Source organism: Haemorhous mexicanus, chromosome 5 (assembly GCF_027477595.1).
Source record: "Haemorhous mexicanus isolate bHaeMex1 chromosome 5, bHaeMex1.pri, whole genome shotgun sequence".
NCBI classification, from domain to species: Eukaryota; Metazoa; Chordata; class Aves; order Passeriformes; family Fringillidae; genus Haemorhous; species Haemorhous mexicanus.
The window spans coordinates 54,635,338-54,779,516 of record NC_082345.1 but is presented as its reverse complement, the minus strand read 5'-3'; the positions used below and the strand labels follow the sequence as shown (position 1 = coordinate 54,779,516).

The 144,179-nt window shown below is 39.5% G+C and overlaps 6 protein-coding genes and 1 long non-coding RNA gene across 11 annotated transcripts in view; 4 read left to right on the top strand and 3 right to left on the bottom strand.

Annotated features, from left to right (window-relative positions):
* Window positions 1–6,596, bottom strand: part of LOC132328123 (hyaluronidase-1-like) — an 8,669-nt gene extending 2,073 nt beyond the window's left edge. Inside the window, exon 1 of the mRNA XM_059847891.1 lies at window positions 5,649–6,596. Coding sequence (XP_059703874.1) covers window positions 5,649–6,566 — 918 coding nt within the window. The 5' untranslated portion in view covers window positions 6,567–6,596. The remainder of the gene's footprint in view (window positions 1–5,648) is intronic.
* Window positions 6,597–38,701: 32,105 nt separating this feature from the next.
* Window positions 38,702–100,199, top strand: WASL (WASP like actin nucleation promoting factor). Of its 5 annotated transcripts, none has more exons than XR_009486589.1 (13): window positions 38,702–39,147; window positions 64,119–64,253; window positions 65,535–65,621; window positions 66,135–66,231; window positions 71,179–71,202; window positions 74,930–75,098; window positions 78,291–78,333; window positions 78,734–78,887; window positions 81,962–82,482; window positions 83,482–83,590; window positions 85,002–85,093; window positions 90,392–90,720; window positions 96,934–100,199. XR_009486589.1 is itself a non-coding variant. In XM_059847213.1 (12 exons), the coding sequence occupies exons 1-11, from the start codon at window positions 39,034–39,036 to the stop codon at window positions 85,061–85,063; spliced, it is 1,515 nt and encodes a 504-aa protein (XP_059703196.1). In that variant the 5' UTR covers window positions 38,702–39,033; the 3' UTR covers window positions 85,064–85,093; window positions 96,934–100,199. The 5 variants fall into 5 exon arrangements, 3 of the variants coding, with proteins under 3 accessions (XP_059703196.1, XP_059703195.1, XP_059703194.1); XR_009486588.1 differs by lacking the exon at window positions 96,934–100,199 and adding an exon at window positions 93,304–93,465; XM_059847213.1 differs by lacking the exon at window positions 90,392–90,720.
* A 5,578-nt stretch (window positions 100,200–105,777) lies between these two features.
* On the bottom strand, window positions 105,778–112,061 carry LMOD2 (leiomodin 2). The gene is given in 4 exon segments (XM_059847209.1): window positions 105,778–106,195; window positions 106,537–106,852; window positions 106,854–107,863; window positions 111,650–112,061. Coding segments are annotated over 4 exon segments (1,626 nt in total). The 5' UTR covers window positions 111,923–112,061; the 3' UTR covers window positions 105,778–106,168.
* Window positions 112,062–112,309: 248 nt separating this feature from the next.
* Window positions 112,310–114,659, top strand: LOC132327732 (uncharacterized). The gene is made up of 3 exons (XR_009486587.1): window positions 112,310–112,434; window positions 112,588–112,704; window positions 113,038–114,659. It is a non-coding gene; the product is annotated as an uncharacterized LOC132327732 (long non-coding RNA).
* An 8,990-nt stretch (window positions 114,660–123,649) lies between these two features.
* ASB15 (ankyrin repeat and SOCS box containing 15) lies at window positions 123,650–124,803 on the bottom strand. The gene is given in 7 exon segments (XM_059847931.1): window positions 123,650–123,906; window positions 123,909–123,947; window positions 123,950–124,034; window positions 124,037–124,095; window positions 124,098–124,261; window positions 124,263–124,304; window positions 124,673–124,803. Coding segments are annotated over 7 exon segments (777 nt in total).
* A 7,738-nt stretch (window positions 124,804–132,541) lies between these two features.
* Window positions 132,542–136,809, top strand: NDUFA5 (NADH:ubiquinone oxidoreductase subunit A5). Its single transcript, XM_059847208.1, has 5 exons — window positions 132,542–132,638; window positions 133,624–133,668; window positions 135,174–135,290; window positions 136,015–136,080; window positions 136,656–136,809. The coding sequence occupies exons 1-5, from the start codon at window positions 132,564–132,566 to the stop codon at window positions 136,755–136,757; spliced, it is 405 nt and encodes a 134-aa protein (XP_059703191.1). The 5' UTR covers window positions 132,542–132,563; the 3' UTR covers window positions 136,758–136,809.
* Window positions 136,810–141,223: 4,414 nt separating this feature from the next.
* Window positions 141,224–144,179, top strand: part of IQUB (IQ motif and ubiquitin domain containing) — a 17,776-nt gene continuing 14,820 nt past the window's right edge. Inside the window, exons 1-4 of the mRNA XM_059847207.1 lie at window positions 141,224–141,967; window positions 142,807–142,938; window positions 143,045–143,220; window positions 143,462–143,617. Of these exons, the coding sequence (XP_059703190.1) occupies window positions 141,739–141,967; window positions 142,807–142,938; window positions 143,045–143,220; window positions 143,462–143,617 (693 nt within the window). The 5' untranslated portion in view covers window positions 141,224–141,738. The remainder of the gene's footprint in view (window positions 141,968–142,806; window positions 142,939–143,044; window positions 143,221–143,461; window positions 143,618–144,179) is intronic.

The following is a 144,179-nucleotide window of genomic DNA, read 5'->3' as shown; positions in this document are numbered from 1 at the left end:
ACTCCTGCTGCTTTAGCCATGTTACAGACAGGGCTGCTGCTTCTACCAGCATGAGTGACATAAGTCCAAGAAACATAGCTTTGAAAAATTAACCTCTCTCCCTGATAAAAGTGCCAGGTGGGGGATAAAAACCAAATGCACACACCTGCATATTGATTTATCCATGTCCACTTTTATAATTGAGCAAATAAGGAGCTGACTTATAGCACTAACAATAATACAACCCTACCACAGCAACCTGCGTGTTGAATAGGAGTCACCAGTGCCTTACCAACCACATGGCAATGTATCTTGCAAATGTCTTAAAGCCATTCCCTGAGATTATGAATATTGTGTCCAGAAAAATACAATTAAATCTTCAAAAATATGTAGGAAGGAACTTCTTCCCCCAAATTTCAAGGCATACTCAATTACATCTAAAACCATTTCTGTCTACAATAACTGATTAAAAGGTATTTCCTGATCAGTATTTGTAATGACAGACATTACAATATTTCTCACTTTGACAAAGAGAAAATTCCTTTTAAAAGATTCTTATGGTCTTTTATACAGTCTTTGCAACTCTAACTAGAGAACAATCAAAAATACCAGACAAATTATCTCAGTAAGGTGGCGGCAAATTTAGAAAAGCATAATTACAGAGTGGAAGAATCGTGTTATTATTAATTACTACTAAATAATATATTCCTCTGTGTAAGTGGGCCTGCATTGATTTGTCAACACATAGTTATGAAATTTCCATTCCTGAAACTTTTGAGAGATACAGAAAAAGCACAAATAAATGTTGTGGGAAAGGGAGAAGCCACTGAAGAGTTGAAGATAATTACAGGGAATTCAGAATGAGAAGTGGCTTTGACCCTTAACTAAAGTTTGGAAAAGAAAATCCGGAGAACCTGCAAAAGTCTGGAAGTATAGAGCTTGCCTTCTGTCTCTTAGTGCAGAGTCCAGAGTGATTTAAAATATAACTGGTCTTGCCTGAAGCTCCTGTTTCTGCTGATCACCCAAACAGTCTTTTAGAGACTGTCATTACTCTTAAAAGCATACAGACCAGTAGTACTTTTTAAAGGACAGTGGTGTGGACTGCAGCTGTTATTTTCAGTGGGGTTAAGGAGGATGGGTATTTCCTATGGGGATTAATTAATCATTAAAAAAAAAAAAAAGAGTATGTTAATTAAAGATCAAAATATCAAATGTTAAAATAATGTGAAATTCAGTCTGTTGTGTTGGTAATGAGGGTTCCCAGGCTTTCATCATCTGCAAAACATTTTATGAGGTTTACCCAGATGCAAAGACTGGACTGTGATTCTACATTATTCACATGATGCTTGAGTGATTTTGCACTAACACATTTCAGATCTCATTAAAAAATGAATTAAAACTTATCAGACCACCAGAATAAATAATCTATAAATATTTAGGATTGATGGTTGAACTAGAACCCAAGAAAACCCTGACATAAATTTTTTTAAGTAATATGCTCTGGGAATTAGAGTGCTTGACCAGAAGTCAGTAAATCTAGTTTTTATAACCCCATATTCCTCATCTTTCTTTTGTTAGTTTTACCAGATCCACAAAAATATTACAACACTTCATGTCTAATTCCTATGTATATAAAACTGACAAAACCAATCCTTAAAGTTCATCCAGGCCTCTAGGTGTGTGAAGTCCAATGGCACTGATAATTTCACACCTAGGTCCCTGAGGCAGCTACTCTCCCACTTTCCTGCCTTTCCTAATTCTAGATTACTACCTCCAAGGTAGTAATCTAGAATTACTACCTTGACAACACTGAAAAATTCAGCACATATCTTCTGCTAAGATAAATTGGCATTTTATTGGAAGATATGTTTTCCCAGGGATTCTTAAAGGACTCTTACACCACCTGCACAGGTGCTAGATGCTGGTGAAAACAGCAGCTCACCACAAAAATATTGTATAGGACTTCATTTAAACACTTACACCTCACATTTCCTCTTTCTGTATTCTTTGGAACAAAGGTCAGGTGCTAAGAGTCCTTCCCAGAAGGAGTGAAATAGAAAGAGCTGGTCTGATACATAATCTCCAGATAACCCTGCAGAGAGGGTTACATTCATCCTCAAGTTTCAGATGACATCTCTGTCTGATCCCATTTCCCTTTGCACCAACTCAATGAATGTTCAAAGGAGAGAAAGAGAAATAAGTGGGAAGCCAACTACAGCTTATGATAAATTTGTGTTAATAATGAAGAACTGAGTGAGGCACATGAACACCAGCAGCCTCAGACACATCAGTCCTGGTTTTGGGACTGAACCATGCGCCCCTTCTCACACAGCACAGCTTGGCATTGGTGGGGGCTCACTGGAATGGCTCTTCTTTGAGAGTGTAATAAAAGCCTCATATGAAATAAAATATGCAATTTAAAAAAATAGATATTTTAAATGTTATCATCTTAGCATTTTTCTAGCTGGGGAATCCTAATTTGTTTCTTGTATCAGACTTTGGCACCTGGTATTTGTCCAAATGATTAACAAGTCAACGAGCCTCTTCCTTTGTGATGCTCATTTTTGTTCAAGCTTTTGGGGGCAGTGTGCAACTACCTAAGGTCCTCAAGACTAGGCTGGGCTATCCCCAAATGGACACCTGATTTGGCAGGGAGGCGGAGGCTCTACTGTCCATCAATGTTCCTTTGTATTTAGATCACCCAAGTCACTGCACTGGACCTTAAAATAATAGGAGGTGAGCTAAACCTTTAGTTTTGGAGCTCGAGATGAACGTGGCACAAGACAGTCAGTTCTAGTTACATTTTGAGGAAAGAAAAATAATCTTGAAGAGCCTTGGTTACAGACAGTTTTCTGTATTCAGAAATAGTAGCTCAAGCCTGGCATGGTTGCAGGGGCTGGTCTCTATACACATGCACACCTGGTCATCAAAGACTAACTGTAGGGGAACAACAGGATTGCTATCCATTATTAATCATTTGCCAGTTGTCATCCTGCTTTATTAATGATTTCACCCATCTAGTCAGGAAGCACAGATGCTACTGTGTGACTTCCCTCCCCCACAAGCTTAGTAGTGAATTGTCTAAGCAGAAAGTTTCTCAATACCCTACAGATGGCAAACTGCTTATACACATTTCTAGCAAATACACAAAACTTTCACAATGATTTGGATCCCAATTCAGAATTTGTAAATTGTTTCCGAGACAAAAACCAGGATTAATTTCTCAGACACCTTATGCACAACTCACCTGATTTCCAGATGCAGTCAGTGTGAAAGGTACAGCACACACAGCTACAGCATCTGTCCAGGACCTGGGCCTTTCATCTTTCTGAGGGTTTGATAGATCTGTGTCTCTCCCTCAGTGACTCTGACTCACAACCACTTTTTCTGACTCCACCGTGCAATTTCACATAAACCCTTTGTTGTACAGAAGGGCTTGCACACAAGTCTTGAATGTCAGCAGTGTTTCTGTTGGAATAGAAAGCACAGCTCTTGCACAGCTCGATGGAGCAGGGCTGTGGTTGTCCTGGCCAAGTCCCTGCCAGAGGTCAGGTAACTATCCCATCTGCCCACTGTCCCAATTTTTCTGTGGCCATTTAGCCTGGATATCATTGTCCTGGGACCTCTCCTTGTCACCTTCATGCACATTGTTTCTGGAGCTCAGAGGTTTCATGCCCTGTTTGTAATTTTGTGAGCATCACTTAGGGGCTTGACATGGGTCAGATGAGAAGCTCCAACCTAGTCTAAAACGTGAACATACAAAACCACATTTAAATTATCCCAGTGGCTCCAGGGTTATGAAAGAATGCAAGAACATGATTTTTTTGATCATTTCTATGTTTTTAAATACAACCCTGCAAGTTCCTGTCAGACCCCAAGCTATTCTCACAGATTATGTGTGTAGTCTGGCCACGTTAAACCCTGTCCTATGTTGAATACCCTGCCCATGCTGTCCTTATTAGAAAATATGTGGAGCATAATCCAAATATGTTTCTCTGGCTATGTAAAGATCTTTTTAAAGTTGTAAGGCAATCTTTCAAGCATCCAAAAGTAAATGGCTACATGCAACTGGAAAGCAGGCTGGTGAGTTAAAGAATGTAACCTGAGAGGAGTATCACTCCAAATTATTACTGTACTGTTCAGAATATAGTTTAAGGTAAAACAGTACCTATCTACTACCACAGATTTCAAACACATAACTGGTAACAGCATACTAGTTTTCATAGCTTTCATGGTATTTTTATATTGATCAAGGGACTAATTGATTTTATAAAAATGTATTATTACAGACTGCATTTGAAGAATTCTTATGTATTTCCTAGCCTGAGTTCTTCAGTGAGGGCTGTTCTGGGTGAACTCCTGCCTGTACTGACCCCTGACTCCTTGCCTTCAGGACTAGGCTGGCCTGTCTGCCCATAATTTCTGAGTCAGCTAGCACCTGTGATTTCCACAGAGAAAACAACTCCAGAGAGTTCCTGGTTGCTGAAAATGAACCAGACCAAATTCCTAATTACTTCCGTGTACAACTTGCTTTTCAGGGGCAGCCTGAAAGTATAATTTGCTTCCTGGTGTCAGCTTGAAACATTTCTCAGGCTCTCAGGATCTGCTGCACCTCCTCAGCTCCAGCTCCAGGCTGAAGCCCCACTTCTTTCCAGGTTTACTGGATGAACTTTGCCTTTTCCCTTGCCACTTCTCTCCTTTCTTCTGTTCTGGTTTGAGTCAGGAACTTGTCTCTGGCAGCATTAAAAGGAATCTCTCATGCAGGTCTCCACAAAATAAAGGGAGGGAGCACCCCCAGATGACCTTTGTCATCAAGGTGTTATTTTCATGAGTTCCCTGTCCTAGATTTTCTCCTTTCTCATGGAATTGACAGAAACCAAAGAAAAGCTTTTGGCACTTGAAGCAACTATTAGAGAAATGAATAAGTGTCTGTGAGTTTCTATTATGTGCGTAAACAAAGTCAGAGCAACAATCATCATTACATATCCAGAAAGTCTGAGATTTGCACATATATAATTTACCATAAGTGTTGTGGCCACTACATATTTATTGCACTTGAATACTGGTTGATGGAACACTGCATGACTCAGAAACTGGGTTTCTTTGATAAGAAGCCTCCACAGTTTAGCACTAAATGTTAGACATGAAGATGTTGTACTTCTGAAAAGTGAGATGGATGGCCAATGCTCATCATGTAGGAGTTAGGAACTCCAGGACAGATTGCTTTACTTGAACTAGTTTATTTCTATATTGAATGAATTTACATTTGCATAAAGAAACAAAAAAACCCTGAAGAGCCTTTCTCATGAAAGTTTATCTTTCCATTGCACTAATTAATTTTAAATGTCACAGTATCTGTCAAGCTCATTTCACAAGCTGCCTCAAAAAATAAAAGTATGAAAACAAATTACTTCCTTAAGAAATATATTTCTTTGTACTTTCTTTCTAAACCACCTTCATTAAAAATATACAATGTTATCTCACAAAGGTAGACCAAACCACTGCAATATTAACTCTTGAAAGGCATAGAGTTTTGTACTGTGACTAGAGTACTTCCTCTCAGGGGGCTGCCTTAAATATGAAAAACAAATGTGTAAGTGCTTTTAGAACATACTTTTTCTAAGAGGCTATTCTAATTTCTACATTTTCAAAGAAGTCTGTCTGCTTACCTCTGTTAAAACATGAAAAGTATAGGCATAAAATGGTCTGGAGTAAACAAATACAGGCAAAACATAGTCTTTTCTAGCAATTGAGGCAACACGTATTGCCTCTTTAACCCGATAGTGAACAAATTTTAATGCATTTGGACTTGACTTCAGAATATAATCCAGGTATATAGAAGGGTAGAGAGCAGTGCTTTCCTTCCACAGCCACAGCAGGAGGTCATTGCGGAAAGACTCAATGGCTGGGCATTTCCCTGTGTATGTTTGGGGGTGCTCTTTGTAATCGTAATTGTAGCAGTCTGGGTAAAGGTAGTAACCCCACAAACCGTTTGGTCTCATGTGCTCAGCCAGAAGGATGGTGTTATTCATAAAACTCCTGCCAGCATTTTCAAATTCCTCTTTCGCCACTTTCCTAATTTTGTCCTCTGACCACCGAGGATGCCGTCTCCTCACAATCTCGAGAGATTTATTTCTGTAAATGCTTTTATTACCCCAGTTCCTATCCCACTGGGGCCTCCAGTTTTCCCAGTCAATGACTGCAAGTCCCTGAAATTTCTTCATGGGTATGCAATAGTCAATGTCAGACTTGGCTTTGCTGAGGTGTTTGATGAGACTTTCGTTCTGGGGCACCCCTCCATTAACAGGATCTCCATTATCTGAGTAGTAGGGGTAGTATCCCAAATGGGTGTGGTAGAAGATTGTCACGTTGGATCCACTGAGAGTCTCATTGATGTTGGATGCAATGTCAAAAACGCCGAGGTCCAGGTCCACCTTGTAGCGCAGCCGGCACTGCTCGGTGGGCGCGTTCCAAACCACCACGAAAGGCTTGTGCAGCACCGGGGGGGCCCGCGCCGGCTTGGGCAGGGCAGCCTCAGCCAGAGCCAGCACTGCCACCACTGCCAGCGCCCTGACCCGAGCAGCCATGGCCTGGCTTTTCCTGGGAAACTGCTATGATGTGCCCTTGAAGACAAAACCAAGGTAAGACGTTAGAAGGGCAGCATGGAGGCAAATTTGATGAAAAGGGAATGTCTTTTGGTTTGATTTGGTTTTGGTAACATTAAACTGAGCTCAAAGAGAGAAAAGTGCAAAACTGATCTTGTAAAAGTGGACACTAATTTCAAATACTTTGAAAAACATTTTGATGGACTACACTATCTAGAAAATTCACTTCCTTTTTCCCCAGACTCCACACGCAGTTGTTTCAGATGTTTCCATAACATTTTTTTGCTCCCTCATGTCTATAAAACTAGATAATAAAGTAATAACCTAAAATGACAATATAAAAAAAGAATGTGCACTCATTCAAAATTTCAGCTTCCAAACAAGCTCTACTATGGTCAGTCTGACTTGCCTAGAAATCATCACAGCAGGGCTACAGCCTTTACTAACTGTATATTCAAATGGTCACAATAGGAAAGGTAATTTAAACTAAAGGCAGACACTTCTACCTCACACAGATTAATGAAGATAATTCAGAAACTGCAATTTTCAGGATAAGAAAATATTGTTATCTACCCCTGAATTTCATTTTCGTTTTCTAAATGAATTGATGCAAGAGTGATAATCAATCTGCAGGCTAGGAGAGGGATACCACTGATGACTTAGTGGTCTAAGCTACTTCTTCCAAAGACAAATTAAAAATCTGTATGTTAAAGAAGATAAATTACATTAAACAGATCTGAATTAGCTGAAAGAACATGCTGTATCTCTGAAAAAGGGGCTAGTTTTAGAAATGAGGGGTATTCATATTAATTTTTCCTTTCAGGGTCTGATATTTTCCCTGATAGTCACACTGTTTTGGGGCTGCAGTACTCTGGGAGCTGCCAGAGCTGCAAGGCTGCTGGTACCCCAGACACACTTTGGCTGCTCCAAAATTTGCCTCTGCTCCAAAATCTGTCTCTGCTCCAGTCTCATCACCACGAAGCAAAACTCAGCTCTGTCCTGGGTTTGTTATTCTGATTTCTTTGCTGATCTTTTTATGCTACAGAGATGATTAAAAAGGTTTCTCTATGAATATACATAGTTTATAATCTCAGTTGTTATTTTCTATCATTCACCATTTTAGGCACATGTTAAATTACTGCAATCATTGTGTGTATTGCAGGTTCAATTCATGCACCAGACACTTGAATTTTAAATGTCCTGAAACTGAATGTTTCCCTATTTTCACATCCATTTTAGTGATTTCTTTCCTTGCCTGTAAAGTCTAGCTTTACTTGTCCCTGGTATTTCCTCACTGAGTAGAAGTGTTTTCCCCTGTTTGAAAATATGTTTGCTTTAATAAATTATATAATACAGGATTTCTTCCTTTTTCATTTGTCCTTTCATGCCATTCCTCTGTCCTCTGGGTCTGATGGATCTTTTCCTGTCTGACACTGCTCTCCTACTTTTCTGCCTTTCCTTAAAACTCTACTTTGTCTTCATGTCTCCTATAGAACAGCCCTTCTCTACCCTCAGTTTTGCAGTTTTCCATCCTCAGTCCCAGAAAAGCATTGAGCTCCCTCACCTGTGGTCTGATATGAGAGCAGCTTCCCAAGATGAGAAGGAAGCAATTTGCATGGAACTGTGGTTGGGGTAGGGAGTGAAAGGCAGGACTGCAAGAAGGCAAGACACAGGATTTCCCAGGAACAAGCCCTCACTACCAAGCTAGAGAGTTATGCTCTGTTGTTTCCTCAACCACTCTCTGAATTCTTGTTCTGTAGACCCAAATATAGATTTAGCACCCAAGTTTTGAAATGTTGTTCAAAATCCTCTAGATCCTATTAAGGAAAACATCCTTGAGTGAAATGGGCCATTGCCACCAAGCCAACACCACTTAAAAGCCTGTCAGCTCAAAAAGGACAGAAGGTTATTTTCACTGCACTGATCTGTTGCAAGGAAGTCTTATGCTTGCAACTGGTATATTTTTCTCCATTTTCCTGCAGTCTTACATAATCATTTAAGTAATGCCATGGCCTGAGAAAACAAACAAACAAACAAACAAACAAACAGAAAAGCAGCAAAAACTGCCTTTCCCTTCCTATTTTATACAAACTGAGGAACACACCACAGTACTCTGCATTTCTTCTTTGATGTAGCAAATTATCTTACTGCATTGGTAAGTGATTATTTCATGATTTGGACTGGATTGCTTTGCAGTACACGTGAACAAATCCATAAGATAAACACCAATTTTCCCAAAAAGTGGTAGCTCAGATGAAATGGGAAGAGCATCAGGACAAAGGAAAATAGCTTTAGTGAATTTCTGTGCAAGAAAAGATCTGGGAAAAGATCCCATCTTCCTGTTCCCACAATCCAAATGCTGTATTGTTGAGCCTTGTGTTATTATGTATATAGAATTAGATAATTTTTTAGATATTAATGACTAACACATACAGTTCTTGTCTAGATCTGAGAGCACTAGACATTAGAATATTGCAGATAATAAATCATAACAGAGTTAGGTCATGAGAAATTATTGCAGAGTAATTTTAAGTCATGTATTTTTAGGTTTTGGGCAATTCTTGTTGCCTGACAAGATTTTAAAGCCCCTGACAAGACTTTAGATAACAGAGTGGTTGGAGCTGGAAGGGACCTCTGGAGGTCACCTGGCTCACCCCCAGAGCTGATCACTCAGGACAAAACATCAGTGACAAAATGAAAATGTTTATCTCAGGAGATGTCAAATAATTCTCAATATTTGGATTGACCAAATCTTTGAAATTGTGAAGAAGGCTTGACATGTTGCTCAATTCTAGACATGTAGATTTCTGCACCTGCAAGATGAATCCCACAAAAAAAAATAAAAAAAGGTGGAAATCTGTCTAATCCTGCTCAAGCTGTCTAGAAGTTAAGATCTGATTAAGGGCAGTCATTCAGGATCCTCTAGTGAATACTTGATACCTCCAAAAGTTGCTGTAAATTCCTTCTTTAAAGCTACATGGAATTAGCTACCCAGCGATCTCTATTAATCTAAATAAGATGATAAGTGCATAGATAACATAGATAACCTTTTAGATGGCTAAAGCATCTCACTGCAATTAAAGCACTGCAGTTTGTTGCAAAGCATCTCACTTTTCATGCTACTTTTTGTTCCACACAGGAGACATTATCATGTACACAGTTCCTTAAAGGGGAGATAATTAGAATAAAAAGATGATCATTTGAAAAAGTACCAATATAGTTTAATTAATCTGCAATTAATTCTGATGTTATTTGCAGATGGGAATTTAATTACAGATACTTTATCTTTTAAAAGTCTTCTGAAGGCAAGGGAAACAAGTTTTCAAAGAAGCAGACAAGCCTATAGTTCTGAATCATGAGAAAATAAATTATCTGTTGTTTCAAAAATGCGTGAGGGAACCTCTAAACAAGAACAAAACATCTTTTATTACAATTTCCATTGCTCTGTCATTGGACCTTGTCCTTTTTACTCTCATGCATGGGCACTAATTGGAGTGCTTTAATCCCTGTTTTTAATGAGCACAGACACTAACAATTCTTCCCTGAAGCTCATTATCAACTTCAGTTCAAATTCTCCCTTTTTTTCTTTTTTTTTTTTTTTTTGTTTCAATGATGCATTATCATGGTCAGTTTAACTTCTCAAACATGCAGATAGCTTTCTGTGGTGCTACAGTGTTTTCAGAGCAGAATATGCTCTCAGAGTTTCTGCTCTATATTCTAAAAACAAAAATGAGTTCTTCATAAATGAATGAAATGGGGTCCGATCACAAATCTGGCAAAGCCGATGAGAATTTTTTATTAATTCAGGAAATTCTGAATCATGTTTTCACTGCACAAAATAACATATCGTTTTCTATTTGCCTCAGTTTCTGTTATGCACTCTAGGATGAAGCAGGTTGTGGATGGACTTCAGTATATCCTTTAGTAAGTTTGAATTTTGCAATTTCTTGAATTTCTTGAAAGATCAGTTCATTTCTGCATATTCCTCTCATAATTTTTGTAAAAATTGCAAACATTTATTTTTCCCAAGCAACTGCTTAGTCCAACCTGTACTCAACTGTGTTTATTAGTCAGAATTACTAATTACTCTATTTTGATTTCCAAATAGTTGAAAACAACTGAACTAGACATCTTAATTGCACACTTTTATTACAAAATACACTACTTAAAATTCATAAAAATATAGACTCTTATGCTAAAGAAACCTACTTGCACACCATGTGTTCCAATACAGATCAATGGTGATCTCTAGATGGAGAATTCTTCTCTAATGGTTTTTTATTGATTATCTCAGCATTTTTTGCACTGCAACAGATGACATTGCAGCTGCTGCTTAGTATGATTTTTATCTTGGTCATATAACCAGACAACACAACTTCATAATGGCCAGCAAAGTCATCCTCTGGTTTTATACTCCTTTATGTGCTGACTTGAAGTATACTCCATACAATTAGCTATAACATGATTGGTTTGATCTGTGAAGTATGTATTATACTGCACATCCATCATTGAACTCAATAATTACTTCAAAATTCAGAAGCAAACTTTTTAAAAAAATCTGTAGTTCCTATGTTACAGCCACTTATGATTCCCTCATAAGTAGTATATGATTAACATATTTAAAAGCCAGAATAGGAAATAGTACCATTAACTCACAGAGGAAAGGTTATTTTTCCAACAAAAGGGTCATGTTTTGTGATCTAAACCAGATTTGCAACATTTCTCCAGGTTTGTTTTCAGCCTCTCATATGTGCTATTTACTCTTGTCTTGCAACTGCTGAGCCTACTTCACACTTTGTTTCATAGCAGACATATTCATTTTAACTAGTATTTCTCATATTCATAGGAAATTATTTTTCTAGGAAGTGAAATAAAATCTGATGACAAAAAGGGAGAAAATGAAACGGAATTGTTTAAATTCCACTGAGGAATGTATAAAATTGGCAGCTTGAAGTGTCCTTTTTTGAAGGTAGGCTGACCTCATTTGGTGTAGAAGTTATTATTATGGCTAAGAAATACAGACATTTCTACTGCATTTAAGGGTCTGGGGTTTTGTTCCACATAATCACATTTCAAAGTTGCTTGCAAATAATTAAAAAAATCTTGTGCATGGATACATTATTCTCTATGAGGTATAGTTTACATGCATATCATATGTATTTACAATGTGTTTATCTACACATTTGTATATTTCTCTGTCTTCCTAGGAAATACAGGAATGACCAAATCTGTCCATTTTGTCTGGCCCTGTGGCTTGGTCTGACCCTGTTGTTATTTTTCTGTTTGAAAACGATGCAAAAATTCTTGTTTTTCCTGTTTTTATTGAAGAACGGCTTTCATGAGTAAGCTGGGAAAATGGACAGAGAATACCATCTTAACAGAAGTATTCCATCTTGAAACCTTCTGTGGTCCAAAATGTAAAACTGCATTACAGACAGATTAAGGATCCACTGTACCCTCACAACTACCAGTTTTCAGTCTCCTGACTCTCCTATCGTTGTCATTCTCCAGTTATATTTCTCAGATTAGATCCCAAGTTAAAAATGGACAGAAGGACAAGAACAACCTGAGGAGAAGGACTTGGGGTGTTGCTTGATGAGAAGCTCAACCTGACCCAGCATCCTGTGTTTGCAGGCCAGCAAGCCAACCACACCCAGGGCTGCATGAAGAGAATGATGACTGGCAGTCCAGGGGAGCTGATTCTGCCTCTACTCTGCCCCCATGAGAACCCACCTGGAATGCTGCATCCAGCTCCAGGACCCCCAATATAAGAAGGACATGGATTTGTTCCAGTGTATCCAGAAGGGGCTTATGAAGATGCTCAGATGCTCAGAGTGCCTCTCCTATAAAGACAAGCTGAGAGAGTTGGGGTTGTTCAGCCTGGAGAGCAGAAGGCTCCAGGGACACCTGAGAGCAGCCTTCTGGTGCCTAATGGGGGCCTAAAGGAGAGATGGAGAAGGACTTTTTGCAAGGGCATGTAGTGAAAGGACAAGGGAGAATGGCTTCAAACTTAAAAACAGTAAGTTTAGATTAGATGCAGGGAACAAATTCTTCACTATGAGGGTGATGAGGCTCTGGCACAGGTTAGCCAGAGAAGTTGTGGGTGCCTCATCCCTGGAAACAGGTTGGATGTGGCTTTGAGCAACCTGGTCTGGTGGGTGGCATCTCTGCCCATGACAGGGGTGTTGGAACTGAATTACATTTAAGGTCTTTTCCAGCCCAAACCATTCTATATTTCTGATTCTATATTTGCAATCTTCCTTAAAGATCAAAGTTCAGAAATGAACTTATAATTTACATATTACAGTTCACTTCCATTAGCTGAGCATAAATACCAGGTTGCAAAGCATGGAGTAGCATCTCTTTATTTTTGTGCAAAATATATGAAAAGAAACTCAAAGACGAAGGCAATGAAGATCCAGGCATATGCTATCATTGCTGATGTTTTTGTGAACTGTGGATTATTCATGTAAAAGCAAATGGAAAATGCCAGAGGATGTTCTTTGGTGCGTATCAAAGATTTACAATAAATAATTTTTGGGGCAGAATTTTGCTTAGGCAATTCCCATCCAGTTTTATTCTTTCCATTATATGCAGCTTGTGTCATGCCATAAACTCAGAGAAAAGACTGCAAGGAAGCACGGAAATGAAAGGGAAAAAATTTGTATTGACCAGATATTTTTCCCATGGAGCTTGAAATGATTCTATTAAAAATAACCATTGTAGTACTTCCTGTGTCCTGGTCTACCCTCCTCTACCTGCAACGCATCTGTCTCTAGCTGTAAGGGCCCAGACTGCTACATGTTAACACACATTGTTTCTTATGGCAAGTACTTTCACTAGCCCCAGCAAGACTGAGGGCTACTCAGCACAATGACAGAGGGAAAATAAAGATACAGATCATGAGTCCCAGCATTATACTAGATAAAAGATTGTGCTGTCATTTTAAATCACTGCAGATTATTGATGACACTTTGAATACCAGGGGAAGATAAAGTAATTTGGTTTAAATCTGTCTGTACAGTAGAGGGAGATGGAATACATATGTGCCACAAACATTTTTCAATTACTGAAGGACTGGGTAGAAGAAGTATTTTGTGTGTGGGAGAATTATCTGGAATATTATACCATTTTATATATCAAATACATGAATTTAGCTTGCATCTAATATATTAATCACTGATCTTTTTTTTTTTATGCAAAAGCCTGATGCATTGTTATTTTCAATTTCAGTCCATCTGCTTGTATTGCATTATTAACTGAAGATAAAGGTATCCTAGGAAAAATATTCCAATATTTAAAGTTCCAAAATTGATGTCAAAAGTTCAAACTTTCATATGCAATTTAATATCTACTTCTTCTCCATATGCAAAGAATAAAGGAGAAAAATAAATTGGTGGGTTATACCTTTTAGAGGAGCCATATTGATTATCAGATCTGTTTAAGCCTTAATTCCCTGAAAAATTAAGACTAATATCCTCAGCATTGTTCAGTACCCTCTTCTGGCTCTGACCTTCAGCAGGTAAAAATTAAAGTGCCAACCACCTGCATTCTGTAAAGTTCTCACTTTTTTATAGATTTTCCTTCTAATTTTATCACTAAATATTCTTAACTGAAGACCATGAACATTAATTGACACTAATAGAACACATCCTACCTTCTGGCATGGAATTTTAATAGCTTATAAGAATGTATGAATTGGTAATACTGTACAATAAATAATACATGAGTTTACATTGTTGCAAAGCATTTAAAAGAGTTTAGCTTCTTTCACACCATCTGCTAAATTCACACATTCATTTTCTGAAAGGTTTATTGTTATTAGAGGCCCTTAAAAGAGAGAAAATTAAGTCAAATTGATAACAGAGAGAATGCCTACCATCAGGCCTTGGCTTATTCTTGAGAAAATGCTCTAAGCTAAATTAAATTTAGCTCACACAAAGATAAATTATGCTTTCAGATAGTGTAATTCAAGAAAATGCAATTGAAATTAATTGAGGGGTATAAATCTGGAAATATTCCAGTTGAATTCATGGAGGCATTAAGCATTTATAATCTTGTGAGAGGAAAAATGTATCCTTTAGTCAGCTAAAAAATCCTAATATGTTGGCAAACTCTTAAAACATTTGTGCATTTCCACTGTAAATCTCTGCTTGCAGTAAATAATTACTATTCTTTGGATAGTACAAAAGGGAATATTACACTTTGGTGACAGAAACTCAAAACAAAGTGGAAAATATGTGTAAAGCATTTGAGGTGAAATTAACTTTACACTTTATTTGCATGCCAATACACAGCTTAATTTGTTGTCTACATTGTTTCAAATAAATGAATGTAAAATACTTTTAGCCCTACAAAAACCCAGCACAGTACATTGACACCAATCATTAATGAATAGAGTTCATTTTCAAACAACAAACTGTATCTTCTTTTGGGGTCCTCTTGAGATTATTGTAAAACTCACTGTTTGCAGGTGTGACTCCATTTGGAAATAATCCCCTGAATGTTTTGCTTCTAATGAAAGAAGTATTTTTTTTATTATTCATATGGGATTAAATACCCAAACAGCATGTGATTAGCTGCCCTCTCGGTGAGCAGCGTTGCATCCACAGCCCAGTGCATTTAAGTACTAAATTGAAAAATCAAATTCTGAAATATCCTTTAAGTCAAAACACTACTCTTTTTTTTTTTTTAAAATGTGAGTCTCATTCACAAACATCATCAGTATCAGTTTTCAAAACTAAAATTGCTGTTACACATTGGAGTGTTAAGCACCAAATAGCTATTTGACAGAAAAAATACAAACCAAGAAATAAAATACAGTCCAGAATTGGCATGGTACAGAAAACAACAGAGAAATCCTTCCTAACTGGTAGACTACAAGCAGAAGTGAAAACTTTGTCTTTACTGATTGTAAACTGAGTAAATAACATGGCACTTACCTCTATAAAATCAATGAATAGCAGAAAACTTTGCTGAAACAATTTACAACAGCTGATGTGTTTGTCCCAGGAATGTGTTCCTCCTAATGAGCGGGCTTTTACCTAATGAGAAACTGAGAACATTTGAAGATGAGAGCAGAATTTTACCTAAACACTGATCATGTAATTTTAGAATAAGTAAAGAAATTAATTTAAAAGGTAGATGTACTACTTGTAGGCATCTGAGCTCTTTCTGTAATAATTTTGTGTCGCCTGCTTTTATGACCTGATATGGGATCGACCAGACTGGTGTTTGAGGGGAATTGTGTTTTGAGAGTTGCACACTCTGGACTCAGCAGCGACAGGCATTAGCAAAAGGGACATCTAGGTCATTGCAGCACGAGGACAAGCAGGGATGCTGGCAAAACCAAGCAAACAAAGTAGTTCAGGAAGAGTTATTTTAAAAACTGGCTGGGTGGCTGAGTCCAAAGATTTAGTCGTGAATGGACTCAAACCCAGTTGGTAGCTAGTGACTAGTGGTGTTCCCCAGGGATGATCTTTTCCAGACTCATTCCATGATTCTATCATTTGTTCATAATCCTCCCTAAAACTAAATATGAAGCGCTCAGTCTTTGGTATTCCTTGAACATGACTCATGGAAGTGGACCCCAGGGACCACTGCTCCCTGATCCTGTGTCTGCATGCCATGGGATGGTGTGAGTGACCAAAGAAAGGCAGAAGGGACCAGCAATATCACGGTTCCATAAAGAGGCTTTTAAAGTTAGAATGACAACAGCTTCAACACCTACATGCCACCACCTCCATGACCAGTCAAACCCCCATCAGATATACAGGGATGGATAGAAAGAGTCCCTATCTACAGAGCTATGATGGTCAAAGGCATTTGTGTATCCCAACAATGCAGACTGACAGGTCAAAAATGTCCATATCCCCATGTGGGAATTGTGAAGTGTAAAAGAAGGAAGCCTTGGGTTTCCTCACCTTGTCAAGTATGAATGTTGCCATTTAAGTATTAAATTTGAAACAAATACAGGAAACAAGTACAAAGAATTATTGGAACAACTACAAACATTTTTGTTATTGTTCTTGCCACATTTGTCTCCGATTCTGCAAAGCTATTTGGATTAAATAGGAAACAGGTAGCTCCCTGAGCCTTGGAAATAATAAAGGCAAGTTTCCTATGGGCCTGTGTCTCATCCTTGACTGAGCTCCAAATTCAGATTTCCCAAGGCTGAGGCATGTACAGAAGATCTCTCCAGCACTGGTTCTCCGGCTTGCAGCATGACTCCCTTTTCTCTTGCCTTTTACTCAGCAAGTTTTTTCCACCAATGGGTTGGTTTCTGAGATGGTATCTGATACTTGAACCACTCTCAGTCTGGCTGATATTTGCTGTCAGGGAGGGACATGCTTGCACGGACAACCAGACAGGGTTTTGTTTGTATCTGTATGGTCAGCGAGGGCCTGAGGATCACTCCTACAATGGGAAGTGCTGAAATAACTTCTGATTACTGACTGTTATAACATCAATACCATCAGTAGTTCTGCTAGAAGGTGCATTTAGCAGCAGTCCCAGGCATGCCCCAGTGCAGCCCTGCAGTGGAGCTGAGGTAGGTGCCCCTCAGCCCCCCGCTGCAGCCCGGCAGCGCTCAGGCTCCCACGCAGAGCAGCACCAGCCAGCAGGCACTGCTCTTCCTGAGCACCTGCCACATCTCAGCAACACCTCCTTCAAAACAAAGGGCCATCTAGTTGCCTAAAATAGATTATAGGACAAAGGGTAAAATTAAACAGGCAGCTTTTCATGTTTGACCTTACATCCATCTCTTTTTTAAGCCAAATGATCTCAGCCTGTAGACTAGGGAGTGGAGGCCAATCTGACACATGTTTGAAATGCCTCTTTCTCCATGTGTTTCTAGATGAATTTTTCCTTTGGAGGGTGGCTGCTGTTGCAGGAACTGCCCACCTCCTCCCTAATATCATTTTGGCAAGGGTACCCTTGGACCCTCAGCTCTGTGCAGCTCAGCCTTGACAGATCTGCACTTATATACCCTCTCCTTTACTTTCTTTCTTCTTCTAGGTCTCATTTCACTTCACTTAAACATTTCCTTTATTCTTACTCAGAATATGAAGCAAACAGGAGGAATTTTTGTGACGAATTTTTATGAGGAATTTTTTCCCAATAATGTCTTTGTGAGGAGTTTTTTTCCCCATTAATGTCTTTGTTCTCTCTGTTCAAAAATACCATGCAAAGAATAACTTCCCAATTAAATATTAATAAAATATCAGTATGCAAGACTAAAATATGCACACACTGTTCACATGTATTTGGGTTATATACATTTGTAGGTAAAATCTTTGCTATAGTCAAAAAAATAGAGCTGAACACATTTAAAATAGAGTGGAAGAGTGGAAGAAACAATTTAGATAAACCACTTGAAAATACAGTAATTTCCCAACTCAAGTGGTAAAGAACAAGAAATTTGAAGTATTGCTTGTTTTAATTGATATTGTAGTTCCACCTGATATTTGGGAAATGGAGATCATGGGAGAGATGCAACAATTGCCATGAGTCAGCAGCTATTGATCCCCACCATCTGACAAAGGATGCCTGTGTGTATATAATTCTGACGGAGAGGAGAGTGACACCAGGATTTGCAGTCTCGCTCCTGCCAACCTCCTCCTGTGCCATACAAAACTTCTGCTAAAAATAAAAGCCCTGAGCAGCCTTGCTCTGTCACCCTGAACTCAGGGGGTGGGCATCTACATCAGGAGTCTTCCCAGGTCCTGCTCCTTCCTGGCAGCCGTGCAGAAAATGTTCTGGGGGACAGAAGGAATGATGGGCTGAATCAGATGAGAGAGACACATTTGGATAAATAATTCAGAGAGACACTTGTGCTTTGGTTTTATTTGAATTAGAAATGAAACCAAGTTCTTTGTAGTGGAAGGAATTTGAGAGAGAGTGCTATATTTTATGTAAAGCAGCATTTGTTTGGAAGTGGAGAGAAAGCTCAGCTGTCTCCAGCTTCTTATTATGTATCTAAGAATAATATTTTTATTTTCAATTTTATTCCCGATAAATGTAATTCAGCTTCCAATGCATCAAGAAAGAAATGCCTCAGGAAATCCCAATACATATGTGGGTGCCACTTGAATAAAATATAATATGTTCAAAAATACAGAACTGATCAGCTTTGGGGTTTTTTTTCAAACAATTGACAAAATAATTAGAATACATGTTTTCTAATTACTTATCAAGTAGTTATTAACATTAGCATTTAAAGACTTTAAGAAAAAGACCAAGTCCTAATATATCTTAAACCCCAGGTTTTGTGCCATGTCACAAATGCATTTGGAAGAATAAGGGCTTCTAAAAAACTCATATGTAATATAGCAACTGGGGTAGCTTAACAATTCTATCCAGAATACGCATTTATTAACAAAATCACTTTTAAGAGTTTTAGAAAAAAAAATTCAACTCCGCCTACAGAATAACTTCTTTTGCTTCATAGCTAGGAAAAAGGGTGAGAAGAGCATGGGAATAGTTTAGTATTAGTCTGACTTTTAATAACCATTTTTAAAATAAATGTTATCAGGTTAATTAGACCTGTGGACTGTGGGTTTAAAGCTCATTTAAAGCTCATACATGTCTCTAGAACTGAATTCTGCTCCTGAATCCGCTTTATTGAAACTTCATGTGAAGTAAGAGGGCTGATCAGATTTCCAAGTCACATCATTGCCTGAAAACGCAAACAGGCATTTATTGATGCTGTAAAAGCAGCTGAACTGATTGGGCCTCATAGGACTAAGGGTCCATATCTGTAAAAAAATTCAAATATTTAATTCTTATTTATTGGCAATTTCAGTGCAGTGAGACATCTAGTTATCATTGGGCAGTGAGACTGACGGCACTGAACAAGGTTTGCTACTTTGGAAAGTATTAAACAGTTAACCACACTTTAAGTCCTTATGTACTTTTATAAACCTGTCCCTTCAAGGTTTAAAGGATTAGGTCCCTCTCTTGCTTTTCTGAACATGATTAATCACAAATAATAGATGTTTGATTTTATGGTTAGATTAACTGCAACTAAAACACACCCTGAACCTATCTAGCTAACCATGAGACAGAACAAGCTGCCTCTCACAGCTTTCTGTTTGGACAGGGACAAGTTAGGGGTGCTGGTAGAAATTGTTAGCCACCTTTTTGTCAACGCTTAGCACCAACATCTTTTTGGGGAACCTGTTGTGACAGGCTTTTGGTGAAGTCTGGCTGAAGCTAAGAATACTCAGGTCACCTGTGCCAGAAAGTGTTTGGTCCTTGTTGCCAGTACCCAGCCTCCAACCGAGAGTCATATCCACCTCCTTCAGCTTGCAGGACCAAATCCAACATTCCCCATGCATTTTGTTTGGAGGCAACTGCCAACACAACCCCCAGATGCCAAAGCACGCATACATACCAATACATACATATATATATATATATATATATATATATATATATATACACACACCACACACACAAACACTCTCATGTAGGAGTGTCTCTGAAAAACATATGTACAGCCTACGTGTGAGTGGCACTTCTGCCACACAGGAAAGGAGAGTGGGTGTGCACAGCTTTTAGGGTGAAAAAAATGTCAGGGCAGCTACAAATCAGTCAACACCAATGTGAAGTTTGGGCTAGATTCACCAGAGTGAAGTTTGACTTTATCAGGAGAAAGATCAGGAGTTTAATAGGGTTACATGGAAATTTTTCTATATGGTTAGAGGTTCTGCCCAAGGAACATCTGATGCTTACTCTTAGTCTAATACTAATCATGAGAAATTCAAGACAACATCCCTTCACTTTCCTTATGTTTTCTAAAGAACCAAAAAATTCAAGATTCAACCTCTTACAGCTTCTGCATTTCCACAAGTGTTTAATCCCATAGGTAAATGTAAAAAGCCTGCCCTTCAGCAACATTCTCTGGATCTACACAATGGTTTGGCCAATCTTAGCTTTTAGGTATTTTTGCAAGGAGTTCCTGAGAACACATTTGGCATGATGGGCTGAGTAACATTCCTTTGCACTCAGGAATCTTACTCCGCCAGTGGTCATATACAATAAAAAGATAGGTGTGTTTAAACCTCAAAACTGCAAACATTTAAAAGCTTATCACTCCTAGAACACAGTTTTGGAGAAATTAATGCATTATTAACAATTCTCACTAAATCAGATCTATGGTGTCCCTGCTCTTTGGACATCTCTCAAACATAAACATGGGGTCTGAAGAAACGAGTAACCAGGTCTGAGACACTGAGGTCTGAAGAGAAACTTTACTCAAAGAACTTTTCCTAATATTTTTTCTGTGATATTGCCATTATTTTTGGCACTGGTTGAGAAAAAGATGTGTGGAGTCACTTTTTTATGAGCACGGATTAATTTTCCTTGTCACGCCAAAGGGAGCTGGTAACCCAGTCGCACAGGAAGAGAATAAATAACAGACCTTGCCCCAGCAGAACAGAGAAATGAAGCTATATTTAAAGTGCAAGGAGTAAGAAATGGAATTTATTGTTCAGCTTCATGCAGAGAGGTGGCTGACTCATAGGCCTGTGCCACTGACAGTACTTTCAGGCAACAGCAGGAGATAAATTAATAAGGAGAAAAAAAATGTTTTATTGACTAAAGAGGAAGCTAAAGAACAGCCATGACTACCCACATACTTCTGCATGGCAGCTTTCTTCTGTTTCTATTGTACAGCCAGAATGCAGAAGCTGAGGCCTGTAGCTAAGTCACACCTCATCAATTTTCATGTATTTTCTCCCATGATAAGAAAGCAAGTAGGATTATTTAAAAACCTCAAGAGATCAAGTTATTTCTTCGTATTGAAATTGGGTAATTAGGGAGGGTAACAGTAAGCACTGATAAAATCAAGAATTTTGGTTTTCTGAAGTTAGTTCATCCTTTCTTTGTTGAACATTCACATTCATGAAATCTTGTCAAAAAACTTGTGTGCCAGCTAGTAGAAATATCATAAATATAGATATTTGCAGAAGTGTTCAGTTTGGTCATGCCCCTGACCTTTCAAAAACCCTCTGGATAGGAGAACTGAAAGAGGAAGGATTCTAAAAAGTGCTGAAGATGAAACAGGGATGGAGGAACAGAGAGCCAGCACCCAGGCCCACTGGCACTGCCCACCTTTGTTACACCTGTGTTCAGAGAGCACACAGGTGATGTTCCTGGCAGCCTGGGGGTGCTGTCTGTGCAGGGTGCATGGCTCAGCAGCCCTTTGCTCCAAAGAGGCAGCAGCAATCAGTGGTGGGGGAAATGCCACTTCAAGTCTCTGACACAAGCCTTTTTAATTACCATCCTTCTAAAGTATGAGCTTCCTTTACAGCTTCTTTTCCTTCTTTGCAGTATTTCTTTCCAATCCTTTCTGCCTGACTGAGATTCCATCTTCACCAGACAGATCACCTTAACCCTGCTACATTTAGCTTAGTGCAGCAAGATAAAAATTTGTCCCAAACAATCAGATCTAGATTATGAAGGAAAAAAAAAAATCTTTTCCATGAACTGTAGAGAGGAAAATAGGAGTAAAAATGCAAATGTCTTTCCAGGTTTGAAGATCACAGTTTGGATCATGTGCTCCTAAGGCTATCCAGATACAGAAGCTATACTTTCCTGCCTTTGCTATGCCTTCCTTCTCTCCCTTCCTAACAGAGGGCTTTATTTTGATTTACAAGGAAGTATGATTCAATTTTAACTATGAAATACTAAAGAAAATGTCTCAAACTAATACTCTTTTTTTTCACAGAAGAAGCATCAATTATGACTTTAAAGAATATCAAGAGAGGTGATTTCCTCTAAAATATGGTATTATATAAAAATATGATATAATATAAAAATATGGTATTAAAAAATGGAAGTATTTAGAAATATGGGGTACTGAGGTTTTTAATAAGCTTTAACTCAAATTAAACTCAATTAAACATTCCATTAAAAATCTTGATTTCAAAGCTTTTTCTGTTTTCTTTCTCCCTTCCCTCTATTTACCTTCCCTTTGCTGCCATTTAGTAAAAAATGAAATGCCATTTTATTTCTTACATAACTAGTAAAATCCAAGGGTCTTGCAACATAAGATCAACTCCAGAATTCAAGGAAGTATTACAGTCATTTTCCATGAAATACCATGTCTCATCTTTAACATAATTTTTGTTTTCCAAGCATAGGCAGCATATGCAAGTGGGGAGCCCCCATAAGGAGCGGGAGAACCAACCTGCACGACATAGGCTGGGACTCATCCTTGGGCTTGCAGCTTGCCTGAACAAACGAGGTACGGAGTCATCAGGCTGCTGTGAGTCACTCAGAATCCCACACTCGTGCAATTTGAACTGCAGGATCTCTTCTGACACCCGCCGGGCCGGTGACATGCCCCGGGTGGTGTTTAACTCGTGGGTAGCCTCCAGAAGGCGGGGTTACCACACCGGTGACACTGCATCACCTGGCCGGGGTGCGGGTGCGGAACTGCCTTGGGACAGTGACTCGCTTCCTGGCTCAGAGCTGGAGTCAGGCTCTGTCACCGGGCTGCTATGTCAGGGTTTCGACATTTCAGGAGAGTTTGTCGGGCAATAAAAATGCTTGAAAGCATTTCAGTTATTCACACTGCTGTTCCTATCCGTGTGAAGGGAATCAGGTTTGGTTTATACTCTCAAGTAAGCCTCACCAGTCTGCCTGAGGGATGTAGGAGGCTGTGTGTTTTGACTTTCAGCAGGAATCACTCATGCAATTCATTTGAATGAAAGGTTGATTTTTTCCACCTTAAATTCAGACTAGGATTTCCATGATAAAACACATTACACCTCTATCCTTAGAAAAGTAAAACATAGTCTCATCACGTATTGTACTAGTAATGATGCACATGGTCAAGTTTGTCCAACATTTTTGCATCATTACACCTTACTTTCAGAGTACTTGAACCCCAAGCAAAAGCAGGGAGATGCTCTATGCTCTTTTGCTCCCCTGCACTTTTTTGGGGAGGAAAAGCACAGAGGAAGCAGCTACCAAATGGGTGTGAGGGGAAGCAGACAGGGCAAACAACCAGGGAAGCAGGCAGAAGGTCGGGCAAAGGCCAGGGCCTCCGGAGGGACCAGTGGGGATGAGCAAAGTGGAGTCAAGCAGGGGGACAGACAGCTGCCAAGGGACGCCTCTTTCACCATTTCCTATTCTTTCAGCCTCTGACTTTAAGATAATTTTATAGACCAAGTGCTGCATGAACCATACGTTTTTTTGGTTTTCTCTTTCTCTTTCATATTTTCACCCACATAAGGTGGAAAGAATAATAAACCACGGTTAGTATCCCAAAAGATCTTCTTCTGAAATGGGTCTAAAAATAAATATTGTAAATGGGTCAGATGGGTGCTCAGCCACACACTGGTAGCCCCACTCTTAAATTTCAGTTGTGTTTGTGCAGATCACCAATCTTCAGCACACTTCCTCAGACCTAAAGTTTTGAAATTTGCTAAATAATTGGTTTTGTGGTATGCAGAAAGAAACAGAAAGCCAGAAACTCAGATGGAGCACCATGACTTGCTGAAGAGCTGGCAGTGACCATATGCACTAAAAGGCTATTTCTGTCACACAAATTAGCAAATATGTCCCTGAATTCAGGCAGGATGAATCCTAGTCTTCTGCAGAGAGCCAGCACAAGAACCATATGTCATTTAAATGCCATTTAAATGCTATTTTAAAGGCACTAGTAGGACTCCTCTGCAGCTTCACTCTTTCCATGGGGATCAATTTGGTAAATGTCATTTTTATACCGTTTTCAAAGGCAAATTGTACTTTACATTGAGCAACTGGCACCATCTTGTGGCTGAAAATGAAAGTGTATTTTCTTTAGCAACAAAGTTGTTTTTCACTTTTCTTTCATTTCCCTCCCTCTTTTTTTTTTTTTTTTTAAGGTTCTCATAATTCTACAGAGCAGCCCTTTGAGTCTAAAAACTAATCATTGTTTCAGAAGACTTTTGCTCAAAGCTGAGATCTATTATGCAAATAATGCGCAATATTATGAATACCTCCTACCTTTCCACACAGATTTCTTACACATTGACCAATGTGATAGAAAGGCTTTAAAAGAATTATTTTGAGGTCAGCTTCATAAAATGAGAAGAAAAGGTTACTAAAACATTTCTATCAAGATAAGAAAGCCTACATTCGCAGTGGCAATGTCTTACTCAGAGAAGTGAGCCAAAATTCTTCAAATCCACATGCAGATTTGTTTATATATTTAAGTTTATAATTTAAGCCTTAGTTAAATTATCCAAACTAGATTTAAGCATAATATGTGGGTTTGCCTTTACTCATGAGTTTTCAGGATCATTAGTAAAGTTCCTGCAAGTTTAAAGATAATAATATAGCTATGTAGCAATTTACTTAAAAACTGATACCCCTGCCTTCACTCTTAGAACTTAGAAGTTGCAGACTTTTTTTTTTTTAATAACTAAATTTCTTCTTTTAAAGGACAAGTCAGAATTTTCAGCAATCTACTGTAAAGATAGAAAAAAAGAGGAAATTATGGAAGCTGAGTCTTAGCAGATTGCTTAATATGCAAACAGCTGTACAGCTAAGAGTATATGTGCAGAGCTCAAGCTTGTTTAAAGTCCTGCTCATAATTACTGGCAGTCACCTGGGTGAGACTCACCCCTCTTTAGATATCACCAGTGCAAATGTCTATACCTGAACTGGTCACCAAAGCTGGTTTTGAAGTCTCTCGGGAGTAAGAGTTGCTTTTAAGGTGCAGTTCAACTCATCCTGTACCAGATATCAGGAGCTGATCAGCTGACTCATTTCTTTGGTTATAAAAGGAAAATGATGTGATTAGCATAGGTGCAGATAACTCCTGCAGTGATCTGCACACAGTCAAACAAATCCTACTCCTTGTGCCTCACAGAAATAACATTATCAAGATTTTTTTGAGCCCTGTGGATATTTAATTCAGAAATCCAAATGACTTTAAAAAGAGAATCTTAAATACATATTTCAAGAACAACCTCTAAAAATAAAAACAAATCAGGAGCTATTAAAATAGCTTAATATGGAGTACACATGCTGTGTCAGGAGGTTGGTATTATCCTTTGTGGTGAACCTACAAGGGGAACTATATATTATAGCAGCAGTTGCTTTACATTTAGAGGCACTTTCTGTTCATTTTGCTCTTGCTAAGTATATGTAGAAAGTGGCATTAACAAAGATTAACGTGTCAAGTAACAATAAATGTTCTTTTTAATTACTGAAATACAATGGCACAACTTAAAAATGAGGTAGGAAAGGACTATAAAAAGATATACATATAGATATACATCTATATATATGTGTAAAGTTGTAAAGACAAATCATAAGAAAATGCTTACACAAAAGCTTATTTAGCAAGACCATAATTACCTAGAAGGTAGGCAGCACAGATTAAAAGTGTTTATTGCAAACCAGCTCAATTATTCAACCGATGAGAAAAGATACTAGAACTGCACAATAAACATAATTTGGGAAGCTAAGTTGTGTAATTACATGTCAGTGTTTAAGGAAATGACAATTCCTGGCCCTGCACAAAGCCCTCTAAGAATTAAGTTTACCTAGGCTCCCTGACTCTGCGTTTGTATGGAAACAATTGCACAGACCAAAAGCATTATGGAAATATTGCCTTAGGCAAGGCAAGAATCTGGTTGACCCTTTGGCCAATTATTGAACTGAAACTCTTTTGATGTTAGAAGCAGTCTGGCTCAGCTAAATGCCAGCCACTCCACCCACCTTTTATCTCCTGCTGTGCTCCTTCAGTAGAAAATGCCACCAAGATTAGAAACTGCTCCTGCATTATCCTGGGCCTGACAGCAAGTGTGATGTCTTTTCCCAAATCTCATCTCCTGCCATTGGCATCCCATCCTCACAGAATTAAGGGCATAAGTTCAGTGCAAAATCCTCTGAACATTAAACGTTGCCTCACCAATTTGAACAGAATTTTGAGAGAGCCTGAGAGAACCCAGAGCCAGGTTTGTAGTTGCAGAAAGCATTGCCACCATCAGCTGGTATACTGATTGCCATGCTGTCATGTTCTCTGCACTTCCTTGATGTGCCTGTATTAGAATGAACACTTACTACAGTTTCTCTTTTTCAGTATTTTTGGTGGGGCAAAGTGAGAGATCACTAGAAACACTGGAAACAAACATAACATTATGAAACAGAAGCTATCAGAAAATTTATCCAGATTTATTTTTATCAATATTTATCAATAAATAAAGATTTTGTTAACATTCTGACAAAAATATGGCACAAAGCAGAATAATTGGAAATTTCTTCATTTAGTAATCATACATTTAACAAATCTTAATACTGATGATCCAGTCTCTGTACCTTTACTGTCTGTAACTAAACACAAGTGAGGCAAAAGTCTGCTTGCAAACAAACCAAAAAGAGATTTCATAGAATAATTCAGAATTTAAGTCAGTGGTGGCTGAAAAGAGAATACAAAAGAGTTGTGCACTGAGCTATGGCTGTTTTCAGGTCTGGAAAAATTCCCACAGCTTTTCTTAGTAAAAATATCATCTACCTCACTTCAGGTAAGACTACACACTGGAGAACCAGTCATGTTCGCAGTGCCTTTGAAGTCTCATACATCTGTTGAACTCAACATGCACCCACTACAGATCTCTCTGATCCATTGTAAATGTTTACTATAGGAAGAGATTTACATTTATAGGGCAACTGCTTACAAAACTCACAAATGCATCAGGACTTTGAGAGTGGGAGGTTTTCCACATGACTTTAGATTCAAATTATCTTGCATGACCAGCAGCGATTTCAAAAGTCCATGTGAAAAAGCAGAGCTATTCAAATCTTTCAAATAAAATGCATCTTGGAAATCCTGCCTGTCCTGATGCCCTGGGCTATAAAACCTCATCCAGACAGGAAAGCCACATTAAAAGTCCAGTTGCAGCCTCTGCTGCTGCAGAAGTTCCAGTATAAAATGCATTGGAAAGGCCAAAGACAAGTGATGCTCTACAAGATTGTTGAAAGTAAATGGTTCTTCTCTCATCAGAGTTTACCCAAGTGGACAGGATGCATCCTCGTTGGAATAGGACACAAAAAACCAGTGATTATATATATACAAATAATACATACATACATACACATGCACAAATGCTCCCATCTCTGCAATACAAGGCAATTTTAATGAAACCAACTGTAAATATCTGTGCTGCTCTCTGGATTGTGGGCTGGCATGAGCCAGCCATGGAGTGATACAGACCTGTAAAGTGACTGTTTTGCTGGAGGGAGAGAGGTTATGGCTGGTGGGAAATTACTGCTAATCTTAGAGAGTATATTATGGCTGATTAATTTTATGGACTACATTGGTTAATGGATTGTTTTGTTTTCAAATACTTTAAATCTCTGATTGCTGGCTCAGAAGAATGCATAGAAACAAACTCACTTGTGTAGATTCTTTACTGAGTTTTGTTCATTTGCTTGTTCAAACGTTTGGCATAACTTGAGCTATTCAGTTTTACCAAGAGAAAAACATATGTACAGCAAAGTACAAACTTTGATGTTTTATTAGTAGCTGGTTTTGACTGAGAAGAGAAAGTTAGAGCAGCTGATCACTAGCAGTAAACAATAATATACTTTAAGAAACAATAAATAACATATAGACGTAGATGTTAACAAAAATTATTGCTACAAGACAGAAAATGTTAATAGTAACACTTTTGAACAGTGGCAGGGCCTCACTGCATTTCTCTTTTGGCACTCCTGCATTCTGAGAAGCACAGTGGTGAGCAGCCTGGGGTTTGTAGCTTACAAACACCTTGCAATGCCCTTCCCCAGGAAGCTACTACCAGTGCAGATCTTAAGCAGTCTAGAGGTGGCAATAGCAGAAGGGTGAAAACAAGAAATAACTTGCACAGCACCATGTGCCTGACCTGATGTCAGAAGGGATTATATTAGGAGTGGTGGTTTTTAAGCCCATGTAGCTGTGTAGACTTTGAGAGCTGCTTCGAGAATTGCCACCACCAAGAAGTATCTGTGTCCAAAAACTTCACCCTGAGCCCAGCCCAGCAGCCAGGGTCAGCATCACAAAATTGTGGCCACACACTGGAATTTCTGAGTGCTCGGATTCAATCAGAAAAGGGATGCAACACATTCCCAAAATAACTGCTGATGATGCCTTCTCTGTTGTTCCAGAAAGCTGTCCAGCATCTTCACATATCCTCTTCTCAGCTTTCTTCCTGTGCATCATTACAATATTATCTGTGATCTCTCCAGTTTTCTCCTTCATGCTTATGCTCAGCATCCCAAGTGGGTTGACTGGCATTATTACATTTGCCAATTGTTTTAAATATGGGAAACTGTAATTACCCCTATGCATTATTTTTTTGTGTGTGTGTGACAGGAGTGGTGTTTGATATTTTTAATAATTTTGCACACATTTACAGTTTTCACTTATAGGCAACCCAAAGTTTACAGGGGTACACTCAACATTAAGCAAAACTGATAGTTATGGGCAACAAAGTTGATTAAAACACAAAATAAGTTTAGAGGATATTTTTTTTCCTAAATTTTGTACATTCAAAATACAGGCCAGGAACTATTGTGATAGTTATTTTCATTTTACTGAAATACTTGTTTCAAGTGATGTTTGCAAGAGCAATACCCAGCTCTAATGTGATATTGAAAAAAACCCAACAATTTTTTATTTATGTGACTATTGCTTTATTCCTGTGAGCAAACACCATTTAGATAATTGCTGCTGGCTGATGGGCTCTGTACCATTAGATATCCTGTCCTCCTGACAGGTGTTCCAGCCAGGCAGACCCCAACCTTACAGCTTCTCATAGCTACATAAGCTCCCTGCAGGTCATTTTCTCAGATACTGCACCTTATTGCCCCCTCACCCAGTGCAAGGAATTTATCCCTCAGCTTTTATAGAAGTGTATTGTTTAATAGGGTTGCATTTAAATTTCTATAAAGGTTGTCAATCCAATGCTTATGACTCACAATGGAAAATTCCTCCCAGAGAGACTTTATTTAACCACTGACTTCTAGATTCAAAGAATGAGCAGTATACTACAAAGAGAGGGAATAAACTTTCCTTTCTTTTAAATTAACCAGCAATCAGTTCTGGCTTCAGAAGTTTTATTACTTTTTATTAAATGCAGTGGAGATTGTGAATTATTGGAAAATGCAAAATTGAATGAAAAAGCTTTTTGACAAGACCCATTACACATATCTTATCATCCATTTTCTATTCAAAGCAATTTCACTGCTGTAGACTAAACAGAGACTTAAACTAATATTTGACAGATTTGTTTGGAAGCTACTGTTCTTCAAAAGACCCCCAAATTATTATTAGTTTTAGACAACTTTAGACAGAAGGATTTTAAATTCCTTCCATAGCAGTGATTAGGTTTATTATTACTTTTTAGATGGCAAGATATCTAAAAGACAAAGTTGAACAGAAAAACTAAAGGGATTTTCTGAATTGAGTCCTGTCCTTTGGTGTCAAAAGCAACACTGTAGAGAATCACTTTGTCTTGAGTTCCAGCTTTAAAGCAGTTAAATCTTTTAGTCCCCACTTAATTCTGCTGGAGACACATTACAGACTGTCCTCAGGATTAGGATTCTGTACAATTCTCTAGAAATGCATCTTATTAATTTATAAACACTTCTGGAACAAACATCATATTTACTTTAAAAAAAAATATTTCCTCCCTGTTGCTCATTAAGTCCCTCACCACCTGAAAAATGACTCTGTTATTGTTAAGAAATTACATGTAGGAACAGAAATTATATTAAGTCAGCAGAAATTATACCTATTAATTGGTCAGGAAGTATGTATATATATATATATATATACACAATATATTTTCTTTGAGCTTCTGTCATTTTGTTTTGCCATGATGCCTCATCTCCTCTTTCCTATTTTCCCAGACATGCTATTTGTCCTCTGAACCTGTTCCAATCTAAATTCACTTCTAGAAAATGGACAGAGAGAATCATATGCATTATTCCTGATAAGGTGCTTTAAGGCCTTGCACAATGGCAATAATGCCTCCCTGGCTTTAGTGGGAATCTCTTAGCAGAAGCCCCAGGGATCTGCATTCATCTTTCTAAGGCCACATTGCCAGGGCAACTCCCAGCCACTCCTGGATCTCCCCTTCAATCATTCTCAATCCAGACACTTAAGCACTGCTGTTTTTACTACTCAGTTTGATCTCATTTCTACAACTCATCCTCAAAGCCACTGTGCTATTTCTGTCTAATATTCTGATCCTCCTCATATTTGAGCACAATAAATAATGGATAAAGACAGCTCATACTGCAATATTAAGCAGAATGCAGGCTATGGGTTGCCTCATATTTGAAATAAACCACACATGGTTATAGACTTTGGCAAATATCCTGTATATTCAAGAACAATATTGAGAATTGAGTGAGTTATTATTTCATTTCCTAAAAACTCACAAAGTGTAAATATTAATTGATTTTTGTCTTCTCTTTAGAACATTTAGAGTTTGTGCATTTATTTTAGATCATCTGCTTTATACTGTTCCTTAGGCAAGCACTGGGTTACTTCAGTGTGACAGAAGTCTCTGCATGACACAGGCCTGGGTAATGTTCTCTTTCTCTTGACCTTGCCCATGGAGAGAGCCAGAGAAAGGAGAAGCATAGATTAAGTGCAGCAGTTGAATACACCTAAACCTGCTGTGGAGATTGGAACTATGATTCAGTCATACCTGAAGAGAGATTCTGAGTTACAGAACACCATAAAACTTAGAAGACCACTCATATTCCCACAGACTTACGTAACAACTGACAGAATGAGAGGACACAGTCTTAAGCTGCATCAAGGGAAATATAGTCTGGATATTAGGAAAAAGATTTTACAGAAAAGGTGATAAAGTATTGGAATGGTTTGCCTGAGGAGGTGGTGGAGTCACCATCTCTGAATGTCTTTAAAAAGAGACTGGATGTGGCACTAGGTGCCATGGCCTAGTTGAGGTGTCAGGGCTGGGTTGGACTCAATGATCTTGGTCTCTTCCAGCATAGCAATTCTGAGATTCTGTGATTTATAACAAGCAATCTAGAAATGCAAGGTAATTTATTTCCCGTTACATGCTGGCAATCTAGATGACATTCAGAAGCAGGAGAACATAATAACTAAAGGCTGCCTCTTCTGCCACTAAATGTTTCTCATGTTTTCTTGTTCTGATGACTCTAACTAGTAGGAATAAAACCACCTATCAAAAATAACTGCCATATTGTGTCTTTATGGGAATAACCTTACATTGCCTATACAGTAAGTACACCTCAGCCTACCGCAATGTGTAGGCAGATTTAAAATAGCATGAAAAGCTTACAGAGCCTTATTCCACTTGAATTGAACAAATTACTTTCCACCAGAGTGAAAAATGGCTCAGCTTTTAGGAAGTTTAGAGAAAAATTAAACCTTCCCCCCCACCTTAAGCAAACACTGCAGGCTATGCTTATGGAAAATTATCCTCATGTTAATCAGCTGTACATGCTGACAAACTTGTTCTTTTCTGGTTGCCTAGCTGTCTACCAACCTCCTCTGGCTCCCTGCCATGACCTCTGTGAAAGAGCTGCTATAGCAGTAGCAAGTATGTTCTCAGAAAGCCTTATTAGCTGTGCTGTAGATTTCTAGTTATTGAACAGCAACTGGTTGTACTTTAATTATTGTGACAGTATATTAAATAAAAATGCTGGGTTCCATCTTTTAAATAGACAAGAGAAAATTCAAGGTCAAGAAAGCTAACCCGACAAAACAGGTCAGCGTTACATGTTATGTTGTTGCAGCAAACACTACAAAACCAAATCTACATTTCAAAATGGTATGTCTAAAGCTGCCATGTATATATATATAATCTTAACACATAGGCTTGAAGAACTATGATATCTACGAATAAAAAAGTTACACATCTTCCAAAATTTATTTGCCACAAAGTATAGAAACTGAACTAAATTTCACTACTTCAGTCTGTAGCACACAGAATCAGTATTTATTAAAGGCTGGTTAGTTTTAGGAGGGGGACTGCTGTGGATGTTCTCCAAGTTTAACAGTTTCTCCCCAGATCAGCCACCGGGTTGTCATACGTGCTTAAATGGCAGTTGGGCACCAAAACTATACAGGGCTTCAAGCAATGATATGCTACACGTATACCAGCATTTTAGTTATAAAAAGTCAGGTAGGTATGTTCTTATTGGACAGCTACTCCTTCAGGTAGAGTTGGTGAGCATGAACAAAGTAGATATCCACATAAAGCACTGACATAATTTGTATATGCCATCCTAACATACCATAGGAAGAGTCCTTAATTGAAAATAATAATAGAGTAGCCAGGAATGTACCAATTAAAATAACTTGTCTGTCTGTGCTAAATCACAGATATTCCTAAGGTCTTAAGGAAATTAAATTGTCTTTACTTACTAGAATGCAATCAAAGAAGTACTTTTAGACTTGATTTTCTCAGAGGTGAATCAACTGCACAGAATACAGATTTTCTTACTGATGGGTAGTATGCACTATGCAACATAATTGTTTTGAAAAAAAATTAAATTAATACTTTTCATTCATCTTCTCAAGCCAGTTTGAAGCATGTAAAATTTTGTTTTGTTTATATATGTTAAAACTCCTCGTGCATTTGTTAAGCTTTTAGATTTCTAAAGCATATTTTTTTTGCCTATAAAAACAATATGATTCACTGTACCAGTTGCTCTAGCTGGCCTGCAGCTTATATAAGTGACCTCCCTGAACACAAAAATCAGGCTGATCAAGATATGCATGTTCTCAATCTTGCTTTATGAGGTGGAGCCATACACCTGCAAGAACACTGATGCATAAAGACTGCTCTCTCTTTTCCCCCTCCCTCCAAAATATTTGCATCAACTGGCAAAACCCGCACAGAAGCAAAACAGTTAAAGAAGTACCTGAGACAGTATGATGCAACAGAGAAGCCCCAGGTCTGGACCCAAATCTGCCCTTTGACAGGGGCTCAGTCTTTGGCCTCCTGGAGAGCAGCAGCAGTAGAGCAGGACTGCAAGGACACGGCCAGCCCTGACACACCATAGGGCTGCAGTAAGGATCTGCTGGTGTGAGCCCCAGCACAACCTCAGCGAAGAACAAAGGTGTAGTTCATGCCAATCCGCTAAGGTTGTTATGTGCCAGAGAATTAAAGAAAATAATTTTTTTAAAAAAGGAAAATAAATAAAAACTATATAAAAGTTATTAAGTCATCTATCAAAAGGATCCAAGAAGCAATTGTTGCTGAGTTGCATTACATATTTGCCAGTTGCTCATTGACCTGTTGGGAGTCAACTATTGACCTCAAGGCAGATTTTAGAGGGCAAGTATGTACTTTGTTCTTAGCACTTACAGTAAAAAGGGTGCATTTTGAATGCACTTGCCTGTGCTTCCCTCCTCTCAGTAAAGATGAGGCTTCCTGGTCAGAACCATGCTGATCAGGGTGGGAGGTCAGTCACGCTGCAAATAAGAACTGACGTTTCAAAGCCAGAGCAAGATTTTTGTTGTTAAGGAAATGTGCTCTAACAACAGATTATTTGCAGATCACAGTAAGGAAAGAATATGTTTCTCTTTCGCTTTTTTTCACTGGTGAAGTTCTTGAGCTCCATGGTGGCTGACTAATGGCTGAAGGGGGATTTTATTACATTGAATTCAAAAATTGTCAGGAAGCTTACAGGAAGGAAGAAATATTCCCTTTAATACTTGCAAATAAAACAAAATTAACTTATTTACTCCACTCATGGTGATTGCTGAGTGTAAAATTCAAGAAGTCATTCCTTCGCTGAGTTATAAACCAAGCAAAGAGAATAAAAAGAGTGTTTCAAAAAACCCTGTGCCATACAATTTTGAAGATGAGCTTTAATGCAAGGCTAGATGCTACCTGGGCTGGGGAAAGAAAAATGCTTTCCTCTAATTTGCAGAGCAGCTATAGAACTGTTGCACAGTTGCTGCAGGCCATGACCAGTAAGTAAGAGGAGAGAGAGGACACCTCAAATTCCAGTATGTTTTTGGTCCATCTTCCTCACAGTCTTAAAAAGGAGAGCAATATTGTCTGATGCTTCAGGCCACAAAGGAATTGTTGAGGAGCTCTTGAAAAGAGCTAGATATCCCCATAACTCGAAAGTACAATTCTATATCCAAAGCAAAACCAATCTTATCCTTTGTTGAGTAAACTGGAAGGGCACAAATTTCTTTTTTTCAAGTAAGTAGTCTGATGTCAAAAATGAAGGCTAGAAAAGATACAAACAAATTACATATACAATGGAAGAGAAAATTTCTAGCTGGCACCTAAGACGGGATTTGTGCAAGAAATGAAAGAACTTATTGTACCACAGCATTGGTTCTCAGGCTGCAGCCTGCTCACTCTTGCGGCAAGGACACTCTGCTGCACAGCCTGCCCACCAAGGGGGAGGCTGCTTCCTACTGACACACTTCCACATCCAGATGGAATCTGCAGAGGCTTTACTGACCAATTAAAATAAAACTTAACCATCATCTCTGGCAACTTTTGTTCCTAAATCATGTCGTTCTGTTATTGAAACCTACAGCATACAAATTCAATATAAAGCAAATAAAACACCATAGGTTTGATCTTCTTTCCTCCATTCTATTCCTCACTTGAAACAGATAATGCAAAATTTCTGAGAAAGGAAATACAGTGACTGAATCTGAAATGAACCCTAACTTAATAGATGATTCAGTTACCTCTGGGGGGTACTTCTCAGGGCTATGATTCCTCAACTTCAAAGGCTCAGAACACAGAGAGCAGAAGGGAATGAGTCTATTATCAGTGAAGTTAACTAATATGTTATTTGACATTAATTCAGAAGCAGTGCCAACCCAATCCTCTTCAATGGCGTGTCTGTTGACAAAAACATGATTTACTCAAAAAAGAAAATTTGTGTCTTCACAGCTGCAAACCCACTTCCAATCACAAAGACAGTTCCTCATTTTCAGTTACCACAAGCGGTTCTGCAGTGAGCAAACTGGTGTTTTCTACAGGCCCAGCCAAAAAGGGTGTTGAGGGAAAGGCAGCTTGCTTCACTTTTGTTCATTCCCAGGCTGCCCTCCTGCATGGTCACAGTAATCAAACGCTCTCACTCCTGATCTCCCCCAGCCCTGCTCTTGTGGTCGCTGCAGCAAGGTTTGCACTTGTCCTAGACCATACCACTCGTCACTGCAAATAACATGAGATGGAAGAGATGGCAGGAATTTTTTTTCCCCATGGAAAGGCATATTCCCTGTTACCCTTGCTCCTTCTTTGATGTAATCAACTCTCTCTTCATTTTATGGAAAACCAGAAAACCAAACCATGACCTAAAACCAGGACTGTGACAAGATCAAGACCTGGGAAATGCAGTGATGCTACCAACAAAATAATAAATCCTCGGACAACTTGTTTTTGTTTTTCACTTACATAGTTCAGCCATTAATAAAATCTTTAAGGTATGATTCATAGTACTAGAAAAATTAGGTAGCAAGTTTTCCTCACATTCTTACTCCATCTTCAATTGTAGAATGTTACTCCTGAAATTGTGGGAATATTTAAACTGTGAAACTCTAAGTATGAACTATTACTGCAGAGGTTCACATTTAAAGACAAAATTCAATTTTCTGCCAAAGGTAACTCTGACAAGGATAATATAATCTATTTATTATATAAGTATTTATAATATAGATCTTTAAAATCAAGACACTCCCTTATATTGATACACATTATGCAATTTCCAATGTATTTCACTACCTTGGTGCTATGAGCTGGCATCCTGAAATGGAAAAATATGAAAGAGTAGCTTCCCAAGAAGCTCATAGACATTAGCAATGGGTAACACAATTTGAACCCTAGGGAGCACAGTGAGAAATTCAGAGGACAGCCTCCAAAAAACAGCAATTGCCCTAAGTCAGCAAGAGCACTCCTACATCTTCAAAACACAGACAGGTAACTCTACTTGGTGGCTTTCCTTGAAAGAAGTTTGCTTCAAATTGGATGCTTTATGCAGAAACAGCAGGTTTTTGCTGAAATGACTGCAAACATATATATCAAAGCAAAAATCTATTTTTCAGTGGACCCCATGGATGTATCGACACGTTGGTATTTCCCCTTCCCTTCAGGACTCACTGCTTAGCTATGATATGAAAACAGAATCAGCTTTTGAATAATTAATGAAACTAAGGGACTGAAAATAGACCTCTTTTCTTCTCTTTCCTGCCTTCCCTTATTAAAAAAGCAAACAAAATCCTAACAATAGAGCCTGAACGTTAAAAGGCCCTTAAGAATATCTATCAGCCAGCTGGTCTGAAAAGAACAGTATGAAGCAAAATGCATCACCTGTAACATCCAGGCAGTATGGCAAGATTTATACAGGAACAAATATCAAAAGTTTTTAGAGAGAAAAAAAAAATAAATCAAAGAATACAAGTGATTAGAAGAGGAGGACAATACCAGGACATACCCATTGAAGGTATACTATATTTGTTATTTAAACCACCAGTCAGGGAGGCATGTAAATTTCCCCAAAATGGCTTCAACTAGACAATAATTGTTTCACTCATGAAATAAAAAAACCCAAACAAATCTCAAAAAAAATAAAACCCACAAAATACTGTCTTGTAAAGTGCTTCCAAGCGTTTTATCTTTTTACATATATTTGCAATGAAAGAAATGCTGCCAATATTTATAGCTTAAGCATTTCCCAGTAAAATACACACATGCTGACACAGAAAGTGTGTACTTTACATGTAAAACTGAAGAACCTAGGATTGCTGAGAAGTACTTTAGAAACACTTGGTTCCTACTGGTTTTCCTTTACAGTAAGACTCAAGTCCCTTCTGAGAGACCTGCAGATTGAGGAGTCTTGTATATGCATGCATTTCAAACTATTTTTATGGTGTAAAATCAGGACTTTCTTCCATATTCTCCCTTCTTTTGGATACAGTTACAAGCTCTTAAGTACACGCAAAAGGGCCTGTAAGTAGAGCAGAAGGGGCTGCCATCTTGTCCCCACCTGATCTTTTGGAAGATACGAAGTCAGTACATCATCATATGTCAGCATCATATAAAGACTTGTATTCCCAGGTTTTTCTCCTGTCTTCCCTGGTTTGTTTCCTCTTGCATTGCAGTTCTTCTGTACATTGTATAGTACATTTACAGCGGGGGACCTTCTCCCTTTCACCTAGCACCTTCCACGTGGACAATTAATTTATTAGAGGATGAGACATACTCTTCACCTAAAACAGCAGAAAACTAGCAAGGTGCTCATTTTGAGATCTGTTTTTCACCTTTGCACATAAGAAACGTGAACATTTCTTTTGTGCAGCTGAAGGCTGAGTATAAGCAGCAGTGCTTTGGGTCTTGGGGTTTTGAAATGTCTTCAGCCTTCATCGCAGCTGGTTGCTGTCACACGGAGAGAAGCAGGGGGAAGAGAAATCTGGCTGACAAAGGCTGCTAACTGTATACGTGATTTCTCCTCAGCAGCTAGCTCCTGGAGAGCGCGAAATACCTACTATTCACCTCAGACTGGGGCAGGCAGCGTTTGGCCGTGGGTGGGTGACACCCCCGCCCGGCCTCCACGCTGGCTGCGCACAGCGACACGCCGGCTGGGCAACAAGCTTCCTTTCTGCCACAAAACGAGAAAAGACTTTTGGGTTACGAACTGCACCAGATTCCACGGACAGCTGGAGGGCTTCCAGCACACTCTGGTTCCCGCACCCCCGCGGGCGGCCCGGGTACCCCGCGCTCAGGCGATGTTGTCGGGGCCCCTTCGCGCTCCGGGCGATTCTCCCACGGACCCGAGGTCCCCACGACCTCAGCCCGGAGCACCGGGCGGCACTGCCCCTCACGGCGCCCCGGCGGTTCCCACGGCTCCGGGACAGCGGCCGCGTCCCTACGGCGGCGACCGCTCCTCCTTTTCGTCGTCTTCTTGTCTTTCTTCTTCTTCATGCTCTGTTCACCCCTCTCCTCCCACTCTCGACCCCGCGTGCCGCCCCTGACCGGCACCGCCCGGCCCGGCAGGTACCGAGGGGGCGGGCGCGGAAGGCGACGCCCTCCCCTCCCCCCGCACGGCGCATGGTCGCGGCGGCCGCGCGCTCGCTGGGCTCCCCCTTGGCTGCCGCGCGCCGTGGTCTCGCCCGCCCCCGCTGCCATGTTGGATCGCGCGGCCGCCGGGGCCGGGCCGGAGTTGGAAGTTTAGGGGCGGGAGCGATCGGGAGCGGCCCCGGCGCGGAGCGGCTTCCGCGCGGCTGCACTGCTGCCTGGCACCCCCTTTCCCGACCGCCCCCCTCCCCGCCGCTCCTCTTCTCCTCCTTCCTTCCTCGGCCCCGCGAAGAGGCTCCGCGATGCGGCTGCTGTGAGGCCCCGGCAGCGGCGGCGGAGGAGGAAGGGGAGGAAGGGGCCGCGGGCGCCATCGGTCGCAGGGCGGCGAGGGCAGCGCCGGGCCGGCCCCGGCCATGAGCGGCGCCCCGCAGCAGCAGCCCCCGCGGCGGGTCACTAACGTGGGCTCGCTGCTGCTCACCCCGCAGGAGAACGAGAGCCTCTTCGGCTTCCTCGGCAAGAAATGCGTGGTAAGTCCCGACCAGGGGGGCGAGGGGACTGGGGCACCCCCAGCCTCCTCATCAGGGCGCGGCGGGTCGGGGTCCGGGGCGGGCGGGGGCGTATGAGGACAGCCCGGCCGGGCGCTGGGAAGTTGAGGCTGCGGAAGTTTCATCCTGCTCCACTGCCCCGTCCCGGCGTCGGCAGGGGGGCGGCCCTCGCAGGCCTCGCTGCCTGCCCGGCTTGCCCGTAGCGCAGGGCGGGCAGCGATGAACGGCGGCGGTAGCGGCCCCTCAGCCGGCCCGGTCCGGCGGGGCTGCCGGCCGTGAGCGCCGGGCTCGGCCTCGCTCCCTTCGAAGCCGGGCGCGCCGGGCGGCTCCGAGATCGCTTGGGGCAGCGGTGTGGGCGCCGTTCTTCCGCGCCTCGCAGTCCGTCGGCATATGGAGCTCCCGGGGGCCGGCGGGACTCCCGCTGCCCTGCAGCCGACCCGTGCGCTGCAGGGGAAGCCGGCCGCAAAGGAGCAGCCGCGGGGCTCCAGGGGCATAAAAGTTCACTTGCTCGACGAGGCTGGGACGGACCCCAGGTGCACCGGCGGTACAACAAAGCAGTTTTGGACGAAGTTGTAGGAAGGCTCGTATCAGTGCTAGGCCTGCCTTGGGTTTAGTCTATCCTTTTCTTAGCGTAAACAAGTTCGTGTACTCAAATTCTGCATATTTTCCTATTTCTATATCAGTAAGTTCGGTTTCAGCATACCTTCTTGCACGTAGCGTAAAACTGTACTAAAACTACTTATCTGTATTAAAGAACTATTTGAAAGCTTCAAAAGATAACCGCTCTCACTGGAAAAGAAGCTTCTTTTTTAAAAATAGTATTTTTCAAAGGAATGACTGTTCTGGTGCATTGTGCCCCGCACCTAAAATACAGTTAGGCACTTGCTGTAAAGCTATGGAGGGTGTTAATGAACTTAAAACTGTGACTTACAGCAGGATATCCGTGTAGTCATACTGATTCCACATAACTCTCTGGACTTTGAAATGGTATTGTTGATCAAACTGCTTTGAGGAAAATATAAGATGCAGCAACGGAACACGAAGTAGAGAATATTTACACTGGGGTAGGTTAGATAAGATGCTGTCACAGTAACTAAGTTGTGTGTCAGAAAGTATGACCCAGAAATATATTTTGAAAAGTATAGAATTGTAAAACTGTCTGAGTTAATTTCAGGCAACATTTCATATCTTCAGCTTCTTTGCTAAGAAATAAAAAACCAGTATCAACTTTTCTCTAAATATAAAAAAATAGTGCATTAATTTGTGTGTAAATTGATTTTCAGTTTGCTTTTCTATAATTTGATTTTTTTTCTTGTCAGGTGAACACACTTTTAATTTCTGTTATACTCAGCTGTAAAACTCACCTAGTTAAGCTGCCAAATTTTCTGCATAAGTAGTATGTTGAAAGCAGAGTGAAGGTAAATATCTTCACAGAATCTGGGTGTCATGGGATTTACTTCTTACTTGAAATTACACATTTACACTGAATATTGGGTGACTTTCCAATTGAGGTTCTTAAAATAGTTGTCTGTTGTTTCTTCTTTTCCCAGCCCTTTGTGCTGTCTGAGTTAATAATGGGCTTACTTTAGTAAAGTTGGGGTTCTCTGCTCAGTCTTGAGGACTTAAGCATTGAAGATCTAGAGGTATTTAACGAGGCTTTTTTGGTTTACTCTGTGGCACGAGCCAGAAATTCAGAAACAAGTGAACAGATTGAATATTCTGCCCCTTGGAGGGCACTGTCTTAAGCAGAGAAATTGAATGGGTACCTGGAGATGGTAACAGCCTCAGCTGTCTAACTTGAAACCACAGTATCTGTTGGAGCCCAGTAGGACTCTTGGTACTCTTGACCTTCTAGCTTGACTCAACATGCTGTGCTGATAAAAGCCTTTTTGCTGTAATGTTCGTGATATCTGATCTCATAATATCCATGTTTGAACTACTCATTAGTGAATTTTCAGACTGTAAGTGCTGCTTTTTAATAAAGGAAAATTTTGTGAGTTCTATAGGATGCTAAATGCTTGGTCCCTGAAACACCACCTGAAGCAGGAAGGCAGCCCATATGTTTCTGTCACTCTGGGGCATGGAGAGGCTATTGGATGTATCAGCCACATTGACATAATTTTAGGTTTTGTTTGCTAGACCTCGTGTTTAGATCACTACTGCAAGGAACACCAGAGGAAAGTTGAGACATTAAACTATGCTCCTAAGATACTCTTTGTAGTAATAATTTATAGAGTTCTTAATGGACGCCATAGTGCTGCTATCAGGCCTGAAGGGCTTAGTTAAGAAAGCATATGGTGCTCTGAATCTGATTTATTTCAATCTTTCCTTTTTTCTGACTGGTAACAAGGCAGCTATTTTGAAATAATATTAAGGATTCAACAATCTGATTTTTGTTCTATGAAAAAGCAAAGGAATATATCAAGCAGTATAACTTTGAGTACTCACAGTCTGTGAACTCGGAAATGGACATAGTTCCAACGGCATCTTAAGTAATGATCCCTGATAGAAAAATTTCCTGTGAGAGGAGGAAATGGTGAAGAGCCATCCCTCTGTGTGTTGCTGAGGTTGATACAATTCTGCACACTACTACTGATACTTTGAGAAACTCACTAGTAGGCAAGTGTACATACATAGGGTAATTGATTTTTTTCTCTACTCTTTTTTTTTCCCCTCTACTTGCTGAGCTGTAAAACATTTATCTGAATCTACAAGCAATTAAAATACCTTTGCCCAAGACAGATCAGGCTTTCAAAACCAAGCCACTGGCTAATAGTCAAAGCTGTAGCTATAGTTAATTTAGCTGAAATATTAATCCAGATGTAGAACTATTTACAGAATATATAAAGCGTAAAGCCCTTTAGGACTTCCATTGTTTAGGCATGTAACTAATTTTCATTCAGGTTTATGACCTTTGTTATCTAGGCCAGGTATAAAATTTGCTCTCTGTAAAAAGTTTTCCATAACTTTCTAATAATAATGTGGAAATAAAATTTTATGTACACTTACACTAAGTGGAGCTATGAGATTAGTTTTGTGCACATTATTGATTTTTTGTGGTTATGCCCAGCTTAAAAGTTTTTGCATAAGTTCTGGTTAGTTATTAATCATTACTTTAAATAATAATGAGTTTTATAAGAAAAAGTAAATGCTAGGTATCCATTTTATAATCTGTAATAAAGAAGTAACTTTTATAATTTGCATTATTAATATTGGTCAGAGATGTCAGTAATGAAAAACTAGTTTATTCTGTGGAAATAATTTTTGAGAAACAAACCATGAGAAGTATGTACTTAGTGGCATTAGAAGTAGGTAGAATGGAGATGATACTTTATGCTACTTAGAAGTGCGACTCGACAGTTGGATAAGGTGCAGTGAATAAGGCTGGGAATATGTTGTTCTTTGTAAGATCTCGCCATGCTTCATATGGTAAACAGGAACCGGTGAAGGATGCAGAAAGAGAAGTGACACAGCAGTAAGCTAACTAAGAAAACTGTTTTGGCTGCTTTTAAAAGTGCATGTGACCAGAATAAGTTTGTATATCAGAACCAAGGAACAAATTGCAGTAATAGCTGAGATAAAACAAAATAAAAACTTGAATGGCTGTTATAGCTCTTAATTGATAAGAATTAAATGTTTTATCAGGAAGGGACTTGTAAGATTACTTGTGCTTATGAAAACAGCATGAACTAGGACTTAAAGTTAGACTACAGGTCTGAGTTATGGGCAGCTTCTCATGTCTGAGAAGTGTTGGGACTCCTCAGTTTGAGTTTAGGCTGCAGTCTGTACATCCGAAGAAGATTGACATTGCGGTTAAAAAAGACTTACCCCTGTAAAAGTAGGGAGAACTGAGTCATTAATTCAGTGGTGATTCTCTCATCTTTGCATTTGTTTTTAAATGAGATATGGAGGGGAAAGATTAAGTGTAAAGAATGGGGTCTTGTGGAACAGGAGAGTATTGAGAATTACACCTGGATTTCTTTTGAAATTTCCCCTGTTCTACAAAAGACATGTAGCATCTTTAGACACCTCACTAGTATCCACTTGAGTGAGTTCTCTGAACAACTGATCAGTGATAATCTTCCATTGTGGAGAGAATGACAGTGGGGTTTTGACAGTTCTTTTGAACCAAACCTATGCCTACAAAACTGATTTTCACAGTAATGGATCATATCAGACTCTGTAGAGCAAGTGGTACAACCATTGTCATGCTCACAGCTTGCTATTAATGTCTTTACAGCATAGTTCACTGCCTTAGCTTATTTACCCATGGATGAGAAATGTTTTGAGACTGCTTGGGAACAGTCTAGAAGGCACTGCATCTTGTAGCTGTATGTATTTGAGACAAAGCACCAATTCACGAAGTGTGGGATATAGTTAAGGAGAAAAAGACAGAAATTTAGGTGTTAAAATCCCCTAATTGTCAATAAACCTCACTGTCAGTTATCTAAATCTTTTATTCAACTGACTTTAAGATAGAAACTCAGCTAACAGAAGTTTTTCTGTTCAGTGACTGTAGCAGTTATATCTCTCCTGGCTGTTCTTGTACCTCATGTGCTAGACAAATTGTGTCTTGATATGAGGAGTGAGTCCTGCCACAAGTTTCAGTCACTGTGTGTCAGTTGGGAAACATTATATATTGCTGAATGAAGGGTGATATACTAAGACAGACCTGGTACCTGTACTTCACTCTGTTAAGGCTTTAGCATTAAGCTCTTCTGAGTATCTTTGTAGATATATTTTATCTGTCTTGGAGGCAGTCAAGTGCCAAAAGTCTCTCAGCATCTGTGTGGTTAATCAGATGGTCAAGTATGCCACTCATGCTCCTGATAAGTGCTCTGGAATCCTATGGTATACATACACAACAGGATGAAAACAATTTGTAGTCACAAGCTGTTGTGTTGAAACTTACTGGTTTTTCACAGCTAAGAATCATGTTAAGGAATTTAGAAAAGGGCGGAGTTTTAATTTAGGATTCAGATGAACAGTCAAGTTTTGACTGCAAGTTTTTGACCAAAATGTTCAGTTAACCCTTGCTTAGGAGAACACCCAAGGAAGAGTTAGGTTCTTGTTAGAAGATAAGCATTGAGTTTCCTATTTCATGCAAAATTTTAAATGTAAAGACTACTTTGTTCTTCCTATAATGGAAGATTGATGTGATTTCTTGCCATTATCTGCTTGTAAATATTGTTTTGAATTTTTTATCACTAGGATGTTTTTCTCTCTGCTTGTTTCTTCTGGGGTTCTGAAAGATGTAGTACTAGCCAAATTTGTTGCAAGTAAAGAGTGTAAGATCCATCTTGTAAGAACCATGCAATTTCGGGCTAAAAACATGAGAATGGGGAATGCTCTAATTTTAGATCTTGAATTACTTTTTTTTGAAAGAGTTCTGGTACTTCTGCGTGACAAAACTCACCTGTTTTTTCTTTAGAACTTCCTATGACCCCTATTGCTCTACTTTGTGCCAGCATTAAGAACTCATCTACTGCTTTCATTGATAGTGGCTGCAGGTGCCAGCAGTGCCAGCAATTGCCACTGGCAGCTTCTAGCTTAGTGGTGGAATGGATGGAGTGAAGCATTGAAGATATTTGTATGTGATGAGTGAGTGCCACCTAGGAATTTGTACTAGTTCATTAACCAATGTGAAAAAAGGCCTGATCCTGTCATTGACTTTTTATATGCAGAACTGTCTGTACATGGAGTTTGTAGAGCTCTAAATGCTCAGTTTGCTGAGAAAATTTGCCGTTGACTTGAAGCTGTGTGGTAAGATTTATAGTGTCCTCTCCTCCAGTGAGTGTGTTTCATAGGCTTGTCTCTTGAGGAATCTTTGTAGTACAGAAATAAAACTTAGTGTACAGGAGACTTATGGTCTCATTACCTAATACCTAGAAAATAAAATACAGGAAGTAACAAAAATGTGTCACAGGCACATTAGACAGAGTTGCTTATTGGTAGGTTAGGAGGTTAGAGTACAGAGAGGGTGACATTGTGTTACTTAGCACAGAAAGATTTTTTTTATTGACTAGTTTGTTCTTCTTGTACCAGTAAATCTTGCAGAGTGGATTTAGTAGGACTAGAAGTATATCTTCATGGGTGGTTTTAAACAGTCCACCCTACTGGGAGGTGACTCAGATGCTGTACAAGATAGTTTAGTTTCTTGGGGTATTTGCTTGGGTACACCGCCACACTATCTTTTGTGGCTTCCAGACGTGTTGTTGATGCCTGGATATCCAATAAAATGGGAACAGTAGCTGTGACCTTCAGGTCAATTGTAGTTAAATTTGAAGATCCTGAAGTGTACTGTGATCATCACATGACAGGAGCAGTGTTCTCAAAGGTCCAAATAGAAAAAGGAAAGATTCAGTTCAAACAGTCATAGGGACACTTTCTTAGAAAGCTGCTCACTTGCTTAATTCTGAAAATTTAGTAGTGTTTTCTCAGACACTTCTGAGTTAAAGGTAGCCAGTTTTTCTGACACCTCTTTGTGCAGTAAATGACACTTTAGGTATCTCTAATTAGAATGTCTCTGTTAAGAATATATGATTCTGTAATAAGTTCATTAAATGAATTACTCAATTCCTGTAGACATAATGTTCTATGGAGATGATCATTGCTGGCAAGGAAACTGTTGCTGGCTGCAGAGCTCCACGACACATTTGCAGATTGCTTCTCACTTCAGGCACTTGCTTTCATACATTCATCCCCACCTTTGTGAGGCTGTTTTCCCTCCACTGTATTTAGCTGTCCTTAAAATCCTCACTCTTAAGGCAGCATTTTCTGTTTAGGTTTTCTGAGAAACAGTGTTAATACATTTTTCAGTTCTCCAGTGTGTCTAGATTAAAGCTGAAAGATCACACTAAGGTTGTGTTTCCATTTCTGTAAGACAGTTTCACACATCATTTTCCCCTGCAGAGCGTCATGTAATTCAGAATTTCCCTGCATTCATCTCCTTTACCTTCAATGCAAATGTGTTATTTTGGCTTTATCTCCCCTTGTTCATTAGCCACTATGCAGCATAAGGGGGGGTGTATTTAGTGAACACAGATATGCTCCTATATTAGCACATTTTGTATGTGAAGGTACTGTGCCTGCAATTTGAGAAACACTAACCTAGCAAAAGAAAGTGTGACTTTTGCCTTTTTGAACAGCTTAGAAGACTGTTTTTCATTATTTGAACTCTCAGTTATGCAAAGGTAACTCTTGCCTCTGAGATTATAAGTTCTTCTAAACAATGTGTTTACTTCAAGTATTACTGATGATAATGGCTGTCCCAAAAGTTAGCCAGCACTTGCTGAGATTAAGTAATGAGCCCTAGTACTTGTCTTGCTGCCTAGGCTGAAGAACAAGAATAGTTGGAAGTGGGAATTTGGCAGTAAATTTTAAATGTTTTTTCCCCTCTCAAGGTGACAGCCAATTTACCTGCGTGTGATTTGTGGATAAGAAATCAGTATTAATTTGTTGGATTAATATTTTTATGTGTTTGGGATAAAGAAAAGTGACAGACTTTTTTACAACCTCCCTAGTACATTTTGTAACAGAAGCAGTAATTTATTGACTTTAAAAGAATTTTCTATTTCAGGAATCAATTTAACCACTATTTATTTTGAAAGCCCCATCCTGCTGATGTACCTTGAAGTCCTGCATAGTGACCTCTGCCCTCCTAATCTTGTGTCTCTGCTTTCATCGTGTTCTCCCTGTGCTCTTAACACACGTGCTTTTTATGTTTTTAGTAAGTTTTCTGCCCTGTCCCAATAACAGGGTTTTCTCCTTTCCTGTTTTCCTCTTGCACCTCAAGTGCTTCCAGAACTTTCCTTTCTGCCTTCACCTCCTGCATCCATAATCTGCGCAAAGTTCTCCAGGTAGGACTGACTCTCTTTCTTGCCGTTCTCCCCTCCACTCCCTTATTCCCCCTCCTCACTTCCTCAGCTCCTTTGTTCTTAAGGATGAGCAAGGAAGGATCTGATTTGTGTCCCGTCAGACATGTAGTCCTACCCATACTCAGTGCTGGAGTAGACATGGCGTGTATTGTAGCTCAGCAGAGCACTGTACAAGAAAAGTCATGAGGAGAGGAGGCAGTGTCTATGCCAGGCAGCTTTTGCTGCTGCAGATATGGAGTGCACTGGGCAGTGTCTATGCCAGGCAGCTTTTGCTGCTGCAGATATGGAGTGCACTGGAGCCTGAGAGTTGGCCATTACACATTTCTCACCTATTTTTGTCTTCACTGGCCAAAGTCATTGTTAATGTTGTTATAAGGAAGAGAACTTTTAGTGGATATGAGAAGGGTACACAGAAAGAGGAGTATGGTATTCCTCAGGCTTCTTGCACTACTCCACCCTTCACTGCTGCTTTTCCAGGCAGGACTGGACTCTCCAGTTTGTAAGCTGCTATATTAAGAAACTGTATACTAGAAGATACAGCTTCAGCAACTCTACAGGCTCAGATTTGAAACCACAGAATTGCCTAGTCCTGCTTCGACTGAACTGTAAGTTATTTCCTGCTCCTCTAACCATGTGACAGCTCTCTCTGAGCACAGCTAAGATGTGGTCATTCTTTCTAAGCAGACATTTTTTCCCTTTACTCCCCCTCAGACAGCCAAAGCAAACAGAAACATCACTTGGCTTATGACACTAAATATACACAAAGGCATCCAAATAAGCTTCACTCTCTAAAACTGCGCTTGATTTTTGTGGTTAACTGAAAAGAGGAAGAAAACAATGAACATCCTTTAGTGGTGTGTGTTCTGTGCAATACCACAGGCAAAAGCTTCCCCTTGCATTTGCAGAGAAGGAAGCAGTAGTTTCTAACAAATGCAGGGTTGTTTTTTTCTTTATTTGCTTTAGGTTTTAGTTAAGAGTGTCTCAGGTATGAAAATCATTTTATAACTGGATATGGATTTATTAGCATTTATATTTTTATCAACCTGATAATTAAGTTTTTTTACAATTCAGGGTTTGGCTTAATTTTGTGGGATGTTATGTGAACCAATATCTTTTAGCCATACAATAGTGTTGTAATTTTGACCTTTCTTAAACAATGTTGGTCTCTTTGTGTTGCACTGTACTGTTAGTGCTGTGCTCAGTTTGTGTAGCTGGAACTTTAAAATCTTGTATGGCTTTAAATTTAAAGTGTGATTGTGACAGAAAGTGCTGGTTTTGCGTGGTGTCTAGAACTCAGCGATTCAATACAATATTTCTTTATTTTAAGGAATAGTTTTGTCTTTAAGAGATTTGTCCATATCATATTCAGGTGCCACTATTTCTATACCTGAGAGACTGATAATACGGCTGTTGCCTCTGCTGAGGTCATGATCTTCCTTGCCTTAATTCAGGCATCTAGGTGCAACATACCTATGGTTGTGTTACAGTTTTTGATAGGATGCACAGAGATGGATTTGATGCTAAAAGTTTTGCTGGGATATGTAGATCTCACTCCATGTCATGGTTTTAACTTCAACTTTTTATTTCATTTAGAAGGTCTTACTTTGAATGCTTCACTTCATCATTGAGGCTTTTTCTTTACAGCCTCTGTAAAGAAAAAGCCTCTGTTTTTTTCTGCCTGTAAATGACAGAAAAAATCCTGTTTGTTTCTCCATCCTCTTTTCATATTGTTTATGGAAATTTGTTTATCGAAGAAGTGTTCATGTTGCTGCTCCAGGCTTCACACTGTGTTACAAAGGAGTCCATCTCTCACACTGAACATACCTGTCTGGACCATACCTTTATGTTGCTGATGACATTTAAGCTTGGTGGCAGAAGGATGCATCTTGTCTTTTTTCTCACCTGTGGTGTGTCAGCCAGCTGTGCTAACAAACCTAAGTGGGGCAGTAGCATGAACTCAGGCACTGTTCCATGACCATCCATGGTGTTCAGTTTGTTGGTACCACTTTCTGGCACAGTTTTGAGTGCTAGCCTAGTAGTTGCTCAAATTAGTATGAGTGTGCTTTTGAGATTAGAGCGGTGTAAACAGCTCCTGGTAAATCATATGGGGAAGGGCCATCACTATCCAATTTGTGTTGTGTTGGGAAGAGAGTTTGTTCCTCTATACATACATGTATTTTTCACCATTTTCCATCATATCCGGAAAGTGGCCCAGGTCTTAGTAACTCATAATTGCACAACCAGCGAAATCTGCAAGGAGACAAAAGCAATTCTGGGGATGGGGAGATGTGAACTGTCTCTTCTAGCATTGTCAGTAGCATGTAGATCACACAATAAGTGTCAGCTCTGCTGCTGTGCACATAACTGTCTGCTTTGACATTAAGTTCAAGTCAAACCTGTTTTTCCTGCCAGCAGCAAAATTCAATATTATCTTTCTGCTCCTAGAAATTTCTTTTGGAAACCGGAGAAAATGTAGGTGCCTAGAAGTTTACAGCAGACAAAAGTGTGCCTGTTCATGTAATCACCTGCTCCAGTGGACAAATTATCAAGTCTGTTTGATACTGATATAGTGAACACAAGCTCATAAGGTTTCTGATTCCTGATTCCAGGAGGGAAAAAGGATTTTTGCCTTCTGGTAAGGAGATGTTGCTGTGCTTCTACAGAGTGCATGCGATACAGCAAGAATGACCTTAAAGGATGCTGCATTTCTTTTACTTCACTTCTTGTTTGCAGAGCAGTGGCCTAAGAAAATGAATCCTGTCTGAAGGTTTCTTTTCTGATGAGTAGTTTGTAAGTAATTTAAGAAAAGTTCTGTGCATCTTCAGAGCCTCCAGGGATGTGCTTAGTTCTCTTAGAATCTTAACTGCATTTTGGAGTGTTGTAGCAGTTTCCCATCAGCTCAGATGAAGTAATTTGTTTCCTTGTTGAGCTCCAGAGACTGTTCTAGGGTGTCAGGTAGTGTAATTAGTGATAGTTTAATCATCACATATTCTGTCTGTGCAGGTATCTCACCTTAGTCATTCATTCTGTCTGGTCTATAAAGGCATGAGCTCGGGAAACTTTTCAGTTTCTTCTGTCTTCTGTGTCCACAAGATCTACTAGATAGTGTTTGCATGCCTCAGTTCTGCAAACACTTCTCTCAAGTTTTTATCTTTTTTTCCCCTTGAGTGTCTGGTTATTCCCTCTCTCCCTTCAGGCTATATTTTTTTCCTGATGTTACTTTTATAAGTCAGCACTGGCAAGAACTGGTCCCCTGATGAGGCTTGGTGCTGTGCAAGCAGTTTTCTCCTACAAGAGGTAGCATTTGGTTCAGAGTAGCTGAGTGGTTTTGGGCTTTATTTCAGGATGGTGACTTGCATGTCAATTCTGGCTGCAGTAATTGTTTTAGCAATGAGATGATGCAGTACCAATATCCATTTGACTGGAAATAACTTGTCCAAGGACACCACATACAAAAAACCATCACTATGATGCAAGTCTGAATTAGCAAGGGGTGTTACATAGTTGGCTTACTCCAGATAAACAAATCAGCCTTGAATACAGATGTCTACCATGCATTATCAAGGCTGTTTTTAATTCAGGTGCTCTGGGCACTTTTATGTGCAGCCTGGTTTGTGAGAGTAACCTAGTGCTGGAGTGAGCTGACTGATGTGTTACTTCTTGGAGTCTGGAATTCTGCTGAGGACTGTTGCATTTGTGGCAGAACAGAAGCTTTTATGTAGGGATTGGCAGATTTAGAGATGTTAGTTCCACATAATCTAGTGAAAAACAAGCTGTGTATAATATTGCACCTGGTGGATGGCGGTGACATTCTGAAGGATGCACTTTTGAGTAACAGATGTTCAGTGGGACACTTCCATTGATGAAACTGACTAGCTTTCAATTTATTCTGCCAATCTGCCCTGTGTGCCCAGGAATGGATACGAGACTATCAGGAAATCAAGATTTTTTTTATTATTATTATTTGCCCCAAACCGTTCATCCCCCTGCAAGGCTTTCTCAAGATCCAGCTGTTACTGGCACTCTCCATCACCATCTTCCTATAGGAAGTGCTTGTACCACAGTCTTAAAGCTTCTGGCGATTTATCTCCTAGGTCTTTTGAGGACCCAGTTATACAGAACTGGGTAAAATCTGATACATACCAACCATACAATCAACTTCTAGCAATGCATTGTTATTATGTAGGTACCACACTGGTAATAATTTATTGCAGGAGACTGGGAGAGGTATCCTATTTCTATATTCATGTAAAGTCTCTTGAGGAGGGTGTAATTTTTCTTGAATTCTGTCTTAGTGAGGTAACCAGCTTGTTTTTTGTCTAAACTGCATACTCATGGGAGTGATATTATCTTTCATACATTCAACATCAAGAGTTTTCTGTTTCTATATTAACAGATTGAGGCTGTTCAGGTGCTTAGAGTTACTGAAGTAGTTGATCAAAAAGGAAGGGAATATCCACAAAAAAATTGAAAATCTCAAGTCTGCTTTGACAAAGGGTACCTTCTTTCACCCATTGGGATTTAAGGTGTATCATTGCCTTCACAGAGAATATCTTGTTTCCAAAAGTGTTACACATCTGAAAAAAGTAGTCATTATGTCACAAATTATTGTAACTAGCATAACATTTATCATGTACATTTTTATGTTAGTATGGTGTAACAATTTACCTGCTGATTTTATGCTGTCAAAAAAGCACTGTAATTTATTGCATGAGTGGAGGTTTTCAGAATAGTGGCAAACACTTGACCTGACTGGCGGTTGCCAGTTCTCCTGAACAGCAGGAGCCAGTAACGTTGTGCATGTTAGCCACTTTCAGCTCCAGAACAGACTTGAAGACTTGCAGAAAAGTAGTTCAGAAACTGAAGCATGTAATCCTTCAAATATGATGCTTGATTAGGATAATAGTACTGATTAATTGGACTGCATTGCAATACAGATTGGTAGTTGTCAGTGTTACAATTTCACTGTGATCACAAGCAAAGCTATCTTAAGATTTTTTTGATTTAAGTTTATATTTTGGCTCAATATTAATTCAGCCAATACTCACCAAAAAGCTTAAAGGTCAGTTTCAGACCAGATGTTTCTTTTAGCTGTTCTTTGAAACAAATGTTTTCTGTCCTAAGAGTTGTTAAAATATCTTTACCCTGTCCATGTTAATTATATTGGTGTGACTTTGTGGATTCTAAAATCTTAAAATTGGTATAATAAATATTGATTTCCTTTATTGTAAGCTTTGTTTCTCACATGAGTCTAGTACTACTAGTACTGTTGTAAGTAGAGTGAAATAATTTTTATATTACTTGTAAAATCAGGTGGGTATACATAACTTTCATGTAGCATATATGTTACTGCTGTTGAACAATGTTCACAAGTTACAAACAAGAACCCAGTAGTTGTGGGGAGCTAACTATCTTCAAATGAAGATGAGGGTGATTTTGTTCTAATCATCCAGACATTAAGAATTAAGATTGAGAACAGTATCACTGTATCTGTTCCTCCCCTTTGCTATGGGAACTTGTACTACCAGTCTGCACTGAAAGAAAAAATAAGTATTGCATGATATTTTCATTTTTTTTTCTTAAACTGGAGACTGGTGACTGGATATGGACACTGTAGTGTTAAGTGCAGTGGAAAAATAACATCCTGCTGCTCTCTTTCTACAACATTTTACCTGTATAAATAAACACTTTTTCATTAACTTTAAATAGTAGATTCTTTACAGTTTTTGCTCTTCCAGGTGTGTTCAGTAAAGCAGGCAACTTAATTATAAGAAATATTCTGGCAACATAAGGAGTTACAGAAGAATTTTGGCTTCAGGGAAGGAGCTTTCCCATTCAGCAACCCTCTGCATTTATTTTCAAATAGTGGGTAGTAAGTTCAGAAAGTAAATTGTCAACTCCATTGTTATTATCTGAATTTCAAAATAATTCTTAATCTGGACTTTTTTATTAAGTCCCAGCTTGGTAGAGCTCGGTTGTATTTTTTTTTTCACCCTGGAGATTGAATATTGCAAACTCAGCAATTCTTTCCTTAAGGATGGCTGTTTTTTCCCTTCAATAAACTACACTAAATTGCCATTGTACTACTTATTTAGACAGTCAAGGGGGAGAGTGTAATAAAAACACAAATTATTTTTTGGTGGGGGCTTTTTTATAGTAGTAGAAATTGAAGGTTTGTAATACCTGACCTGAGAGTTTAAACACAAATCTTGAGCTGCAAATGCCATGCTATAGTGGAGTTTTCAGCTCCTAGGGGAGTTAAGGGGACCACGTAGCAATGTCAAAAGCTAAAGTAAACTCTCCCTAGCATTTTTCAATGTTGCCTGAATCCTTTGTAAATGAAGCTAGATGTATGGGGATGGAGAGATTGCCCTTATTGAAGGGCTGTGTCAGAACTAGGCTAGAATGCCTAGTTTTCAAAACTACTTTTTTTTTGGTGCGTTGTTTTATATTTTTTCCAATGCCTACATGCTGAGACTTCACGGATTATTATTGCTCGGGGATTTTCATGGAATAGTCCACTGAGACATTCCAGGTACATGGGAAGTTTTGAGTCATAGGCGTTGTGCTCTTTAGTCTTTCATCTTAAGAATCACGAATTAAATGAACTGTGTAAAATAAGTGTGATGGTAAGTTACAAAAGCATTAGTAATTTTGTTACAAAGAATTTGCAGCCATGGTTGGTCTAGAATAGAAATTGGTGATTTAAATTGTAAGCCTGAGATCTGTGCACACTCAGCCATCTAAGACCACCATTCTGTGACACTGCTTCCAAAGTAAAGTTTGTTTACAGGCAGGTGAATTTAAGTGGCTTTTGGCCTCCACAGCATGTTGGAAAAGTAGTGCTGGTATCTGCAAAGAAGGAGCCCCTTTGAGCAGTGATAATTGAAGCTGTTAGCTGTAATAAATGTCACTAGACTCAAAGGGCATCCCCCCCATGGTGGAAGAATATCTCCATTTCCTCACCTAAAACATATGTGGAAATTAACCTGTCCAATTAGCAGCTATTGACACATATCTCACACCCTCCAAAAATAATTTCTGTCTGTGACAGCATAATACTTCTTCATCAGTAGTTCTCAAAGCACTTTACAGAGATAGTGGTCATTGTCTCCCTTACATGTTACAGATGAGGAAACTGAGGCACAGGGGACAAACAAACACTTGCATGCAACTTCTTATTGCCAGAACGAAATGAAAATCAGCAGTCTCCTGGGCATTCAGCTGGGGTCTAATGTTTTATTCTGCAGTAAACTTTGAATATGGCAAGGGATCATAGAACTAACACATATTCATGCCTTTTTTTCCCCCATAGTATATCAACTTTTTAAGACTTGTCACTGGGAATAACTATTCATAGCAAAGTCAGTTGCTGGTATATAGCTAAAAAAAAAAAAATCTTACATGCAGTTATGTTTTCTTGTATCTGACTTGAATTGCCATAACTGTTCTGTTTAAATGTGAACTGCTCAAAGAGGAATTAATGCATGTTGAATTGTGGCATGGTGAAAGTGTGAGGGAGGGTTGCATTTCTAAGTACCTTTATGTAAGTGGATTGAGTCTGCTTTACAGGACAGGACACAAGTTGTATACACAATTGCAAGACCAGTTGCTGGCTATTATTCGAAGAGGTTTTACTTTTAATAGCCTTTTCTCATATTTCTTAATGTTTTGAAGGGAGTTCTTTGTTTTATATTGGCATGTAATTAATGTGCTCTTATAAAAGAGTTCTTTTAAAACAAATGAAGCTGCTTTATTTCAGTCTTCCCTAAGTATCAAAAGTCAAAATTCCATATTATTTTCCATCTTCAAGTGTAAAGATCATAAGTGAAGTTCACCTAAATATCATGTCTGCAAAGCACATACTCATTTTTTTAATCTGTTTTTTAAATCTGGGCCTGGGAGTACCAAGTGGATGCTGAATAGCATTTTCAAGGGCTCATTAATGAGTGTTCTAGAGCTGGGATAATTCATGAAATCCTGAGGTTTATGCTTCACATCCTTTCCTTACTCAATTTACTGTTGTTCTGCAGATTTTCACTTGTAAACTTCATGATACCTATATCACTGAGTGGGTTGATAAGGAACTGCGTGGATCTAACTTTAAAATAATGGGCCTGAATTCTGATGGTTTTTTTCAAAGCACTCTCATATCTTCAAAGTGAGTATGAGGATTTGCTTATAAGAATCTGCATTTAATATACAACTAGTATAGGAAAATGTTATTGTGCAGAGAATTGAATGGTTGAAGGCTGAAGGAAGGCAGTGAGCTGCTGTAGAAGAGAAGGGAATGTTGAGAGCAAAAGACTGGGTTTTCTTATAGCTGGATGGGCAGTGGAACAGGAGAAAACAGAGGAGAACTCAAATTTTATCCTGTGCATTGCATGAAACTTGTGATTCTTGACTTGAATCTGCAGTTTCTCTGTATGACCATGAAGCATAGTTTTGAGAATTGGTTAATCTTTGTAAGGCTCATTCTAGTCTTGGGAGTCTTGATAAAATGTATCAAAATTGAAAGGTAGACTTCAGCATTTCATCTAAAAATTCTCTGAGCTTTGGCAAGAACAGTCTTCCATGCTTTGAATCTGAGTGCTTCTTGGGAGGCTGGAGAGGCAGTGGAACTGCAAGACAAAACGTCATCTTTAGTGAGAATTTCTGTTCCATGGCAGTAGACAGTGACAAATTTATGGAAAGCCTGTATGCAGCGTATTATCTATTTCTGAAAGTAACTATATGAACAACTCCAGAACACAGGTAACTGTTTTGCTGTGTGTGCTGTTTTGTGGCCAGCCAAGGTTTCAGCGGCATTAAGCAGTGAGGTGCAGCTCAGTCAGTGATGCTGTGCAGGTAAACAGGAAGTGACAGTGTTAAGTTTGCTCATCAGAGGAAACCCCAAGTTGTGTATGTCAGCTTGTAAATGATCTGCTAGACTGAGATAGCTTGGAATATTGTAATTGCAGCATGCTTGTGGTTATGGTTATGTCATATCTCAGGAAGGCTGAAGTCTTCCATGTGTTGTCCTGAATGGAGGCTGTATGATTTAAAAATAACTTCATGCTGGGTTTGATAAAGAATGTCTCTCTTAATCATGTGCTGTTTGATTAGGCTTTATATGCTGTGCTGTTTGCCCACACCTTAGTTGTTGGTTTTCTGTGATCCACAGTTGAGCAATATTTTGAAAAGGAGTTGGCCAGCTCTAACTGAACTGGCGGGTTGTGGGAGGTACTGGAAAGGCAAATGAATTTTTATCTGAAGACACTCATTAAAATGTGAGCTGTCTGTAACTGGGTGACTGAGGATTAGGTGTGAAGGATCTCTTTACTGGACAACAGCAGACTTAAGTTCAGACAAGCACTTTTATGGCTTAGATTTGTCAAACAGCAGTCCCTTGTTTCATCCCTTTTTTGTTGTAACATCACTTAATGATCACTGGAACCTTCTTCACATCAAAAAAATATCTTCAATGAGGATATTGCAGCTGACTTGTCTGGTTATCAGGGCACAGGCAAGTAAGGGAATCTGTTCATAAGTGTTAAATTTTTGGTCTCTTAATTTCTTAAATGTTTCCACATAACACTATGCAATATGTGGAGTTGTCTTCTCATGTTTCAGAAGGGATAGGAAATACCTCAAGTGGCTTTGTTATTTCTGAAAAAAAATCTTTCATCCTTCTGCCTTCAAGTAAGAAAAAGCAGTATCTCTTACACAGTAGCTTTATTTCTAATAGCCTAACTTTTTGGAAAAAAAATTACTATTTCCTTGGTGTCTATATACATGGCATTTTTAAATCAGTGGTTAATCATGGGAAATTAATTAAATGAAAAGCAAGCTTTAAGCTTAAAATTGAACTCTTGGTAATTGTAGCAAATAATTTCACAAGCAATAGAACTGGTGAGGCCTCATTGTTTTCAGTGGGTAATTTCTCGAATTTGCACAAAATAAGGTTATACTCATGTGATTGGATATTTACAAAAGGCTTTCTTTTGTCAATTCTGTCAAATAATGTGAAGTCTTGCTTTAGTTTAGTCTTCCTGTCTTTGGAGCAATCAGTTGTCTTTGGAAAACAGTATCCTGTAAAGGGCATAAAAATTAGAAGATTGTTTCTAGCTGCTTAACTTACTGAAATCTGCCAGCAAACTTCTGAAGTTCTGTATGTCTTCTTTCTGTGGGAAACTAGTTTAAAATCATGTTGGTAACATCTGAAGCTCACTTTTTTGCAATACACAATTGTCTTTAAAGACAAGATTCTTAAGAATTTGCTAAATATATCTTCAGAAGCTGTAATAACTTTAAAAATTGCAGTAATTACAGTCTATCCAAATTAAAAACAAAGTAGTAGTCAAATTCCCAGTGGATGAATGCTATCGCATTTAGACTCAGTTGTGAAGATTCTGGAGGCAACCTGGTGTGAAAACAAATTTTAAACCAGTCTGAGAGTTGCAGAATCTGACTGAAGAAAATCTAATTTTGTAGCAAAAATATTGTGGAGTCCTTGAAGTGTATTTTTAGCGTGTGTGTGTGTGTGCATGCCATCAAGACAGTATCATCGCACTTCTTGTACAAGATGCAGTAACCGTAAATAGCCTGGTGCACTGTTTTTAGAGGGGAAAACCCTAAAAAGACAGATGCATCTACTGTACTCATTCTGTTGTCTGGGGCCCTAATCCTTGCCGTCCTTCAGATAAAGGGGTCCGCAGTGAGGAAGAGTAGTCTGCCTTCAGCATCACCAGTCCTTACTCTCTCCAGTTTCTTCCCATCTCAGTCCTTTCCCATCTCTGACTGAAAAGCAATTACAAGTTGATGCTAGTGAATATTTCTCTAGCTTTTTAAAATTTGGTGGTGATGTTAATTTGTGTTCGTATTTCTCACTGTTAGGCCTGAATTGCACCTCTACCATCATACTAGACACCCATGCTTAAGAAAGTTGGCTTACCTACTCTTCAGGGCTTATAAATATTTCAGGATTTTGAACCTAATTAAACTCTTCTAAGTTTTGGTAAAGTGCTAGGAAGTCTTTTTGTCTACTCTAGCAAATACCTCTGCTACTTGAAATGTTGCAATTGTTAGGGAATCTTGCAAGTTTTTTATGTGGCTTAATTACTTTGGGGTCATTTCAATAGTGGCAGGCTTAGTCAATCTGTTTAAAATTACGTTTGGGAGAGATTGCAGTGCATGCCTTCTGTAGGAGTGCATGGTGGAGAGAACGTTCCCCCTGGAAGTGGGTTATCAGCCTTTCCTAGCAGGAAGGGAACATGCTGTTCCCACATGACAAGAGACTCCTCAATGCCAAGAAAAAAGCTACATTTTTGAAACAGGACCACTGTGCAGCTTGCTTGTGTAGGGCACTGAAATATTCCCTTGAGAAAGGGCTGGAAGTTCTGGTGCCTTGTCTCTACAGCAGGTTTTATGTTTCTGTATTGAGTGATGAGATAAAATGCATAGCTGTATTGAGCGCTACAGAAACATTTTTGGAAGCTCGATGTATTTATGACACTGAAGATAAGGCAATTGCAAAACAACAGGGAGTTATTATCACTGTCTAATTACAATTGCATTTGCATTGAATTACATGAATTAATTTAAGTACCAGCATTTAAAAGTGTAATTGCTAAAACCTAAGCTTATTTTAGAAGAATACCTATGATTTCAAGTGCTGTCTCTGCTTGATTAGTCAGTGCTATATTTTGGTTGTTTTTTCCTTCAGAATATTTGTCATCTGGAGAAAGAATTCAGTGGCTGACATTTTTATCTAATTGCCTCATTTTCTGTGAATGATGGTCAGTTTTCTATAGAGCCTGGTCTCACTTCTGCTTCTTGTCTTTCCCATTCACAAGTCTTAATGATACTGCTTCTGTATGTTCTTTCCTGACTCAGCTAATGCTAGGCTATTAGAGATTGCTTTGGTACTGAAGCTTCTTGCTGTTCTTGTGGTCAAGATTAAAGTTAGGCCTTCCTAAGCATTTCTGTGGTGAAATGGTACTTGATAGCATGCCTGTGTTCCTGAACCCTGCTCTCTGAGGAAAACTATTACAGCTGTTGTAGTGTCAGAGAATAGCAATATCTCTTCATTCTTGAACAGTCTAGAAGCAAACTGCAGGCTGTCTTCCTGGTCTTGTATCAAAGAAGAAATGTGTTACCCAGGAGCACTCAGAATCATCTGGTCAGGCTGCAACATGTTGGATTAGCTATAATGAAGATTTCTACTATAGCATGTCTTACCTGCCATAGTATCTTCTCACCAGCTCTAGTATTGATTAGGGCAACGTTTCCAGATACATGCTTAATGGAAAATAAAAGAGAAATACTGATTTCTGTTCTTACAGGGGTTGGATTGCGTACAACTATTCACCATAGCTTGCTTTTTTCCCCACAGAAATGTAAAAGTTGGTAATTGAGCAAAAAGTCCTCAGACTGACATAGTGAAGAAGCTACAGCCATTGTATAGGCATGGGTTTTTTTCAAGAGGTTATTCTGCTTGAAAGCAACTGCTGCTACTTGCATTCTTGCATTACAGGACAAAGTATTCTCTTTTTTAAAAAAAATATTTTTTCCTGGTTTTATTTGTAAGACACTTTCAGGGGCTGGGAAGGATATCTGGAGAAAAACGAGCCGGTTGTATGATTAACTTCTGTGTGTATACATGGTTCTGCCCCTTTATGGGAAAAAACCCATCACTCTTAAAATTAGGAAAAGGTTGAAAGTTGGTGCTAGTGTGTTTTCAGTAGTACTGTCAGCATGTATCACATTACAATACTGAGCCATTAGAGAAATACATGAAACCTAAATGCATTTGTACAAGCGCCAGAATGGGAGTTATTAAGTACAGAGGTGATTTTGTAGCCCTTAAACTTAACTGGACAGAACCCTGAGCAAATAAACTCTAGGCTTTTAATTACCCTTTTTGTGAGCAGAAGCTTGGCCTGGAAGACTTAGAGAAGTCACATCCAACCAAAGTCATTTTATGAGCCTTTGATCTTTGCACCACAGCCTGTTGTTAGCTGTATGTAACCACTGGAAAAAACCATTCAAATGGGTCTTGCTTTCTGTTCTGCTGTATACTGAGGTGGCTGAATATCTTGAAGCTGTAATCTTGCTGTCACTCTTTGTTGTGAATTTTGGCCCACTATGTTTTAATGACCGTCAGCCATAAGCCATGCATTGTATTGATTCTTTTCTGTAATGAGATGTGCCACCATCTGGGTTGGCTTGCTTCACTGTTTCTTGAGAAACACTTGAGTTACAGCAAGTCATTAATGTGACAGGCCAGTGCAGCAAATGTTCACACCAGAAGCCCATCAAAGTACACATCTATCTGCTGCCCAGTCGGAAACTGTCAGTGGCTGCTGTGATCGCATTCTGCAGACGTGTGATGACTGGCTGTGGCTATGTTTTGCAGGCAGAAGGTGTTTTTGTGAGCCTTTTGTTGATACCACATATCCTGCAGTATGGGTCCGAGGGTAGGACCAGCTCTTCCAGTGAGACAGCCAGTGTACAGCTGACTACACAGACTTGCTGTTTCATAGCTCATCAGCTTGAAGGGTGTGACAGGTTCCTGGAATCAATGGTATGTCCTCCAGCTGGAGGTTGACTGTGGAAATAGTAGAGGGAGCTGAGCAGGGTTGGTTTTCACCTCCACAGCCCATCAGTTTTTGGTGGACTACCTTACTTCTTTCCCCTTTGCACCTTTTCTAGATATACAGCTATATAAAAAGGACAAGGTCCTCACCAAAGCTCTTAAAAAAGCAGTAGTGACAACTTCAAAGTCCTCCTGAAAATACACTAGTAACAAGGTAACCTACTATTTGTCAGAAAAAAATACAATCATTATGTTGAATCAGTGGTCTGACCTACTCTGAAGAAATATTTACATATAAATGAACCCATACTTTTAAATGCAAGATTGTCTTCAAGAATTCTGTGAGAAACTGAAACAATTAACTACATTAATTGGCTTCAAAATAGACAGTAAATACTCAGTAAATGCAGTAGAATATTCAAATATGATATTTGTGTTATTGTTCTCAGATGCTGCAATTATGCAATTAAATTTGAACTTTTAAAATTGAATTTATGTGGCTAGGATTCATATTGTTTAGAAATAGATTAAGTTTTATTTTCTCAAGTTTTAAATTTTGCCATGAGTCTGTGTAAATTTCCAAATGGCGTGGCTCATTACTTTTACCATCTTTGTTCCAGAAGCTGAATAGCAGAAAGCTTGGCACCACTGCTCTACATAATGAAAATGAACAGGGGATGAAGTAAAAGGAGTTAAATTTGATTGTCTTCCTCCCTCTGCCCACCAAAATATATTTTCTGGTTTTTTCCTTTATTGCCCTTTTGATAAAAAAACCTGAGTGGTATGACACCAGAATTTGTAACTTTATATTCTAATATGCAAAAGCCTCATTGCAGCTTGTCAACACTAGGAATTTGTACAATGCTAATGAGTAAGTTAAAATGCAGTTGAACTCTAAACTTGGTAGACGTCAAAACAAAACCTACTTTAGATTCAGTGAAATTGTTTTCTATCTTCTAAATCAAGCTCTACTCACGGGGTAACCGAGTATATATTAAATATATTATGACTGTGCAGAATGAGGACACAATCTGTGTAGTATTCCTCTTTGTACTCATGTGGTAGGCGTTGGTTCAAGGTTTTACAAGCAGTTGCCAAGTTACAACAGTTACTGGTTTACCCAGATACTCCAGTTGGTGCTTTTGTTGTTAGATGTGATAATAAGCAATGTATAGGGAGCCATGTCTTGACACAGGTCACTGTCTCCTGTGCCTTGAATTTAAGTTGTATAATTCTTACCAAGACCCCCCATTTCTGTGAGAAGTCCTGTTGAGTAGGGATTAGTGGAACTGGACTTGTCTTGGAGTATTGAGAAGATTTCTTGCAGAGATAGAGAGATAGTTGCTGTGCTTAAATGTGAACTGTAGAAAGGCCCATTTTGCTCTAGTGTGTTGTCTTGTGTCTTTAAGGTTATCAATTTAACAGTAGACAGTATTGGAGAAATGAGTGGGAGAGGCTATTAGAGAGGCAAAGATTTTGAAGAAAATCTGCCTGGTTGTGTCCAAAATTAGGTCATTGCCTGTTTGCAGCGTAGAGGAGAAAATGGCATCTCTTAGATGACATTAAGTTGCAGATATAACTGTTTTGTTGTGGTAGTATGGGTAATTCTCAGGTCCCTTTTTACTTATCTGACAAGTGCAGTTATGGTTAAATTACTCAAATTACTCTGCAGATTATAGGGAGAGAAGTTTTACTACACACTTCATTGTAGAGCATTTGAGGAAGCAGCTACAAAACACACTTTTCATCAGACAATCATGCTTTAACTTCTGTAGGTTACCAGCAAGATTAGTAGTCAGTCTGACAACTTCTGACAAGGTGGCTGCAAAAAGAATCAGAAATATATCTTGGTTTGTGAAAGTTAGCATCACAGTGCTTGGGCAAGGGTTATATAGCCTCCCTAAGGTGTAGCTGTCAGTCTGACTATATTATGTTGACTCTGTTTTAACAAAGCTGAAGGGTTTTTGATTTAAAAAAATCAAATGAAATCCAATGAAACTTGGGTTATTCTTTTGGGGTTTTAAGCCATTTGAAAAGTATGACTATGGTGACAACGACATTTAGTAGATAATCTTATAGTGAAATAAGTAGAGAACAAAGCAGAAAACTATTATTGTGACCCTATGTTCAAAGGGCTAACAAACTGGATTCATACAGCACAAGTCTCATGTCTATGCAAAGAAGGACATAGTAGGACTAGTTAATATCCATGTAAAAGTGGCAAGGTTAATGTGTAATATATTTTTTTTTTCTTGGTACAAGAGTGATATAAAACTAGTGTTGCTTCCTAAACTTGCTAAAGAGAGCGTAGAGGCCAAAGAAGTGTGGCAAATATGTATAAAAGGATGTGCAGCATAAAGGAACAACTGTGAAGCCATCAACACCTTCTCTTAGTGTAAGAGTAAGGAGGAACAATCAACTGAAACTAGCAGGTGGTAAAAGTCTAGCTAAAAGGAGCTAGTTATTCACACAGCACATAAGAAAACTGTGAAACACAATCCTGTGCAGTATTATCATGCTCAGAATTTCATGTGGGTGTGAAGAGCGAATAGACAAATTCACAAAGGAACAATGCAGTATGTGCTGCTGGCCTGCGGAGCTTTGAGCTCCAACCTGGCTGTTCCTGGGGATATGCTTCCATACTTGTAATGGTATATTCTTGTATTCTTACCTTCTTTTGGCAGATGGTGCTGCTGGAGCATAGATCCTAGGCTTGATAACCTCTGATTTGGCCTATTGCAGATCGTTTAAGCTTTATGTCCTTATGACTTAGCTGTTAAATATTCTTCGAGGGCTTCCATTTTCCTGTCCTTATGGGACTCTGAAGGTAAAACACATATATACTAGAAAATATGCTCAAGAATGTTCTAGTGACTGAAGCAATCTGGTTTAGAATAATCTTCATCTCTTATTAAAATCTCTCCAGTTTGAAAACTGGACAATTTCTGGTTATCAGCTGGGATTGAGCCTAGCTCATGTGAATTCTCAAACTGCCCAGGAATTTTCAGAGTTCGCTAGTTGGCATAGGTTAAAATTGTGCCAGAGACCACTTAACCAATTAAGCAATGTCTTCCAGTTGCATTCCAGTACCCAGGAGCGTGTCCAGAAACTGTGCAATTTACAGTTTCGTCTTGAGTATTGTGTTTGTATTCAGTTTGAAGTATTAAACAGACATTTCCTTGCACAGTAGGGCTACTTTGTGAGACCACCATAATTATTGATCTGCTTCTTAGAGGCAAATTTCTTTGCTGCTTTTCATGAAAAAGAATGGTAAGTTCATTTGGGTTCTTAAGGTGTCTAAATCTTGCATCGACGTGAAAATCTAAAGCGCAGGAGTGATTTGGGGTCATTTGAACCTTACAGCGTTAACTGTCTGGGAAATCAGCAAAGTTGCTGCCTAGAACAAGGAACAAAACTAAGAGATGCTTTGGGAAAGGATCAGTTATAGAATTTATGATTTTTTTTTTTCCTTAAAAGTAATAGCTACCTTTTCTTTTTAGACGATGTCATCAGCAGTTGTTCAGATATATGCAGCAGATCGCAATGCCATGTGGTCAAAGAAGTGCTGTGGTGTAGCTTGCCTTGTAAAGGACAATCCACAGAGGTCATATTTTATCAGAATATTTGACATTAAGGTAAGCATCCTTTTTCTTTTTCAGAGCCTTTAAGTTTCATTCATTCTCCATTTTGAATTCAATGAGTATAGGTTGTAGCTATGCATTCATAGAAATTTTCAAGTGGTTGTGCTTTAAGCTGTGCAATTGCAGTTGTTATCAATAGGTAATTACAACTTTTTCAGGTACTCTAAATTTAAACAATTTCATATATGTCATCTTTAATGGATGAAATAAATATCAGTTATTCTTGCAGCTCTCAGAAGCTGTCCTCTACAGATCTGATTAGTCACATTAGTGGAAATTAGTATAGTGTCACTGATATGGATAGCTATCAAAATTCTAGCTGGTGTCAGTACTTTGGATGGTTTAAAGAAATAGATGCTATCTTATGTATGGGTGGAAACAATCTTTTTGGTCAGTGTGGTGCATGTGAAAGCTGCAGGATAAACAAGTTGTGTGTTCTGACTTTCTGGGGGGGGGTGGGGTGGTGGGTGGCTTTTTCTTTCATTTCCCCTCCACAAAAAATAGACTCATACTGAAGATCTTTGTCCTATTATAATATTCTGATCAGGAGAGTGAGAACTGAGAGACAAAGCGTCCAAGATGTGCTTTTGTAACAAAAATGATGCTGGGAAACCTAAGTCCTACTGACTGTGCTGAGACTTTGGAAAGCTTCCCATTTATCTCTGCAGGCAGGAAACAGCTCCTTATCTGTCAGCATTCAGTGCTTGAAGTATCTCAGATTTGTTCAGGATTGCCAGTTGGCACTTGCATTTGACTTTGTGATTTGGTCACTTGATTGTTAAGACACTGTCAGAAACCTCTTCCTTGGGTGCTGAACTATAATGTCATTTAAATACATGATACTTTTTAAAAAGATGAGATTTTTGTTCTCTTTCGTTAACTGTTTTCAAGTCAAGCCTGAGATAAGAACAGGAGACTGGAAGTCTCCTTTATTGCAGTTGCTGTTCTGTCATCCTATTCTTGTGACTGGTCACTATTACTGCTCTCAGTATCACTGTTGCAGGATTAAAGAACTTGAAAGAAGTTTTTGGAAGCATCCAGGAATTTGAGCAGAACACAGTGACCCAATGGAATAGGACTTCACAGCTCTTCTACAAGTTCTGGTGTACTTTGATTTTGATTGAACTTATCCATTGGGTTAATATAATAGCAAGGCAGATGTCTAATGCTATGCTGTGTCCAATTCTTAATAGGTTCTATTGTAAAAGAAGTTAAACTCTGCAATTTCATCTGAAGTTTTATGGTCTTCTTTTTTATTTGTTTTCTTCTTTTCAGGATGGGAAATTATTGTGGGAGCAGGAGCTGTACAATAACTTTGTATATAATAGTCCTAGAGGATATTTTCATACCTTTGCTGGAGATGTGAGTCTTAATGTCTTTGAATACCTGTATTAAAATGTCTTTGGTTTGAACAGTATTTCTTTTATTGTAACTGTGGTTATTAACTAATTCTGTGAATTATTTGTGAAAGCTTATTTATTAAAGGAATTTTTGTGGTATCTCAACTAGAAAATTTAATATATAGTACAGAAGCATAAAATGTGGTTCTTATTTTCAACTTTCTTTGATGAAATTACATTTTGTCTTGCAGATGATATTTATGACATATCATGTATTCTTAAAGCACAAGTTTTCCTTTCCCCTCCCCTCTTTGATTTGAAGCTACAAGATTTTGCTTATATCTGTTAGCCATGATCTTTAGAAACTTGATCAGTAGACAGCTGTTCCTAAGATGCAGTGTTTCACTAAGACTAGGTTCCTAATTTGCAGTGATTTTTTTCTTATTATGCCTTTAGAAAGGTGTAAGACAATATTTAAGAAAGCCTTTAAAACATTTTCTTAGTCATGGTGGGGGGAAATATTAATGTTTTTCAGACATGTCAAGTTGGTCTTAATTTTGCTAATGAAGAAGAAGCTAAACTATTCCGCAAAACAGTAACAGATTTACTTGGACGACGGCAGAGAAAATCTGGTAAATATTCAAATTAATCTTAAATTCAGGCTTGTTTATGTTATTTTGGGGGGAGGCAGGAAGCTACTGCTATGTCTGAAAGCCACTGGAGGCACTATTGCCATATTTATATTTTGAAGTAATTATGCTATTAAACTGTTCTCCTTTCTCTTGTGTGCAAAAGTTAATACTTTCCTGAAACAAGTCACCTTGGTGTTCTGTTCTGTAAGTGTAAGCTGAGACCCCAAGGTTGTGATCTGAAAATACAGACTGGGGGAAACAAAAATTGTAAGCTGACATTGGGAAAACTAGAAATCTTTCTCTAAGTTGTTTTCATATTTGAATAAACCCTGGGCTGTTTATAACTGATTTGTTAAATTCAGCCCAAGCGGGTTGTAACAAAACTTTTACCATCTGGTATGTTCAGTAGTTCATGAATTTTTGGCATTGATCCAGCAGTTAGAGAAATATCTTTTATTCAGAACTAGTGATCTTGGCTCAGGCCAAGAACAGAAGACATAATGTGCCTATACTATCCTTAGTAGCACAGGACAGCCAGTGAAGCACAGCGTGCTTTTTGCCAGCTGCAAGATGCCTTGAGAACGTGGTTAGTGCTTTAGAGGCAGCTCAGGCTTCCTACAGATCTGGTCTTGGTCATTTTCCAGGGAGCCCATAAACTACTGTCTTAAACAGCCATATGTCCGTGAAGGATAAAGTGATACAAAATGCAGGCTTGGAACAAGGAGATGTGTTCAGGCGTGCTGTAAGATGTAGGGTGGAGCTACAGGATGCATTTTTGTAATCCGTTCTGGAATCGCACTAGCAATGCAATGTAGGCTTCTGTAGAAGGAGGAAGCCTTCATCCTGGAGAGCTGCCCTTGCAAGTGCTCTTGCAAATGTGCATTATCTGTACATATTCACTTGGATTTCACCAAGGCATGGTGACTCAGGAGCAGAGCACTTGTTCCAGGAACTTAAATGACTTCTTTAAGATTCCCTCAGCACAGAATAAGTTTGTAAGGTTTCATGAGAAGTGGGATCATTAAGAAATGGCAATTATAAAGTTTCTCATACTCACATTGCAAAAGTAATTTTGCATCTACTGTTCCCGAAGTTTTACTCTCTTACATCTGAAACACGATGGTACAATGAACAGACATGACATGGGAAGAAGTATATTTGCCTTATTGGCCATAGCAAACCATGTTTGAAAATAGCAGTTCGGTCAAATCTTCTGTTGACAGACTTTTTCTTCCACATAATGATTTTTTTTCACAGGACCAGATTAAGTTTTTCTTGTTTACTTTCTGAACTAATACCTTTGTTTGTGTGCTAAAGCTCATGTTACTTTGCATATTGTTTTAACAAACAACTCCACCTCCCCAAACACATGCAACTTCGGGACAGCTTTTATTTAAAAAAGAAAATGAAATGAAAACCAAAAAATAACCCTCAAAACAAAACACTTCAGGTTTTTCCTTGTTAAGAGCTGCAAACCAAGAATTTAAAACAGTTACGAGATTCCTTAGTCAAGCCACCAGATGGAGTTCTGTATTTGTCCTTGTGACTGTTTCATTATGCTTCTAAAATAACAGGCTTTGCACTGTTCAAATCAAAGCTGATTTGCTGTTGGTGTTTATGTTTTTTTTTATTTATAAATGCTTGTATGAAATATATATTAATTGACATATAGAGTTTTTATATATATATATATATATATATATTTAATATATATGCATATACAAATGATACCAGAGTTGTACATTATCTATAATACTAATACTCAGTCACAGATGTAATAGTCTGATAATTTTAATGCTTTTCTGTTTTAATGGGTTTTTTACTTTCATGCCTTCCAAACTATGTTTCATTTCATAGCAGTGCCACTTGAGATGCTTTAAACTCAGCTAAGTACTCCATGTGATCATTTAGCTGCCTGTTATGCAGGACTCCTCTCCAGGAGTCTTATGGAAAACTTATGTTGTTGAAAGGTAGCAGTAACAGGAGTTCTGGCTCATAATGCTATGGCTTGGTGCTGAGGTTAGTAGACAAAATACTGTCTGACAGCTAGGAGAAGACACAAGAGAGTTCTGCTCTTCCTCACTCAGCATGAAATGCACTCCAATATACAGACAACCCCTGAGTAAGTGCATCTGGAGTTCCAGAGAGGTGAAATTTTGGCTCCAAACAGAGAATGTACAAAAGCTTGCAAATGTACCAAGTATCAAGTAGAGTGAGGAACAAAAAATACCAGGAATGAGGGATGAAGGTAGAGAGAGAATTTTTGATCTGTTGTCTAAATCTTTATAATAGTGCAGGGTTTAATCTAACTAAACTCTGCTTTGGGTTGGCCTTTTCATTTTGGGGGCTTTGGAGGTTTTGGGTTTTTGGTTTTGGGTTTTTTGGTTTTTTTTTTACTCAATTAAATTCTTAACCTTAGATTAGAAAGAAATTGCTATAATTCATTATTTTGTCTGTAGCTTTACTAAAATAATCTCTCCATTTACTTCTTAAACCAATCCCAAATAGTTCTCCCAGTAAACAGGGTGAACAGTGTGTCTCTTCTCAGTGCTTGTCACTGTAGTACACTGTCACTTTGGGTATTGCACATAGATACCATTAGTTTTTTTTTTTATTATCCTGCCTCGGTAGTGTTAATGTGTGTACACACACAAGTGCCTTCTCCACATGTTGAGCACTCGTCCCTAAAAGGGAAACAGAGACTTGTTCTTAACTGCAAGTAGTTTTTTCTGAAATAGGAGGCTTCTCGACTAATTTTTCTGTACTGCTTGTAGCTCATGGGTGGGAGCTCTGTTAACCTTCCATGAAAGTGCTTTTTTCTTTCACATGCTTTTAGCTTCTGAGTACCTTCATAATGGATTTCATAAGTTTCAAGGTAGATACTTCATATGGAGAGGGAATTTTTTTTTAATTGCTTTGGTTTTTTTCTTTCATCTTTGGTCACAGCTCTTGTTTTTGCTGCCTGGGTGACAAGGGCATCTCTAACCTGCTCAGCTTGTATTGGATTCAAGTCTCGGCAGAGATTATTCTCATTTCCAGGAATGCTCATGGAAGGGAGCTGTGTTTTCTGTGCATCGGCAGCTGCTGATATTCATCTGTTTTAGATCAGTAGGCATGTTCATCTTCAAAAACCGGAAAATCTGCCACTCTCGCCAGGTCATCTGTGCTTCAGGAACAAAAGTTCATACTTTCTTGTCAGCAGTGGTAACCACAGAAAAACTGAGCTAGTCTCTTTGGGCCACAAATTAATCTAGCCAGTAAAAATTACGGGAAGTTTATATAATATTTTGGGTTGTTTCTCACTATTTCTTCTTTTGAACTGTTTATTATAATGAAACTTGTAAAGGATTCCCATGATTTGACTCAAGGCCACCTAACACTTCCTATGAATGCTTCCTGCTTTTGCCATCTTCCCATCCTATGACAGATGATTTGCATCCAGTCCTGCACTCTCCTTTGCTGTCTCTGAGTTGCTGACTAGAACTCTGATTACGGTCCAAAGGTTGAGTTGGAGGTTGATTTTTATTTTTTTTTTTTAATTTCTTTCTAGGGGATAGTACAAGGTGTGGTTTTTTAAACTGAATCATGTAGGAGGAGAGAGCACGGTACTTAGTCAAAGAGCCTTTTCTCTTTTTCTCACCTCAGACCTGATGATACCTTATGCTGTGGCACCCTTACAGAGGTTCTCCACCTCTATGTCTGAAACTAACCTTCTGTGACCTAAAAATCAACTGTCTTTGGAAAGCTTGTTCATCAAAAGTTAATGGGTTCATCAATGGGTTTTGGTCACTTTTCCATGAAGGCTTGATCTTCACGAATTGTTTTATTCCTTCCTGAAGATCAGCAGACTGACATGAGGCTATTGCCTTGCATACTTAGGATTGTATATTTTTGGGGTTATAAGTATTCCTAGGACAAGGTCAGCACCATCTGTGGAGGCACCCTCTCCCTTCTTATGTTTGTGAGTCTGGAAAAATATAACAAGTTAACAGTTTTTATTGGGCTTGCTGGAAAGTGAATTGCCTGTTACAAATTCTTATTATACAATTCTTGGGAGCCCCTGTTAGACTACAGATACTCCAAATCCTTACAGAGCTGTGGCTTTTGTTGTAGTGAGATGATAAACTGCTTGCCTTTATTCGTGCTCCTCAATCCAAATTTCTTAAGAGTGTGTGTATAGATGTACTGTGAGTAAATATGCACTGGGGGTGGATAGGAATTAATAGTAAGTGAGGGAACTCTCCTTTGAAGGGGAACTTATTATTATTATTATTATAGGGTGAGAATACTGAGGTATAAAACCTTTACATTTTAAATCATCCAAGCCAGATTCTTCATAGTCTGTGAAACACTCTGGTGCTGTGAATAGTATATCATATTAGTATCAAGGAGATTCTAGTTCTTTCCATGTTGTTCAGTTACTTGTTAGATAACATAGGTGAAGTGTCTTAGCCCTGTGTGTCCTATTTTTTAGGCATAAAGCAAAAATTATTTAAATTTTAGGTTCTGTGAGGGAACAATACTCTATAAAAGTGCTAATTACATCTCAGATAAAAATGAAAGAACAGTTTCATTCTGTGGACATCAGAAAGAATAATGCTTCAAAAATCTTACTTTGATAGGTTGTATTTAAAACAGATTATTTTTGAATATTTCACTCTACTTCATAGTTGAAATGACTGAAACCAAGTGAGTAGCTATTGCCTTATATGCTCCTGCTCAGTTTGTACACTTGAAATCAGTGCTTGTTATATAAGACTGGGTTTTTTTTGTTCTGAAATACTTTTTTTCAGTTGCAGAAATTAAGGATTTTTGGATTCTTTAAGGATTTTGATAGATTCCTAAATTTGAGGTCAAGGTCGTTGAAAGCTTCACTAGACACTAAACTTTAAAATTAATTTTTCCTGTCATACCTATAATTAAATGGCTCTTTTTCTTTTTCAACAGAAAAAAGACGAGACCCACCAAATGGTAAGCTTTTTGAATGAATCACTGCATTTTAGTTTTTCCTTCTGCTGTCATTTACTGTTTATGTATAACTTTGTTTCAGATTTGTTCAGGATAGTCATGTAGTGACAAAAGCAGTAAACTGGAGGTTACAGTATTCTTTTTGCTTCTGTTCTTTGGTATTTGCTGTGGCTCGAAAACTTTGTGGCTTAGCTGGCATTTGTAAAGAATGTTTCTGGAGAAGCATGTTTTGTTGCAAGTAGGAGAGAGGGCCCTTCAGCTTAAACTGAGAAAGCTTTGTAGCATGGACTTGCTGCTTGATCTTCAGAATATGCATGTATAGGATCACAGTACAAAGTTAGTCCATTTGTCGTGATGGCAGGTATAATAATGATGGATTCAACAGAATATAATATTTCAATTTTGGTATATCTGGCTAACCATGTAACATAGTCTTTTGGGTTTATGTCATATGTTCATCAATATTAAAGTCCTTTTGAATGAAGAATTATTTGAATCTCCTTGCCTCTCAGGAATGTGTCTCATTAGCATGATGATACAGGTTCCTCAGGAGATCCTCCTACTAACTTGATGGAAGGAATCAAACTATGTATCAGTTTGATACAGAACTTTTTTACCATCCATTCTAAAATCATGAAAAAGGCATGACAATGAATATCAAGTTTGGTGCTTTTGATTTCTGAATTCACACTGAAGTTAAAAAGGGATTTCTCCTGTCATATTTCTGTCGGTGATCCAGATCATATAGGTCATAGCATGTATCTGTGAGTTTGCTGCTTGAGCAAGGGTAGAGTCAACTGATCTTCTGAAATCTGCTTATGGTTTAAGGTGGTAGCCTTAATATTTGTTCTGACCAAGTCATTCAAGCATTTCTGCGTAGGTCACCAAAACAGGTAATTCATAACTAAGCCTGAATTATGGGAACTAATGATTCCTTTTATATACTCAGATAAAACATCCCTCATATGAAATGCTTCTCAAAAAATTGCTTTCCCTTTTTTTCACAAACTTTACATTTTGAGGAAATTCAGGCAATCATCAGTTTAGGTCAGGCATTTTTAGTATAGATTAAACTTTGACTGGGCTGTTAAATTTTGAAACACTCACAGTAATACCATACATGATGGTCTTGCCAGCTTTTCTGAGCTTTCAGAGGCTTTTAAGTGCTCTGCTTACCTAAACAGCACATCTCTGATAGCAATGTCTGCAGAGCAGATGGGAATTACAGCAGCAGTGATCATGTAGTAACACCTCCCACAAAAAAAATTTAGCCTTTGTCTCTAACACAAACAATTTATTGGTCTAGTTTGCTATCCTTGAATAGAATAAGATTTAAGAAAACTAAGCCTGCAAAAATTTTTGTGCTTAAAATACTCTCCATAACTCATGCTGTAAGACCTTGTTAACAATATTTTTCTGAGAAAAAAATCTCTAATGCTAAACTTGCAGTCATTATCTCTGAATTTATACTGAGTGTTCTGTGGAAGACATAGGGTTTATGCTCAGTGTTTCAGATTTATAATCACTTCAGGTTATATACAGGTTTCAGCATCTGTTTTTTAATAAACTGTTTCCTTGGGACATCCACATACTCTTTCAAAACCTGTCAAAATATTTTCTTATTTTATCAAATTCTGTACTGCCTGGTTTCTCTGCTGGTGAGAGGTTGTGTGGCCATGTCCTCAACAGTCACAGATGAGACGTGGTCAGGGCATGGATTATAGCCTCAGGTTGTTACACCCTACTCAGACTTCACATTTGAGTATTTGGAATTAAGACTAGAGCAGATACATACTATCAGCATGTAACTGGATGAAAAAAGCCATGCCTATTGTAATAAGAGCTGCTTTTTATTTTACTTTCTATATGCAGTTGCTTCTCAGAAATTCTGTTGGGAAGAAAAGATGAAAAACCTGCTTTTTTGTGCTGGTGGTTTTTGTGCTGATGCATTACTAGCTCTAAAGCTGAAAAATGAGAACAGTCACATTTCTGTACTCACATGACCCATGGCTGAAATACTGCGAGGAATTTTGTTTTACTGGGGTTTTTTAGTCTGGATTTTGTGCATTGAAGCTGCATGGAAAAAGCACTTGGTCTTTTGTATAATGTTTTCAGTGCTAGGGATTAAAGGTTTTTTTGGTGGTTTTTTTTTGGTTTTTTTTTTTTTTTTTTTTTTTTTTTTTTTGTAGAATTGCAGGATTAAACTCAAATTGGCATTAACAGTTATGTAAAATGTATTAGTCTGTAATTTCCTGGGATTTGTGTTCTACTCATTTGTAATTGCTAGGTCTCTTTATGCAAATAAAGAAGAGTTATTGTGGTTGAACTGACCTCGTAGTGAAGTACTGGATGAAGTGAGGATTTGTCAGAGTATTAGGTTTTGAGGGAATCTTGAGGAACCATGTGGCAGAATTTTGTTTGAGCTGTTAACTAGAACAGTTTGCATTTCTTGTAGAGCTGTCTGTAGTCTGGGACAGATACCTAGAGAGGCTCTAAATGAAATAGAGACTAGAATTAACATTTCAGAATGTTCTGTACAACGTTTTCTGGAGCCCCTTCTGAAGATATCACAGATACTGATAACAGTGGATGCTTAAGGCCACTGTACTGTCAGGTACTTCCTAATGATGACCTCTATATGCCTCTCTCATCTTCATTTATTGAGCTGTCTGCACCTGCTGGGGAAGGTGCCTGTGTAATGATGGGAAAAATTTTACTGGATATAAATATGGCAGTTCTAGAAGAGTACAGTTCTTTCCAAGGTTCTTTTATCCCTCGTGGACATCTAAGGTCTAAATCAGATGGTAAGAAAAATTTTCATCTTTAATTTTGCTGTGACCTCTTGTATGAATATTATTGTCAAGGAATCAGGCTATCAGTCCTTGATTTTAACTCAGCTGAATTAAACTTCCATTTGCAAATTGCTGCTGCTTTACAGGCAACTGACCATGTTTGGTTAGTTCGGGATTTTATATACAGAAAGATGCACTTCAAAGACTGCTGGAAACTGAGAGAAGAATATCACCAACTTACTAGCATTATAGAGATACCTATTTCTTTTTTGAATGTCAATACAGCTATTGAAACTGTAAATACCAATGTAATAGGTAAAAATGGACAGACTATAACAAAAAATGCAATAGGTGATTAAAGTGAAGATTAACTCCTAGTATTTTGTACCAAGGAAATTAAGACTATAATTTTCTATTCATTCTGAAGATTTTACTGAACTTACTGTCAAGTTTAGAGTTGATAATATTTTATGATTAGTCAATTCAGTGCTAATTTTAAGTGAAACTCTTAACAATGCAAATTGTTTTGTGTAGTCTTACATGGTCAGTTTATGTTTTGGTTTTCTCAAAGGACAGTTGTCTAGATCAAAACATTTCTAGATGAAAGCATTTCTGCTTAGCAGAAAAGATTTTAGAATTTTTTTCATGCAGTTTCAATGCGGTTTTTAATCTTGTCCTTTAAGACAAGAAACAAAGTTGTAGACAAAAAACAAGTTGTAGTTCAGAAAATATTCCTGTTGCTCTGTTCTAGCAACATTTTTTTTTTTAATCAAATATCTTAGTTTATGCATCTGACATCCAGAACCCATCTGGATGCATGTGGAGCTACAGCTAGAGTACAAATATTCTACAGGTCAAAAAACAACTCCCAAAGTTTGTGGATTGAACATGGCATTGGTGTAACACAGTAGTAAAAGTTCTGTACTTCACTTTCACAGGCCCAAATCTACCAATGGCAACTGTTGATATCAAAAACCCTGAAATTACAACTAACAGATTTTATACTCCACAAGTCAACAATATTTCATATACCAAAGAAAAGAAGAAAGGAAAAACTAAAAAGAGAAGATTGACAAAGGCAGATATTGGAACTCCATCTAATTTCCAGTAAGTATGTTCTTGAGTTTGGATGGGTGGGAGTTTTGTTGTTTGGGGTAATGGGGAGGCATGTTGGCATTTTGCTTTTCTGATTTTTTTTTTTTTTTTTTGTGTGTCAGTTACACTTGAAAATGGCCAACTCTTGAACCTGTGTAACCTGAACTAAGTAAATGCTAGCTGGAATGCTGTGGGGTTTAGAAGGTTAGCTTTACACAGATGAGGACTTTCCTGCAGCTGTGAAAAAAAAAAAAAACTCGCAATAGAAAATCAGCTTAGAAAAGACTTATCTGCATAGAGGTGACTTATTGGAGTTGTCAGCTCAGTGAAGACTCATATTCAGCCTCAGTGGTCAACTTTTTAACACTATGATTCCTGCACATTCCTACACCTGCACATATTTAGCTGTGCATTGTCATGTGTAATACACATTTGCGTCCTGACTTGTCATAACTGCAGAAATTACTTGTGATGATTTCATCTTTGGGTTTCTGTTTACAAACTTTCTGTTGTGTAGGCTAGGACCTGTATCTTATGATGAAAGAACAGCATACATCCTTCAGAAATTTTTCCTTTTGTCATTTCTTACATATCTTTAATCTTTTGGAGTAGTTATGATGTTCTACTTTAGGCTTCACTTTCCTGAAACTTGGTTTTGGTCACTTTACTCAATTAATTGTTGTTTTCCTGAACATCAGTTGTTGTAATAATCTTCTGCCTTTTAAAATAAATGTACTTTATTTGCTGAAGCAACAGGAACTTAGAGCTTGAGTTAGTTACAGGAGAGATCACTTTCTGTGAAGCATGAGAAAAGCTTCACAGAAAGTGATGAAAAGTGTGAAGTTTACATGCCAAGTGAATATCTTATTCTTTTGAAGTGGTATGTTGCATCATTACCCTGATGTGTTTTTCCAGAATATGATTCCATTAAAGTAATGTTGGCATTACTAGTTACAGTAACATTACTGCACAGTGTTTTGGGACAGTGCTCTGTAGAGTGGGATAGTGGATGGAACATAAAAGAGGTGGGCTAAAATACTTCCCTAAACAAACTCTGCTTAGAAAATTGAGACATCAGCTTTGTTCTTACTGATCTGAGTTATCAGTGAAGTGCTGCATCTGTTAGTGTCACTTGAACAGAAAATACAGAAAAGAAGGGAGAGGGAAACAAAAATGAAGAGTGCTTGGTAGCTGGTCACTGTGGTGACTGTACTGATGCAGACTTGAGCATATGTGGAAAAATTTGCGTTTGTGGAAGGGGTTGTGCGGCAGCATAGGTATAAAATTACTTTAAGACTTTGTTCATGATTTCTATCAGATTGTGACTTAGAGAAGCTGAGAGTAAGGTGATAAAATATTTAATGACATTCTAACAAAAGATATGTTTCAGTATCATATGATGTAACATTAAATTGTAAATGGTGAACTTTTGTAAAAGTCTGTTGAAAGTCCTTTTGGCTTGAGGTCCATTTAAGTTTCCTGTAGAGTGCAACAGCTATGTGTCATCTTACTGTGTAAGATACTTTTAACTGCTGATTTTGTACAAACATATGGAAACTGGCATTTGGTATTGTTAGGCAAATAAGCCAGTAGGATAACTTGTATCACTTATGCTATGATACTTGTGAAGACCAACATGGTCACTGTTTATGCCAGATCAAAGTTTCAATCACTAGATAAAAGTTTTGAATGTCTTCTGTTAGACAGATATGGAGTTTCAGTGTTTTGAGAAAAAAAACAACAGTCTGTACTCAAAATGAATGTAACATTACTGTATACATTCTTCTAAGTAGGATAAGACTTGGGGCTATCTGAAAAGTTTGTATTTGCATTGAAAAGATCTGAAAAACGTGTGTTATAGTCAGTGTGTACAAGTAATTTATCTTACTTTGAAGGGTGAAAAATGAACAAAAAATAATGCTAAAACTATGGCATATAAAACTTCAGAGTCAATTAAGTGCACTAAATTGAGCTGTATGCTCACAACCTCTTGAAAGACCATCCCAAGTCACCCAGATGTGCACAAATATGTGAGTAAGATTGTTAGTGGTAAACTAATGTCAGTTTACGTATGCCAGGTTAATACATTGTGATCAGCTGTGAGACCCTGTTAGGAAATGTGTGTCTAATTTATGTGAAGCAAGCTGTATCTTAGCATTCAGAATTCTGTAAACAAATAATCTCGTATTTTGGTAGTTAGTTAAAGGTATTTTAAAAATTAGGCAAAACAGGGACTTTATTGGTTTTCCGTTTTTATGGCATAATTTCACTTTAAACCAAACCTTTAACTTTTCTTGCTTCCTAAAATAAGTAGTTAACTAGTCATCGTTATACCAAAACCAAAACTGATCATTGTACTTCAGTATTTTAATGAAGAAAACTTGTACTGCTGATAAAATCAGACCCAAGCAAGAATACAAGGTCTGTTGTGCCAGGCACTGTTTAACAGCAGCCAAACAGTCTTAGTAATTTATCAAGTTTAGCCTTGACTGCATTGACTACTAACAGCTGACCTGGTATTTTTTATAACTCTGAGTTGAACTTCCTCAAAACTGTATCTTCCTTCTAGAAGTCACCGTATGTGAAAAGAATCACAAAACACAGTAACATTATGGTTCTCTTTTCCATATCCAATAGCAGTATTCTGAAGTGGCTTGGAGTGGCACAAAACTCGTCTGTGTTCTAACTGATTATAGCATCACATAAAATAATACTTCAGTAGCTACATGAAATGGCTGCTAGAAGCTTAGGAAGATGGCAGCTGAAAACAGTCCTGACTTATCTTTGAAAGATGTGAATGGGAATGGGGTGATACACACAGTGGTGACAGGGAGGATGAGGCTTTCCAGCTGCATGGCACTTAAAAATTTGGCAATAGCTCAAGCTCCAGTTGCTATGTAAAGGCTAAACTTCTCCTTGATCTCTGAGCAGTCCTTCCATCATTATCCATATGCACCACAGGGTGGCATGAAGCCTTCATGTTTTGCCATAGACTGTAACCTAAGGAGAGAAATTCTCCACTTGGTCTTCTGGACATGAGACAAAAAGTGAAAATAAAGACATTTTACTGTTCCATTCTCAAGTGGGGTGCTGAGGAATAAGAATTACTTAGAAGCTGGTATCTCTGGTTATCTTGATATCTTCTTTTTTTGGTTAAAAAGATCCTTTTTATGCTGATTAAATGGACTTTTCTGGTTTTTTTAGACACATTGGACATGTTGGTTGGGATCCAAACACAGGTTTTGATGTAAGTAATTTAATAAGGTGCTGAAGACAATGATTTAAAATTTAGAGACTTTTTGCATTAAAGATTTGCATTAAAGAACAAGTTAACTGTACATTAAATAGTTATAAATTGGGATTTTATGATGTGATGTAAACAGAGAGATGTTGGAATAGATGGGAATAGGCAAGGGGGACTGAGGGGGGAGGAAGATTCAAAACCTTCAGTTTTTCATGCAGGGTACTTACTTCTCCTAAAGTAGTACTTTCCAACTTGATAAGTCAACTCAGAGACATGTACATCAGCTTGCTGTTCCTTTTAACTATATGGTTTGTGGGTATTTTTTTTTTCACCTAATACAAATGATATTTTAAAAATATCTCCACATTCCGAGCTACTAAAAACCAATGTATCTCACTTGCAGGTGAACAATTTAGACCCAGAACTGAAAAATCTGTTTGATCTGTGTGGAATTTCAGAGGCTCAACTAAAAGACAAAGAAACTTCGAAGGTCATATATGATTTCATTGAAAAAACAGGAGGTGTGGAAGCTGTTAAAAATGAACTGCGCAGACAAGGTGGGATTCCTTTTACTTCCATGTAAAAATTAACAGGTTATTTCTTGCCTTAAGGATTAGAGTAGAAACTATCGATGGTGAGCAGTTTTTGATTCTCTTCTCTGGGCTTCATGTCACTGCAGTTGCACTGGATCATGTTTCCATACACTATGGAAAAACGTTCAGGCATGACCCATGAGAATGCTTGTCCCTGAGGATGAAGAATATTTATGCCAATTAAGTAATTTCCAGTAGCACTAAGTCTGAATGCAGAGCTACACAGTATGTTTGATACAGCTTTTTCAGACTGTGTACATTAAATATTTATTTATAATCTCAATCTTATAAATAAATGAAAATGTTGAAAGACATAATGCTGTTGTCAGCTGTAGTGGTAGTGGATGGCTGGCAGGTATGTATGCTGCGTGTTTACCCTGGCAGAACTCTAGAGAGAACCTTGAAACAGCTATAGACCTACAATTTTTATATTTTTTAAAGTAAGTTTTTTTTCTAATTTGAAATAAAAAGTACTAGTTTTGAGCATGCTTCTGCTGGAAAAAAATTCTCAAATAAGCTGCTGCCTGCTGAACCTTTAGATGTGACCTCAGCTGATGCATTATCTAGTGGAAGATAGCAAGTCAGTTTAAAATTACACTGCCAATGTCAAACTTACAAAAATTTGCTTAGAGCTCTTCTCAAGAGAAAAATTATCTAAGGTGAAATTATAACCGTTTGAAAGCAGTGACTAAGTTGTTCAGTGACTGAAGAGATACAGAATCAGGGTACAATGACTTGTTACATTTGTTTCTTAGGTCCCCCTCCATGGAGCGGTATGTACTTGAGCTGGCATCTAAGCGTATGCTTCAGAGTATCCATGCTGTTGTGTGATTTCTTTCCTAGATGATAGCTTAGTCTGCACCTGTTTGAATGCAATATTAAAATTTATGTTTGAACTTCTTAGTTAAATTGCAAACAAAACTCCCAACTATGAATTTTTTTCTCAGTAAGAAATCTGTCAGCTTCTCTATAGAATCTTAACTCTGGTTTGAATGTTCACAAGGTTGTTGATCCCATATTGCTAACTTTTAAGCTTAATTGAGGACACTTGCCTTGTAGTCATATGACTAGCTTAAAATATTTTTTAAATTACTATTTTTCTATTTTGTATGTGTTAACTTCACATTATGGCCATTTGCATGTGTGCAATTAAAAGAAAAACTGCCTCCTCTGTAATATGCATGATGATAATCTACCTCTGTGCTTTTTTATAGAGGTTGATAAAATATTCCAGTATTTCAGTGGGTTTATCCACAACTGTGTTATTTGATATATGGGCTTGACTGCTGTTTGAAGTGTTCTTTCTCAACTGAAAAACATTTTTCTGTGTTTATTGCAAGAATTTCTGTGCTTACATATTCACCCTGCTAGCATGCTGATTAGAGAGCTGCAGAAAAGCCATTCTGCTGAGATGGAAATTATTTTCCTGTTTTGCCTGCCTTTTCCATAGTTTTGGTACTGGTAGTTATTTTTTTGGTGACAGTACCATCTATAGATGATTATACAAACTTTATTGTTAATATCAGTGTACAGATTAGTGTGCATTTATAAAAAAACCTAAAATTATTTTCTTGCTTTGCTTGTACCATATGTTTGAGGGGGAAGGGAGAGAGGATAAGTTAATAGCGCTCTCTCCTTGCTGCTCCTCCCACAATTCACTACAGCTGAGTGCAGACAGGCAGAATGCTGTTCCCACAGCTTGGATGTGGCATATCTCTCTAGTTATAATGCGAATAAACGATTTTCCCACAGGAAAACCTAGACCTTGTGTTAGAAATCCAGGCAGAGTACAGACTGGAGCCACGACCGCGCCGATTATCGCAGTATTGCAAAAACCCGTCAGCAGTGCTTGGCGGGTTGTTACACTTGGTAATACCGCCCTCCGGTGGCCCCAAGCGGAACTACAGCCGTGTCAGCCAAAAATGGCAGGTTTTAAAATCGAGAATGTTAGCAGTATGCCGAAAAAACATGGCATTTCAGATGCGATTCTCTCTACGTTGTTCTTGTGAAGGGGTAGAAAAAAACACAGCATCTTGTGGAACATAAGAACATAATACATGCTTTTAAGAGTTGTATCTTTTTCTAAAGATGAGCAGGGAAGGAGGCATTGAGGTACTAGTGTCTCCTGGTTCCCCAAAATCCCATTTTTATGGATGTTCCCTTCTCTATGCCAGTGCAGCCAGCCTGCTTTCTTTGCCAGTAACATGAAGGGGATGATAGAAGAGGTAAAGAAGTATCTTCTTGAGTGTACTACCCTTTTTGTTATAAAGGCATGTGAAATCAAACATGAATTTTCTTAGTTATATGATGGCACCTGGATTACTAAGTAGTTATGTGTAGCAACCATGCAACCTAAAATACCATGAGCCATTAGATGCTTAATGGAAGAGGAAATGAAACAGTGCTACTTAAAATGCCATTAGCAGAGCAAGTACATTTCAAGGCCACTTCACAGAGAAATGATCCTGTGTGTAGCCCTAAAGTTGTTTCCTTTTTACAGCCCCTGCCATAAAGATACTGTTGCAAGTAATTTTCAGTAAAAGAGACTAAGAGTCAGTTTATGCTGCATTATAATGCATTAGTTGTGGGGAGGGGGGTATTAGAAAATACTGCTTTAAAAAGTGTTTGATTATGTAGTTACTTAATAAAATAACAGATTAGAAAGTGGGAATTCTGTATTTCACTTTAAGTGTATTTCCTGAAAAGTTTTTTCTCTTTTGTTCTGTCCTAGCTCAACAAAATTTTACAGGATTCTTCTGAGCTTTAATCAGTCATTCTAAGTCTTCCACCTGCTTCCTGCAGTGGTTGATTTTTTTACAAAATATACAACTGACATAGGCTATGTTTCGCTTGGTTTGCCCTATAGGCATAGTTTATATTCAGCTGTATCCATTTTAATGCAGAATTGGTAAAATTTGCACAGGCACAGAGATCCTTGCAAAAGGCAAGGTACAGTCTGTGTTCTTTTTCTGCTGGTCTCTGAAAGACTTACAGTTATTGAGTAGCAGGTAATTCAAAGTTGTTTTGTTTCATTTCAGCTCCACCTCCGCCACCACCGTGCAGAGGAGGACCCCCTCCACCTCCACCTCCCCCTCCCCATAGCTCGGGCCCTCCTCCTCCTCCTGCTAGGGGCCGAGGGGCACCACCTCCACCTCCTTCAAGGGCTCCCACAGCAGCACCTCCGCCCCCACCTCCATCTAGACCTGGTGCAACAGTGCCCCCACCTCCTCCCAACCGGATGTATCCTCCACCACCACCCGTGCATTCCTCATCCGCACCATCCGGCCCTCCTCCGCCCCCACCGCCACCAGCAAGTGGGTCATCTGTTCCTCCGCCCCCTCCACCTCCTCCACCCCCTCCTGGTCCACCTCCACCACCAGGCCTTCCTTCAGAGGTTGATCACCAGCTTCCAGTTCCTTCGGGAAACAAAGCAGCACTCTTGGATCAAATCAGAGAAGGAGCTCAGTTAAAGAAGGTAGAACAGAACAGTCGACCAGTGTCCTGCTCAGGAAGAGATGCACTGCTAGACCAGATACGACAGGGTATACAGTTGAAATCTGTGAGTAAAAGCTGTTTCTCATCCAGGTTCCCTTGGGACTTGCAAATGCAGTGCGAAGAGTAAAATGTGGCTCTGCTTTGGGGGCTGGATTTTAAGTTTTAGAGTTTCTGAAGCGATGACTAAACAGTAGTACTAAGAAAATGCAAAGAACACACATTTGCTACCAATGAGTTTTGATGCATGAAGTTACCCTTTCAAACTCAGTTCTCACTTTTGAGTAAAATCTGTAAATCCTACAATGATGATGCCATAGTATCATGGCTGTACAGAACTTTTGCAAGGATTATGAACGATTGCTGCTTTCCTGACTATTCGTTTAAATAATCTAAACTGCAGGAGATGAATTTAGGAGTTACAGTACTGGAAGGCAAACACTAGATTTATTAGTTTGTTTTTATGTTCATCTTAGAATGGACCTGTGTTCTGCAAATATTGAGGCTTGTAACAAGGTGTCTGCTTGTGTTTTGACAAATGCTGCCCATAAGAGATGCTGTAGCTGTCCCAGCTGCAGAACAGGCTATTACTGTTTCTTACTAATGACACTGATTATCTTAAAAATAATCTCTTGAAAACTATTTTGCCTGTTGATATTTATTTTTTGCCACTCCTCTGCAATTGAGGCTTCTGTAAAAAGTGTAAGGGTGTGTAAATATTTATTTGCCATTAGAGGTAGGCATTATCAAAGTTAATTATTTCAGAAGGGATTAATAGCCCAAAGCAGACTCAGTTTACAAACCCAAGCAATGAAAAATATTTTGTGGTATATTCCAAAGATAAAATAAATACTGGTTATGCGGCCACGCAAGTCATGCTTGTACAACCATATTAGGATGCTCTCATTTAGGTGAGCGCTCACTTCATCAGAGCTGAAATATTTAAACTTGGGTATGGGTAACTACAGTTCTGTTATATAGTAAAAAAGTTGTCTTTTTTTACTAAAGATTTTGCAGAGATTCTGTTTTGCTAATTGCATCTTTCTATTGTAACCCTTTTTCCAAGGTATCTGATGGTCAGGAAAGTGCACCACCTACACCTGCACCCACCTCAGGGATTGTGGGTGCATTAATGGAAGTTATGCAGAAAAGGAGCAAAGCCATTCACTCTTCAGGTGCGTCTGATGGAATTTTTCTGACCTCACAATGTCAGGTTTTCAAGAGTTAGCACTTCTATATATTGTAAAATGCTGCTGGAGAAAAGCATGGATTCCAGCAAATAGTGCAGGGCAGACTGCTCTTGGCAGTGCCCTGGCAATGGGCTGAATGGTTCCTTCACATTGCTTTGAATTCCTGGGGTCTAGCAACTCAGAGTAATCCTCAGCTGAGTTACTAAGCAAAGTTAATATCGTTAGAAGAAGACTTTTGTTGTTGTTGCAACTGACTTGTTTTTGTTTACTAGCTGTCTGATGAAATAAGCGGTCAAAATATTTTGGAAGAAAGTTTTTAATGCTTTCTGTTTAATGATGCTAAATCTCTTGCCATTACTCAGCTCCTGTGCTGTCAGTTCTGGTGGGTTTTGGCTGCCTCTTCCTGGATAAGGAGCAGTGTTACTTGACCAGGCTTCTACCAGGACTGAATCAACTTCCCATGCTTAAGTGCTGGGAGAAATAAGGGCTTCAAGACGATTTGCATTTCTCAAATACCAGCTTGTAATAAATGTAGTTCAGTAGCTGCAATGCAGCTGTTTGGGTACATCTGTTCTGCTCAGGCTTTGATACATTTCTGGAGCTTGCCTTGATATCAGAACTGGATATGCAGTCTACAGAGCATCTGACCAAATGCAGTATGTTTTGTTGATATGCTGCCCTGTGTAATTGCCAGTTTTGGTACTTAACATAAATTAAATATCTGAAGGGAGCTAAATGCTCCCTTATAGTTTTTTCCTATGGGAAGGAAATCCTCTTGTCCAACAAATAAGTAGTTTAATTTTATCAGGGTACATTTTTAAATGATGTATATAAAAAAAGGGGAAAGCTGAATAAAGTCAACACGCATTGACTTTGAAGTTGATGTTCATTACACAGCTTTGAATATTCCAGTATCCACAATGGTCTTTAGCTCACCAGACCTTTTTCGGAGGGCTGGTTTTTTACCTGCTTGTAAAGTAAACAAATTCCATTACATAACAAACCTGGGGAAGCAGTTTTTACATTCCAGAAATTAATCTGTTCCTGAAATTTAACACCCAGTCTGGAAGAAGCTGGCAACTTGCACATTCTTTAAAAAACAGTAATAAATAGTAACTGTTAAACAAGAACTTCTGATTCTTTTTCTCTAGAAAAAAGCATAGTTTTCCATTGTGACGAAGAGTGAATAAAGAAACAAATTAGATTTAACTTCCAGCTAGTAACTGTCTGAACTGGATGTCATATCTAGCAATCTTAAAATAGAGTATTACTAAATGTATTGTCATGACGACCTTGAACTGATCGTTCTCTTTTCAGAAAATTGTGATAGAAATCAGTAATCTTTTTATCATGTTAATTCTGTGCATGCAAGTGACTTGCTTTTCCTATTTTACAGATGAAGATGAGGATGAAGATGATGAAGAAGACTTTGAGGATGATGACGAATGGGATGATTGATCATATATTATTATATATATATTTTTTAAGGTGAATGATATACTAAACACTGCTTTCTGTCTATGGATTCTGTAAAATTATCATGTAAATGTTCTACCAATTTGCTGTATATTTTTGTTGCCTTTTGCTTTTTTATTAATCTGTGCAATACCTCATTTAATCTGTAAAGGTTTGTCATAATCCTCTACAAAGCTACTCCCTGTTAATGTGTGCAAGTTTACATCTGGATGATAATGTACATGTGAATACTTTCCATTCCATCAATAAGGGAGTTTAAATGTAATATGTGAGACTGACAAAAACCTTAATGTAATTTAGTTATAATGCAAGAAGGAAAACACTATTTTCATACCCTACTTTTTCTGTATCTAAATTTTCTTATTAAAGCCTAGTATAGCACTATGTTCTTTAAGTGATGCAGCTCTTAGTTTATTTAGCCCCCTTGATTTCAAATGAAAAGCTATATGAATGTTGAAGCTGGTTTATACTATTGCATGGTTTCAAATACATCAAAGCATTGCAGGTCAAATCTTAGCAGTATGCTTTACATAACACAAAAGCACTGCAGAAATGCCTAGCTAGTTGTGAAAATTACCTTGCCCTAACTATAGTACTGACTGCTATTGAACAGCAGTAGTAATTAAATTCTTCAATGGGGGATCTCTGTCTGAAGTTAAACAGGGTGGCTCTGCATTGTCATAGTGGTAAAGGCAACTTTGATGCAAACAAGTTCAACTTTTGGTTGGATTGTTTTGGTTTGGGGTTTTAGGGAGGGTTTCTGGGGAATTTTTCGGGGGTTGGGTTTTGTTGGTTGGTTGTGGTTTTTTTTTTTTTTTCCTTCCCTGCTCTTACTTTCAGAATGAAGATGTCTAAATTACTGGGGGCTGTACTGGAGGCTGGCAATCACTACAGTTTGATCTATTTTTAAAATCAATTTTTTGTGGTTTTTAGGCTGAAGGGCTGCATTAAAGGCTTGCTTCAATAGCATTTAATTACTTTTTAAAATTTGTAGGACATGGGTGTACTAATAAACACAAGTGGTATTACTTTGTAGTCTTTGCTTTATGGTACACAGCAGATGCTGAAACACCAATCCTACATCCTGTAGGTTGGAAAGTCTCATTAACTCAGAATTATACACTATGGAGTGTAAAGTACTGAACTTTATGGCAGTATTTTGTCTTCATATGTTGGCTTTAAGACCAAGGGTTGTGATAAAGATCAAGAACCTGATTCACAAGAATAGTATTTGAATAAGTGGACAGAAAATGGGATTTTCATTTCACAGCTTGCACATTTATATACATTGTACTTTGTAGTGCAGTAAACATTGGCACATCTGCCTATTACAAAATACTAATCTATGCTAAGTGGGTATTTAATATCTGCAGCATTAATTACTGTACTTACTGTAATTTTCAGGTAGAAAATCTTTTTTGAAAACCACATTATCGGACACAGAATGTTCATTAAAGTCAGTTACATTTGGAGTGTAGTTAATGCATAGTGTCCTGGGTCTTTGACTGTAGTCAGGGTATCAAACGAAATTTAAGTTATCAGAAAAGTATTGACTGAAACCCGGTGTTGACCTGATCTTGACAGGCTGGACCTGCATGATACGGCTTGGATTTCTAACCCAGTTATAACCTAGTCTTTAGCAAATTAATTTAGTCGTAGGAGGAGAAAAGAAAGTTGCTGAAAAGTAGTGGGAGAGGTAAGGTTGTAGTTAAATTATTCAGAGGATGCTAACTTCCTTCCAAGAATAATTCAAGCACATAACTTGAGAAAAAATATTGCCAAGTGGTCTCACATTCTTGCAGTAACTTTCTCATTGGCCTCTGCTGCTGGAAACACTTCCTGCTAGCTTTGCTGCTGTAATGGCTTGAGCTTTGGATCAAGTGCAAGTGCAGCCTGGTGTAGCTAATGGCAGTGGAGTTAGCAAATTGTGTATAAGGAAAATATTTGTATGGCTTTCATATAACTTCCGGCACTGCACTCTTATTTTTATTGCATATAGGGCATTTTAAAATGAAGCAGATGAGGCCTAGAGGTTTTCCTAACATGCTACTTACTAGATATGTTTAGCTGTTATGTTCCCAGGATTGGAATTTCTGTAATATAGTTAATAATTAAGCATCACAGTTCATTAATCAAATTTCTGTTCTGGATTTTGGGAGCTCTGAAGTTGCGTTATTGAATAAAACTTTGATTCGTAGATACTGGCCAAAGAAAGTTTTTGGGTTTTCAATTTCTTCATATAAAAGTACACTCACACCTGTGGTGTCCAGGTTAATATTTACTTTCAAGTAGTGTTTGTTCATGATAAATTTCAGGCATACAGACTGCAATGGCAGTTAAGTAGTCATGGCTGCATGCTTCAGCACTCTGCCACTTTTGCTCCGAGCAGAAAACAGCAATTCATGATACTGGTGCATTGTTGCTAAACATTGTAATGAAGGCCTCTTATATATTCTGGTTAATTGACTGTCCAGATAGCCTTAGCAATTAACAAACTAGCATGAGGCTTTTGTATCTCAACACTCTATGTGCATAGACAATATCAGCTAGCCACTTGTACGTATGAAATTCGTAAGAACTTCTCAATCATTCAGTTTTCCATTTATCAAACTGAAATTTTTAGTATGTGAATTTTTGAAATGTACAGTGAATAGGATGTTGCACTGGTGGCAATTCATCATGAAGCATAATAAAATTAATTTGACCCAACTAATGTAAAACTGTGTGGTTTTTAAGTGCTGATTGCGGCACAGGTTTTAAAATAGATCTGTAGATTGATTACACACTTTAAAAGTGACTTTGGCCACCTGGCCAAGTTCACAAAGCAGTAAATAGCCACTGTCAAATCGCAGTAGTTTCATGTCTCTGGAAAGTTGGATTGTGCTGTTGAGTAAACACAATGAGTAAGAATGTGACACCCCGTCCTCCTGGCAGATCTCACCACTGCTGAGCAGCCTCCTTGGAAACAGTTACTGCTGCAGGCAAGTGCAATAAACCAGCAACATTTCAAGGTCAAACAAACATGGGATCATTAATAAACATTCTAGAAGAAGTTCTAAATAATTAACTCTTGTCAGTGGATTATGCAGATGTAAATCTTTGTCCTGCACGTTATAGAGTTTGAGTTCAGGATACTTCAAAAGTTTGCTTCTCTCTCCTAAAGCATCTGAGGAGTCCAGCATTTCAAACTGTTACCTGGTGTACACTTTGTTTTGGAGTTTAGTGCATATCTGATTTCCCAGCATTACGTGCAGGGCAAAGTTGGACTTGTTCGTTGCAGGATGAGCTGAAGTATGTAATAATTTATTTTTCACTTCATAAGCTGAAGGATAAAATATGCTTTTGAAAGGAGGCTTTTTTTTATTTGATAGTGGCTACTTTCCCAAGTAAGATTCTTGTAAGGAGGAAAAGGGAGGAAAGATCCTATTGCTTTTAAAACTGTTAGCAGTCCACTGCAACAGCCTTTATCTAATCATTAGAGGAATTCTTGGTCTAATTAAAGTTCCTGAAGCTTAAGTACAGTGATAAGCAGCTTTATTTATAGAAGAGTGAAAATGGTTTAGGGAAGCTTAGACAATACTCAGCCTTTGTCTCTCAAAGGACCAGTGTTATCCTCTAGCACTGCAGTAAGGACTCCTGTTGCTATGTATTTGTTTCCTGCCTGGAATTTTCTTGTGAGTGAGAAGATGGAAAGGCTGGGGTAGTAAGAACTAGAATGTAAGCTGGGGAGCTTTAATACTTTGTTTTAACTACCTTGTCAGTGACTCTAGCCCGACAAGTCTAAGACAGTCTTTGAAAGTTTGAGGATGTTTATCCCGTTGTGAAGGAGCCTTTTTGGTTTGGTGGTTTTTTTTTTTTTTTTTTTTTTTTTTTTTTTTTTTTTTGCCAAATTGCTATGCCTTGTCTGCTATATTGTGCTTGAAAAAAAAAAAAAAAACATCGGTTGTTTGAAATCACAGGTTTGGAAACAATTCAGATACATGCTGAGGAATAGTATAATTGCCCAAATATAATTAGTGGGATGTTTTTCTGACAAATTTTATTTTATGCTGAATTTTACAGTATTTGCAGGTGTAACCTGCTGAAAGAAATTAGACTAGTAATTTATCAGTTACTCAAATTTTTCTCTAACATACTTTTAAGTAATAACTGCAAGACTTTCCCATTTATAAACAGTGCCTGAAATTAGGAAGTTTTATATGTTATATTTTTTGTGGGGTTGGTTTTTTTTGTTTTTATTTGATCTATTAGTATCAACAAATATACTTTAAGGCCTTTTTCCTTGTGCTCTAAAAGGTTTTTGGAGTTTCTCTAGAGTGAAATTCTTGAGCCATTACTTCATGTGTGTGCTTTTTCCTCCCTGAAGCTTAATCATGTTGAGTTTGGTTACTTGTGCAGTCTGAATTCTAAATTTATTACTTAAGGACTAGATGAGGGAGTGCAAGTTTTGCTTGAAAAACAGCCATTACCAGCTGTTTTTTTTGCTTAAAAAACAGCCATTACCAGCTACCGTATTTTTGTATGTACCACTTTGGGAACACAATGAAATCTGATGTTTAAAGCTTGAGAAATAGGATAGTGGTTGTATCATTTATCAGACACAAAGTATTTCCTTAAATGACGTTGGCAGGAACAGAGAATTGGGAATTGGCTCTTCTGGATGTTGATGCCAAAAACCAAGGAAATGCTGGAGCATCTGAGCTGGATTTGGAGCGCTTTGTTGGTAGATGGGTCATTTCCAGATGCTTGGGATTTAAGGAGCATGGACAAACTGTTGAGAAGCTTGCACATTTTCAGTCCTATTTCTTTTCTGGCTAATACTACAGAGTAGTAGTCCTTTGGACCAAAGCAGTGCTTATTTAATAATCAAGAGAAGAAGTAATCCTCAGAATAAAGTCACTCAGAATTATGGCTCTCCAACTGTCAGCAGAGAATCTGGCTTTATTCTTAAATTCAAAGTGAAATGGAAAAAGCAGACTACACCCAATTAACATAAAACGTGGTTTTTATGGTTCATCTCCTGTGTATGAATGAGAAAGGCCCATGGTTAAAGCAGAAATCTGCTAGTTAGTGGTAGTCTTTTTCACCTCTAGTAGGTACTAGTATTTAATCCCTAGAGAATATGTTAGTGAAACGCACCTGCTGTGTCAGGTAAGAAGTGTAGGAGTTTTTGGAGAGCAAACCTCTCTGCTGTCAGTTGTGTTCACAGTGCTCAGGCCTGCAGTTGTTAGAAGAAAAACAGTATGAAATCATTTTGTAATGTTAAAGGATCACTTTTGTACTGTAGTATCTTCTATCTTTGCCTTACAGGAGCTGGGATATTCTTCTGACTCACTGCACTAATGTCCTGGATAATTCAGATGTTACCACATCTCAGCCCTTACTACTTGGCCATTCTTGTCTTCACTAACAATGCCCCTAAACCCCCTGGTAGAAATACAGTTAGCACAAATACCTTCAGCAGCTTACAGCACACAGCTATCGTTCAGCACGTTTCAAAGAAACTGAAGTTGTCCTGTTGTGGATTTCTCTTTGGGAAAATAATGTCCTACTCGTGTATCAAAGTGAAGAGCAACAGAGATCCTAAATGACCAGTTGGGAAAACATCATGCTGGTTGCTCTCAAGAGCACTGTGAGAGGTGGGTGGCTGATTAAAGGATAGATGTAATTCAAGAAGCATTCTTCCAGGAATCAACCCAACATAGATCACTGCTGACATAGAAAACAAAAAAATACTACAGTCTTTCTTTGGTAGTGGGCACATTGCCTGGTTCATTGTTTGTGTTCAGTCTTCTGGCTATGAACCTCAGGAAACCATGCACACCTTGGGCAGCAACCACACAGGCTGATCATCATCATTCTGACATTTCATGTATATAGGATCCTCAGTCAAGCTGCCTGTGCAGTCTAGAGATGATACCTGGATTGGCAGAGAGTTCAGAGCAGATTCCTTGTCCTTTGTGCCCTGGATGACAGGTTTTACGTGAGTTACCTTCAGCTACCCTGCAGCGGGGAGGATTTGGTGAGACCTGTGTATTCTGCCAAGCAGAAGTGAATTGTCACAGTATTACTTGTAGACACAAGGTATCTTTGTTTTCTGAAAGGCTGTAATTTCAACCTCCTGACTGAAATCAAATGCTGTTGCAGATCAAGTTGTTAGCTCCAACCCTTGTGTCTTCAGTCACAACAGCCTTTCTCTTGGTCCTAAAATCTTCCAGAAGAGTGGCAATATGAAATCACTGCAGTATGAAATTATTACAGATCTTTGTAGTTCCTGACTTTCCACCAAAACTAGGTTATATGCTTCCCTCTGTCCTTCCCCAAGCCATTTTCAGCACTAAGCCTCTTAGCCTTTGGCCCATTCTTCAAATACTCCTCTGCCTAGATAGAACTAGTACCTTCTGAAAGACAGAGGAAAGTCAAGCTATCTGTACATTTGCTGTCTTGTCCATTCTTTGCCATAAAACAAATTCAGGTTGTTAGCAGGAGGACAGAGCCCTGAATGAAACTGCTGCTGTGTGTGACAAAAGGATCTTGTCTAACCTCAAGCAGGCTCTCTGTTGGTGCTCTTTTGAAGGTGACTTCAAAGAGTCTCCAGGCCATCAGGGCAGACTGTCTGCACCGGGTATGTCAGCAGTGTGTACAGAAAGTAGAACAGCGTGGGGATTGTGTCCCATACACCAGGCCTGTGGCCCAGCCTTCAGGAGGGGTAGCTGTGTTCTCTCAGAAATATGTGATGTGTAACTGAGCAATCAGGGAGCAAAGTGGAATCCTGCATTTGTCCAACTCAGTCACTCTTCTGACCCTTGCTCATCTCTACCCCCTGTAACCAGCGTGTAGACACTGACCAGGTGCCATCTTGCACTTCAGACACTTAGATGCAGGTGTTTTAACTGAAACTAAATCTGTTTTGCCCTGTGCCTCAGTTGCTCATTTGTCTAATGGTGCTAATAGCATAATGCATATAAATACATCTAGTCCAGACATGTACTGCAGTCCAGACATGTGACACTTATTTAAAAATATTTTATTTTTAAATGCGGTTTTCCTTGTTCAGATTTAGTTATCTCAGTTCTCAGAACAAGAACATTAGGTAAGACTTCTTCATTTCTACAAGGTCTAGTTTTCAGAATCAGTAGCCATTTTTAAGCTCTCAAAATGAAAACCAAAACAACATGAGTCTTGTCTGTACAGCAGTTAATCTGAGCAGTTTGATTACTTGTGTGTGCCAGTATTGGGTATTGCTCTAGTGTTGCATCAAACTGATTTTTGATTTAAGATTTTGGAAACCTAGCCACATCATGCAGTTCCCCATGGATTTAGTTTTAATAAACTAAAAATGTTTTAATACACTATGTGAAAGACATGAGGTTTGGGACCTACAGCCTAGTTGCTAATCCCCTGGTTTACAAGCCAGGTTTGCAGCACAGCTCCCATCAGAAGCACTTCACTGTGAGTGACGGTGTCAGAAGCTTAACTGATCCCGAACAGGGAGTGCTGCAGCAGTGTGTGGGCAGCCCTATCGTATGGCTGTGCCTGGGCTGCACCAGGCTGTCTCCCCACCTGCCCACCGACAGCCACACAATCCCCCCAAACCTGTGAAAAGGGACAGTTTCATGGGTGTGAGGCATTTTAAAATCACCAGAACCATTGCTTCTCTGAGTGCCTGTAGGTCTGCAAGGTCAAAGGTGCAGCAGTGCTGCTGCCATGCTTTCAGAAAGTGCAGGGCCCTTGGAGGATTTGAAGAGCAGGAGGCATTCTGTTTATGGCTTAGATTTACTGCAGCTCTGCGTGTGCTGGCTTCTGCTGGTTTCATCTTACTGCCTCGTCTGTCCCTGTCATCTCAGTTTGAAAGGGGCCATCCTGTTTTTATCAGGGTGCGCGTTAGAGCTCTGACTTTGTTAGAGGAAAGGCAGCCAGTTGCTTTGAAGTGTGTGATAATATTTTTGCTGCTGGATGGTGGTCGCACTATATTTCCCAGCCTCTTGGATCATCATGGAACATTAGGAGAAATTGTGACAGGGTATGACTGAAGTCAGATTGATTTACTATTAAATTCTGTTTTTTACAATTTGCACTTGATAACTACTACAGCCATAAGGTAAAAATGTGTCAGCTATTGCATCTGAACATGATCCATGCTTGCTTAAAAAACTTTTGGACTTGCCATACGTTTTTAGATTCCAGCTAAGATTTTATTAATCTTTCTGCATAATTTTCAGTTAACAGCTGCACTGTCAACATGGAGACAGAGAAGGCTTCTAAGAAACACAAGGGCAAGCTCAGCTCTTAAAATCCAACCTCCTGTTTTACGACTATGAAGATGGGTGCTTATTTAGCAGCATCTATATTGTTGCATTAAAGAAGGAAAAAAATGAACAAAACCTTTGTCCTTTGTCTTGCTAACTTGAGTGGAAACTGGCAAAATGTTTCTGCCCTACACAATTTCTTAAGGTCTTGTTGAGTAGAAGCTCATAGAGGTACTTACACCAAATTTTTCACTTAGTTTAAATATTGGTTGTCCTGTGCATGTATGTGCATGCTGTTGGGATGTCCTGGAAACAGCCAGGATGGGAGCTCTGCAGCAGCAGGTGCAGAGGTACAGTTGTACTGCCCTAGCAACAGTCTCAGTCCCAGAGAAGATGTGTTTAATTGGTGTGGTACTTCAAACACAGGAATGGAATTCTTAGTTTGCAGAGAGAGAGTCTCTGTAGGATTAGTTTACATAATGGCCACTGAGCAGCTCTTCTGTGCCCCAGCTACCTGCTGGTGACTTGTGCCATGAGGTTGTGTCTGTGTTTCATCACCGTTTCTCCTCTGAAGTGCATGCTAGCTCAGAGAAGCACGTAGCTGATACACAAGACACAAGCTTACACTGCAGATGGGAGCATCTGAAGCAATCTGCAGTGTGTACAAAGCTCCCTTCTCTCTGCTGTGGCACGTGAGGGTACGGCAGAATGCTCAGGGTGAAACAAAGACTGGGTTTACAGAGTTCAGAAGGGGTTTGCTAGGCTATCTAAAGCAGTGCCCCATTGCACAGAAGGATATTGGTGTGTACAAGATTATATTAACAGTTCCACAAGTTCCTGCTACAGTTTTGGTGGTTCTTGCAAACTGGCAAAGCGTTTGGCCTTAGTAACAGGGTCATTGTTAGGCTGACCAGAGACTGGAGCTATATAAAGGACATAGCTCTGTGGTACTGGAGAAGGCTTTTTAAAAAAAGGCTGATTCTGCATGCTGCACTGTATTTATAAAATTCTACTGATAGACAATTTTTATTACCAGAACAAGCCTATTTTGTCCTCCAAGATACAATTACATATTTTATATGTGGTGCAGGTGCTTTCCAATAAAATCTGTAAAAAAGATTTTTAGAATACAGAACAGAAGCAAATCTATATTAAAAATGCTTTGTGAATTTTTTGCTTTTGAGAAATTAATGCTGAAGAATATTTATTTAGATTCACAGTGGAAGTTTCAGTTTTAACTTAATATACCAAGGAAGTCTCTCACTTATGTTTATCACATTTCCAGCTGTTGTCCCAAACACAGGCTTGTTATCGGGTGCACAGCACCAATTCACACCAAGATGAGGTGTGATTTCTATTTTTTATTTTAGTTTGTGTAAAGTAGGGAGCTGGGACATAACTCAAAAAAGGCTGGCTCTTCAATCATCAAAACATATTTATACATTTTAACAAAGGCATCAGCATTCATTTGTTACAGATTACATAATTTTTTCATGAATTATACTGAAACTCCTATTGCCAAGTTTTACCTCTCATTCTCATGCTAGTTAGTCTGCATGCACAGTTCTTCCCTCCATTTGAGTTGGGTTCATTTTGAGGAGGTGGTCAGTGGGCTGGTGGTCAGGATCTCCCACTGCTGGAATTACCTTTCCCCCAGTTACTGCTCAGTTCTGCTGACTTCACTCCTGGTGGCTCTTGTCCAAACAGCCCATTCAGCTTGGGACTGTCTTCCCTTTCCCTTGAAAGATTGATTAGTCAAGCACACAATGTTCACAATGCAATTGCTTAATCACAGCTGTCCAGCTTTAACTATTGATTAACAACCAAAAAAAATTTCAGTTTGATTCAAATTTTGGGGGGCTCAGATCTCAAGCGGCTTGATATCATAACCACAAGGATATGACCCTTTACCTGAAACATAGTGAGGGATGTCAATCGAGGGACTGTGTGATATCTACTAGGAGAGAATGTTCTTCATAAGATGAAAAGATGTCTTCTTCCTTGTTTTGGTTCAGAGCCAGTGGGAAGGAAAAAGGAGCTTGATGAAGCTTTGATTCAGACTGTCTTCATGGGTTAGGTTTGGCTTTTCCTTACCTCAGGTGCTTTCATCTCCCATTACCTGAGCAATGCCAGGTGAGGATTAAAGAGGAAAAAAAAAAATTTGCAGGGTGTCTTTTGACATAAAAACGTGGACTTCAGCAGAGAGAGATGTGAGGAAAGGATTGACACTGATGAGAGCCCCTGAGCCCAAGCTGATAAATTTTTAATCACACTGATTTTGTCTCCGAGAGAGTTATTAAACAGACCCAAAGCAAACATGGAAAAAAATCAAGCCTCTTCTATGCAAAACACTGCAATAAAGGGAAGGGTCAGCAGAAGAAAATGGAAGGGATGGAGCACATTCCTCAATATTTTGAAAGTGTTTATTGGAGGAATGGCAAGAGATATGGAAATAAAAAAGAAAAACTGGCCACAGTCAAGCTTTTTTGGTGCTATGCAACATGGAGGCCAAGCTGGTGAAAAAGCTCTTTAAGTGAGAAGTCAGATCACTGGCAGGATGGTGCTCACCTCTGCCCCAGAGCAAGGTGATCCTTCACACACCACTTGGGGGAAAGGCAAATAAAACCATGGAGTCATAGAGCCTCAACTGGAAGGGACCTTAAAGATCATTTAGTTCCAGCCCCCTGGCATGGACAGGGACACCTTGCACTGGACCAGGTTTCTCAGAGCTCCATCCAACCTGGCCTTAAAGGTTTATAGGGATGGGGCATCTACAAATTCTCTGAGCAACCTGTTCAGTGTTTCACCATCCTCACAGTAAAGAATCCATTCCTAATATCTAATCTAAATCTGCTGTCTTTCAGTTTGAAGCCATTCCTCTTGTTCTGTCACTATCTGATCTACAAAAGTCCCCTCCAACCTTCTTGTAGGCTCCCTTCATGTACTGGAAGGCTGCAATTAGGTCACCCTGAGCCACCTTTTTTCCAGGCTGTGCAATCCCATTTCTCTTAGCCTTTTCTCTTAGCCTTTTCTCTTAGCCTTTTCACACAGAAAATTCTCCATCCCTCCAATCAACTTGATGGCCTCGTCTGGACTCGCTTCAAGGTAGATGTCCTTACTGTGCTGGGGTGTAGCACCTTTTCTTCCTCCTATTTGAATGCAGCCTTCCCCTCTGCAGCACAGTGTGGGCCCCACTCAAAAACAGCTGTACAGATACTGTGAAGGAAATTCTGCCAGCGCTGGTTAGCTCAGTGTTTGCATTTTGAAGGATTATAATATAACTGGTGTAAGGGGCAGGAGATCAGAGTAGAGTGAGAGCTTCAACAGAATTTCCAGACTAAATTCCTAATTTCACTTAGAAGGTAAGTGCAATTATGCAACTCCTGATTTGCCTTCAGGTCATCCCCAGCTGGTTTCAACTAAACCAGATGTTCTCCTTTTAAGTATGGTATTCTGTGTCAGAAATAACTACTCAAGCCCACTGCTTGCTTTTAAATGCGAGGAAGGGCCCTGAAGACCTCCCATGACCTCAGGATAGCAGGCTGCATCTTTTGCTGACAAATACTGGAGCAGGGTGAACACATTTGAATCTTCTTTTCACAGATCATTGCAGCTCCCCCAGACCCAGCAAGAGGAATGAACAGCCCTGCAGTTTTCCACCTCATGGCTTGTTGAAGAACTGAGCAGTTTTACAATTTGTCCCAGAAGTAATGAACTCTCCAGACTTCTTAATTTCAAATCAAATGAGAGACCCTGAGTCTGCCCAAGAGATTCATTAACCTTGAATTTCAAAGAAGATATCCTATAAACAGAGCCATAGTCAAATTGAAAATCTTTTGAGAGCACTGCTCCATTTGGAGGAGGGGTTAAATATTTATCGTCTTGGAAAGAAGCTGATTTGGAAAGCAGGTGTTTAAACATTCATTGAAATAGGCAGTGAAATTCAGGTCTTTGCTTTGAGCCATCTCAGGCATGTGAGTCTCACCCCAACAGCAGCACCGGAGACCCAGAAATTCCACAATGGAAGTAATGAATGGGCCCATCTCTAATGAAAGAACCTCTGCATCTTTCACCCCATTGCCACTTTATCCCACGTGGCACTGCTAATGTCAGTGCAATGACGAGACAGTATCAGACAATCCACAGGCAGAGCAGGTGATGGGAGAGCAGTCTTGGGTCATGCAGAACCCCAAAGGACCACACATTCCCAGTTACTCAGCACCACATCTCCTCTGGTGGGGAATAAAGCTGAGGAGAAGGGCACTGCAGGAGGGAAAGCTGACTACCTCAGGATCAGTGTGACTGCCCCAGGATCAGTGTGACTGCCCCAGGATCAGTGTGACTGCCCCAGGATCAGTGTGGCTGCTTCAGGATCAGTGTGACTGCCCCAGGATCAGTGTGGCTGCTTCAGGATCAGTGTGGCTGCCCCAGGATCATTGTGACGGCCCCAGGATCAGTGTGGCTGCCCCAGGATCAGTGTGGCTGCTTCAGGATCAGTGTGACTGCCCCAGGATCAGTGTGGCTGCTTCAGGATCAGCCTGCAGTGGGATCACAGCTGGCTGACAGGGCAGGAAGCTGAGGGCCCTGAGGGCAGCTGTCTGAGGACCTAGTGCCCCCTGCATTGATCAGGTCTGCTCACCTTGCATTTAATAAGGCATTAGAAGGAGACACAGCAAGCTGTAGTATTGACATGCTGTTCTGTCACTCACAGATAAGGGCATTCATTGCCACTCTGAGGTAGTCAAATAAGAGCTATCCAGTGTGAATGGTCCTCCATGCCCAGTGTGGTTGATATCAATGACCTTACTTTTCACCTAAGAAGATGACAAAGAACTAAATAAGACTTCCCAATGGACATTGTTTAGGGAGACTTTGAGGCCCATCTACTATGGATTTTTAAGAGCCAGTTTAATTATGTTTGATGTTTTCTTGGAGCAAAGGCCAGTCTGGAGGAGTTTTTATGCTCTACAGACAGGAAGCTGATGAAATGTGCTCAGTGCCCTTGAGGTAACACCATGTCTTGTAACAGGGAGCTGTCAGAGCAGGATTAGGGCTCTGGACTGATACCCAGCTGTGAGCTCAGCTCTCCATGTGACCTGTGGGATTCTTTGCAGTGGGAATTCAAGAGTGGGAGCCAGTGGCACGGTGGGGCTATTCAGGCTGCTCAGCTGTGCTGGCCTATCAACTATCAACATCTGTGGCTCTGTATCACTAAGAGCTTAGGGTACTGATCCAGAAAAATTATATCCAAGCTAAATCCATGCTGCCCAATACTGTCCTCCCTCTGTTCGTAGCTAGAGGTTCCAGCATCTCCTTTGCACCAGCAACACAGCTCTGAAACTGCAGTGAGAGGTCTAGGGAAGCAAACTGGAACAGTCTTCCTTTTTGCTGGTTGATTTTTTTTTTCTGCAGTGCACATCCAGAGCTGAAAAACTGTCCTGGAGCTGCACCAGCTGGTGTTGCACCTAAAATCAAACAACTGGGATGCTTGGAGTGATTGGATCTCAAACTCATCTTAGTCACTTTAAACTATAGCAGAGACTGAAAAGTTTAGCTCATGAGCGGCTAGACGGAAGATAATCCCGGCATGGGATGACATAAATCTTCTAACAAGGGCTTGTAACACACCCAAACCCATGCTAAACTGGGATGAAAGGCAGGAGAATTTGCCCTGGAGTATTTGTCTGGGTGCTGCCTGTGCAGTCACAAACCTGGGCTGGTGCTGGTGCCTGTCTCACCACTCACAATATGGGCAGAGCTTGCTTGTACCTGCCCACCCTCACAGCTGAGACTGACCTGCCACAGCCTGGGCACACTTGGTGAAGAGGAAAACAAAGGGCTGGAATTTGGCAGAAGTGATTAAGAGCACATGAAACCCGAGCACTGTTGCCTTCCAACTTGTTTGTGAAACACAGCAACACATGCATGGGTCGCAGATTTAGAGAGCAGTAAGCTGAGACCAAGCAACAGGGGTGACCCCACACTGTGTACACATAAACACTTCCTTCAGGTGCCTGCAAAACTCACTGCTTTAACTGTAGCTCATTGGCAGCCCTCAAGAACTTTGATGAGTGTGATAATTAAAAAATACAGCTATGCATACATGCAAGCAAAATAGCCTTCATACGTGGAGGCTATACTGGGTTAGTCTGGTGAAATGTCTTCTAGGCCACTCCTGGGAATCATCCCAAATTTATCCTCCCCAGAGTGCATAAGCATTTCTGACTATCAGTTCCTTAGAAGCTTGTTTCTCAAGTGAGGGAATGGCAGAAATGGCGTGTCTTCCTTTACACAGTCATTCTTTCACAGCCAGGTCACCTGTGAGACTCCTGTCCTCATGGCTTGACTCATCTGCATTCACAAAATTTCCTGCATTGGATCATGGGCTGTCCTTCTCTCACCATTTAGAAATAGACCATATAGAAATATTCACTTATATTCCACCAGTTAAAGTATTCCTCTTAGCAAAAATGTGGTAATAATGAATTCTACAGCACTTGATGCCTGAGGATCTTGGAGCACACTTCAGTCTATGTGAACATAACCTTGCAGTACTGTGAGATGGATCAGTACTGATGTCTCCAAGGCAAAGTAGAGGCATAACAAATTAAAAAATATACCCTAGAGTACACAAACAGCCCAGGACATAACCCTCAGTCTTGGCTTTGAGAAACATGTCTGGGCTCTTACCATACACTCAATAAGAATTTTTTCTGTGACTGTATTTTAATAAAAGAAAAGTATCTTTCCCTGTGTTATAGAAAATAACTCTTTTTTTTTTTTGCCATTAAAAAGGCTTTATAAAATTCATATTTATTTGAAGGTGAAAGTAGTCAAAGGTTACAGATAGAAATAAATACATTTGGCAGTTAGACTGTTTTCTTTCTTTCCACAATGAAAGAATTTTTTCATATCTCCATTTTTCTTTTGGACTGACCCATCCTTTTGACACAGAACAGTTACATCTGGATCTGACAGTGCCCCAGCTACCCTGCAGCCCATCAATGACAGCTGCCCCATTTTTCCACTCTCTACACAGAAAGAAAGCCCTCAAATGTCGTGCCCTCTCCTTTGCCTTCCAGTTTCAGCACAAGGTTGCATTCCCCCAGCAGACCATGCTGCCCTTGCAGGACAGCCCTGGCAAGGCAGGGAGCAGTGTGGAGCTGGGGCAAATGGTCAGTCTGTGCTGGGAGCTCCCCCATCCTTACCAGTCACCCACTTGCTTTGCCCAGATTCACACCTTCCCTTTGCCCACCCAAGCTGTGACAGCACCCCCTGTCCCTCATCCTCCTCCTTTCTGGCTCCAGGGCTTGGCAGCTCAGGGTGAGGCTGAGGACTGGGAAGCTCGAGTCCCACCAAGAGATAGATATTGAGATATTTTCCCTTGATAATGGTGTTTTCTGAGTAACAGCTCTTAAACGTGAGTCTTCTGTACTTCCCAGAGCAAGAGAACTGTCAGATAAAATAAAATTACTAAAATACTGCAAAAATCACAGTCCCAAACAGAAAATTCATTTAGTGCCCAACTTGAAACACTGTGAGTGGACAGATATTTCACATGCGTGAAAAGAAAAACCTCTCATGCTACTTATATAAAAGGGGCCACCACAAATCACCAGGGGATTCTAAAGAGCCATGATACAAGCACACAATTATTTTTTCTGAGCAAGGCTTTTTTTCCTGAATGCAGTATATCTCCTTAGGTGCATGGCACAATTATCACTATCTTATTTAAGAAATTAAAATTCAAAATCCAGTAATAGAACTGGTAAATCAAAGTAAACTTGTTTTATAACTTTTGAGGAATGAATAAAAAAATTAATTCTGCCATAAGTGCAGCATTGGACAAACAGATCTGTCATAACTAAAGAGGGTACACACAGTGCTGGGCTTATCAATATGTGAACAAAATTCTACTCCCTCTAGTAAATTATTAGTTTCCTGCTGGCAACAAGTGTGGATGGTATTAAGCCAGAATCTAGCAGAAGACTTTGGTTTCTATGTGATAGTCTTTGTCTAAAGTAACATCTTACTTGCATGGATTTTAAAATAGACATCTTACTACAAATTGTGGTAGATTTTTACAACTTTCAGTGCTATTCCAGGTTGCAGATCCTGTGGAGTTATCACATCTAAGAGCATTAATTTAATAATGGCAGAGCTTCTGTGCTACCAGTTTCAGGCTTCTGCTTCTGAAAACACCAAACCATGCTACTATTTTCATAAGCTTCTTGCATTATTTTAACAGTAAGAATTTGCCCATTTTTTTTTAATGGGAAGGCTGTTCCAAGCACCTTCTTGTTCTAAGAGGTTGGATATGTCTTCTAATTTCTGATCCAAACGCAGTCGTGCACAGTTTCTGGTGTTTTTTTCTACTGCTGACTATGTCCCATAGCTCTTTCCACGTTGCAGTATTTATAGACATGAGCTGAAATCCCTTTGAGCCTTTGTTTGGCTAGATTGATCCCACCACCTGTTCTCATCTCTCTCACAGGACAGCCTCTTCAGTTCCCCAATTATCCCAGCCATTTTCTGTCTCGCTTCCAATTCAAAACAATTTTTCCTGGCTGTTAGTTACTGAAATTGTACACACCCTTCCAGATGCTGTTTCACTTGGGCCTGCACCTGTGAAAATGGAGTTTGGAGTTACCTCTCCCCTTACATCTAGGCATTGCAAGTACCCCCTTCATGGCTAACCATGGTGGTCATTTGTGTCACTCTCCAAACAGCCTGCAGACAAGCCCTCTCTAATTTGGGTGTGGAGCTGCTCTGCCTTAATCATTACTTCCCCTGAACTGATGGACTTCTAAGAAAGATGCACGAGTGGTGGCATGGAAATCTGCCATACTCACAGCCTCTGCTGGGCTCTGCAAGAGCCATAACTGTGTTGTGCTGCCATGTGGGCAAGGGAGAGCCCTTGACTGCAGCTTCCCACTCCTCTGCCTCACAGCCTCTCAGGACACCCATTCTCCCACCACGCCATGCAGGGACTGTCCCACACTAGCTCTTCTGGCTCCCCACTTGTGTGCAGCACAGACTTGGCCTCCAGAAATGGATGTGGATTCACCTGGCAGGAGCCTCCATGGCCACCTGCCCTGTTTGGTGGGAAGGAATCACCTCTGCAGGGCAAGAATCCCCTCTGCTCATCCAAGCCCTAGCAAGGTGGGTCACTGTCAAGAACATCCACAGGGAACTCAGAAGGAAGCAGCAAAATTTCCAGATGTGAAAATAAAATTCCTTGCTCTTTTATGAACTCATTTTCTTTCTATAATTTCAGCCATTTCCCTAGGTGGTGAGGCATGACCTAAAGGGCTACATCCTGGATTTACAGGTTGCAGTCAGGCTCTGGTATTTCTGGTTCCTTCAGCTCTTTTATAGAAGTACAGAATTGTTAAGGTTGGAAAAAACCTCTAAGATCATAGAGTCTAACTCTTAATCCAGCACTGCCAGATTCACCTCTAAGCCAGGTCTCTAAGCACCACACCTATACTTCCAGGGACATTTCCACCACTTCCCTAGGCAGCCTATTCTATTACTTGATCACCATTTTGCTGAAGAAAATTTATTATTTATTATTTATTTAGACTGGTTTTTTAATAACCAGTCTAAACTTCCCCTTGTGAAATTTGAGGGGGTTTCCTCTTGTTCTGTCACTTTTTGTCTGGGAGAGGAGCCTGACCCCCACCTGGTTACAGCCTTCTGCCAGGTGGTTACAGAGAGCCCCAAGGCCTCCCTTGTCTCCAGGCTGAGCACACCCAGCTCCCTCAGACACTCCTGATAGGACTCACTCTCCAGACTCTTCACCAGCTCTGTTGTCCCCCTCCGGACACACTCCAGCCCCTCAGTGTCCTTCTGCAGTGAGGTCTACAGGAGCTGAGGTGCTGCCCCACAGTGCTGAATGGTTCTCTGTTACACATGGAACATGCAGATGATGGATTTTGATGTGTTTCTTTCTCTGACTGGTCTTTCAGAGAAAATGGATGGCCACCCACTGCAGGAGCCCCGTGAGTCCAAATGAGGAGCATACCTGCAGACTGGGGCTCCTGTGTCCGACTCTGATGGGAGCATGGCACAGGAGTGCAGGAGCTGACACCTTTCCTGCAGGTCAAACAAGAGGCAGTCAGCCCTCCAGCAGAGATCAGTTGTCTCCTCTTGAGCAGAAAGAAATGAACTGAGCTTACAGGCAGGACCTGGGCCCCAGAGGTGCCTGTTCCCAAGATAGAAACACATCTTGGCACCTCTTGGCTCCTGCTAAACCGCATTACTGTCCAGGAAGGCAACGGAGTAGTTCCCAGAGGGGTTGGGGTGCTTTGTCATAGGGTGCTTGCTTGCCTGTTTGGATGGAGAAGAGGTTGCTTCTTGGACTCATCTGTGAGGGAGCTCAGCACTCCCGGAGGGAAGGGGACTGGTTTTCCTTTCAGTGGGGCATCAAAACCTTAACAAGGAGTTTGGGGATGCCTTGTGGCTCTGCAAATAGGAGCCATGCCTTGAAATGCCTCCAAGGGAAACTGCTGGGAACTGTGAGCAGGCAGAAGGTAATTGCCCAGATTGGATTTGGCTAAGGCACAGCACCTGACACTTGGGGAGGGAGCGTGCCACAGAGCTTCCAGAGCCATGTGTGGTGATGCTCCTGCGTGGAGCAGGAGCAGCCACCTCGGCAGCCACCCCTGGCAGTAGCTCTGGACAAGGCTTTATAAGAGCTGTGCCCATCGTCCTCTCCTTCTGCAAAAGGGGAATTCCAGCAGCTCTTACCAACCTGAAAAATTAATTCTTCCCTCTTCCTTTTTTTCTAGGCTGTTTCTGCTTTCAAGTTTTTCTCTCCTCTCATCTGACACTTTTCAGTATTCGTTTTCTTCTTTATAATCTCCTTTCTCTAGATCATTTTTCACCTCTCATACAGTTCTCCCACTTGTCACTCTACTTCCTTTCTCAAAAGCATGGTATTGTTTTTTAAAAATGTTTACTTGTCTTGTCCAAATCCTCTCCATCGTGGTTTCCCCGAGTTCCCTCATTGCCTTTTATTTTCCCTTGCAGCTGCTTAACTGCTTTTGCCATTTGATTAAACATCCAGGATGTTTCTCATCCTTCTCAAGCTTCTGTGTACAAGGTCTGGGGCCATAGGTCTACTCCTGAATGTGGTCTGCATTCCAGTATTGCTTCCATCCTCAGAAGATCCCAAGCCCCAGCTTCCATTTGGTCATGGGAGATTGACCATAAGTCAGTTTTTATGCCATGGGAACCTATGCAATTATAAAGGCATAGGCTTTATAAAAGACCATACCATAATCATACTGTAATACTGGATCCAGAAATATTCATGAGTAGCTGTGATCCTGAGCAAGAAGAAAATTGTTGCAATGTGTTTCAGTTAGTTATAAACTGCTTTTGGTACGTTTTGGTCAATAAATACAAAAGAAAAAGGTGTCTTCACTGGTTTCCTGCCATAGCAGTAACATTTCTGACAATTCATTCAAAGACCCCTCTCTCCATTAGGCTTAATTTCTCTCCAGTAATTTGTTCCTATTTCTGGGAAAATCAATCTCATTTATATTTGCAGGTACAAGCTTACCCATATTTTTTCAGTACCACTGCTGGGTAACCCTAAGTAATTCTCTTTGATTTGGCTTTATAGAAAAGAAATACTAATTCTGTTATTTATAGTTGCAATGAGTAAACTAATTAACACTTAGTAGTGCTTCTGGACATATCTCTCTTCTTGCCTTTCAACATTTTGGCCACTACTCAGTTTTCCTCATGTTATCACTGCCTTCACACTAGCTGAAGCACCCAGAACCATAACTAATTTGACAGAGGGAGATGTCTAGTGCTACATGAAGCAGGGTTATTCATGCCATTGCCTGTGATGTGATATCTCCAGTTGTGTATCTCCAAGTGACATTGGCTCTGCTTCCACTGTATCATATTGACAGTTCACACCCTGCTTGTTGTTCAACTGATACCATAGGAAAGCCTTTTTCCACCTGGTTGGTAGGCTGCTTTTCAAGTTTCTCTGTCTGACTGGATGTCTGCACTGGGGTTAGTTCTGATTACAGACAGGACTTGCACTGAAGGGATCTCACTTGAATAACTCTGCTGCATCCTTAAAATATTGACATTAACTATCAGCCTGTAAGTCCAGGTGAACTACAGCTCTGTTCATCTTCCAGTTCTTTGTTCATCCTCCAGTTCTTTAAGGTTCAGGACCTGGTGTGCCATACTGATGACCTGACACAACCCATAGCTTAGGTTTAATGGTCTTATAAACCACTTTTTCCAATGCAAATATGAAACTGCACTAACATATTGGCTCAGGTACTGTCCTCCACATATGCTCAGGTGCAGCTGAGAAAGATCTCAAGTTCTTTCCCAGGAGACCTCCCAACTGCTCATGAACTTGGTGCAAGCATCTGGTGGGTTTTCACTCACAGAAATCCAGGACTATGTGTCTGAAAGCTTCAAACCATATTTATTGTAAATTCATGGAAAAAAAAAAAAAAGAAGAAACCACAGGCTGGTAAACTATTACATCTCAGTGTAAAGAACTTGTCCAGCTATGTGCAATCAGATATTGACAAGAATATCTAAATAAGCAACAACTTCTCAATATAAATCTCATTAAATAAAAAAGAAAATTATTTCCATATTTACAGATTACAATGCAAATGGATCCTTAAAGCATTATTTTGTATTTAGCAGGTTTATTTCTTTGAAATAAAAGAGAAATGGCTTGAATCTAAGAGTGTACTTTGGAAGCAGCTTTCTAGACAGTCTGTGTTACCCCCAGTGAAAGGACAAGCAGCCTCCCCTCGATCCCTGCTCTGCTTCTGCCATCAGGCTTTCACCGAAGGGCTTCTGGTACCTCCACCTATGAAACAGGGAAGGGAAGGGCATTCATTACATCTGCTTTACAGTCTAGATGGCAAAATACTTGAAATTCCTGCCAGACATTCAATCCCAAGACCTCTGTGCTACACATCATCTCCCATAATAAGACCGAGCCTGGGAAAGTACCCCACTTTCTGTCAAAATCCCAGTCAGACAGAAATCACTGCGCTGAGCAAAGCCTAATCAGAGGGAAGCCTCCTCCCAAGTGCTTTATTATGCACTTCGAAGATTTATTTTAAACTAAATGTGTGTACTAAAATTAACTGAGCTTGTGCTATATTTGGACCACAATCAGTTACTGAACTAGGATCTCTTACTCACCCGCCTTAATTGCTTTATGCTGCTTGCCCGAATTGCTTCCATAAGGTTGTCATGGAGAGACCTTTGTGGGGTGGATGGCCGGGTGGAGGGTCGTGAGCCTTCCTCTGATTTTCTGTCTGAGACTGATTTCAAAGAATCTTTAATTTCTTTCAATATGCTGTTCTCATGTTTTCTGGTTTTTTTGCCTTTTTTCTTTTTCTGTCCATTATGCAAGGCTTTTTTTGAGCTTTCTTGCTGTTTGATGACTTCAGCTATATTCCTGGTAGGTGCCTTCTTCTCTGGAATAACTGGAGGAGGGGGAGGAGGAGGGGGAGGGGGGGGGCGAGGGGGGAAGCGGAGGTGGGGGTGCAGGTGCTGAAGGCTGACATTTCACTGGCAGTGCTTTCTTAGGGAGCTTTGGGGAAGACCATGGTGAGCTTTTAGGGGACACATAAGGTGAGGACCGAGGTGTCCCCTTCTGCAAAACTTTGGTCTTTGGATTGATAGCTCCGTCACAACCTGACTCTTGCTGCCGCTGCTCCTGCATACGCTTTTGCCTTTGTTTATCCATATTTCTTGTCAGGATACTTGTCATGCTCATTCTTGGGCCAGCAAGGTCAAAGTGGTACCCCAGCTTTACCAGAGTGGTGTTCTCTTTCAACAGTTTGACTATGTCCATTTCCACCTGGCTGCCCATGATGTGCCTTTGATTGTGGAACCGCAGTTCTGTTAGAACCTTGTTGTGCTGCAAAGCTCTCATGATGGCCAGCACGCCTTTGCCTGTGATAAAATTTGACTCAATATTCAGACTAGTTATATGCTGATTAACCTTTAACATACCAGCAATAGCTATTGCCACATTGTCATCAGCATGGGTGTTAGCCAAGCTGAACGACTTAACCACTGTGTTGTCCCTCAGGGCTTGAGAAAATTGTATAAGCATCTGTGAAGTGATGTTTTCAATGTTGTTTAGATTGACCTCTGTGGTGTCAGGGTCGTTGCTCCTAACTTTTTCCAAAGCATCTTCAATAACTGTTGGGTTTCCACAAGGGTGGATGGCACTGCTTTTTAAGCTCCGGTTATCGCTGTCTTTTCCATCATGGCCATTGAGGAAGCTTTCATCGTCCTTTGCACCATTACACTTTTTGTGTCTGACGTGGTCAGAACGCCTGCCAGCTGCAGCATTTTGCTCTTCCTCATTCTCATCATCACTCTCACCTTCATCTTCCTCTTCATCTTCTTCTTCATCATCCTCTTCAGTATATGCCTCCTCAGACACTTCACTATTGCTTTCTGTGAAACATTCTTCTTGAAGTTCTTCTGAATTGTCCTCTTCTTGCTCAGAATCCTGAACAGGAACGTAGGTGTGGGTGTTAAACATGATTGAAGTAATGTACCTGCTGCCTTTTAGCACAGGAACAATTATACTGACACTATACAAATTAACATTGAAAGCTAAAGACAAACAGATACAGTTAGGAGAACAGAAAATGATTCATCTAACACCTATGTAACATCATTTCTTTTACATTCTTTAGAAAACGCTCAGCATAAATTGCAAACACTTTACCAATGTCAGTGATTTCTGCCAAGAGACAACTTGATACAAGGTATTACGACACGGACATACTTCAGGTTTTCTATGTGTTGGCATGTTGACAAGGGGTTACAATTTGGATCCTTGACAGCAGAAACATAAGACGACAATTTCAGAATGAACATGAGCAACAAGCTTCTTCATTTCATGAGGATTAGACATCTCAGACTCCCTTGCATATGTTAGTACATCTAAAAAATTAAAGGTTGCCATGCTTTAAAATACAAATAGTGTCTGCATGTGTAGTCTTGTATACCAGCATGCAAAACAGTACAGAATTAGAGAAGTCGTGTCAAAAATACTTTGGATGTACTGCGCAGGCTGCACATACTAACAAACTATCTGTGAAGAAAGGTTTGAGATGCATTCCCACAGGTAAGATGTAACTACATGTCAATAACCCCTGAATTTCTTTGTGTTTGTCAGGAGCTAAGCTGCTGCTCACTGCCAGTTGCCACAGGTCAGCCGCCTGTAAATACTGTAAATTGTTATAACTCACTGTCTACAGAGCAAATGCATTGTTTTTCTGAAACACAAGGTTCTTTTAGTGTGTTTGGTGGGTACCAGGAAGGCAAACTTGGAACCATGCCCCAAAGCTCTGCTTGCTGCCTTCAGCAATTACGGTGGCTAAAGAGAACTCTGTGCAGAGGAGCAGGAAAAGGTCTTCACTCCAGGAAAGACTCACTCTCCCCATGGAGGACTCCAGTAGTGTGATGGTGATCTATGGGTTGTGACAGAGCCCAGAATCTACAACCAACCTTAAAACTCTTGCTCAAAAGGTCTTTCATGTCATGTTTTGTCTACTGGAAAAACTACAGGTATGCATTTATCTTTACAATTGTAAATGTTCATAAAACTTTGGATGAATTATAATTGGTCTGTAAGCACTACATTAGCAATACTTGTGTTTTAATCTCTGTAAAATACTAGATTGTATTTTCCAAAGTGAGTACACTCTGCAGAGACACAGTGATTCTGTTTCTGGAAAACAAAAGTGTTACTAACAGGACAGCCTATTTTTAGACAACCTGTGCAGTTTTAGGTTTGCTTAGTTATCTGGTTCTGAAAATAGAGACCCGTTAAAATGCAGGGTACTGTTTCACAATGTTCAGTAGGATTCTGTGCTGGGACATATGCAAAAAAGATGCTAATTCTAATGTTTGCAGAACTGGGACTCTTAATGAAACAGGACATTGAGTTGTTTCTGCCTGATGTTCCTGAGCATTCAGTATCTGGGGTCTTGCAGGGTCTGATTGCATTGGCCTGCACACAGAGCTCTCTGTGGACCCAAGCTGCTTCTTCTGTAGAACATGTGCAGCAAGGCCCTTATGCTGAGAGATACTGTGCTACCTATAGGCTTGTTATGGGATTAAGATTTATATCTGTATCTTCTTTATATGTGTAGGGCTTTAAGACCTAAAAACACCAGGTATCCAAAAAGTCTTCATGGCTTTGGTTTTATATCTTGAGGAATATATACTACAGATGAGCAGAAGGAGGTGCCTTTAAATTTACTATTGATAAGTTTAGTGATGTTAAATTAATGAAAACCTACTTGATTTTTTTTTTTTTGAGTGACATTTCTGTGGTCAAAGGCAGAATTTAGTTGCCTGTCATGTACATTGTCTGGTGTCATAATAACCTGCATGATAATTTTGAAATTGAATATGGAGACATATTCTTACTGTAGCAGCACTGTGGCACAGGACTGCTGCAGGCAACCTGTAGGGCTTCACCTTACTTTTTGGGAACAATATGAGGAACAGTTAGGACTAAGAGAGTGAATGCTGAGGTAAATATCTTGGGAGGACAAGTTATTCACCCTAAAAGGCTATCTGCAAGTTGTTTGCCTTTTGGACCAGCTGATCTGTCACCGCTAACTATAGAAGGAGCATGAATAACCATCTTAGATAAAGGTGCATAATTTCCAAATGGTTGAAAGCAAGAAGAAAATTGTTTTCAAGGACCTTTCTCATTGCCATCAGTGGAGAGAGTCTTTGTGACCTCTATATCAGCATATCAACCTTTTCTAATTTAAGGATGCATTGGAAGTTTTTTCTCAGACCAAAAAGTATAGAATCTTTTGCCAGGACTTGGAGGTTTAGCCAGTACCCATCATTAATGTTGTATATACATTAAAAAAAAAATTAAAAGAAAAGAAAGATCCTGCCATTGTATAAGATACAGAACTAGACCTGTTCAGCAGGTTTTTTAGAACAGCCCAGGTTTTGAGTTCCAGGCTAAGCTGGAAATAAACATTAATCTTGCCATTTACTCTCTAGGACTGACAAACAGGGAGTGAAGTCGATGTCTGCAAGCTGATACTAATGGTCTGATGACAGCTACTGGTCCGTGCTTTTGCCTGCAAAGACCTTATACTGCCATTCACAAACAACAGAAAATACTTACATGTAAAAACATCCTGGATATTGCAGGGTTATTTTATACAACTGACTTTCCTCTAGGAAGATATTTTATCTAATGTATAAACTGCAATTATTTGCTTGCACATGAATTAATCTCCTGAATCAAGGCTGTTAGAGATTCTGAACTCAGCTTTACTGTCTTTGCCTTTGTTATATTACTTTCTGCTTAAACATGGGAAAATGTGGCCCTATAAACACAGCAAAAGCTTGGTATGAAGCTGTGCTTAAAAATCCCCAAGTCCCCAGTTTGCTTTGAAATTACGTGGAGCCATCATGAAAACAGAAGTTGCTTTTTTGGTTGGGCTCCATCTCACATACACTTTTAGCAGGATCAGGAGTGCCAACGTGGACATCAGCTGAGACTGGGAGAGATCACTGCTTGCCCAGCTGTACTGTTCATTTGCAGTTCAGGAAATGGCTTTTATTACTAACATTTTTATTTTGAGGGATGAGTTGCTCAACAAACACTATTGGTTGTTTTTTGGGAATGCAGTTAAATGGTTTGACTGATGACTCTACCCCAGGCCACTTTTTAAATAATGTACAGCTGCCCTCTGACTACAGTTGCCAGAAGACTCCTGAGCCATGCCAAGGATCCTCAGCAGGAACAAAGCAACACAAGCTGCTGACTGCAACACAAGCTGCTTTTTTCCAGCGAGCACAAAACCTGACATCCGCTTACTCAGCTTCTGACATAACATGTATTCAAAGTTATCTTCCTTACATGTTTCTCAGCACTCAATACTGGTTTTTTAAGGAAAGGAAAAGGCATTTTGTGTAGCTTTCTTAAAAAAAATCAAATGCTATCCAAAAGCCCATATCTCTACCTATTAATAATTTCTAACAGGGCCTTTACTTTTTGTTCCTATTTTAATCACTAAATGATAGTTTTTACGGCACTTTCTTCTGTTCTGAGCTGAGCACTTAAGGGAGTCGGAGCAAAAAGTCTCTAACCTAATACTCAGTGCTTTAGCAGGCACAGAGGTATGGCTAACAATGTTCTTAAAAATGCCACAAGAGACTGAAAGAAATTAAATCAGTCAGCGAGATCATGCCAATGCAGGATAAAACCAAATATCTACAGGAAGCAGCAAATGCCTCAGCATCTTACCTTCTCGCATGCACCCAACCTCTCTTTTTCTAGGAGCTTCTTGGTCTCCCTCTCCCAGTAGGCCATCAGTGCTTCCCTGCTGAAAGTGCCTGTTGGGGTTTTCTCCGTCAGGCTCTTCTGCCGCTGTCCCACTGGAAGGTTACGGTCGGGCTCTATGTCCTCTAGCTCCCGCTCCAGCTCCTTCAGCTCCTCTTCAGTGAGAGAAGCGAGGAGCTCATCTTCATCAATGTCTTCATATTTACTGAGCTCTCTTCTGTACCCAAAGGTAGACATGGTCCTGCTTGGTCAGGCTGGTACAAAGCTACAGTGACCAGGCATTCAAGAAGGCTGAAGCAAGCAAGCTGTGTCTGGTGTGGTCAGCAACTGTTTCCCTGCATAGCCAGAGGCACCCTTTTAAGAGTAATCATCGGGGGCTTACGACAATGCATGAAGGGATGAAAGCATGCTCCGTTTTAAGCATCAGACGTCAGCTAGACATCTGAACAGCAAGAATGTCCCAACACTAATGTTTGCAAGTCCCTTAAAGAGGGGGATTATTGACACACTGGCCATGGCCATATTTAGAGCAGGCAGCTAGTGGGAGAATACCAGCCTTGCAGACGGGGGGGCGGCACCAAATAAAACCCCGGGTGCACTTACACTGGCATCCAAATTGCACTGGGGAAAGAACAATGAAAATCCATTTAATCCTGAGCCGTCACAGGGGCTGGAAATAAAACATCCTTGCTGTTGTTCAGTGGACTTCCTCTCACAGTTTTCTAGTGGAATGCTGTTATCCCACCAAGGTGTTTGCAGGCAGTTGGGATCGGAGGAAAGGCAGCCAAGGGCAGGAGGCCGGCGTGCCGGCAGCTGTGGGGAGCACTGCTCCCGCAGTGTCACACATCATCTGTAACCAATCACACAACTGAATTTTTCATTAATTCCCTTATTTTTTCTAGGACTATCAGAGTGAGAATCAGCTGTTCATGTCCGTTTGGAGCACCTGCGAGATTTTTGTTGACGTGGAGAATTGTGCTCTGCTGGAAGAATGCACAGAGTCACCCAGAGATTTAAGGGTAACGAGCCCTGGGAGGGCAGGGGGGCTGTGCCTTCATCACCTCTGACAGGCCGAGCAACTGAAGGCCTCTAGTGGCTGCTCTTTCAATGGCTGTTGGTTACTGTCACTGACTGATGTGCAGCTGGAGAGAGCCCTTCAAGTCTCTATTCTAAATGTATAGCTACATTATAGTTTCTGCTAAAAGATTTTATATTATTCTGATATTATTTTTATTGACAGGCATCTTTCAGTAACAAGAATTACAAAAAGAAAGATTAAACTTTGCGCTGTTTATTGTTTGTTTTTCTGATGTGGTTGTTTTTCATTTTTTTTTCTTTTTTCTATTTTGCAGTGAATGATGGTGAGCTAGCAACATTTTCTGAAACATGCAGGCCAGCAATATCTGCCAACATCTGTTGTGAGAGAGGGGGTGGGAGAGGAAGAGAGAAGGTTTTATACATAGGTGTATACCTATGTTAACATATATATATGTTGTTATAGGTGTGTAGGAACACACCTATAACAACATATATCAGACTACTTAAATGATAGCACACAGTGTGCTTTAGACAGTCAAGCCAATATTTAATGGAAATGTAAGTGAACATAATTTGAAGTATTGTTATTTTCTAACATCATCTCTTTGGTCATTATGCATTGGACATCCACACTGAGGTATGTTGCTTAGCCAAATTCCTCACCTGTCACTGTCATATTTTCTGAAAAATTCCTTTGCCAGGATTTCTTCTCCTGGGAAGATGAGAAACCTCAGAGAAAAAACAATATTATCTCATTTGCTTCTCCCTGTTTCACTGCTTTAGAATGTAGCTGGAGATTGTTTACCAACAGGTGCATGTTTGATTAGTTTCAGGTAAATTGTTTTTACTTAATGACCAATCACCATCAGCTGTGTCGGACTCTGAGAAGTCAGTCACGAGTTTTTCATTATCGTTCTTGTTAAGCCTTCTGTCTGTATCCTTTCTCTATTCTTTAGTATAGTTTTAGTATAGTATTCTTTTATATAAGATAATAGGATAAAATAATAAATTAGCCTTCTCAAAACATGGAGTCAAATTCACTCATTTCTCACCTCGTCCTGGGGACCCCTGCAAATACCACACTCACTTACTTTCATTATTATGCATACAGCTTTACTGACAGTAGAGAGAGGAGATTATCAGATTTTTATGAAAATCATGCTCAAAGAAATTATAGTTTTCCTCCATAATTTGTCAATATGAACTTCATGCAGTTATCTTGATCAAGAAATGGTATGAAAGCTTATACCCTTAGTCTTTCCTAACCTGCAAAACACGTGAATAAAGCAGACATAAGAATATTGTGCACCTGAATATAAAATAAATATTTGCAGGTCATTTACATTGACAGAATCTTTGGATAAAATAAAAAGGAGGCAGATGCTTGGCTTATGGAGCTAAGAGTGTTACCTTCACCCTTATGCCTCCATGGTATAAGGGCTCGTGATGGGCCAAGTGCACACAGACAGGTCGGTGGGTCCACAGGCGTTCTGTTCACTCCTTCAGCTGCACCTGCAGAATGAAGCCTGGGCCAAATTCTGAAACACGTGAAAGACTAGGAAAATATAATAAGTTCCTTTTTTCTTTTAATTTGGCATTATCAATGCTCTTGGGTAGAGATGACAGAGGCATTAATTATCTGTATACAGCTGCACTCCAAGCAATTTTATTTCTTTAATATGTCTAGGACAATGGTTCACATTGTTATCATTGGAGTTAGCTAGAGAAGCAGCACAATAAAGTTATATTCCTTCAGGGTATTTTTGCCGACAACATTTTGTTACAAACATATTTTGATGGAGTTAGGAAATGTGAACTGGATATATTTTCTGTTGGAAAATCTGATTGAAACTGAAGTGCTTTTAGAAATATGCTATTTTTTATTAGTACAATGTTGATATGTACAACACTGATATGTACAATATTAAAAGCAAAAACATGCTGTTAAAAATTAAATCTATTCAAATATACTGTTTCCAGAAAAAAATCTCAGCTTCCTGCTCTTCCTTTCTTGTCAGGTACAACAGAATTTGTAAATCTTTCAATTTTCCTGAGCTGAAAGTCCATTATACAAAGTACAAACATACAGATACTTGAACTGTCTATTTGAAGTTTTCTATGTATAAACAAAATTTTCCAAAATCAAAGAAACTTTAAAAAAATCAGCATGTATTACTCACTTCTAAAATAATATTCTAAAGGAATATTAAATAACATGAGTATTACCTTCAATGCTACTCCTTTCTGAGACATGATACAACACTGGGCCAGTGGCAATGTTTTTCTACACAAAATGCTAATGATGTCCATTCTAGCCATGAGATAATTTAAAGACCTTACTAAAGATAGACAAGGTACTTTCTTGTACATTTCTCCCCTGAAACAGTGGGAAAATTGGCAGTCAGGTGAGGTTATGAGAGGTTTGTGTCCCTTCTTGATCCTATATGGCACTCATGGTATTTTATGACCTATTCTTTACAGGGAAATGGCCAAAGGTGAAGAGCCACAAACACCTTCCAGGACAATTTTAATAAAAACAATAAGGCTGTAGAACATGGAAAATAACACACAGACTAGAAATAATATGCTAAAACTGTACAAGTACTCACAGGTCAGAAAATGTGGCAATAGTATTTGTTATTGCCTACTTATGAGCACTGAAACACAGTCCTTGATTCCACAGTTCTCTAATCATATACTTTGATCCTAGACACATGAGTGTCAGAACCTTTACTCTTTTTCATTGCATAGGAAAGATCACACACATTTAACAGCCTTACAGTATTTTATTTTGCCCCTGTTCCTCAGCATAGTGAAAGCTATCAATGATTTTAATTGTCCCATGGCCTTTTCAGAGGACATGAAGGTGTTACCACTTTTTTAAGGAAGAAGAAGAGAGGTACAGAAATCTTGATTCTCAAAGTACCCACTAATTTGGAATTTTGGATTCCCCTTCTGGCAGTATTGGGCATCATGCAAGCATTTCAGCTGATCAGGGTTCAGCTTCTGTGGGCATCAGCCATGGCCAAAGCTTCCCACCCTTACAACATTTCAGATCACAGGTTCCAACTTCCAAGAGGAACTCAGAACAAAGGCAGGAGTAATTGTGTTTTCCTGTTATTAGCATTCTTACCTGAAACATTTTGTTCCTGTTTCATAGTCTCCTTTCTCAGGCACTATAGACATTCTGATTTCTAAGCAAAAGACCCAGAGGTCTGAACAAACTGTTCTGTCTCCCTGGCTGTGTTCTCAATCACACCATTACAAACAGTTTAGGAAGAGTCCATTGTGTGCTAGTGAGATGGCACAGGGAACTTCCTTCCATCACAGGAGGCAGTGAATAGTGCATGAACCATATGTAGTAGAGGAAGGCAGATTTATAGTGGCTACATTGGCTGCTGTTTAGGATGAATCCTCCAATTAGACATTAGGAAAAATCTCTTCATGGAAGGGGTGTCAGAGGGGTTGCTATTGGAACAGGTGTCCTTAGCTGAGTTACCATCCCTGCATGTATTGAAAATATGAGTAGATGTGACACTTAGGAACATGGTTTAGTTGTGGTCTTAGTGGTATTAGGCTAACACTTGAACTTGATCACCTGAAAGATCTTTGTGATGATTTGATGAAGTGCTTTGTCAACTCTTAACAGAAAACCCAAACCCACCTCCCTAATGCCCTGCTGAAATCCTGTATGCAGGGAATTAACCATTTCACCAATAGTTGTGAAAACTCATCTCTCATTCTACAGAATTATTAAATGTTTGTTCACTTAGGAACCTAAGTTGAGAGAAAAGGAGAACTGGAAGCATCCATTTTATAGGAGGAGTATTCACTCTATCATTGTAGACCTCGGCACCTAGGGTTCCTGGCTTTCAGCAGCTAGATTTCAGACAAGACTTCCCATCTTTCCTAACCTGATGGAAAGATCATTTATTGTCTTGGTTTTACAAGAGGAAACCCTCCTAAGTGTCCATTTTGCCTTTCCAAGCAATTAATTATTTCAATTGGCAGCCAAGGGAACTCTGTTCTGCGTCTCGCGTTTCTAGACTTGGGGCACACTGGCTCAATTGCTTAAAGGCCACAAGCAACACGTGGCAGGTGGTGCTCACCCCTCAGCAGGACAAAGCTCACAGTTAAATGTATATTTCCACTCAGATGAGTGCAGGGAAAACTACAGCCAGGCAAAGAGAGGGCTGTGCAACCTTGTCCTCAGGCACGGGACAGTGGCTATTTCAGTCCCGGCTCCTGGGGACAGCCTGTCAGACAGATGCGTTGGCTCATACTGAGCTCAGTCCCACACTGCAGGAACTGCTCCAATTGCCATAGAGCACACTAAAAACAATGCATCACAGCATACTGGGCTTTCCCCATGTCTCCTGCTGCCTGTCTGCTGTGCTGCTTGCTCCTGCCTCCCACCACTTTTGCAACCCTCAGTTCTGAACCAACTCCTACCCTCGTGCTGTCCATTCAAGGCACCAGCCCCTGAGCTCTCTCTTCATGCCTTATTGCTGCTGTGCTGCCTTCTCCATCCCTGGTCCTGCAGGCCCCCGCTCCTGCTTTCCCTGCAAACCCCTCACTGTTCTCAGCCACCTCCACAGCCTGTTTGCTGACCTCTCCTTCCTACTCCTCCTTGCACACCTCCTCTGTCCTGCCCTCGTGTTCCTCACTGCCTGCTCTCCCCCTCCCACTACAGCAATATATATATATATATTTATCTCTATATAAGTCTCAGTTTTTGCATGCTGCGTGTACAGGCCCAGGTTGAATGCAGAATTCAAACCATCCTGGAGAGACACAGGGTCAAGCAGCCTGGCAAGCACACAAGACCACGAGGCAGACTGATGGGACAAGCTGCAGCTCTTTCCCTCGGGAGACTCACATAACTTGTGAAAATCGTGCACACCGTACTGTGCCTGAAAAGGATGTGTCATCACCTACATTTAACAGTGGTATCAGCAGAGCAAATGGGATGAAGCATGCACTGAAGGCATTTGAAGAAACAATTTTTCAGCTGCTTTTCTCAATGCCAGATGATTCTGTTGTTCACTCCATCTCTCTGGGTGATAGCTGTAAACAGGGAGTCACACAGAAGAAAAAGATGTTTTCTGTCTCATATGCTGGAGGAACACAAAGTGGGGTAAGTGCAAACATGACCCTGATTCAAAACCAGTTTTTACTTGGGAATCAGATTCAGCATTCTAGCTCAAAGACAGATTTTTCCCACAGATTCCCTGCAACACACCCCAGGGTACCAGGAGGGTGGATTCCAGGTCCAGGCTGTAGTTTAATAACTCAGACAATCACAAACGGTAATCAGCTTTCACTCAAAAACATGTGTATGTGGGCTGCCTTACTGCTCAGATCACTTTTGAAAACAGCTTTCTCAACAGTTCCTGGGGACATAATTATGCACATATACCAACAAGGCACAGGGCAACCACTAATCCAATGTATTTCAACAGTGGGGGTGTTTACATTGCCTTACTTATCAAGACAGAAAAGTAAGAGGGAATGAAGAAGTGAATGGGCTCTGATAATGCTGCTGATGGGAAGATAGTATGGATGCATCCTGGAAGGGGAGTCAGGTAAACCTGACTGCAGGGAAGAACTGGGGGTAAAAATACATCTGAGTGCAAATAAGAACATTTCTGAACTAACATATTTCTCAAACTTTAATGACAAGAAAGAAATCTCACTGCTCGCATTGCACAGGCACCTTTGTGCATGGATCCTGGTGGTCTATTTTATTATACAGAGAGGATGACACTGGGTGCCAGAGGTGCAGCAGACTTGGGATTTATTGCTCCTTCTGCCTACCTGAATCACAGTAAAATAAGGAAGACATTGGGGGAAAATAAATCTTATTGAATAAATGTCATTCCCATTCCTAGTTTTCTTTTCTTCCTACACAGCCAATACTTTCTAATCATCTCATGTCAGTACAATGTCATGATCTGTATTAACAGCAGGAGATGAACCTGCTTATCTTTGACAGCACAAACTCTTCCTGCCAGGGTTTTGCCCAAAGCAAGTGCTTCTTCACGTCTCTGCAGACTGGCCATTTCCTTATTTCTGCCACACCAAATAGATAAACTGCTTTGTAGGCAAGGACGGTCTTAATGCTCTTGCTTTCACAGAGCTGCTCTTATTCCTCAGGAAGAATCTCAGTCTGCTTTACAAACATTGCCAACAGATTTACAAACTATATATAGAAATCATTTCACTTGCTACTGATGTACAGACATAGGGTGACCACAACAGCTGTTTGGAATTACATCGCAATATTGCTCAACAGGTTTGGAAAGGAAGTAGAGGCCACTGTATTGCAAAGAAAGTAACAGAGGAATTGCTGTATGCACAAAAAATGTGGGGTTTGGAAGGATAATTTCAGTGGGATGCAGTTAGCCTACTACTTTTTAAAAAAATGAAGCATAATAAAATAGGTAAAATTTACCAATGTAACAACTGTATTATTTATGGTGGTATTTGCATATACACTGTAATATGTGTGTCCATATCAGGTAGTTATTAAATTATAAGTGATTATGAAAACTGCATGGATTTCATCTTTTGTTAACACCTGAGTCCCAGACAACTCTCCCATGCAGCTTAGTCAAACCTACGGTTTGTCAATCAGTTTAAAAAATTACACTATTTCTTTATACACAGAGAGCAAAACAAGTAGTTACTATATTTTGCATTTCCTTTGTCATTTTTTTTAAGAGTGTGTTTATGAAGATTTTTAAAAAGGAGATGCCAGCAATATAAACACGTTTTATACTTCATAGAGAATTAAATACAAGCAGCAGTACTAACCAGGTAAATTCTCTATTGTCTTTAATTATGTTGGGGGTTTGTTTTGTTTTTCGTTAGTCCATATTAATGACAACAGAATTCCTGGGATTATCTACCATGCACAGCAAATGTGGACAAATGGGCTTGCCCAATTGGATGTAGAGACTTCTACTGAAAATTTGAACTTTGAAAAGTAAATGAAAATACACTATTATATAGTGTATTTTCATCAGAGGTGAATAGAGGTACACTATTATATCATTCTTATGACTACTAACCATTCACTAATTTATTTTTGTATCTTTTAAGGAGAACCCCTGCTGCCCCAGCCATTCCTCATAAAACTTATGTTCTGGCCCCTAGAAGTGATGGAAAACCAAAAGAGATAAGACATGTTCTACAGAGATAAGTCAAAACAAATTTATGTCCATGCAAGCCAGAGCCAAACCATGGATATTTTAGTAGGGTTTTTTCCTGCCCCAAGTAAGGGTCACAAAAAATCCCTTTACCTTACCCCAAGGTAGGCACAAAAGAGCCTGTGACTTTATGACGGTGTTTTTCCATGTGAGATTCGTGTACTGATGGCAATAGTCTGAGAAAGGGCAGCTCAGCCTCACCCCAGCCTTGACACCCAGAACCATCTTTGCCATGCCAGCTCCCAAAATTAGATGGTAGTCAGTGCATGGAGCTTTATGGATGACCCACACACAACATTATGGCTTCTACAGGGAACAGCTCATCATATACAGGACTCATGGTTATGGTTTTCTCCCTCCTGCACTGAGCTCTGAAAACACTCACAGCTACAAAGTCCATCCCACAGGTGCTGAAAAAGCTAAAAGGCTGATGTAACCACTGTTGAATGTCTGGCTCCTTGGAGAGCTCACAGCCTGGTGCAGCTGCTTGTGTCAGATTTTATGAGAAATAGAAACCAAATTATACCTCTGGTTTCAAACATTGTCCCCAAATCGATAGGAGGCCCTATCCCACAGCATGCCTGATTCAGTGCCAGGGCATTTAATTACTTGTAGACAACACTGCCCGGGGGTGGGCATGCCATGGAATTGGGTTGCGGTGGAACAGCCTGTGGGACACACCCAAATAGTGGAGAAAATTAAATGCTAGTGTTGCAAGGGTTCGATCACAGTCCAAGTAGGTAAATAAAAAGGCTTTTTCCTACCAATTTATTCTTCCAGCTTGGAATGAAGCCTTTGTATCTTTTCACACAACCACCAGCTCAGGCCCAGTTACATTTCCTGCTTCTACTACCATGTAGTCAAGTCCATGTAGTCAAGTCCAGCCAAATGATCTGGCTGCAAAATATGGGAGTCAAAAGAGTTGTGTTCAATTCCTAGCTGTGCCATAAACTTGACAAGGGGAAAACAGCTCCCTTTCCATGACTATCTCACCTCATATTTCATTTAAAAAACAGTTTTGCTTTTCCCTCCATTCAGTTCACAGATGCCTTGAAAATATAAAAGACACTTTTTCATAATGCTGTACTTGCTTTAGGGTTGAGGAGGATGGGGGTGGGAAGGGAGGGAGCAAGGGTGGGCAGAAGTCTTTAATAAATAAACATCTTCAAAGGTGAAGGACAGAAAAGCTTTAAACCAGTATCACTCCACCTCCTATAACAGGCAAGCAAACAAAAAAAGGGCCTGACTGTACTGATTAAAAGATAAACACAACCAGTACCATGTCTTTTTAGCTTACCTAGTAATATTCAAAGGACTAGTTCATGGTATTTTAAATACTTGGGGCAATGCTCAGTGCTACATCTGAATGCTTTGATGCTGCAGGCAATGTAACTACTGCCTGATGCTTGTATGAAGTCCTAAATATAAACCTTTGCCTGTGAACTAAAATTACTAATGGAATTTGGCTCTAGCCACAGAAAGGATTTAAAATCTCCTATCTAAAGCCTTATTTGATCATGTCTCCTTTGCTGGTTGCAGTATTCTGTATCAGATATGCAATTACCCAGATTCTTGTGTTGTGGTCACTGTATTAATTAAAGTTACCACAATTTAAAATTTATTATGATTAGGCCCATGTTTCTGATTAAGAATTCCCACAAAGAAGTATCAGTTTATAGGTTAGGAAGCATACATGTATTTATCCAGTTATGTCCAAGAGATATTGGCCAGTGGAGCCTTGACTTGCAGTCAGCTGTGCTGGGTTCATTGGGTACTCTGTGCTTGGGCCATGCCTGCAGTCACCAGTCACCTGGGGCATCCTTCTGTCAGGGGCCTGGCTCAGATGACAGATGCCTAGAAATTTTTCAGAAGTGACTAAATTGTTATTTTTCATCCTGGTCAAAATTTCTGGCAAAACCCCTAGAAGTTATGTCTCAGAAATCTACATGAATAGTAGCCCTACTGAGAGCAGAGGGAGGAATTAAGCCTTCTATTAAACCTTGTGTCCCAGACCAGTAATTTTGACTTTTCCCATCTGCTCCAGCAAATCTGTCATGAAGGACACACAAAGGACCAATATAGCTGCTTTGGGAAGTGGAATTTACATGTCCAACTCAGAAGTTAGGTCTTATGTGACAATGACACTCAGCAAATAAGGAGAAATTCTGAAAAACATGGAGAGTCAGTTTAGGGGGCAGGGCAGAAACATACTGGAGCTGAGTTTTGGTTTGTGTGAATATCTATGTGTGTGTGTGTGATAACCAGCATATGTCTCAAATAACAGGATGCACAGAGTTGTTGTGGCTGCCCCATCCCTGGAAGTGTTCAAGGCCAAGTTGGAGACAGCTTTGAGAAACTTGCTCTAATGGAAAGTGTCCCCACCCATGGTAAAGGGGTTGGAACTAAATGATCTTTAAGGTCCTTTCCAACACAATACTTTGATAACTGTGTGTTTAGCTAAATGGAATATTCCCTATGTAATCCTGATATCCACCAATTGAAATATCTTCTTAGTTGGGAGGGTCTGCATGTTCTTCTTTCCTCAAGATGGAACAGATGCTAGAAAAACAAAAGGAGTAACTGCAAATAATTTTTAATTAAATATCTTTAAATTTATTCTGTCAGATTTTTTTTTGTCTGAAAACGTGCAGAAACATACTGTGCAGTGCATGACAGCATGACTGAGGGTGTGTCTGTTCAAGAACTGATCTGCCAAGATTCTGAAGGAATGAAAATTAAAGTTACAATATTTCTTAACTAAGGGAATATGCTGCTTGATTTCCTGGTTTGCTCATCAAAATCTATTCTTTGTTTAAAAGAGCCTATCTAAAGTCCCTTAAATTTTGCCAAGCCTTGAAACATGCACACAGTGAAGCCTGTACCTGGGATCAAACACTTTGCAAAAATACCTAAAAATAATCATTTAGATGTTTGAAGAATTTTACATAGGACCATGATCTTTAATGTACAAAGTATGCTACAACAGTTTGGATAAATGTGACCTGACATAAGCAATTAAAATTTCCTATAATAAATCATAACATTATTTACTGGAAGTTAGATATTTATCCAGTCTGTGGTATCTCAGCTCATTTTTTCTGTGTTTCTATGAAAAACTGAATTCTTGTGCTTAGAGGCACATAATCTGTGTAATCTATAAAAAACACAAGCAATTTTTCCAGCTAAATGTCTCAATCACAGAACAGCAATAAACTCACAGAACTGAAACAGAGAGCACATCAACCCATAATTTCAAAATCTGTGCAGAGAAATGCCAAAGAACACATTTTAAAGTAATTCCAGCAGATAATTTAAACAAAGTCCTAGCAAAGGCCTTCAACAGTCAAATTGATACCTAGGTAGGTTATTTTAAAATCCATTTTCTTCCATGTTTAGCCTTTGTGAACCCTTAATTTATGCAAAATGGATTGAAGGCAAAAGAAAAAAAAATCCGGTAATCCGTGGCACTGTTTTGTTCAACAGAAATATTTCTTTGGAAACACATCTACTCCACTAGTTAGGAAAGGAACAGAAATTCCAGAATCCTTCTTCATGATTGCTTAAAATTTCCTTTCTAAATCTCTAATATATTAATGCAAATAAATAATAAAACTACATCACCACCATCATTTTCTCTACCTCAGAGAGGAAAATGAGAAATAGCTACTTTATTTTTAGAGTGTTATCAAAAAATTATTTTGAGAGTATGTTAATCTTAATTCAACACTACAAACCAGACTGTTTCAATCTGGCTAAGGAAAAGAGCCAAGTGAAGAGAAGCAAGGAATGTATGTATTTTTAGTTTATTATTTATTGAAGAAGTAGTCCAACTGGGAATAGGCTCGATCTCTGGAGCTGGCCACACAAAAGAATTTCCAAAGATACCCTGACACATGAAGTCCAAACACATCTCCACATTATATCCATGACTGAGCAACAGCCTCAGCATCATGTCACCATTCAAAGAATATCAAATGCCCTGGGGAAATACGTATCATTAAGCAACAAAATTAGCAGTTGTCATCTGCTCCATAAGATAGGAGTAGCTTTACAATTCCATGGCTGTCAGCTCTCACTGCTATGAGAACACAGTTCTCATTAAAAAAGGATCCTTATTTGGATTTGCTCCTGCTTTGAGCAATATTTTGGTGCAAAGAATCTCTTATTAGAAACAGCACGACAAAGTGCAGTCTCTCTTCTGTCATCATATGTATTTGAAGTTATGTGTTCAGACAAGAGAGCGTTGACATCCAAACAATTTTCCATGACAAGCTCTAGACACTGGCTCTGGCTGTCCACAGCAGAATGAACAGTGCTTGAACCACTGCATTAAAGTTTGGGATGTGGCTGCAATGAGATACTTCCTGCCCCTAAAAAACAGTCACAAAACTAGGCAGGAGTAACTTCCTTACAGGAAAAAAATAAGCCTCATCCATCTATGTTCTTAGTTACCACCTAGACTTCTTACAAAAGATCAAAACATAGAAACACCAGTTTTGAGCACTGTCAAATAAGATGTGCTTAAGTTGTTCCAGTGGTTTTCAGTTAATTCTAAGGAGCGTGTTTTGCATTTTGCTTCATTTATGCTAAAAAGTTAATTAAATCTAATCAAACACAGGTACTTCTAAAATAGAAATGTACATAAATATACATTTGTAAGTTTACTACAAACATCTTTGATGTAACCTTGTGCCACATCGCCTCTCAGAGAAAATGTGAAGTCCAAGTTCATACTCACAGGTGATGCCCCTCATAAGCCACTTTGTGTATGGGAAGCAGCCCTGCCCCACCAGGCACATTGCCACTTCCTCCATATTTCAAAAGCAGAGCTCTGCAGCCTAGACTACATCCTCCAGCTGCTTGAAACATTACTGGTACACAATCATCTGCTAAGGCCTTGACACGTCCACCTCAAAGGAAGATACAGAACTTATATTTATATCCAAAGTGATTTACAGATCATCATAAAAACAAACCCAGAGTACTTTCCTCCTTATTTTCAGATATATTTAAGTTAAAACTTTACTAAAGCACAGAATATTTTTTGTGGCAAATATAAAACTCAAAATCAAAATAAGAGGTGTACAGACACAAGTTCAAGTGCTCACCTGAGTGGGCTCTGCTTTGACTGTAAGCATTACAACTGAGGACTTTCAAACTGACATATTTCAAATATACTTCATTAATTAATACCAATATAATTGCGCACGTGGAAGGAAGGGTAGGAGTGAGGGAGAGGGATGGAGTGGAGTAAAGAGAAACACAGAAGGGCAAGAAGAGCATGTATAGCAATCTCTCCTAGACTGAAATGGATTGCTTTCAACTCTGCCACTCCTCCCACTTGCATTACAGAAACATGTAAGCATCACTCCAGTCCAGCAGAAACTCACGTATGCTTCCCTTCCTTCCAGCTAATTTCCTCTTTTTTTTCCTGAAAGATCTCAGCATTCAGGCAAGATGTATGCCAGTGCAGAGCTGAATTTCTCTTTTCCTGACTACATATCATCATGATTAAGATGCTCCAGCACATCACAGTGACCACATTCAGCCATAACCCCTAATGGTGTTACTCAATATTTGTACTTAATGTTCACATTTCCATCATTCTTCAGAACATCAACAATGTCTTTGCATCTCTGTTTTGCAGCTTCTTGCATTGTTGACCAATAAGTTTCTCCTTCTAATTTATGGTTTTGGGATAAACACCCTTTTCCAGGATCATTTGCACATTTTACACAAAGCCAGTTTTTGCTGCCAAAGTTAGTGCTGTTTTCCATTGCATGTTTTTTATTGCCACGTTGATTCATAAGATGCTAGAGGTAAGAAAGTGAAAAAAGATAAAGCACAAGGCTGTTAACACATGCACATATATCAGAAATCCTTAGATGCTAAGTTTTTATTAAAAGTATTTGTAATTATGTCAACCTAACTGTCAAACATACTGAATACTGAATAGTAATTTTTGCTTTGTCTGTAAGCTTCTGAACAAAATGTTAAAAATGGTCCAATTTATTTGCTGGTGTAAACTGATGCAACTTTTCTAAAACCAGAAAATTTGCTGGAACTTTTAAACAACATAAGCAAGATGATTATGTCTATGGAGGACTTGGTCATACTGCTTTTAGTTAACAGTTCTAGCCTGTTGGTGTCTTCATTATTCTATGTTTCTTTGTTGCTCCCCTTATCTTATGGGATATTTTAACCTTTCCTGCCATCTAAAGTGACTTCAAATACTTGTGGAATTGGCTGAACTGCAACCTGATGGAGTAGAAACCACTCTCTTAGATCAGTTTCCTACAAAGCATATGTCAGGTTCACAGGTTCTTGAAGCCCAGATACTTGACCTTACAAACTTGAACAGATAAATGTGATGCAGTTGAAAAACAATGTCAAAAGCTCAGATTGGCAAAGGGACTATTTCATTTAATTTTAGGGTGTGGTTTTTGTTTTGTTGTTTGTTTGTTTTATTCTGTTTTTACCCCAGAACACCTTGCTTCATGGATATTACAATTTTCCTATTGTTCTCACTAGGTGATAGAATAAAATGGTATCATCTCATGTCATAAATTATCTCTTTAATGGCCCTTAATATATAAAACCCCCCAAAACAAACCCCAAACACTCACAAATATTGTTTTATCTTTATACTGCCAAAGCATAGTGTATTAAAGAAGAAAAAGGTCTTTGAACTCACCACACTATTTCTGCAGTCGTGAAGTTTAATGGACATTCATATGAGTTTGGTACACAAGGTCAGGGGATGGTCAAGCCATGCCAGCTATTATTTTCAAGGTGTGAGAGTCATTGAAATGCTCAGTGGATCAGTAACAGAGTATGTCAAACCTTTTAACTATAGTCATCGACTTAATTCAGTCTGTTCGTATCACCAACTGTAACTGTGGCTTATGTTCACTATGCTTTTTCCTCATGATATCACATCAACCAACCATCTCATTAGTAAATTCTCATTATAACTGGAAGGTCAGGAATTTTGCTCTTTACATCATCTCCTAGGTTTTTGAACTATAAAATGCAGTCTTTATATGTTGCAAAACAGACAGAAAGAAAAATGCTTTAAGTTAATATATGCTGTACCTACCTAGGTTTTTCCAAATGAGTCTTGGATTTTGATAGTTTCAAAATAGTTTGACTGTTTGATTCAATCTTAGTGGCTTAACACATTTGTCCTGTTGAATCTTTTTTTATTTATTTTTAAATTACTACTTCCACAGTTTGTGCAGTCATGTGCTCTTTCTACCACACTGAACACTTATCATCCTCAAAATGTTGCACAAATATTACACAATTATACTAAGTCCCTGTTGTATGTTTGTCACAGAAAGATCATGGTTCTAGTCATCCTGCAAATAGAGAAGGAACATTGGAAATTATATTTGGAAGAAATTTTCTGAAACTTATTTTCAAGGGGAAGTGTTAATGAACTTTCTCTTCAGACTAGTTTCTGCATTGCTCTTGTAAACAGTAAGTCACTCAGAGTACCATAGCCACTATAATAATCCCATTCACAAATACCTTACCAGTTAGTTTATTAAGATAAAGCTTGAAAACCAAAATTAAATTAGTAAAGGCTTACGTTTAGATTGACTCAGAAACTAAAGGTCTTTTGGATTCAGATTACCACATAATACAGTTTTTCACCTCTTTCAATGTGTACTGGAATCATGGCCTTGGTTTTCAACTGCAAGGAAAGAAATTTGAAGGAAGATGTTAAAAAATCTCTACGTCAATCCGATTTTCTCTGATGGAGAAAATATACAGCTTGGGTCTTGAGTGTCATCTCTGAACACAAAAAAGGAATCCAAGAATAATAAAAGAATATTCACTAATACATTTTCATCTGAGGCTTAGAAAAACAGACCTTCATGTTGTTCATAAAGGACAAGCTTTTCTGAAAGTTCTCTTCTCTTCTCTGTCCCTTTCTATTGTGTCTGTAGTCAAGGTTTCAGCATAGCAGGCCAAAAGAAGATTTAACACTGAAGTTATTGTGATGAACTGCTCATCACAATGTGGACATGTACCACTCTCCCTCACCTCTTGTGGACAATACACCCCATTGACAGGCAGAAGAGTTCTAAGGCAAGATTCTTTTATGCATTTTTCCTCTCATTTTCATTAACATTTCTCCAAATCTGATGGCACCTAAAAGCTTCCATCACTTAATACACAAATACACTCTTGTTATGAACACTCACAAACCTTTCAGAGAGCAAAGATAAAATCTCTCCTGGACTAGAGTTTCAGAAGTATACATCAATGAACATAGCTGCAACATCAACCTGCCATCAGCTAAAAGGAAAGTACATTTTAGAGCACATTAATATATTCGCTGGCAGCTAAGAGGTGCTCGTAATGAAACAGTTAATTTATGTGAGATAATTTATTAAAGAAAAATATGCAACATTCATAATCTTATTTCCTCCACAACTGCTTTAAGACAAAAGTTACCTTCCCCTTTTTCACACCTTTCATTTTGAAAACCCTCCATTTGAAGATGTTATGCCATTGATAAAACTTTTTTTTAATGAATCAAGATCACCCTCTTGGATCCACATGGAGGGACATTCATGCCCTGCCAGCCTTACTGAAATTGCTGTCCTTAGGAAAGTTGAGAAATACTATATTCCAGCCCATCATATTATATTTACTCCAGAGCCTGAACCAAAAAGGCTCCTGAAGATTTACACAGGCCTTAGATCAGACCCTCACACTGCAAACTCTGAAAAAAGTCAGTTTAGCAATGTTCACATATGGTCTACTCCTGCCAGATGATCAATACGCTCCCAACATCAGTGTTTCCAGGAAGAGCTAAGAACACTAGGCAAGACAGGTTTTTTAATAATAAAATCCTTTTATTTTCATTACAATGTATTTCCTTTCTATGACTCCTTTCTTTCCAAAAGATCAGAGGAATAAACCAGCTTAGAGGCCACCACATAAAATTTTGTCTGGTTATGCAGTTTCCAAACCCAAAACTTTCTCCTGCTTTGCTATACTCCCCTGAGTGATTTCACCACAGGCATCATAAAGCTCTCGAACATGAACTTAACCAGAAAGGGCTCAGATGAGCAGTGGTTCAGAATTGCTGTGTGTACTATTTCCAAATGATCTTATCCCACAAAAATCCATATATTGTAAAATGAGAAAATTGGCTAGTAGCAAGCAACTGTGACAGCATAGAGTCATAGCAAAGAGCTCCCCAGAGCACAAGTGCTGGACATGCTGCCAAGGGTCTACACACGCTCCAAGAGCCTGATTTGCTATATCACTGCTGGTAATACACTGTGCTGAGGTGACAAGGGCTGAGCAAAGCATGGATGTTCCACAGGGATCACAGGGGAACAAAACAGCATGGCTGATACACTGAGCAGCAACAGAAACATCGCTGCTCCATTACGTGATGTGGCAATGAAAAGGCTAAAAAGCTCAGCAGGAAAATCTTCTTCCATTCACCCTTGGCAGTTTCTCAACTGCAAGACCCACATGCCAGGTCACTGGAAACAATTGCAAACCCTTACTCTAAATTAGGAGTTTTAGTTTTTTATATTACAAAGAATATTTTCCTTAAACAACATTTTGAGTAGCCTGATATTTTTTCTGATACTTTTTATATTCATACCTGAAAAACTAGATATTACTTCTTGATGTTCCACTTAGAAAAAATGTTTTTCTCTCTAAATTACTGTTTTCTCATTAGAAAAAATATTAATTACTTGCTAATCATGGAAGGTGTATCTCTCCTTGGAAAGAAGTGTATCAAGCATTTATTGCTTTTCAACACATAAAGCTATGTGAGAGTTAATGTTATTCTAATTTCTTATCCTTAAAATAAACCAGACAATCTTAGCTTTACTCTATAAATAGAAGGTCCTTAGGCATGCATGGAGGTTATTCATAGCAATAGAAGAATTACTAGCAATCTAAGTTTGGACTCAGTCTCTTAAGTATTATGTTTTTAAACTATTTCTATGTTAGCTTAATTGGTGAGCATAGCACAGTCTCACCATTTCAACCCATTATCTGGCCAGTGCTACTCTGGGGCCTGAATTTTGAACAGCCAGGAACAGTGCCCTGCAAGCTGAGGTGTCCTGTGATACTTCTAAAATTAAATACGCAGTTGCTAGATAAATTAAGGTCTGACCTTGTACAACTGTAACATAAGCAGACTCGACCCTCAGGAAAGTATTACACATGACTTCTCTAAAATCTCATCAAATGTAACACGAGGTCTGGGGATATAAGATTATCTGTGTCCCCATTGGTTAAACAACTCCCATTAAGAAAATTAAGTATTTGCCAATTATTCTCAAGCGCCACGTTAACAACATATGGGAGCATATTTACATAAATCACAACAAGTTTGAGAAGGTTTAGCCTTCAACTAGTTGCAGACCCCACCATGTTACATCACCAAAAACAAATCTCTCTCTCTGAGGCTGACATGATGCAAAGCTTTATAGATTCAATGACAAACAATTACAGTACTTATTTAATTAGTTTAATAACTTGAAGTTGGACAAAGAAGCAGGAAGCACGGCACCACAGACAGCAGTGATGAAAATACTGAATAACCCCAGAGTAAGATCAAGAACAGCAGTACCCAGCAAGCTAAACCCAGGCATGGGATGAGGAAGAAGCTAGAAACATCACTGATTCAAAACCTGTTCTTCTGGTTTTAACCAATTAGTTACCATTTTTACCATAATGAACAGACAATAAGGGTACACAAAAAACTGAAAAAATCCCAAGCTTCCATCTTGTCTTCAATTGTTCCAATGAAATTAAATTTTACAGTGAACTCCTCCATGACTTTTAACTCACTTGCATTTATAGAACCATAAAAGTGTAAGCTTAACTAAGGCACTACATGCCTTCCAATCTTTGAACATGAGATCAACAAAAACATTTAATGATGATAAATAATATTTACTGCAACTTCCTTGGCCAGTGGGACCCAACTAAAGGTGGCATGCCCCTAAAAAACCCCAGTATAACAGAAGCAGACAATGCTGAGATGCTATTCTCCTGCTGGCTACAAGATGATATGAACAGATACATATTCTTTCCTAATTAAAAAATGAAAAATATGTATTTATAATACATATAAAGAACACAAATGTTGTAATTATTTACTTGCAGTTTTCTTTATTTCCTTTACATAACCAGGACACCATCAGAATTAGTACATATCCACATTACAAACATGGTATTGTTTTGATTTTCAGATATTTTTAATAACATTATGCATTGTGCATGACATGCCTTATTCCACTCATACATAATTACTAGATATAAATCCATCAATTATGTTTCATGCAGAATTAATAAGTTTTTGTTGTATATGCACCACATCACATGGCAATTTGAGTTATAATACCATGAGATAAACTCATTGGTGAGACAAACATGGGATGGAGAGCTAAAGCAAGGCCTTCTTAGGTTACCTACATACTGAATATTAACACAGAGGATACTAGTCCTAACAGAATCACCAGTGTGAAACAAATAATAACTGTGAAATGCTATATGGGTGGTTTGGGGTTTTTTTTTGTTTGTCTGTTTTCAAAGTCAGTGTTGACTGACTGTACACTGATAATACTTTGTAGGTTTCAGCTTTGTTATATTTTAAAATAAATCATGTATTGAAATGGGATTAGATGAGTTTGGAGAATTTCCCACAGTATCGCTTTGAGATGGATTTCATGAAGATTTCATCAACAAGGCCTACTGTTTCTCACATTGTTAGCATGTGGCAAAGACTCCTACGTGCTGAAGCTGTCTAAAGAGTCACTCAAAACTACTGCTGGAACAACACTGTGCTAAAAGATTGCCAGGCGCAGGGCCATTTGTGCTGTGCTCTCTTAGTGCCATCAGGAGATAGATCATCTGGTTGGACCAGAAGAGAGAAGGGGAAAATACAGGTCTGGTCCAATAAAAAGAAAGGCAGGAACTTTTCAAGACTGGCGTTAAAGAGAAAGAATTTCAGTACCTAGGGAAGAAACTCCAGCTCTTTCCGAGGCAATTGCAAAGAACGCAGGTGTGGGGAAGCACAAACCCTGAATACTGATACAAACTCTATTAGCCACTGTGCTTTAGTTGCAGATTGGAGGAAACGCGTGTTTTATCAAAGCACTGGCTTCCAGGGAGAAATCAGATATTCCGAAACTCAGCTGCTGGAGTTTGCTTATCAGTTATGAAAAATAGGAGCTCGAGAGCAGGACAAAGGAATTATAAAGAAAGATTTGTCCAAAATAAGATACAAACTTACAACGTAATTATTTTAACGTATGACTACCCAGAACTCATGCTTTTAGTCAGCAACTAAGCATAAGACTTAATAGACGGAAAACTTGATCTCCAAATGAACATCATGTTCACCTCTACCAATAATTTAAACTGTCTTTTCATTGCTCTTTTGTCCCACTGTCTCTATCTCAAGGTCCTTAATTAAGTTCCCTATTTTCTAATTTCTGCCTAGCTCTGTTTCAGGGCGTTTTTAGCTTTCCTAAGCGATCCCGCTCGGAGCAGGCCCACAACACCGCAGCCTTCCCCGCAGCGGCCCAGCCGCACGCGCACTGCTGCCGCCTCGCCGGCCGGGGCTGCTGCGGCGCATGCGCAGCCCGGCGCCCTCCGCTGCGTCCTCTGAGGGCGCCGCGAGCGCGGCCATGGCGGGGGCGCTGAGGAAGGTGAGGGGCTGCCGCGGGTCTTGAGCCGCGTTCTGTTCCTGCGGCGGGTCGGCATTTCCGGGGGAGGGCAAGGAGTGCCGCAGCCGTGGGGTGAGAGCGAGCGGCCACCCTGCGAGGGAAAGGCCGAGGGCAGTGCAGGGCCTGGGTCACCTCTCCGGCAGTCGCGGGCGGCGGGCCCGCGGTGTGGGACGCCTGGAGCAGCGGGCATCGGAGCTGCCCCGGCAGCCGCTTGGCGTGCATCAGGCACAGCATCGCCAGCCGGTCGAAGGAGGGGATTGTCCCGCTCTGCTCTGCACTGAGGCGGCCTCACCTTGAGTGTTTTGATCACCGCGGTCTGAGAAAGACACCAGACTATTAGAGAGCATCCAGAGGAGGGTAACGGAGATGTTAAAGGGCTTGTAGGGGAAGCCCTATGAGGAGTGGCTGAGGTCGTTGGTCTGCTCAGCCTGGAGAAGCGGAGGCTGAGGGGAGACCTCACTGCAGTTACAGCTTCCTCATGAGGGGAAGAGGAGGGGCAGACACTGGTCTCTGTGGTGACCAGTGACAGAACCCGAGGGAATGGCCTGAAGTTCTGGCAGGGAGATTTAGGTTGGATATTAGAAAATGGTTCTTCACCCAGAGGGTGTTGGGGCACTGGAACAGGCTCCCCAGGGAAGTGGTCACAGCACCAGCCTGACAGAATTCAGGAAGTGTTTAGACAATGCTCTTGGGCACATGGTGTGACCCCTGGGAACCATGATGTGCAGGGCAGGAGTTGGACTGGATGATCCTTGTGGGTCCCTTCCAGTTCAGGATATTTTATGATTCTGGTAAGGTGAGCTGCTCCCTCTTGGAGCACTGGAACTCTGGGATAACGGGCATATGGCAAGAGGTAGGGCTGGTGTTATGGAATGGTTCCTGCCAGCTGTATATTCAGTCAAAACAAAATAATTAGTGTAGAAATAGATGCTTAGGTGTGTTAAGTATGTTTATGCTCTCTCTGCAGACCACTGGACTTGTAGGATTGGCTGTAGCTGAGAACCCTCATGAGGTATGTAACATGTCTCGTTCTGTAGTAATGGAAACTCTCAGTGAGCTCTAAGGTTTTTGTGATGGATTTGCATGGCTAGGTATGCAGTATATCTTAATCTGGTGCCAGCTTAATGAAATAATTAGAATTGTCCACAGTGATAAAGGTTTAATCCATGTCATTATAAGTTATTTTTATATGTACTTTTTGCTCTGATTTCAAAAAGCTCTCTAGTGTAAGTATCTTTATGAACCAATATTTGACTTCTTTCATCAGTAATGCCAAAGCAAAGAACTCTTTAAATTCAGTTCTTCATAAAGATATTTCTTGCTTTGCAAGCAAAAGGATTGTTGCCGTTTTGCTGTGTATGCCAGTATTGAAATAACTTATAAAAGGCTAGCCTAGTCTTAGATGATAGAGAGTAGCCATGTGCAAAGCCACGCCGAGGCCCTGGGATGGAATACTTAAGTGGTACTTGGAAACTGCATTAGTTCCATAGCAATATGTGGCTTTCTTTTTACCTCCTCAGGCTCAGTAGTGTGTGTTTGTCACATCATGCTTATTCAGGAGGCATTAGCTTTGAAAGAACTTCATTAATTTTTTTAAGTTCTCCTCCTTGAAATTTCTTTTTATACAGCAATTCTATTTCAAAAATGCTTTCGACTCCAGTACTTAAGAATGCTGTAAAAAAGAACCCTTGAAAAAATCACTACTGTTTGGTAGAAATTATTCTAGCTCAGTCTGCAGCCTTGTCAGATGCCTTCTGGGTGAACTTTAGTACATTTTAGGTTTTTTCAGCAACTTAAAGCTACTAGTAAAGTACTGGACAAGGGTTTAGTTGAATCTCAGATTTTTTGCCAATCTTCTGTTTGTTTCCTGTTTTTTCTTCCTTGTTATTCTTTTAGTATTCTGCTTCTATTTCTTACTGTTCCTATAGGACATCCATTCCTTGTCAGGTAGATACAATTACCCAGTACAAAAGTGTGAATTTATACCCCACAATGTGTCCTTTATCCCTGCATTTAAATCCAGCAATAAAAGTTTCACATTTAGTTTAAATCTATTTGTTACTCAGAGCTTTGCACCAGCACGAGAAAAAGTGACAAAAACCCCTCAATTATAATCTCTTTGTATTTACTCAGATAAATTTTAAATATCTGATGGGTTAGACACGAATTTGCCTCTTTTTTTTATTTTTTTTTCTTTTTCCTTATTTTTTAAGAGCACTTTATGGTTTTTACTTTTTTTTTCATTTTGGATCAAGTGTGTTTAGATTGCAACTGTCTTTGTTTTTTCATGTTTCTTTTTTCCTTTGAGGAATGTGACAGCAGTAATTTTTCAGTCCTGATAAATACCTGCTTTACCCAAGATGGAGTTCAGTGGCTCAGACTTAATTATTAGTTGATCTTACACTTCTGGATTGAATACCATATTTTGTGTATAGATGGTAGCTTAGTAGGTTTGGTAGGACAAGAAGTTAAATAATTGCAGTTGTGTATTTTAACCGTGTCTTGTGATCACTTCAGCGCCTGCGAATTCTGTACACAAAAATCCTTGGTGTCCTGGAAAACATTCCCAAAGATGCAGCTTACAGGAAATACACTGAGCAGATTGTAAATGAGCGATTTGATTTGGTGAAAAAGGTAAGTACAGTGCTATTTTATTAATGCTGCACATAAAATAAATTCATGGGATGAGAAAAGTGATTTTTGGAGTGCCTGGCTCTTTCTTAGGTGTACATGTAACTTTCAGGTATCAATTCAGAAACAATTGAAGTATCAAGGTTTTTTTTTGTTATTGACTGGGATATTTTGATGGCATATGAAAAGCAATTGTTAATTTCCTGTTGATGTTTTGTGAAAATTTGAAGCAAACATAGTTTTTTTGAAAGATTCATAGAAAAGGGGTAATTTTCACACACACACAAAAAGTCTGTGCTCTTGCCAGTTTGGTATCTTAGCACAATCTTTGCCTTCAATATTGAAGACCACTATTTGTTACATTAAACTCTGCAATACTGTTATTGTGTGTTTAAGGTGATAATTGAAAGCTTGCATATAATTCTATAAAAATCTAAGAACAAGACTTTTTTCCAAGATAAAAGCTAAAGCCTTTATCTGCTAATACTTCTTTGGATTCAGTAAATAGCATTCATTTTTTGTATTTATCGTTGAGGGTTTGATGTTTGCTTCTCAGTAACAAATGAGTGTGAGATTTCTTTGATAATGTAAAATTATATAAGCTTGCTGATTTGATAGTAGTTCTGAGGAAGATTGGAGTGTGATCTCGTTAAATTATTGTTTTCATGCTTTTCATGGGCTTTCTACTCTCACTAAAACATTTTATTGTATGTATTTGAATACACAGGAATCTGATGTGCAAAAACTACAGGACAAACTGAACTGTGGTCAGATAGAAGAAGTCATTGTACAGGTAAAGAGGGGAAATTTGAGATGAAGTGCCAATGTAGCAGTGTTTTTTAATGCTCCTTGGGCTGAGCTTTTGTTCAGAAAATTGGAAGTTTTGTGTATCTTCCTTTGCTGCAAAACAGTCAAAACAGAAGAAAAACCCCTGAAAACAAATTGTCATGTAGTGATGGGATGGCCTTGCTAAAAGCTAACAAATTAACAACTGTTTCTTGCATTATGCTTACAGATATGCATGTATTCCTACATTGCTTCTTACAGAGTCTAAATCAGTGAAAAGGGCAGAAGAGGATTGAATAATATTGGGGGTAATCCAAACCAAGTGGAAAATATCATGAAGTTGTCATTGGGAATGTCTCTCTGAACAGAATGTCTATTTGGGTATTCAGGGGTGGTGGGATTTTTTTTGAAAAACAACGCCCAAAATCATACAGTTCGTTTGATATTTATAGGTGAAATTTGTGGTAGTCTGTGATCATGATAGATAGTGACATCAATGAGATAATTAACTGATATAGAGGTAATTTAATATTTTGGCAATTGTCTAATATTTAAGACTTTGTGTATGGTGTTTATTAACAGGCTGAAAGTGAGCTGTCCCTGGCAAGAAAAATGATACAATGGAAACCATGGGAGCCTCTAGTTGAAGAACCTCCTTCTAATCAGTGGAGATGGCCAATATAATTTTCAAAATGGTGTAACCTCTTGAAAGTAAAAAGAAAAAATTAATTATTAACCTATTGTTACTGATAGTTGTCTTTAAATTAAAGATAATCACTTCATTAAAATATATTTTGTCCGCTTACATTTAGCAATTTAAAGGCTGCTACCAATTTCTTGGAAAAATGGTTTTAAGAAAATTCTTTCTGGCATTCCTACAACCTTTTGTTGATTTAATTTTATGCATTTTATGTTAACAGGGTACTTGTGCCTTATGCTGAGTTGTTTTTATAATCTGTATTTGTATGTTAAAAATACAGATTTTATAGGCCACTTGAAATCAAGTGTAGAAAAAACCAAGTGTAGAAACCAAGTTGTAGAAAAGTATGATGATTTTGTCCCACCTTTGGCTGTGTATTTTTGCTACCCCCTGACAAGGTCTTAACGGCCATGCAGATACTGCAATGAGGGATCTAATGCCTCGCAAAAAGAAGAGGATTTTAGGTTTCAGCTGAATCCCTGTCCTGAACTGGCTGACTCTACTGCCCACATAACTAAACACTATTTCTGGCTTGCGGGAGGTACTGGGAAGATGGGAGAGGTGAGGGGGAGAAAGAAGACTGCTACTCAAATTGACGGCAGCAGCAGGTTTCTTGTTAACAGGCAGGTTACCATACTTGGCATAACACCTGTGGCACAAACCTTGGTATTGGGATCTTAAGGAGTCAATGTAGGTTTGTATTGGTGAATTGTTGATTCACATCTTGAGTGTTACTTGTTGCAGTAAATGGGGTGACATCAGGCTGGCTACCAGTCACCAGCTGGGTCCCCACAGGGTTCCATCTTAGGCCCAGTGCTCTTCAATATGTTTATTAACAACTTAGATGCAGAACAGGAAGGGATACTCAGTAAATTTGCTGATGACACTACTTTGGGAGGAGCTGTTGGCTCCCTTGAAGGCAGAGAGGCCTTGTGTAGAGACCTCAACAGATTACAGAGATGGGCCATCACCATAGGAAATTAGAGAGACAGGTGCTGGATTCTGCACTGGGATGGGGCAACCCTGGATGTGGCAACACTGAGGAATGAGATACTGGAAAGTAGTGCCACAGAAAGAGACTTGGGGTTCTGGTCAGTGGCAAGTTGAATGTGAGTCAGCAGTGCCCTGGCAGCCAAGAGGGCCAACCCTGTCCTGGGGTGCATCAGGCATCACCAGCTGGGCAAATGAGGGGATTGTCCTGCTCTGCTCTGAGCTGGGGCAGCCTCACCTTGAGTGCTAAGGCAGTTTACGGCACCAAAAGAAAGATAAAGAGATTTTAGAGAGTGTCCAAAGGAGGGCAAGGAATCTGGTGAAGGGCCTTGAAGGGCAGCCATGTGAGGAGTGGCTGAGGTCAGTGGACAGGCTGTGGCCTGTTTAGTCTGGAGCAGAGGAGACTGAGGGGAGACCTCATTATGGTCTTCAACATTTTCACAAGGGGAAGTGGAAGAGCAGGGACTCATCTCTGGTGACCAGTGACAGGACCCAAGGGACCAGCATGAAGCTGTATCATGAGGGGTCTAGGTTTGCTATTAGGAAATGTTTTTCAGCCACAGGGTGGTTGAGCACTGAGATGTGCTCAGTTGTTACAGTGTGGGGCTAATCACACCAGGGTGTGGGTTCAGTCCCTGGATGGGCCATTCATTTAAGAGTTGGACTTGATGGTCCCTTGCAGGTCCCTTCCAACTCAAAATATTCTGTGATCTGGGAACTCAGGATATTCTGTGCTTCTTTTGAAAGCTTTTGTTTAGAGATTTAATCTTTTAAATCCCAATTAAAATGCCCAAACTAGATCTAAGGGTACTGTGCAGGTTTGCCTTTACTGATGTTTTTTTCAAGACCATTAGCAACGTTCCTGCAAGATAGGAATAGAGCTATATCCCAAAAATCTGCAGTTTAATAAGCATTTGTATACGCACTACTTACATTACACAACATACTTGGTTATGGCTGTTCTTTCACAGTTTTTAGGCTTATAAATTTACTTGTGACATGATTATTATAAATTGATTAATTACAAATTTATATCTTATTTTATTCAATGGTATTGGGGGATAGGTCAATAGAAGAGAAAACCAACGTATTCCCAAGGTATTCACTCCAGAAAATATTTTCACTGCATTCTTTAGCATTGCGGTTTCCTCTGCCAACTATTATTACTATAATTACAAAAATTTTTAGAGTTTGAAAATTTAAAAAGTGAAAAATACTTAGTTTTATTGTTTGGTATTGAAGGATTTTTCAGTCATGACCAAGGTAGAAGCTGGTCTTTTCCTAAGTAAAACCACTAGATGGCATTCCAGAAGAGGACTTTGCTAAAGTTAACAAACACAATTTTCACATGAGAAATATTAAGGGATTACAGACTTGAATGAGGGCCAATGCTGTCACATGAGTAATGAAAATTAATGGATTTTGGTAATAAGTATTGAGCTCACCTGAGAGGAATCAAAATAAATTTAAAAAAACACCCACAACAAAGTCTAGTATAAATGATAGTGACATGAAATACGGTAGTGGGGGGGGAGGGGGGGAAGGAAAGTTGCCAGAATATGGTAGCAACTATTGGAATTCTTTCTATTCTTCTGTACCTGAGACATTTGCTGAACTCTCTTCTAGTTCAATTATTTTCTCTTCTTTAAAAATGTATTTGTCATGTGATTTAAAACAGCTCTCCTATAAGCTCATTAATTGTGCTCCAGGGGAGAGGAAGTTTTTTTCATGGCCCACTGCTGCTGAAATTTGATATATGGCCTTTTAAAACTGAGTTTCACAAATAAAAGCATACTCTCATCTTCCTTTCACAAATGCGCATCTGTGTCCTCCATACAGGTCCTAATTTATTCCAAGAGGAATATGCTAGAAAGGTATAATTGAAGGTAACTAATGATGTTGCTTGATTTTTCTCCTTTAATTGTTGGAAATACATGATGACAAAAAGAGTTTTATACTCTATCGTAATATAGTAAGGTAAATCACTGCAAGCTGTTGAGTTAACAAACTTTAGATCTTTTAAACACTTTGAGATCATCTGATTGAAGTCATGTGAATAAAAAAGTGGTTTATCTGCAAGGATGGGACCTAGCAGAGACAGAGCCTTTTACACCAGAAAAACAACTTTCTCATCATGTGAGCAGAGCAAGTACTGAGGTTTTTGTAATTCCTAACCTGCCATCTGTGCTGCTTAACCTATCCTGAGTAGCTGTGTTCTGAACCTGAAACCAAAACCAATAGGAGATGAGTGAAAGCTGCTTTTTATTAGTATTATTTTAATATTCAAATCTTATATGCTATTTCATTAAGAAAAAAAATGAAAAATCATTGCAACTTGAAAATGAGCTTGCATGTATAATCCAATTTATAACAGTGAGAAAGTGACACCAATAACAGTATCTTTCTATAGGATTCATGGTGATCCTATTCTGGGAGTTCAAACAAGATTTTAGAAAAAACAGCATTAGTAGTAGTAATAGGAAATTTCTGTCCTTTTGATGCAGAGCAGGCCCACGTTCAAGTGCCAAACAATGTCTGGGAAACATGGTAACAATGATCATGGCATACAATTAATGAGTATCCATTTGAATTCAATGCCTTCTGAAAGGCTTTTTTTCAGGATTGTCCTGGAATTGCAACACAAAATTGTGTATTTCACACCCGAAAGTTGTGACTGTCCACTCGGTTTTCTTGTAGTATGCTGAAAACATTTGCAGAAGTCATGTCAGAAATGGCACCTCAAACACCAGGAAATCCAATTTCATATGGTTTTCCTTCTGATTTGCAAGTCTTTAATTTCCAGTTAACAGCCTCGGTTCTCACGGACCCTCCAGGAGAACAGCACGATAAGGCACAAGCCGTGTCACAGGTAGGCACTGCCACACAGCTTGGAAGGGACGGTGTGTGGCACAAAGGCTGCCAACATTCACACACAACACCCTTTCTCGATATCCATCAGTTCTGGGGGTTTAGTACAACTTCTGCTATTATCCACAGCAGAAGGATATAAAGAAAAACGGTGTTTTCATACATTACTGTCGCTATGGGCTGGTACGAGCTCACATCGCCCTGCTCAGGGTCACAGCGTGGGCACGGCCCCTGCGGGTGTGCCAGCGCTGGGGCCGCTCCAGGCTGCCAGCACGGGTTCGTGCAGGTGCTGTGGGCTGGAGGGGACCAGGGCACTCACTCGTCCTTTCGCACCGCTTCCCTTTCCTCTCTCCCCGACACTTCTGGTCCCCGGGGCGTTTTCAGTCCGCCCAGCCCGGCCTGGCCCGGCCCCGCTCCCCAGTGCGCACGCTCCTGCTCCCCGGGCCCCGGCCCGGTTGCCGTGGCTACCGCGCTGCCGCCGGGGCCAGCAGAGCCTGCCCGGAGCCGCCGGGCCGGGAGGTGCCGCGGGGGCGGGGGCAGGGACAGGGACAGGAACAGGGGCGGGAGGTGCGGGGGTCCCAGCCTTGCGCCGAGCAGTGGCCGCACCCCCGGCCCCAGTGCGCACTGTGCCAGGGGCCTGCCCGCCCGAGCGATTTGGCATCCCCGAGTTCCTGCCGGGAGCTGCGTCCCAGATCCTGCGGGTTTGGTTGTGGTTCTGTGTTGAGTAATATGGTCTTAGGACTCTTTCAGCCCGTATCATTTCGGTGGCAACTCAGAAAACTGTAAAGGTGTGCTGTCTCTGGGTAATGACCCCTTGGAGCATCTTGTTCTGTAGGCAGAGAACAAGAGGTAAAAATAACTGTGCCGGCTACCTGCCTTGGAGTCTTACCTTTGGTAAACACCAGCCACAAGTGCTTTCTGTTTGGTGGAAGCAAATATCTCATGCTGTTCTCAATAAGCCTTTTGGGATTAGATACGGGAAAAGCTTTTCAGGACAGTAAGTTACCCATAATTCTGGTAGTAGAAATGTGCCAGTATGCAATTTATAATAGATCCTGTGATTATTCTTTCAGAAAGGTTAAAAGCAGACAACTGATGCTTTAGGAAATGGAAGATGTATCAGATGGCTTTGAAATTGTTACATCAGAAGGATCAGGTGCAGAGCAATCACCTGCATCCTCACAAGGAAAAGCAGTCGGAGAGGCTGGGGACCCAGCAGAGAAGCCTCTGCTTCCAGAACCTGCAGGCACTGCACAATCAAAGAAGGGCTGGAACCAGCAGTCTCCTTCTCAAAATTCAGTACTACCAGAGAGTACAGAAAAGGGGACAATGACAGGTAAAGAAGTTGTTAAAATGTTGGGTATTAATGGTTTAAAGAGATATTTTTTTCTTAAACTTGGTTATAGCTTCTTGCACTCCCCCACAGCCTCATTCTGTTTATGCTTGCTGAGATTTGGTCCTGCAGTAACTTTTTAAATTCTCATATGAAACATACTCCAAAGAGAAGGAATGTATTCTTTATCTCAAACTGTAGCAGTCATTTCTAGATGGCATTTTATAGAATGATCCTTATTTCCAGAAATGTGTATGAGTAGGTATACGTATTTTGTATGTGCATTTAAATTAACAGTTTAGCCAACATTACAGAAATCACCTTACTATTTTACCTTTCTTAGATTCCCCTGTAACTTGCCTGCCACCCTTCTTTACCCATGTCTTTCTCCTGCAGTCTCCCAAATACTTCATCATTTCCTACACCTGTTCTTCAGTGTTCTGGATGTCTTCAGTCACTTCCTCTTCTAATACAGGACCCCATTTTCTTGGTTCTTCAGAGCAGAACACAGCATATTCTGCTCAGCTCCTGAACACAGTGAATAACAATGCCTCGTATGGACTTGCTGACTACTTTCCTCTTGGCTGGGTTGCATTCATCTGCTCACATTCTGAGAAGCTGGCTAGGAATATCTTTATGTGGTGACAGTATTACATTTGATACTGCCTTTAAAATTGTATGGTAATCCTATTTCAGCTTTCAAATAGACTGTCTTTTAACTGAAAAAATGATGATTATGCTTTGTTGCAATGTTACAATAAAATCATCCTGGGGTAAAGTTGAAAGAGTTATTTGCTTGTTTTGAGAAGCTTCTCAGGAATGAATTTTGGTTTTATTTTTAGCAAGCATGATTAAGGATAATGAAACACCTAGGAAGACTTGGCCTAATTTTGAGAATCAGGAACATTTCTCTGGAGAAGTCACTCAACAGGATTACCACATGCCTGATGTCATAACCGTCAGAGTACAAACAGGTAAATGCTACTTTGCACATTTGTCAATACATATGTAATTATGGTCTAATCTAGATGTGTTACTGAAAGAAGCAATATTTATATTTTGGAACTTCCATTTTAACAGGTTCAGATTCATTTCAAGAAGTAGATGTAAAAGTTGAAAGACCTACCTATAATAAACCTTTTCTGGGTGGATTTAGGAACGTGTCAACAGGAGTGGAATTTCATAATGCAGGATCACAAACAAAACCCAAAAAACGACCTGACAAAGGAATTCAGTTATTTTGTAGGGGAACACAGGTAAAGGCTTTGTAATGTCCTTTTAGAAGTTTGTTTTTTGCTGAATGGAATAGAATGCTGACACTATTTCTGATAGGAAAGAGGAAATAAATCTGAGATAAATGTGCAAATGAAAGTATTTAGTAGATAAATATCATTATTCTTCTGATTTTTATTGCAAATAGCTAATTTTGCCACTTACTGTAATGAAGAAAAAAACCTGTGTATTTTCTTCTAATTTGACATGCATTTTTTTCCCCAGACGGCTGTGGAAAAAAATATACGACAACAAACAAGAAATACAACATCGACACAGATGACTAAAACTGGCCTTTTTGTATCAAACATGACTGACAAACTAATAACTCCTGGAAAGTATTTTACAGCAGAGGAATACCATAAACGTAGAGTTGAAGCAGTTAAGTCCTTATCTGTTTGAAAGTGTCTGTAAAATAATGAATTGTGAAGGTTATCTGAATATTTAATGAGTGTTCAGAGTGTTCAAAGACTGAATTTAAAAGTGAACTATAAAATGTCTTCTTATGCTCATCTTTTGTAATCTTTCAGATACAGGGGAAGTGCTTGTTTGCTCTGGGGTTTTAGTGACATTTGATACCTTCCAATCTCTTAAATATTAAGAATTCTGAAATTATTGTTTTCAGTCTCACTGTGACAGTTAAGTTTCCATGTAGAGCATTAAGGATTAAAGCAGGCTTGTTCTTACAACATTTTCATGATCTCTTTGGAATAACCTAAGTTACATGTTTAATGTATGGCCTGAAATAAATAGAGTATTGGGTTACGATTTAAGAGATCTGCATTCAGACTTTTGAGTTTTGAGAACAACCTATTGTTTGAGAACAATCTGTTTGAGAACAATCTATTGTTCTTTGTCTGGTTTGGTTTTTTTTTGTCAGACTTAGTAGGTTACCTTGGGCATGCTGATCCATTTTGGATTCTGTTCAAGCTCCCTGCTTTGA

Coding starts and splice junctions, on each gene's coding strand:
- NDUFA5 (XM_059847208.1), top strand. CDS start 132,564: ATGCGCAGCCCGGCGCCCTCCGCTGCGTCCTCTGAGGGCGCCGCGAGC. Junction 135,291..136,014: donor GATTTGATTTGGTGAAAAAG/GTAAGTACAGTG, acceptor TTGAATACACAG/GAATCTGATGTGCAAAAACT. Junction 136,081..136,655: donor TAGAAGAAGTCATTGTACAG/GTAAAGAGGGGA, acceptor GTTTATTAACAG/GCTGAAAGTGAGCTGTCCCT.
- WASL (XM_059847213.1), top strand. CDS start 39,034: ATGAGCGGCGCCCCGCAGCAGCAGCCCCCGCGGCGGGTCACTAACGTG. Junction 75,099..78,290: donor GGAACTCCATCTAATTTCCA/GTAAGTATGTTC, acceptor TGGTTTTTTTAG/ACACATTGGACATGTTGGTT. Junction 82,483..83,481: donor AGGGTATACAGTTGAAATCT/GTGAGTAAAAGC, acceptor CCTTTTTCCAAG/GTATCTGATGGTCAGGAAAG.